General features: G+C 41.0%; 2 protein-coding genes and 2 pseudogenes across 2 annotated transcripts; 1 reads left to right on the plus strand and 3 right to left on the minus strand.

Annotated features, from left to right (window-relative positions):
- Positions 1–2,645: 2,645 nt before the first annotated feature.
- LOC137282647 (uncharacterized) lies at positions 2,646–50,077 on the plus strand. The gene is made up of 10 exons (XM_067814435.1): positions 2,646–2,712; positions 21,771–21,991; positions 24,849–25,015; positions 26,883–27,133; positions 28,789–29,026; positions 29,998–30,175; positions 31,122–31,403; positions 47,508–47,693; positions 48,551–48,698; positions 49,815–50,077. Exons 1-10 carry the CDS (start codon positions 2,646–2,648, stop codon positions 50,075–50,077), a joined length of 2,001 nt encoding a protein of 666 aa, XP_067670536.1.
- A 10,631-nt stretch (positions 50,078–60,708) lies between these two features.
- On the minus strand, positions 60,709–63,275 carry LOC137281090 (uncharacterized; annotated as a pseudogene).
- Positions 63,276–71,664: 8,389 nt separating this feature from the next.
- On the minus strand, positions 71,665–84,280 carry LOC137282648 (monocarboxylate transporter 5-like). Its single transcript, XM_067814436.1, has 5 exons — positions 83,872–84,280; positions 77,783–77,926; positions 76,239–76,385; positions 74,608–75,705; positions 71,665–72,224 (listed from the first exon to the last, which is right to left on the minus strand). The coding sequence occupies exons 1-5, from the start codon at positions 84,128–84,130 to the stop codon at positions 72,100–72,102; spliced, it is 1,773 nt and encodes a 590-aa protein (XP_067670537.1). The 5' UTR covers positions 84,131–84,280; the 3' UTR covers positions 71,665–72,099.
- A 25,532-nt stretch (positions 84,281–109,812) lies between these two features.
- LOC137281091 (uncharacterized) lies at positions 109,813–111,703 on the minus strand (annotated as a pseudogene).
- Positions 111,704–141,718: the final 30,015 nt, after the last annotated feature.

Consider the following 141,718-nt stretch of genomic DNA (forward strand, 5'->3'; position numbering starts at 1 on the left):
TGCCTTAACCGTAGTGGACGTAGCCAGTCGTTACAAGGAAGCCGAACCCTTGACCACGAAAGATTCGGCCAAAGTAGCCAAAGGATTAGAACGCATATACAAACGCAGCCCGCTGACTTGGCCAACAGAGCTGCAAGTTGATCCCGGACGGGAGTTCATGGGTGCCGTTTCACAACTGCTAGCCAAACATGATACAAAGGTCAGACGTGGCACGGCCGGAGCCCATCGCAGCCAAGCTATAGTTGAGAGATTTAATAGGACTTTGGCTGAGCGCTTGTTCGGTCATCAATATGCTAGGGAGATGGCCACCCCTGGAAAACGATCGACCGAATGGGCCACGAGGTTACCCGAGGTGGTGTCGGCAATCAACCATGAAGTCACCCGTCTCACCGGTAAGAAACCGGCAGACGCTATCAAACTAAAATCAATAGTTGCAGAGTCGGCCGCTCCATTGCGTGGGAAGGAGAAACAGATACCGGATAGGGCCCTAGTGAGGTATCTGTACCAGCCGGGGGAACACGAGGGTGATAGTCGTAAGCGAGCCACCGATCCTATATGGTCAGTCAAAACTTACAACATAGATAAAGTGGATATGAAAGCCGACGAACCTAACTTATACTACTTGAGGGGTGGGCCGGGTAGGGGGTTTGTAAGAGAAGAATTATTGATCGTACCGTACGGCACAGTGTTACCGCCTGCCAAGTCACGGTAAACGTGATGGCGTAGCTTTGTAGTAGGGGCAATAATAGCAAGAGCTAAGGGTCCCACCAAAGCCTCATTTAGTAAATGAGGCTTTTTAGAGGGGTTTTTGAAAAGTGTTTTCGGACTATCATTCTCTATACTACTTAAATATTAAGTATCGTTTCAGTCATGCACTTGGTATTCTATATAAACATAGCTGTGAAGTATCATATCAGATGAGCGCGTGGTATCCTTGATCTACCTTCAGTTGTTATGGCAATCTATAGCCCAGTTTATGTTGTATTGCCTTTATAGTTAAACTGTTTTAGACCCAATTACTAGTTTTACATTCTTCTCTGTGATATTCTAGTTAATTGTACTGTCCTTCGTGGACAGTGTTTTTACAATGTGCTATTAATTAATATGGTTTTTTTTTTAAATATTTAATCGTTCTCGTCACTATATGGCTGAAATATTGCCGATGTCAAAAACATCAATTTTAACTCACTCACTTTGTAAAAACATATCTGTGAAGTACCGTTTTAGTCGTGCACATGGGATTCTTTACATAATATAGCTGTGAAGTATCATTTCACTCGTGCACGTTGCACCCGTTATATAACAGCACACTCATATACGTGACCTACGAACATAAAAGACGCATGGGTAGAATAATTTAATTTAATTTACATATGATATAAATCCTTCGTAATTAACTGACGTTTTGCTGACACTGAAGTCTTGACAAAGCATTATATTTTTGTGATCTAAGATCTCTGATTTATCCACGTGAAAGCTTACTGAGCTGAGATGCGTTTGTGTTTAGTTGTACCCGCGGGAAAGGCATCAAACAATATTACCATTTCAGTGTCTAACCAATTAGGGATTTTTTAATAATGTAAATTATCATTTTATAACTGGTTTTAAAAACAAAGTTACATATATTTGAGAAAGTCTGATTAACGCTGTGTAGATAGAAAAGTGTTTTATGATTAGCAGTCTGAATTAATGGCTGAGATTGTCACTGGCTGCATCCGCGAAGGGGGTTTAAGTATTGTAAACGTATTGTCACCCTGAACCAGGGTACGTAAGTCCCAAGACTTTCAAAGTAATTTTAAACTTACTGTTATTATTACTGTTGAATATATGTCATTTTAACGTATGGTATGACGTGTCTACAAATCGCCAACATCTGACGGGATGGTGTAAATCCAGCTAGGGTCCGTGACAGGTAGCTAAGGTACTGTAAGTCCCTATGGTCCCTAGCCTTCAGTTGTTGGCGATCTATAGCCCGTGTTTTAGATTGCATTGTCACACAATCCATATACACACATCATCCATATATCCGGTATAAACGACAGGTCAAATGAGATCCCATTTGTATTGTTGTTACAGGCTTGTTGTAGTGTTGTTACATGTGTGTTTTAGTGTTGTTACAGGTTGCTGTAGTGTTGTTACAGGTGTTCAAGAATTGTTACAGCTGTGTTGTGGTGTCGGCACAGGTGTGTTATAGTGTTGTTAAAAGTTTGATTGTAGTATTATTAAAGGTGTTTTGTAGTGTTGCGTCAGGTGTGTATACTATTGTTACAGATGTGCTTTGGTGTTGTTACAGGTGTGTTGTAGAGCTGCAGCACATCCAACTTCTGTACTGCAGTCAGTTGTAGAATTTGTAAGAACATAATAGTGTTTTTAATTATTTGTTGTTGTAAGTGCGAAGTGGTGTTATAGTCAGGCTTATTGTGCCGGCGTTACATATCCAAACCGCGTAACTGAAAGGCACGTAAGACCGCCTGAGCACACACACAGGGACTATTGTTGACAATATACAGACCCACCGCGTTCTCGATCTAAGAGATACATATTCGGCGGACAGGTGTTGACGCTATAATACAGCTGTATCTTGCAGGTACGGGACGGGTGCCTCTGAAACTCCGTGGATCTGTCACATCAGTCCTGGTGCCAACATGATTGGGATACTGTTTGTGGTACTTGCTGGTATTTGCGTCACTGTTGGAGAACACGAACTATCTGGTGAGTGTGTACCAATTTATTTTCCAGAGTGCTTGCAACTGTCTTGCTTCAGAACACGAACTCTTTGGTGAGACGTTAGCAACGTCTTTTCTGTAATGCTGATATCTGTCACGCTTCGGAACACAAACTATCCGGTGAGTGTTTAGCAACAGGTTTTCTGGAGAATGCTGACATTTCTTTTTGTTTCACTTCATAACACGAACTCTTTGGCGAATGCTTAGCAACAGTATTGTTTTTGGTTTTTTTGTTTTTGGGGAGGGAGGGTGGCTGGATGCTGACGTTTGATATGCTTTATAACACAAACTGGTCGGGGGTGTCTGGCAACTTTTCTACATTTCTCATACGTCAGATCAGGAACTACTGGGTGAGTGTTTAGCAACAACTTTTTCTGGAATGATAGCGGTTGATTCAATTGGAGAAACATACGCACAAGTCGGTGAGTGTTTTCTTTCTCTCAGATGGTGTCATTTGTCACGTGTTTGAGCGCACACTATTCGGTGAGTGTATTTCCTACAGTCATTGAGTAGGAGTAAAACTTAGAGAAAGGTAACTATTCGGCGTGTTGTGGCAATATGCTCTGATGTACTTGTGAATGCATTTCCCATAGTCAGGACACTTTGTGTATGTTTTGAAACATGGCAACACCCTCGCTGATTACTTTAACATATTTGTTTCGTCAATATAAAGGAAAACATGGCATTGAGTACAACTTTCATTTTTTAGTGGCTCAACCGGGGCCCACAATGAATCCACACACAGTTAGTAATAAAGTCTGTCATGTATTTAGTGCCATACTGCATGTGAGTGAGTGAGTGAGTTTAGTTTTACGCCGCACTCAGCAATATTACAGCTATATGGCGGCGGTCTGTAAATAATCGAGTCTGGACCAGACAATCCAGTGATCAACAACATGAGCATCGATCTGCGCAATTGGGAACCGATGACACGCGTCAACCAAGTCAGCGAGCCTGACCACCCGATCCCGTTAGTCGCCTCTTACGACAAGCTGAGTCGCCTTTTATGGCAAGCATGGGTTGCTGAAGGCCTATTCTACCCCGGGACCTTCACGGGTCGCCATACTGCATGTGTCAATAAAGACTTTCAAAGACGCTGTTCATGAATACAAGCTTCCTGTCAGATACACTCTTTTTATCGTTATGCACAGCTGAGTTGAGCTGCTGACGAGTTGGTAGCACAAAAAACCCACTCTGAAAAAACCCACAGGACAAAATATCTACACACTGCGGACAAAACCCCAACAGTGTGAGAAATGACATAGAACATATTTTGAAATAGAAATTTATGTTCTCATAAATAAATTTATTTTGGCCGATTAATTGCTTGAAAGTGGGTTTCCAAACTTCAGAAGGAATGCAGGTACGCTGGTGATTGTTCACGGTCACAACATGGATATTCCAGACATCGAGGTTGAAGACTATGGGTACACCTCGAAGTTGGATGTGGTCGTATTTCATCAGGGTTGATGGGTCTCAGGATTCTCAATTTCATGACTTCTACATATGACTCTGGATGACTTGAGATGTAACAAGAGCCGGATTATTCATTGTCAACGATATATTCATGGACCCGAGGAACGTTGGAGCACTGAACAGAACTGTCATCATCACAGGCACAATTATACAATTTATCAGACCAGCCTATGTTACGAAAACATGTTAATCAACTTATCCCACTGGCCCTGCCATGAAAACATGGCATTAATTAACTCACTGGTCTGTTGGGGAAAGGGTCGCAGTAACATGGTAATTTTGTCCTTTGTTAGTGAGTTTGGTGTGGGATTTTGTCCAAAGAATTTTGTCAAGTGATATTTTGCCTGGCTGGGATTTTCCCAAGGCGCACCAGGGGCTCAATTCCCGAAGCAGCCTTAGCCTTAACTCGCATTCCTTAGCACTGCACTAAGGCTGCCTTAGTGACTTACGTTCACCTTAAAAGTGCTTAGTTAAAGGAGGCTCAGGTCATCAGCATAGAATCAACTTGATCTGAACCATGTCTCTACAGAATGTAGCTCAAGCTGCTCAGGTTGGTGCAAACGTTCATCATACAAGTGTCATTCAGCTGCAGCTCGGAAGATTACAAATCTCCTAACAAATAGCCATGCTGCCAGCGTTCGTTTATGTTGCACGGAACGTCGAAACTTCGACGTGAAATTTCGACGATCAAGTATCATAATTTCAGATGAGTACCGATTCTTTTACTGGATGGGCCCTCATGATGAATGGGTATGTTTCCACGAAGAGTGGTACGGACTGTCAGTGCTCATCTCCAACAGCACCAGTTCATAAATATGATTCCTGCAATACAGCTTGACCTTTCCCACACCGACATGATAGGCCGACATTATCAGGGATATGATGTGTTGTGCGTCAACATTATGGGCCGATTAAATCTGGTTGAACGAGACAAGGCGCTGCAAGAGAAGTGACACAGATTCCACCAAAACACCACTGATTCACACACGTCGAATAAATCATTCTGTGAAAAGAAACCGCGACAGTATTAAGACCTACTAAGTCCACAACCACGTCTTTCCACGGAATATTTTCCCATTTTTGTCCTTAAACCCCTGAAGTTAGTTTCGATATATATCCTGCTTAAATATTGCGTTGTCATCTGTAGTAAAGTGTTTTAGATTTGATTACTGGTTTTACGTTTGTATGTGATGATGTAATTATTTTAATGTCCTTCGTTGACAGGTTTTTGTAATTTTATTCCAACTATTACCAGTTTACAACTTTTTATGGCACGATATTGCTGAAATAGTTAGCGAGTGTAACTATAAATCTTAACTCTCTAACTTTGAAGATCGTTGGAATCTCGCTTTACTGTTGGTTGTCGTATGTTCCCTATTCAATGCATCCTACAGCTACTACGAGAGAGAGGATGTAGGCGAAATAGGATGTAGGCAAAATGGGAACATTCCCTAAAAGCTTATTTGACAAAGTTACCAACTACAAGTTGTTTCTGTGTATCCCCTACTTATTTAGAAGAGCATGTCTACCGTGAAGCATCTGTTTTTTTCAGGCAGCCATTAGAAACATGCCTCAAGCAAGGACATGTTTGTTAAACTGTTTGAGAGGCATTCTAGAAGTTGCTGAGATAAAGATGACAAGAATTTTATGGATGATCAACTTCTTTATTGCAGGGTAGCGACGTTTCGGTATAGAAACGTCGCTACCCTGCAATAAAGAAGTTGATCATCCATAAAATTCTTGTCATCGACATGTTTGTTCTACATTAAGTGTGTATTTTTCGAGTTGCATGAATAGAGAGGATCAGTTGCATGACGTGTTAAACATATTAATGTGAGTCGAAGGAGCGATGTTTCAAAGAGCGTCACATTACTGGTGTCAGTTGTGGCCAGATGGTATGAAAAAAAGATCAGTTCGGCTGACCTTCAACCTTTAGCCATTCTGTATGGAATCCGAGAAAGGACATTGTCATGTTGTCGCATTGTCGCGTTGTCGCCCTCTCGAAAACAAGCAAAATGAGGCAAACATTAACCAAAGCGCGACAATGCGAGAACGCGACATTTCGCCTGTTTGTCGCGATGTCGCGTGTCGCGTTTCGAATAACATTTTCTCTGTTCCTCCAAAGTGCGACACTTTTCAAGGTCAAAATATGTCGCGTTGTCGCATTGTCGCCCTATCTACGATGTGTAAAAAAACCTAAACATTTACTAAACCGCGACTTGCGACAATGCGACATATTGAAATGTCGCATTGTCGCGTTGTCGCGTTGTCGCCCCTTTCGATGACCGACGAGCATGCGTAAAAAGTAAATTATAGTAGGCATGCGCAGGAAAAGTTAAACTCTATTTCACACTTCAATGGTCCTTTTGCTACTTCCAGTGTTTTTTAAAATAAAGTAGTGCTTGAAATGGCAGTTGGACTGCTTTTCTTGAACTTAATGCAAATCTTCATTGTTGGTTTGAAAAAATTTAGTGAATGAAGTGTGTTTTAGCAGCAAGACAAATATTTGCGCAACTTTTCATTGTAAGCACGTTTGCCTTGTCATTCAAGGCGGGGCAATTTGCTGTGCAGATTAATGTTTCTTTTGTCACACCAGATAGTTATCATCATAAGTTCGAATACCAGCACCATACACATTAATCCCTTTGAACATTGCGCCGATATCTAGATGACAGGTTGTGAAAAACTGAAATATTGTTAAAATTCAAGCCACATCGGCAAACACACCATGTCGTGTCATCGAATGGGTCACTATGTTCCATAATGTGGCTCCTGACACAGTTTCATGGTACAGTCCTGTCCGACGCTAATGAATTTGTTCGAGATCTGCCTCTGTTCAGCCAGCAGTGGATGGATACCAAGTAGAATTAGATATCACGTAACCAACCGACACCTCAAAGACAGTTTAGGTCGGCTTTGAACGTGATAATGGGAAAACGCCATACAAATGGACTGTTATCATTGTGATATACTATCCCAAGAAATAAACGCACAGACGAGATATCTGTTGAGAAAAGTTTTAAACGAGTACAACCCGTCCATAAATAGACTTTAGTGCATGAATTTTACATCAGTAATGAGTGCATGTGCTTTAGAAGAAGGTAATGTCTATAAAACAAATAAATAATAAGCGAAGACGTTGATGACGACGTAGCACGACCCTGACGTCGGGTTTTCTGGTTCTCAAACGAATCTCTTTCAGCCTGTTCCGTACAGTTTGACCTGACATCCTCTGAAGCCCAGGTGCCCTGGCTGTTGTGCCCTCACCCGTGGGAGTACCATCACGCAACTGTAGTACCCGCATGTACCTATTTCAGCTGAAGTGGTAACTCTAGGTCTGCCTGAGAGGGGGCGGTGATTTCTTATATCTGTTTGGCTATTACATCTTGCTCAGACTAACATTCAGACGCCTGGCAACAGAAGAGTTGTAAAAATAAAAATCGCCAATGCGTTTCTTTTGGAGGGATAGTTTATTAGAAACGATGAAACGGCATTGGTAGTGTTGCGTACCCTTGAAGTGCCAGAAACCAACTATCCCTCCCTCCCTCCTCCTTCTCTGCGACGCTCCACTCCATTCCACACCACACCTCTCCTCTCCCATCCTCCTCCTTCACTCCTCCGGCGCTCCGTTCTACTCCACTCCACCCTAGCCCACTCCTCCCCGCTTCGCTTCGCTCAACACCGCTCCTCACTCCTCCGCCGCTGCCGCAAATTTGCAAGGTATTTCAATACAATAATGTGTTGTCATGTCTGTTTTTAGTTCTATTTGAATCCTGTCTTATTAACCCTGCACATGAGATAATTCACAATGCATCTCATACTTTTCTCATATGGATACTTGATCAAGCGATACTAATGTACTTGTATCGTTTCAAACATGCACCTACTGAATCATAATATTCTTCAGCAAAATGGACAGTTTGAATACGCCATTCCATTAACCACGCACCCTTAACCCACACACTACACGGCAACATGGATGTTCATTTATCATTGTTCTGAGTTCGAATCACGGGTATCTCAGCTCTTAAAAAGCATATAAAAATAACCATGCTTGGGATAGTTTTTGGGTTCCGCCGTAACTAATAAAACGCGACACGCGACAAAGCGACAACGCGACATTTTGATGAAATGTTGCATTGTTGCGCGTCTCGCTTTGTTAAGATTGTGACCAATGTATGTATTGTAGCTTAATGACTAAAACGCGACGCGCGACAATGCGACAACGCGACATTTTGACGAAATGTCGCGTTGTCGCATTGTCGCATGTCACTTAATTTCTTATAATACCTACTGTAGTCAATATTTTAAAAATAAACGCGACGCGCGACAATGCGACATTTCATCAAAATGCATGCATGCTATGGTCAATATTTTAACAACGCGCGACGCGCGGCAATGCGTGAATACGACATTTCATCAAAATTTTATTAGTTACGGCGGAATGTAAAAAAACCCAAACTATCACAAGCATGATTATTTTTAGATATTTTAAAGGGTTCAGAAGGTCAAGGATCGAAATCAGAACAATAATAAATGAACGTACATCTAGCCGTGAAGTCCAGAGTGGTTGAGTGTCGTTGCGTAACGGAATGGTTCTATTCATACTGACCCTTTTGCTGATTTTTTTTTGATATAGCAGCCGTAGGTTTGAAACGATACAAGTACATGTGTATCGCTAGATATAGTATCCGTATGAAAACATTTTGAAGCATATTGTGAATCAAGTTATGTGCATGATTAATAATATAGGATTCAAACAGAAATGAAAACGGACATCACAATACATCACTGTAATGAAATACCGTGCTATTTATACCAGTAAACCTTGGGTGAGTGGAGTGGAGCGGCGAGAAGAGTGAGAGGAGTGCTACTGCTAACAGTCCATTCGTAAGGCGTTTTCCCATTATCACGTTCAAAGTCGACCTAAACTGTCATTGGGGTGACGGATGGCTAAGTGATTTCTCATTCTACTTGGTATCCATCCACTGCTGGCTGAACAGAGGCAGATCTCAGACAAATTCATTAGCGTCGGACAGGACTGTACCACGAAATTGTCAGGAGCCACATTACGGAACATAGTGACCCATTCGAGGACATCACCTGATGAATTTGCCGATGTGGCTTGAATTTTAACAATATTTTAGTTTTTCACAACCTGTCATCGAAATCTCCAAAGTGATTAATGTGTATGGTGCTGGTATTCGATCGTATGATAATAACTATCTGGTGTGACTAAGAGACTAACTCTGCTCAGCAAATTGCCCCGCCTTGAATGACAGGGGTACAGTGCCCCATGATTACAATGAATAGTTGCGCTACTAATTCGTTTTACTGCTAGAACACACTTGACTGGCTTAATACATTCATATTTTTGCAATATGTAAAACAATAAAGAAAGATTTGCATTAAATTCAAGAAGAGAAGGCCCATTGCCATTTCACGCACTACTTCATTTTAAAAACCATTGGAGGTAACGATAGACTAGTGAAGTCGGGAATAGAGAATCACTTTTTCTGCGCATGCGTAGATTAATTGATGAAATGTCGCGTTGTCGCATTGTTGCATGTCGCGTGTCGCGTTTTAGTGAATTCTCACATATCTTAGATAGGGCGACAATGCGACAGCGCGACATTTTTTGACCCTGAAAAGTGTCGCTATGTCGCGTGTCGCACTTTGGAGGAACAGAGAAAATGTTATTCGAAACGCGACACGCGACATCGCGACAATGCGACAAACAGGCGAAATGTCGCGTTCTCGCATTGTCGCGCTTTGGTTAATGTTTGCCTCATTTTGCTTGTTTTCGAGAGGGCGACAACGCGACAATGCGACAACATGACAATGTCCCTTCTCGGATTCCATAATTCTGGCAGCGCACCTGCAATAAACTATCGTCTGATGAATATTCATTCAGCAGCAGTGGCCTTACTCGTCAAAGGTACTGTATATCTTAAACCCATTTCAGGCCTTTTTTCAGTATATGACTTGCTTATAGGTCAGTAGAGGAAGTTTTATATGTAGAACATTGATTCGATTCCAGTGCACACTGATTAAACCTCGTGTCTCGCCTTCCTCTCTAAGTAACAATGGCTGGTATCTTTCCAATGTTTCCACAAACTCAAAATGAGACGTGAGTGATACCTTTAACAGAAATATCCCTGTGCAACTTAAACACTTATTCACCAGAGATAGCCCATTGTGTAAACTGACAATAGAACTCTTTTTTCATTCGAGGCTCGTCAGGTGGCCTAGCGGTTAAAGCGTTCGCCCACCAAGTCGAAAATCTGGGTTCGATTCCCCACATGGGTACAGTGTGTAAAGATCGTTTCTGGTGTCCCCAGCTGATATTGCTGATATATTGCTAAAACCGGTGTAAACTAAACGTCAGCAACCTGCTTACACATTTTTCTTCCGTATATTAACATAGAGTCTAGTGGTCCACAATGGCGGCTTGGCACATCAAACTGTTATCTATGATTTTCATTTGTAACTCAGTGTCAGTTTCAAAATTTACTCTCAGAGGTACGAACACACATCTCACATACACACATCTAAACAGAGTGTGTAATCACGCACAAAGGGAAGATAACACGACCGAGCTCGACCTCAACTGACTCAACTCATCGTACACCCACTGAGGTCGTGCACGCCAATACATGATGACGACCTGAAAGAACTATGTCAGTCAGAAGTATGTAAGACATCTTGCAGGCATGCAGATTCCTTTAATCCCGTGAAGGTCTACCCGGGGTAGAATAGGCCTTCAGCAACCCATGCTTGCCATAAAAGGCTACTATGCTTGTCGTAAGAGGAGACTAACGGGGTCGGGTGGTCAGACTTGCTGACTTGGTTGACACATGTCATCGGTTCCCAGTTGCGCAGATCGATGCTCATGTTGTTGATCACTGGATTGTCTGGTCCAGATTCGATTATTTACAGACCGCCGCCAAATAGCTGGAATATTGCTGAGTGCGGCGTAAAACTAAACTCACTCACTCACTAGTATTGGTATGAATTGTCTGAAGTATAGTCGACATCCATAGTGTTGTCCCTTGGTCGTTAGTATCCGCGGTTCAGGGCTCTAAGCATGACTGCAGCTGGTCTATCAGCAGCGTCTTAGTACTAGTTAACATTACCACGTATCCCACTCGTGCTCTGAGGACACCAACGTTGTGAGGGTAGTACCATTTGTAACTGGGAATCCAAAGTTATGTATTGAATTGAATGCGTCCATTATTAGTCACTATCAGATAGTGTTTAATACCAGGCTTCTACGAAAGATTGAGCGCATTCTGTCCCAGCAATCTGAATCAGCAGCCTCACCAACGCTACTGAACCAATCATCCCGTTAGTCGACAAGCATGGGTTGCTGAAGAATAGTGAGTGAGTTAAATTGTATCGTCACATCGGCAATATTGCAACCATATCGTGACGGGAACAAGTAAGAATGACATTGTAGAATGAAAGAATATAAGAAACTAAAACCCTGTTGACTGAGAACAGTAAAACCACTAGTATATATCACAGATATCCATCTAAGACTAGTAACTAGTTATAAAACAGTTTAATTATAGAGGACAATACAACATAAAAATGGACTATAGATTGCCAACAACTGAAGGTAGATTACCACACTAGGGGCCATGGGGACTTACATTACTTTAGCTACCTGCATGGTTTCTAGCTGGATTTACACCATCCCCTCAGTTCTTAGCAATTTAGGCACGTCTAGCCATGCATTTAAAAGGACACATATATTACGATTAAAATAGCAGAGTGTTTGAATTTACTTGGAATGTTTGTGGACTTACGTACCCTCTCAGGAGGACAATAATTTTACACTACTTTAACCCCCCTCGGAGATAGAGCCACTAACAATCTTTGTTATCAATTTAAACCTCCGATCATAAAATATTTATCTATTTACAAATCCGTTAGCAAATCCAATTCTTTTAAAAATGCAAAAATTAAACGAGAACTTATGTTACTAAAAAGATCTTTCATAGTTGGTGATTTGAAATATATATCCCTTGTGATGGAATATTCGACACAGTCAAGCAAGACATGCTTGACTGTGATTATTTCATCACAAGGGATACAAAATGGAGGATCCTCACCTTTCAATAAATATTCATGTGTATATCTCGTATGGCCATTACATCGCCGCATGACCTCTTCAAATCTTGACTGGCAACCCATATAGGTATAACCAATAGAAGGTTTTATTGCATGTAAGTTATTAACGCCCACCTGGGTGTCCCACTTCTTCTGCATCAGATCATGGATATAAGATCTAATGGAAGCTTTATAATCAGTGTATGGAATAAGAAGTGGTGTCACAGATTTGTTGAGAGCTGCCTTGGCAGCAAGATCAGCCACTGTGTTCCCGGAAATGCCTACGTGGCTGGGTAACCAACAAAAGACGATGTCGTATTGGCCAGTAGCAAGATCATTATGCAATTCAATAATTTCAGTTACAAGTGGATGTTTGCAACAAATATTTTGAAGAGCCTGAAGGCAAGAAAGAGAATCTGAATAGATTATATACTGTTTATGTTTATAGTGTCTTTTAATATACTTAAGAGCCATTAAGATGGCGTTAGCTTCAGCAGTAAAAATAGAACTATTGTCTGGCAATCTAGAAGATATTGTTCTGGATCCAGTGACAGTGGCACAAGCAACTGCGCCACCGTCCTTGGACCCATCCTTAAATAAGGATTGATATGCCTTATATTTAGTATGTAATTGATTAAATTCTTGTTTATATTGTAGTTCATTAGTGTCTGATTTTTTAAATGTGGTCAATGTTAGGTCCACTTGGGGCCTAACCAACTGCCAAGGAGGAGAAGAAAGAAGGTGGGAAGGAGCTATAGTATCCAGATCAATGCCGGCAGCAACAATAAGTGGTTTTATTCTTAAACCAAGAGGTGGAACAAGAGATTTCTTATTGTATAAATCCTCATACAGAGGATTGAAAACACAATTATATGCAGGGTTTGACTCATTGGAATGTAGTTTTGTTATATACTGTAAGGCTAATTTTATACGGCGCTGCTCAAGAGATGGTTCATGAGCCTCGACATACAGGCTGTCAACAGGTGAAGTACGAAAGGAGCCAAGACAAAGTCTTAGACCTTGATGATGGACGGAATCTAATAATTTTAAGTTGCTCTTGCAGGCTCCACCATATACAATTGAGCCACAATCAAGCTTCGAACGGATAAGTGATCTATATAGATGTAGAAGGGTAGCTTGGTCACCTCCCCACTTTGAATTAGACACGACCTTCAATAAATCGAGTGCCTTCAGGCATTTAGTTTTGAGGGATTTGATATGCGGCAGAAAAGTTAAATGTGAGTCGAAAGTCAGACCTAAGAACTTGGCCTCCTTGACAACTCTGATGGGAGTGCCATTTAAGAAGAGTTCTGGGTCCTTGTGTGGTTTATATTTGCGGCAGAAATGTATACAATTGGTTTTTGATTTAGAAAATTTAAAGCCGTTTTCAAGACACCATTTGTTTATTTTGTTTAAGCACAGTTGCAATTGACGTCCAATAGTATGCCTATTTTTCCCACGACAAGAAATATTAAAATCATCCACAAAAAGTGAACCATCAACTGAATCATTTAAAACTTTACCTAAACTATTGATCTTGATACTAAATAAAGTGACAGACAAAATACTACCTTGTGGGACACCCTGATCCTGATGGTAATGATCAGATAGGGTAGAATCCACTCGGACTTGAAAACTGTGATATAAACTGAGGCATACGGCCCTCGTAAACCAAAGTCATGTAAGTCTTTTAAGATGCCGTGCTTCCAGGTGGTATCATAAGCCTTTTCTAAATCGAAAAAGATCGACACTGCATGTTGCTTGCTGATAAAGGCATTCTTGACAAATGACTCCAGTCGAACTAAATGGTCAACGGTACTGCAATTTTTACGAAAACCACATTGGATATTTGTGATTAAATTATTAGACCATGCGTTCCATGGTTTTGCAAACACAGCTAGTCAAAGAAATGCGCCTATAATTTGATGGATCGGTATGGTCACGTCCAGGTTTGGGAATAGGTATAACTATGGCATCACGCCAGGATGGAGGAAATTTACCTGATGTCCAAATGTCATCGAAAATATTCAATAGTGTCTCTAAACAGGATTCTGGTAAGTGTTTTAGGAGCTGATAATGTATACCATCAGTTCCTGTAGCAGTATTATGGGATTGGTCAAGAGCAGTATGAAGCTCATGAATAGAAAAGATTTCGTTATAATCATCCCCGTTATCTGAATGAAAATTGAGAATTGTCTTTTCCTGCTGTTTCTGGTATGTTTGAAACTGAGGAATATGGTTAGCTGAGGAAGGATGTTTCGCAAGTGTTTCACCCAGTTTATTTGCGATATCAGATTTATCCGTCAGCAGTTAATCTCCGCATTTGAGATGGTGTATGCTTGATTTACTACCCTTACCTTTAATTTTCTGGATCATGTTCCATACCTTTGACATTGGCGTTCGTGAATTTATCTTCGAGACATAATTTCGCCATGATTGGCGCTTGTTTTGCTTAAAAGTACGCCGGGGTTTTGCACTGAGTATTTTAAATTTATTCAAATTATGGACCATTGGATGACGACGGAAATATTGCTCACCCTTCTTCCGTGCCTTCCTAGCTTGTTTGCAGTCTGCAGTAAACCAAGGTTTACGTATGTGGGGAATGATAGAGGATTTCGATATACATTCATCAGCTATTTTGTGAAGCCTATCGGAAAAGAGTTGTATAGAGTCGGGAACATCAAAGAAATCATCTGGTGTTAGCATTTCTGAACAAAGAGTTTCATAGCAAGCCCAGTCTGCTTTAGCATAATTCCATCTCGAAGACGGAGGAACATCAGATGGTGTAATTGACTTTAATACAGTAGGAAAATGATGGCTACCACAGAGGTCATCATGAACTGACCATTCGAATTCATTGAGTAAATTGGAATCAACAGCTGATAGGTCCAAGCAGGAATACGAGCCAGTTCCAGGGTGTAGATAGGTTTTAGTACCATCGTTAAAAAGGCATGAATTGTTATTTGAGAAAAAATCTTCAAGTAATTTTCCTTTTGCATTAGTGTCATTACCGCCCCAAAGTGGGTTATGACCGTTCAAATCACCCATTCTTACACAGGGTTTGGGAAGTTGGTCATAAAGTGCCTGAAGATCATACTGGTGAAGAGAATAGGACGGTGGGATATACAAAGAACACAAGGTGAAAACAATATTCAGTGTCAACTGCAACAGCTTGGAGAGGGGTGTTCAGAGAAACTGTACTGTGAATTACCCCCTGTCGTACCAGAACAGAAGCAACTCCGGTTGCTTTGTCACCTGCAGGTGAAAAGTAATGGTACGAGTCGTACTGTCTTCAATTTAATGTATCAGTTGATTTGAGGAAGGTTTCTTGTAAACAAAAAGCTGATGGTTTGTAATCCTGGATTAATAGCTGGAGGTCATTATAATTGTTCCGAAGTCCTCTAACATTCCATTGTAATAAACAGGTGGAGGAAGTCATGGTGGTTTAACAGGAGATCGTGAATGAGGGGAAGGTCCTCTGCACTGTAATGGAGAGGTTTCCATATCAAGAGGTTCAAAGCTGTTACGAACCTCGACAGAATTGTTCAAAGATACGTCAATGTGCTTAAGAGCTTTTGCTTCTTTTCTTTTATGTTGTTTTCTTTCTGCTTTGGAAAAGAAAGTTTTGTTTGGTTCAGTTGTTTTCCCAGTATGGGGTTCTGGCACAGATTCTGGTCTACGATCAACTGTTTGAGACAGGGGGGTAGATGGTACATCAGTCTGCGTGTCAGTTGTTGAAGTTACTGCACTGAGCGAGTAGAGGAGTGTTTGCTGATCGGTGACCCAGCTAATGGCTGTCTGGCACATACTATCCACTTTTTGGATAGAAGAAGAAACTGCGGCAGAATATGGCTTTGTTAAATTGTTGTTTTGTGTCTGGTCGGCAACTAATTTTTTGGCCTCAGAGAAAGAAATGTTGTTTGAATATTTGATTTTAATAATTCTAGATTCTTTCTCAAACACTGGACATTGCTTAGAGTAAGATATATGCTCACCACTACAGTTTGCACATTTTATGGCATTTGTACAATCAGTGTTCTCGTGATTTCCACTGCAGCGGGAACAAATTGGGGAGTTGTTACAAGAACTTGCCCCATGACCAAAATGCTGACATTTAAAACAACGGAGTGGATTTGGGATACATGCATCCACACCGATGTTAAGATATCCAACTTTGATGGATTTTGGTAGTTTGGCTCGCGCAAAGGTAAACAGATAGGTGGTAGTAGGGATAACCCTGTCATTAACTTTTCTAGTGAAACGTTTCACGGATGTCACCCCTTGAGTCTTGAGTTCTGCCACAATCTCCTCTTCTGACATGTCAGACAAACATTTTGAACGATCTCGAACAATGCCTCGACACGAATTTAATGTCTTGTGGACAGATACATACAACAATCTCAGTATCAGCAAAATGGTTTGCTTTGAGCAAATTTAGAGACTGCTGCCTTTTAGCACATTCAATCAACAAAGAGCCAGAACGGAGACGAGTAATATTTTGCACAGTGCCACATATTCCTTCCACAGCCTTAGAGACAACAAAAGGGTTTATCTTAAGCTGGAGACCCTTAGCACCTTTCACAACCAGAAATCGTGGCCATGACTCTACATTTAAAACAGAACTTTCATCATCAGAAGATGAAATAGTGTCTATAATAATATGACGTCTTTTAGTTGAGTACCGAGAACCAGTGATTTGTGGGGAATCCATGTTGAAGGTAAACATTCGACATCCCTGCTCCCCACCCGCCATCGAGTGTCAACGAGGACAGTGCTGTAGTGGAAACCAACGACAAACACAAGGATGTTATACTCAAGCAATATCAACACAGGTAGCAAATATTGCCAAACAGAATAAAAGTCAGGTTGGTTCAGACCCTACATTTATTTGATGACAATTTGAACCTGGAGGTCAATAGTGCCAGATTGGCCCATGAGCCACCGCCTTCTGGCATAGGACTCTAGGCAGTTCAATCAATAAATAGTGTATATATTTGACATAGAAACGGCCAATACCCAATAATAGTTAAATGTGCAAAATACAGTCACCATGCACAGGGCTTGGCGTGACCAGCCGATTGATAGAATCGGGCCGATTCTACCACCCGTCTAGGTGAAGTCAGGGCCGAAGTGGTGTGTTGAGCAATAGGAGCGCGGTTCCAGGCTCCTGCTGCCCTCAACCACCAGACTACCGTCCTCCACCGACACGGGACGCAACCCACGGCTAACGGGTTGGTGGACCAAATATACCCCCGGGTCCACAACGGGGGTGTCGGCAAGCTCTTGGCGTTACCCAGCACCCACCACGAGGAGGTGGCTCGCCACGGGTGCCTGCTGAATAATAGGAGTAACTCGGATCATCACGGGCTTCCCACTGTCGTCATGCTAACAAGGTTACATTGTGAATTAGGGTATTCTGTCTTATAGATCTGTAGTACCTGCTCTTTATTAACTATGCTAATATGTCAAAGTGCAACAACCCATTATATAAATAAATGCGATACCGACCATGAGTCTATTGTGCTATGTGTCACAAACACATGTCAAGGCAAGGCAACTACTCACAATGCATCAATGCCATTATGCCGCTTAAAACTTTCTTGGACAGTTGGCGCGGTAGCAAGCCAATGAAAGGAATACACAAAAGTAGCAAGGTTATTTTCGTTGGGCCATTTCTTTAGATTATGTTATGTCCGTTTTGTTTTAAAACGTTGAAAGTACTTTTGACGTCAGTTCGCTTTCAAACACTGTTTAAGAATGACCTGCCCCTTCTTCACATTAAACCCACTGACAGAAGGGGCCTGATGGTGTACACATTTCTTTATGTGAAACAGATTACCTTATAAAATATCAAGTTGTTAGCCACCATAAACGAAAACTAATTAACTGGTTTGATCAGGTGAGTTTATCTAAGGACGCTACAAAGATAGATTGTGGATATATCACACTCTCTTCCGCGGTTCTTTATTAAAACTGGCATGTCTCGGTCGCCAACTGGCCATTGGCTACATTGTATGTTCTATCATGGGTTGGGTTCTTTAGAACACGTGCTGCATTTCATGTGAAAGTGTGGCTCCTCATTGAAGCTTTACATAACAAACTGGAAGAGGGATTGGGTATTTCGCTTCAAGGAGGTTTAAACAGTTGGGTGTCCGCTCATTGCGACAGGAAAACTGTCTTCAATATTTACCACTGAAGTTAAGCTAGTAATGACGTGTATTGTGTTGAATATTACATAATCATTTCTGTAAGGTGGATAAGTGATTCTTGTCCTCCTGGAAGACCTCTAATGCCATGCTCGATTGTGTTAGAAAATACTGTTATTAATATATCAGTTTATAGTCATACATTCAATCTGATTTTAGGCGCGTAGCAAACCAGTTTTGGTGTAAGCCCGATAGGATGCAAAGTTTTATATTAAGATAGTGCTGAAGCCTTGTCCAACCTTTTAAGCCAAAATCATGTGCAAGCCCGGGCTTTTTCGTTGACGGTAGCTACGTGCCCTACTTCAACCACAGCATCTTCCTTCTTAACGGCCACCCAGCGGCGTCCCACGTGTCACATCCAACCACTGATATATGCAGGGGCAGGTAACCTAAAGACGGTTACTCCAAGGGTCGAATTCGAATCGAGATGAAAATGAACCCTGACTATATGGTGAGTTAAACTGATGTATTGTTAATTTAAGTATACGCTTTGAAAATATCCGTTAGTGGAGGGAGGTGACAAAATCTTACCTGCTGATTTATAGGATGACGATGATGATTAATACTGGTGTTGACGGTTAAACTAGAACACATGTTTTATCCATATAAAGAGCAGTGGGTAGCCGAGTGGTTATACTCATGACCCGAGCTCGATTCTGCCCCCTTATATGACACTACTGGAGTGTTGCACAACCGGAATAAAACCATATTCACTCACTCACTCACTCACTCACTCACTCACTCACTCACTCACTCACTCACTCACTCACTCACTCACTCGCTCACTCACTCAATATATTAATAATATATAAAAAAAACATTACAGAAACATTGGTAAAACGTAAGAACATGTACGCATTTTCAGAAACTATACCAAGAAACTCGTTAACCCAATTAGGTAGGGTAATTTGTCTTTGTATGCAGCTTTTCCAATAATGTTGTCACAACAAAACTTAAAGTGTGTTGAGTACAATCTCCACAACAACAAACATTATAACAAACATTTTGCTATATGACTACACACACATCATATGTTGCTTGCGACAAGGATGTTCCTTCCAACCACATTTGTTTGCCCTACATATTAGGACCGGGCTATGTTGTACTTGTAACATACCCTTGTTGCCTTTGTAATATAAACTCAAGGACATCTCGATGTGCCTAACGTTTGAAGAATAACAATGAACCAATGTCTATACTACTCACGTGTCCACGTTTAACACCCCTACTTATGCCCTCACATTGGATGCCAATACTCAGAAACTAAAATAACGCAACACTTCATAGTATACCTGAGACCCTCCTCATTTTGTAAGTAGGAATAAATATTAGGGACGGCATAGATATGAATTGTCAACAAGATCATGGTCAAATATGAATATACTCATAGAAACAAATAAGACAACACATGAATGTACAAGTGTACTTTTATTCTTTTCCAGTTTTTTCACAAGGTGTGTATTGCACTGTGAGTGAAATTTTCAAAATAAATAATGGAGCACTTGCATTTTCATGCGTTCCCTTATTTGTCACTATGAGTATATGTAACAGCCGAACATGGTTAAATCGTATTTAGTTTGTTGATGGACTGTATAAATGGATGGTTTCTCAGCCTATTCTGACTGAAAGGTATTGGGTTGTATAAATGAACGGTATTTTGAAACTTTTCATATTGATAGTGAACGGACAGTATTTAGATAGTGTGTCGGCGGAGTGGGTCTGCGGGTGGTGTTCAGACAAAGTGTTGTGTAAGTGGATGGTATTTGGAAAGTTTGTAAACAGATTGTATGAATGAGATGTATTTACAGTTGGAATGAAAACTGATAGCAGTCGCTTTGGTTACAGATAGATCATATTTAGAGAGTGTAGATATGAAGTGAATATTTGGATAACATTTAAACAGGGTATGTATGGGTGTTTATTTCAGCTATATGACGGCAGTCTGTAAATAATCGAGTCTGGATACAGTGGTCAACAGGATGATCATCGATATGCACCTGTAGGATACCACGGCATGTGCCAACAAAGAGAACTGGTCTTCATCAACCCATGATTGTCGTAAGAGGCGAACAATGGGCTTACGCCATCGTATCCCAATATCGTAGATGCTCTTGCTGTTGATCACTGGATTGTCTGAACCATATTCGGTTACCCAGGGAACGCCCCTATATAGCTAGAATTTTGCTGAATGCGGTTTCGACCGTACAGTATTCCCCTAGCGTTCTGCCATTGCGATATGGCGCTTTACAAGCTGGGAAAATCCTATCCACCTACGCAGCACAAGTACAAACTGTCTGACAGTGTCCTTCAATAAAAACCAAAGAAGATCCAGATTAGTCGGCCATGCTTGTAAGAGGCGACTAACGGGATCGGGTGGTACCGCTCGCTGACTTGGTTGACACATGTCATCGTTTCCCATGCTGTTGATTACTGGATTGTCTTGTCCCGACTCGAATATTTAGAGACCACCGCCATACTGCAATGTAAAACTAAACTCTCACCCACTAAGGACATAACTTATTCTAATGTTTTCACTTACTCATACCTGATTCCAAGTTATCAAACTAAATACTAAATGGTAACACAAGAGTCAGCTCTCTATATATGAACAGTGTCGGCTTAAATATTTAGACACAATGCTTTTGAAAGACTAAAATAAGGGGCGTCCTTAAAAAGAATATCTACCATCTAAATTTAAGTCAAGCAATCCAAATACATCACTGTGGATTATGACGGGGAGTCATCCAATACTATACTTGAAAATATTTTACATGAGCGCACTGCTTCATCCACGGGATACTAAATGGTAGATCGTTTTTGTTTTGTTTTTTAATATGTTTTTTGCTGCATGTTTTAAAGAAATATTATACTCCAATGTGTTGTGATGACTACTTACTACCACAGTTCAGGCACCCCTGGTTTTTTGAAAGAGTATATGTGAAAGTTTGGATATGGCTTTTGCCAGTGATTCCTTTAAAATACTATAAGAGCTTTTCAAACATTGAACATCTAGTTAGGCCAATTACTTTTGGGTCGCCCCTAAAAAAACACACCCAAAAACCACGCAAAATAGCGCATAGTCTAGGACATGATTTTCGTCAATGATTCGTCAAAAAATGATTTCATGCGCACTAAATTAAGAGCAGAACCAGCTTAGGAAAAAGATGAAGCACAATGTGTGCCCATATGGTTGTCTCCTTCTTGTCTCAAAACATTAAATACTTGATAATAATTGTGTATATTTCAGATTATGTCAACCACCCTTGTACTCGTGAGTGTGAGGAGGGAGCGACACCTATGACCTGCGTCTACAACTTCACAGTGGAATACTACTTCGTCTTGACCAAGGCCTGTTACGACTGTCCGTACAACATCACAGACTGCTACCGGCCACACTGTGTCGCTGCTGACGGCGTCGGGAGGGGGATCATCACGACAAACAGGATGCTGCCAGGACCTGCTATACAGGTAAGATGTAAGGGGCGAATAAATCATATTTCATGTTGTATGTTGTTTAACGTCTCATTCAGCAATATTCTAGCTATATGGGGGCGTTTCGTAAATAATCAAGTGTGGGTCAGACAATCCAATGATCATCAGCAAGAGCATCTACGCTACTTGGAAACAATGGCGTGATCCCGCTGACCGCCACTTACGACAACCATGGGTTGGTAAGGCCAATCGCCTTGGTTGACTCATGTCATTGTATCCTAAAGGTTAATCACCGGATTGTCTGGTCCAGACTCGATTATTTACAGATTTCCGCCATATAGCTGGAATATTGCTGAGTGTGGCGTAAAACAATACGACAATCAAGTAAGTACCTCTGCTTTTGGTTTTTTGTTTCTGTTCCTACTGATGGATGCATATCCAAATGCAGCCAAACAATATCCCTGGTAACCAAGTGGTTTGGGGGTACTGTGTAAATATACTCTTTGAAAATCCAAGGGCACCTGAACTTTCAGTTTGGATAGTGTAAGGCATAACAAACTTTTCAAAGATAGACATCTTATGAATAACACCTCCATTTCACTTGATCATCATTCTTAAATCAAACGTATGGAATGCACGTACACAACGCACCAGCCCCCGACACATGGTGTGAGTAGGCAACAGTCTGTTCTTCCCTTCGTATTTGGCTACGTCAAACTTTTGCACGTGTAGATTCCTACCTGAACGTCTGCGGCTTTTCTGTATTCGTAGCACTGAGGGGCTGCTGTTTCCATGTCGTTGGGAGACCCGTAGTTGGGCAACGGTGTGTGCCGAATAGTGTTCCGATATCCTTGTTGCGGTTCGGCTTGCCGTGCTAGCGGGCCATTTGGAGGCTCCTTGGCCCTTCTGCTCCTCTGCGGTCCCTTAACCTCATTTTGTATACTACTGGGTGTCATTGTTGATCTTGACAGTTTTCAAAAAAGTCAATGAATCACTGGAGGCCATTAATTTTCACAATCATCTTGCACCTGTCGATCACGTAGTTAATGATCACGTAGTTAATGTTGTTTTTTTGTTTGTTTGTTTTTTTTTTGGGGTGGGGGTGGGGGTGGGGTAGGCAACGTGATGAACATTGCATGTTGCAATATAATCGTTGTTGGCTATATGGCAGCGGTCAGACAATCCTTTAATCAACATCTTGAGCATCGATCTACCCAACTCGCAACCGATGACATGTGTCAACCAAGTCAGCCTGACCACCCGATCACGTCAGTCGCCTCGCATGACAAGCATGTGTTACTGACGACCTTTTCTAACTCCGATCTCCAAGTGTACTTGTCAAACTACTCCACCTGCATTATATGACTGACATGTGCAGTATCGATGCATGTACGTTTGCTTCAGTGTGATCATAGTCACCATCAGCGGGACACTTAGATTTACATTTAAGCGTCAGCGTAAAAACATGTTTTCTGTATGCATACATTTAAATGAGTGTTGTGTGTGTCACGCACAATGCATTCCATATTCGGTTTGTTAGCTTTTTGGAGTTTTCAACATGTACAAGCAACATAAACTCTCGTTGAAAACAGCATTAAAAACGAGAAAACTCAGCTGCATTTTTTACATTGGTAATAAATAGCCTACAGAGCTCCGACATGGATATTTCAACTGCAACTTCAGATCACAGAGATATACCTTCGTGCACCTGTTCATATAGCCGGTCGGTGGTGTAGTAGACAGCGTGATCCCGCATTACGTCGCAGTCCGGGGTTTGATCCCAGCTATTCCAGAAGTACATGCATAAATACGTACATGTACATACATGCGTGTCGTATATGAATCGGATGTTAGACATGAGGTGACGGCATTTAAAGGGGTGACGTCTTTTCAGCGGGACAGCTTCATTGTCATATTGTCATATATAACAGTCACCTGTGATGCTTGTATGTTGCCATACATCATTCGGCGTGACGTTCAGGTACTTTGGTTCATATTTGAGGTTATCACTGACATTCATTTCTGGCGAGTCTATCATTTACTTTGTCTACTTTATGTTTATGTATCTACTTCAGTTTGGGCTTCAACTAACACGCGGTGATGAGGTCACTGAAATACTATTCAAAGCAGACCTTAATTTGGTGATCTACCTTCAACTGTTGGTGATAAATAGCAAAATTTTACGTTGTATTGTCCTACATATTTGGGATAGCCTAGTGGTCAAAGCGTTCGCTCGTCGCGCAGAAAACCCAGGTTCGATTCCCCACATGGGTACGATGAGTAAAGCCCATTTCTGGTGTTCCCCGCCATTTTTGTCTTGGAATATTGCCAGAAGCGGCATAAAACTATACTCGCTGACTAATTCAGTGCAGATTAGATATGCTACACGTAACATCATTAAGTATGATGATTTGTGAAATTATCATTCATGTATGCATTAGAAGGATTGATCTGTATTGGGGATGTGAACATGTTTACAAACATGCAAACTAGTTGCCGCTATACGATTCACACAAATATGTGTTATCATGTTATGAACACCTGTTGTGTTCATCATAACATACAGTGAGTGAGTGATTAAGATTCACGCCGCTTTCAGTGATATCATCAAGGGGCACCGTACATGGGCTTCACACATTGTACCCATGTAGGGGGTCGATTCCGGGCGCTTTAGCCACTAGGCTACCACACCGCCCCAACATACCGTAGATAAAAAATGATGGAATTCCAGATTTTATATCCATATTAAACATTAATGGAGGCATAGGATATTATAATATATCATATGAAATATAACAATCCTCACACAGACAATAACCTTGCGTTAAATGTTTATATTCTGTTATGCAACGTTACACTCTGTTGTGTCTATTCACCGTTTCTCTACTTCAAGGTTTGCCAGAACGACATGATCGTTGTTAACGTGCACAACAAGATGGAGGGTGCCGAGGGTGTCACCATCCACTGGCATGGCGTCTTCCAGAAGGGTTATCAACATCTCGATGGCGTCAGCATGGTCACCCAGTGTCCGATCACAGCCCACTCCACGTTCCAGTACAGGTGCGTGGTATTGTACTCACGGCGTGTTCTAGTCAAGAGGCGTTTGGACTGATTCCTGTCTTGTACAATGAGAAGGTTCCAAGCTCCGCAGCAGACCGTTGTTACCCAACCGAAACATGAGTCTTGTTCCCCAATTCAGATAATGACCTACTTTTCAGCCGATGCGCATTTCCTCGTGTGAAAGTGAAAAGAGACACCACAAATAACTATTGTTACACAAAATTTCAATTCCATGTTCCATAAGAAAATTGTATATGCAAAGGAATTGTGAAATTTAAACTCTTAGAAAATCGTCTTTCTATAATTTATGGCGAGGTGTAGGCAGCAAGGCAGCATGAACTCAGACGTCACAATTCACATTTCATCTGACTCACCAGGCACACCTGTTATGTTCTTTTTTTCTTTTTATCTTTTTTGGCTTGTGGGAGGGGAGGGGTGGGGGGGCGTTTGCTCCTTGAAATTTTGTACCGCAATATGGGATTGGTATGATATCAAGGTCGTACCAGATCGCCAAACGTTTCTCAATAGCCGAACCTCGTTTTGAGATTTCTACGATTTCTATTTTTCCGTTTGTCAGAGCTCGCTGTACGACAGAGCACTGCGTGTTTGCAAGGATTAAAACGAGTATAATGTTGCACGTGGAGTGATGTTTCAAATAATACTGACAAATATGTGTATACCCAGCTGAATGAGTTGAATAGACTACTGCAGACCAGTGTAACTAGGAACTTCATGATGTTGCTGTCACGTGTTAAGATCAACCATGTCCCTGTGTGTAGCGGCACTTCATTCCAAGTTAAAGCATAGTATAAACTAGCGTAATATATCATATGTAGAATATTACCCGTGTATCCGGTCGATACCACAAGAAATTCTTTTCGTTTTGATCTTGCAAGGACGAACCGAAACCGGTTTAATAAAGTAACCTAATGTTCTGTACTACTATGTGCATTTCGATGCACGAGAATGGAGCTAAGATGGCCAATGACAACCAAATCAGGGTTGAACAGGTAATAACAGGATACAGTTAGATACGAGCTATGGACTTGATATGGCTATCCGGTGAAGCACATGAACTCGAACGTCACAGTTTTTCAGAACAGGAACGGGTAGAACGGATACTTGGGACGGGTGGGCAATGCCTTTGACCCGGTACCCGTCTCACTACACCGCGCCCGTTATGATCACGTGACTAATATATCACAAACAATGTAATATATTATTCTTTCATGGTTAAAAGGTTGTATAAATATTGTCCTTGAAGATCTACACATAATTGTGCAGTCACATTTTTAAAAATATAATACATGGTTAAAATATTGAAAAATTGAAAAACTCGATATTGCAGCCTCCGAGCGTAAGAATATATTGCCTATTTCTTACAAATTTGATGTCAGGAATTGACGGGTATCCGGGAGAGGTAGAGTAATATGGGCTGGGGAGCCCGGATCCCCAAAATCTGGCTCCATCTCAGGCCTTGTGTCTGGATGTATTTTCATTCAGCAAGTGGATAATAAAGGTTGGTATGTACTCATGGAAACAAATAAGGGAACACCTGAAAGTACAAGTGCTCCTTTACTCTTTGTATTGCATTGTGGGTGACGTTCTTGTACTCCGGTGTTCCTTTATTCGTTCCCATGAGTATTTCCCATGAGATTTCCCATATTTTCATACATATACATGTTCTACTGCTATTGACGGATGCTCTGTTACTGCTGAATGCATGCTAGCTGACAGAAATGTAAGAAAGGGGAACGTGTTTTCTTATAATCATTGCTGTTTTGATGTTGTTCTTGCTGTTGCATGTATTTGCCATTCATCCACAGGTCAGTCATAACTGTAAACGTTCATCTTCTTGCAACTGAAGGTTCAAGGCAGGTAACCGTGGCACTCATTTCTGGCATTGTCATGCTGGGGTTCATCGATCTGACGGTCTGTTCGGGGCGCTGATCATCCGGGAACCTCCGTCACGTGACCCGTCCTCCCACCTGTACGACCATGACCTTCCTGAGCACGCCATGATTGTACACGACTGGCTTGTGGAACTGACCATCAACAGGTTCGCCGGCCACCATCACGCCGGTTACGACAACAAACCGGCGTCTATGCTCATCAACGGTGACGTGTTATCTTGATTAGTAATTAATCTTTAAGCCTGAATCATAGTGTTACGGTTTTAACCTTAAGGATGATTATTGTAAAGGCACGCTAGCTCAGGAACATAAAGTTAGAAACGGATCCGGGATATCTGAATATTTTTTACAGATTCGGGATTCAAATCCCGAATCCCGCATGATATATGATATCATATAGGATATATATATAGCGCACATATCCACGCACTAGTGCATGCTCAAGGCGCTGGTATTTTCCCCTCGATCACTGGATGTCAATCTGAACAGCACATCGTATTTCAATCTCAACTCCCTGGGGAGTATACAACTCCTGCTGCCACTTGGCGCACTGAGTTTATTGAGGCTCTCTCATCCTAACGAGGTACCGTTTCTGACCTCATATTCCTCGTTAGCGCGCAGTTTGTTTGGTTTGTTTATTGCGTCACATTCACCATAGTCCAGCTGTATGAAGACGGTCTGTTAATAACGGAGTCTGGGTCGGAAAATCCAGTGATTGACATCATGAACATTGGTGTACGCAATTGGAATATGACGACAATTCAACGAATTAAGCGAATCTGAGTGAGTGAATGAGTGAGTGAGGTTTTCCGCTACCTTTAGCAAATTCCAACAATATCACAGCAGGGTCGCCAGACATGGGATTCACATATTGTACCCGTTAAGGGAATCGAACCCATGACACGTTCTCGGCGTGTAACGATGTTACTACAAGGCTACCCCACCACCCTAAGCGAATTTGAACACAGGATCCCGTTAGCTGACATAGTGAACATCGATCTATGCATTTAAAACAGTATGACATGACAAGCAAGTCACCGAAACTGAGTGAGTGACTAAGGTTTACGCTGCTTCTAACAATATTCCAGCCATATCACGGCAGGGGACACCAGAAACGGGCTTCACACATTGTACTCATTTACGGAAGCGAAACAAGGTTATCAGCCTGATGTGCGAAAGCTTTTACTACTAGGCTACACCACCGCCTACTACATGATTTCGCTGGTCACCTCTTACAACAAACTTGGTGTGGGAGGAAGATGAATCACTTAAGGAATATCTAGGACACCTTACCCACCTAAGTTGTAAAGGAGGAAAAGGTGTTGTCAGTATAAGTAAAAATCTTGCCTTGCGAGGGTCCCTGATAGAATTAATCTTCAGTAACTCATGACTTGTCGTAAGAGGCTACTAACAAAATCGGTATCGTATCACAATTTCGTAGACTGATACTCATGATATAAATCACAAGTGGAGACTCGATTATTTACAAAGGCCGCTGTTGCCATATAGCAGAAACGTCTCTTAGTGCGACGTAAATCACCCAAACCATGCTTAAACTCCTGATTAGACATTGCTCAGCCTCAGAATCTGTTGGAAAATCTGGACAACTGCAACTCCGAAGTTGCTTAGGTTACCCTTGTCGCCTAATCCCCCATCTACATTCTGCACATAAACATATTTTGATTGGCGTTATAAAATAATATTTCGAGATACAAGTCTTCAATACTTTTCAGCTATATTTTGTCCGTTTTGTGCTGCGTTTTACGACAAATTCCTTTAAAGTATTTTTAAATGTAAGGGATGCACAGGGATAATGCAGAAGAACTGTTATTTGATCCATATGTATGTGTTTGTTTCCAGGCCGGGGGGCGTTCCGTGAGTTCCAGGCATCGGAGAGCAACGAGACCATCTACACACCATATTCCGTGTTCCACGTCAAGAAGGACAAGAAGTACCGCTTCCGGGTCATCAGCAACGGCATCCTCAACTGCCCCATCCAGGTCTCCGTCGACCACCACGACATCATCATGATCGCTACCGATGGCGTGCCTCACGAACCTGTCGTTGTCAGCTCATTCAATATCTTCGCTGGAGAGAGGTATCGAGGTTGTGATGAAGTGTCAGTGCCGCAGTAAATGATTAGTGACAGCGTGAGTTTTACGCTGCATTTAGCAATATTCCAGCAATATCACGGCGAGTGACATTAGAAATGGGCTTCACACATTGTATCCATGTGGGGAATCGAACCCTGACCTTCGGTGTGACGAGCGAATGCTATGAAGACAAGGCTACCCGACCTCCAATAGTAAATAATTATACCATTAAAAAGTAGGAGACATTCTATTTTGCAAGCATACCACTCGCCAGTGCCAGCGGAAATGAGAAAAAAATGATATAATCCAGATGAAACATTTCCAAAGGAATGGAATAAATGGTCACATTTTCTCTTAATTTCTCTTCGTCAATTGTTTTCTCAATCGTGTAAATCCAACATCCCCTGCTATGGTGGGACTTGATATGGAATATTTATTCCATACTTGCATACTTGACAGGGCAGAGTATCAGCGACTAGCTATTGCGAATGAAGGTGAGCTGAATACCAATGCCCATCCGACACTTTGTATGAACCTTTATGTCCAACAGCAGTATTTGAAAATGAATATTCGCACTGTTCCTCTGAAATTAAGTTAGGCAGCTGTCACTGACAACCTAAGACAAATAATATGACATCATGAGATGGATAACAATGTCATTTGTTTCGAGAGTGCGACGTTTTGATATTGATTCTTGTTGCGTTCTCGAGAAGTTATGATCATGATGCCGTGTCAAATACAGTACCATCGAATACGTTGTTTTTCTTGTTACTTTCAGTTATTTCCACCATCAAAAGTGTGTTTCCGAGTCCAGTCATTTGCCCATGATTTGGTGTTTCCCAACCCAGTCTACCCTGTGGGTGTTTCTATGTCACCGAAAGTTTGTATGTAATGACATAAAACGAGACAATAGAATCCTACATGTTTAAAGCATTGTATCAGAAACACTGGTCTTTCAACCAGTCTGTGTTGTTAGGTTCGACTTCATACTGGACGCTGACAAGGATGTCGGCAACTACTGGATTCGGAGTCGAGGTTTGGCAGACTGTAATAACAAGTTTGCAAAACAAGTCGCCATCTTGCGGTATGAGAACGCCACGGAGACGGAGCCTAGTCAACCCACAGACTATGAGAGTGGTCGGAGAGAAGGCAAGGTAAGAACTGAGGCGATGTGGTCACAGGAAACAGAATAGTAAGATCAGGAGCGATTTGTGGATTGGGTGGTCAGACTTTGCGGCTTGTTAATACGTGACATCGTACTCGATAACTCTGATCGGTGTTCATAATATCAGTCTCTGGTTATGGTGCAAAACGTATCCGATTCTTTGATGCACTGAGAAGCTTCTACATCAGCGGCATACATTTTCTATGATGACTTGTATATTTCTCAGCTATACCTCACGCAACGTTTCTAAGTGTCCGAAATGTTTTCGAAAGTCCGTGAAACAGATGCAAAACCTAGTGAGGGCCACATTCAATATGATAGAGTGCCGAGCACGTCAAAATTTGGTAGCTGAAGAGAAAATGAAAGAGAAAGAGAAACAAAATTAGATGGGGTAGGTCTGTTATAGGGCGATCACCTAGTATGCTGGTTATTGGGGTTGCTTGTCTCGCCTAAGGTCCGGATTCGAATTTCCACAAGAGAAGAATTTCAACTTATGGCATATTGCTCCCCCTGGTCCCAACGCCCCCCCTCCCCCCCCTTAAATAAAACACTAAAAAACAAAACAAAACAAAAACAAACATACACAGACAGACAGATACACACACACCACACCGCACCGCCCCCTGAAAAACGCCTTTATGGAATATATTGTTCAGTTCTATTTTATGACATATACGTGAAGGTCCGGGTTAAAATATTAACCTTCAGTGACACATATTTGTCCTAAGAGGCGACTAACGGGATCGAGTGGTCAGACCCGCTGACGTCCCCGTTACGCAGATCGATGTTCTTACTGTTGATCATTGGATTGTGTGATCCAGATTAGATTATATACAGACCGCCGCCATATAGCTGGAATATTGCTGAGTGCGGCGTAAATGTAAACTCACTGCTATGTTTTCAAGCTGTGATTTTTTTATTAATAAATGCGTCAGCTGTTGAACCCTTGGAACAAGAAGGGCACACCGGACCTGACCCCCGTGGCCTGGTTGAACACCACGCTGGCAGATCCGCCCCACTTCAAGCAGGTGCCGGATAAGACGTTTTACGTTGCTATGGACTTCTACTCGATAGACAACTATATTTTCCACCACGAGGAGTACTATCCTTTGGCTGCCGTTAACCTGGATAAAAGGCTGTATTTGCCACAGTTAAATCACATCAGTAATGTTCAACCTCCATCCCCACCACTGTCGCAATATGCTGATATACCCAAGGTGAGTTCCCGACATGGGCTCAAATTCACAAAGCTATCGCAAGTCGGGTGCGTGACATATAAGATGAGCCTGCACAGAAAACGCGTTTGTGACAAGTAGGCGGGGCAGGAAATGTAGACGATTACACTTGGTTGCTACAAGTATATGAGGTAGATTGGGCATTAAGCACGTGTAATACTCGCTGACCTTGGCGTGAACTCAATGGCGCCTCTGCTTAACACGTGTCCCGTCCGCAGACACGATCCGCACGAGGAAATTTAATTTGTAAAGTTGTAGGCGATAACCCGTTTCACCCATTTTTCAAATGGAATTCGTTGGTTTTACATGAATTTCAGACTCACTGTGCGCATGCGCAGAGCGTGTAAAAATATCTACTGGTCAACTTCCGCTTTGGTCGTACGTTTACCGACAGTGTAAACACACTCTAATGAAAACGAATCAAACCAAATACATAGTTTTATGTCTATTACAACTTATCTTTATACCTGTATGTAGTGAAATAAATAGCTTGATTTATGTCAGTAAGCTTTTGTATAAAAACATCTCACCACCACCGTTCTTCCCTCACAACTATCAAAACACACATTTCTGATGCAGCTGCAACCAAAATAGGACATCAATACCAGAAAAGCATATGCAGTATTTAGTCAGCTATGAACAGTTGTCACTCGTAAATAATTATCATTTAATCATTTTGTTTTGAGTGTATTGACACTATCGGTAAGCATACGACCAAACGGGAACTAGACCAGTAAATGCTTTTACTCGTTGTGCGCGTGTCTGAAATTAATGTGAAACCAACGAATGTTCTGTAGGGTCTTCCCATATATGCAAACTGGGGTCATTTGTGAGGTCGTGGTTCGTCTAATACTGGTTCATCAATAAGATCTCGTAACATATCTTGTAGCATTCGCACCTATACTTTAACATTGACTAACGATCGATAGTCGTACCGCTAGAGCTTTATAAAACGGAGACCTGGATGACACAAGAAAGTATACACTTTTGACCAAACAGAAAGCTCAAAACAGCATTCTTGTTCATTTTTAGACAAAATGTCCTTCAAGACATTTATTTCAAAGTACCCGAACAATGTGTTCAGACCCTGCACACTTATTTATGTCAGCAGAAAAAGCAGCATATCTCATTATCATTTTTTATATTATGGGATCCCGTCAATGTATTTCCAAATAGAGTAGTATATACAATGACAGTTCTGGACCACTTTCAAGAAATGTCTCTACAAAGCCTTATTTACTAAATAAGGCTTTGGTTGGGCCCTTAGCTCTTGCTACTATTACCCCTACTACTTAACGTGTGTTGGAGGTAACACTGTGCCGTACGGTACGATCAATAATTCTTCTCTTACAAACCCCCTACCCGGCCCATCCCTCAAGTAGTATAAGTTAGGTTCGTCGGCTTTCATATCCACTTTATCTATGTTGTAAGTTTTGACTGACCATATAGGATCGGTGGCCCGCTTACAGCTATCACCCTCGTGTTCCCCCGGCTGGTATAGATACCTCACTAGGGCCCTATCTGGTATCTGTTTCTCCTTCCCACGCAATGGAGCGGCCGACTCTGCAACTATTGATTTTAGTTTGATAGCGTCTGCCGGTTTCTTACCGGTGAGACGGGTGACTTCATGGTTGATTGCCGACACCACCTTTGGTAACCTCGTGACCCATTCAGTCGATCGTTTTCCAGGGGTGACCATCTCCCTAGCATACTGATGGCCGAACAAGCGCTCAGCCAAAGTCCTATTAAATCTCTCAACTATGGCTTGGCTGCGATGGGCTCCGGCCGTGCCACGCCTGACCTTTGTATCGTGTTTGGCTAGCAGTTGTGACACGGCACCCATGAACTCCCGTCCGGGGTCAACTTGCAGCTCTGTTGGCCACGTCAGCGGGCTGCGTTTGTATATGCGTTCGAATCCTCTGGCTACCTGGGCCGAATCTTTCGTGGTCAAGGGTTCGGCTTCCTTGTAACGACTGGCTACGTCCACTATGGTTAAGGCATACTTGTACCTCTTGTCGTGGGGTAGGAACAGTAGGTCTGCCTGGTGAACGCTATTAGGTATGTTAATACCGAACATCCTTCTAGGCACGTAGCGTGGTGCCGGCAAATAGATCTGCCACAGGGCTTGTTTTTCAAGCCACGCTTTGGCTTCCTCCGTGGGTACTCGCGCTATTTTAGCTAGTTTATCTACTGCGCTAGCTCCTTTCCAGTACCCACGCGGGCTGTAGTAAATAGCCTCAAATTTTTTCATGTCCATACGCGTATGTGTTTATCCCATCAATAGCTATCCAACGTTTCGTGTCCATAGGCGACAGGGATGTCTTGTTTATAGTCAGTCCGTATATCTTATGTCCATCACTTCTAAGTGTGTTCATTTTATGCCTAAAGGTACGGGTCTTGAACAGGGCTTCCTTGAATCTGGCGTGTTTGATGTGTTGTTTCACCACATACTTCTTAACCCCCTTAGCCTTCCGGATCTCACTATTGTCGGCTTTCAGTATGGAGTACATCTTAGGTCTCAAACCTATGTACTCGGCTATGGGCGTGCCAGCACACTCGTCCTTCATCTTACCTAGGACCTTTTTATTTACCGTACTGTGTATGGCATGGGTCTTAGGGTAGTCGCTGGTGTCGTATAAATCGAGGTGTTTTTTCATGTCCTCGTACACGTCCTCGGTTCGAATCTCCATCAGCAGGGAATCCGTGTCAGTGTACAGCACTTCACACCTGTCACCGTACTGTTTCTTGAGCTCGTTGTAGTAAAAGTCGTACATCAGGTGTTTGGATAAATCGAGGATGCTCATCCCCACGTAAACAGGCCGGTTGAATTTTATGTGGCTTTTCTTCATGTGTAGGGCAACCAGGTTGTCTGTGAATATCTTACTACGGTTGAATGCCGGACTGGCTATCAATCTCCTGAGCTTGTCTTCCTCACTCGACCGAACCAGCTTCACGGTCACGCGTTTCCTCAGGTTCTCCATAGTCTTACCAAACACCGAGTTGTTCATGAGCTTGTAGAGATTTTTCTCAAAATCACTGGTGGCTTTTTTTCGTAGGTCTGTGTTCATTCTGATGTAGGGCTCCATCCATGGGCTCTGGTCGAACATGAGCACCCTGTGTATTTTGGTCAGCCTCATACCCAACGACAGGTACAGCTGTAGGTTGCGATAGTGAACGATGTATTTGGTCTTATTCATTAAGTTAGGCACGCGTTTTTCAACGTCTGTCACACGCCCACCTAATAAGTTATGTTGGTACTCAGACATCCAGTCTGGGTTAACCCTCATACGTTCGGGGGCCAGGGGGTAGCTGTTGTGCGATGTGTGTAATTCCTTGGGATACTCTAAGTCAACCTCGAGGATATACCCTTTGTTCGAATCTGGTGCAACCCCCATAACATCAACGTGGGGTACCCATTCGAATCCCCCTGTAGGTAGATACTGGCTCATGGCCCAGCCGTACAGGTTGTTTGCGTCGAGATAGAGAATGTGATTGGTTGGCTTGTTAGGATCGTAACCTTTCACGTATTGATTATTTGCTTTAGCGTATCGTTTGGATGCCATGGAAATCCCACCTCGCAAGCCTTTCTCAATGAATAGGTGCATGTCGTAATCTGTGAGCAATTCCAAATTAACTCCGGTCTTTTTAAGCAAGGCGTCCCACGACAGACCTGGGCTGGTGTAATACCATGCGGGGTCGAGTTTATACTGCTTTAAACACGTCCGCCTAAACGTCTCAAACATGTCGGCTAACAGCAGTACATCTGTTCTCAAGTACAGGTCATGATAATCACCCAGGTTCTTACAACCCAGTTTATTCCATACGTTAGTCGCGTGCGAGTAATCATCTCGTGAGACGGACGCCTCATTCAGCTTGCTATAAAAGCAGTCAATAGGGGGTAGTCTGGTCTCGGTGAACTTGGCCCAACTATCCATGTACTCATAGGGGTACACACCCTTCCTCATAAGCAGGGGTCTAGTCTCGGCGTCTGTGTATCGATCGGTGATAGGGAAGGTATTGTTGGCCTTGACCAGACTGTCGAGTGACGACAGGAGGAACTGAAACGAGTCAATGAACCTAAGTCCGTTTAAGCTGAAGGAGATGTATCTCTCCATGTTGTTGGGGATGCACGTTATATTACCATCGATTTTCGCGATGGCCTGCATGATCAAGTGTGAGTCGTACCCTCTCAAGTTGTGAAAGACAACGGGGATGTTTATTGTCTTAGGGGTGATTTTAAGCTTGAGGTTGCACGCGTTGTGAGCGGCGCCTCTATACTTACCAGTTATGTGACAGTGATCTCTCACCGAATCACCGTTAAGTGGTGAGTCACACACGTGACAGTTAGTGCTACTAGCGTGAGCTAGCTTGTCGTCTTGGGTCAGACGCATGGGAGCGATTTTATACAATGCATTCCTAATAATTTTTTCTTCCTCCTGCAAACACTTTAGAAACCTTTCAGCCGCGTCAGGGCCCCTATACACTACCGGAGCTTTCGTTTCCCCGTCACAACGGACGACAATGTATCCAAACGAACAGGCTTTATGCTCTTGTGTCTTGTGGGTGAAGCTACCACTGGTGGAATCCCCACCCACAACTAAGGCTTCGAAGTCGGCGTATATGATATAAGGCACAGACATTTGGTTCTTGTGGTTACTGAATTTTAGGATTTTGTTATCTTCCTTAGGCATGTCGACTCGTATGGCCGTCTGCCCCACACCTTGACAATCATCCCGGTGGGATTCTAATAAATCAGCTCGACTGAAACCGTGTAGGCATCGTACACAAAAGTGTTTTTCCCCATCGTGTTTCGACTGGTCGTGCAACAACCGGATGAGATGTTTTATCCACGTGTAGTGATACTTTTCACCTCGTTGGATCATGAATATATTGATAACTTGGCGATCCTTCACCGGGCTGACCCTGTGTACTATTGTTTTGTTACCTTCGTGTCCAAAGACATTTATAGCCAGATTATTCTGTTTTTCTACTTTAGTGATCTGGGATATGGGGGTGGGTTCATCTATACCATCCCAGTTGAGCCCATCGTCTTGGGGATAGCTAGAAAGCCTATCTGAATGAGTGCCAGCTGGAAATAAGGCTGACCTGATAGCTAACCTCAGGCAATCGTTTCCTCTATTCTTAACGTTTACTATGGCATGTTTGTTCCTATAGTAGGGAGGCAAGGCTAGGTATGACCCGCCTCTGAACGGCACGTAGTTAGCTATATCTAGATAGACATTATCGATTTTATCTACAGCCCACCCGGACCCCAAGTGTGTGTAGCGTTCTAGGTATTCTCGTATCTGCTGAAAACTGGTATCGATTGATGTATCAATGGTCTCTGTATGTGTGGCGACCTCTTGTTGACCTCGGAAGTAAGGCTGAACATACTCAGTGGTACTCCCAACCTGCTTATCGAGCGACATTTTCACTGTGATCTGAAACTTGATACTTCCTAAGTTATTTAGTTCCTGGTTGACCTTATCAGCTATCAGAGGCTTGATATCTGTAATGTCTATATTTCTATCAACGTGCATGCGCCAACCTCTCAAATAGTTGCCTACAGCGCGCTCAGTGCGCACGAACTGTAGGTCAATAGCTCTATTATGTCGTAATAATTCTACAAGCTGTGGTTTTCTCATACGGGAATACCCACCTAAACCCAAATCGTGTGCCTCGACTTTCAGTTGTTTTACAGTGGGAGGTTTTGCTACGGGGGCATGTGATAACAATGCGGTTAACCCGGCTCTCCCCAGGTTTGAATAACCAGTGTATCCAAGCTGTTTTGCTTGAGCTTTTAATTGTGTTACCGTAGGAGGGGCTTCTAAACCTAGTAATCTCAACAATGCTGACTTCCGCATTCGAGAATACCCGATCACACCTCTCTGTTTTGCGACCCGCTTGAGCTCGCGTACAGTAGACATAGTGTTTACACCTAAGAGAACCAATGTCTAATTGGTTCACAGTAAAGGGAGATAACCCTTTCACGCACTGGAGTCTATCTTGAGCAGTCGCCTACGTTCTTTTATGTAGCCCTTTTTATTCTCGTAGATGAGTTGATGTCTGACTACGTTCGCTCCGTGAGCTTTACATAGACAGTAGTGTCCTTTAAGCCCGATACCACACACAGAACACGTGTAGTTAGGACTTCCCATATGGAAACAACAGAACCCCTGATTCCTGCATTTCCTACCACAGGCCTCGGTCTTCCCCATAAGTATGTATTCACATCGGTATGGAGCGGGTCTCATGTTTACTTATATAGGTATTTTAATTTAATTGCTTCGCAACCAACGCAGTAGCTGCTATACCCAACACTATGAAGCCCAGTTCACGATTCATTTGTCCCTTGGATGGTGTGTAGTACTGAGCGAGTGTGGGTTTATTGAGCGGTTCCAATTGTTTACCAGTTAGTAGGTAGTATTCTTTCATTGCTTCATCGACATCGTTGAATGTTTGAACGGCATGGTTTTCACGCTGGAGTTGTTCATTAATGAAATCGATCCTCTGGAGGCGTTTTTTAGCGTACTCGGCCTGTGCTCTTTGTAATTTCTCAGTAGCGAGATCGTGCCGCTTCCTTTCTTCCTGTATTTCAGCCGCGTGATCATCTCGTAGTTTCGAGAAGAGGAAATTACTCCCGGAAAATGCCAGGGCATTCACTAACGCCCCACCGACCATCATAGCTATCGTGGCCATCCCTATATTTATTTCATTATATTATCAGGTATTATTCCTTGTTTTACTAGGATGTCTTTTGTGGCCATCGCCATACCAAGGTTCATTATGAGCATACCCATATCCTGCAGGTTGAAATCTAGCTTGATAGTTGGTTGTTTAAGCACCATTTTAGTCAACCGAGCGTACCCTACGGCTAGACTGGCGACCACTGTGGCGTGGTATGCGTCGTTGACGAACGTTTTCCCCTCAGACATTATGTATATGATATAAAATATTAAAATTATAACATGATATGCGGGTCTACCGTGGGGGTGGGGGGCTCACTGTTGGGTGGGGGCTCACTGTGGGAGGGTACCCCCACGTATAACCACGAGATAGCCAAGGCAGCAGTTACACCTACAGCCAACAACAGTCGGGGGTTGGTCACTTTATGTTGGTTACACCACCGCTTTTTACCGGCAGCTACTCTCTTAGGATTCTTCTGTCTGGTTACTGTTTGTGAAGGGGTCACTGTGGGGGGTATCACCTCGGGAGGGGTTTCCCTCACTGGTTCCTGTGTCACTTCCGTCACCTCGGGAGCAGCATCCATCTATACTATTATTATTATTTTTTCTCTCAAATTGACAATGTTTTGCTGTGATAATCGCCGCCGTCACTGGAGCCAACAACATACCATATTTGTGGTACAGCCCGCAGCTGATAGAGCTCACGGCGTGTTCGATGAAAGGGTCTTTCTCGAGGTCCTCCCACAGGTAAAGTCGGCGCTCTGGTGGAATGGGAAGGAAGTGTGATACAATACCGGTGTATATCTGGGTCATAGCAGATCCTATTGTCTTTGTCATTTCTGCTCCGAGCCGGGACTCGTATCTAGCGTACAGCTTATCGATTTCTTCGGCTGACATTTTGTGAATTTTATCCGGAGTGTAGTCTCCAAAGTAATGTTTGGCTTTGCCGCCAACAGCCAACGCCACCAGTTTCTCTCGCTTGGGGGAATCCCCCACACCCCCAGTGGGGGTACCCTCCAACGACAATTGTTCGAGCAATTCCTCACACTCCATCTTATAATATAACAAGTAAGATTTAGTTTTAACTATATAATACCCGATGCAGACAAAACACAGAGAAATGAAAGTTAAGTTGCACACGACAAACACTTCAAATATCATAGCTATGCTTAGCATTTGCTTAGCTTTGCTTAGCTTTGCTTAGCTTTGCTTAGCTTTGCTTAGCTTTGCTTAGCTTTAGCATACTATATATGCTACTGGTTGGTCGGTCTTGAGCACGAGCTTAGCGTGTTTAGTTTCAGCGAGTTGTTTCTTCACCCGTTCCCGTTCTAATTTACTCATCACATCGTTCTCTCTCAAACACTCCTCGAACGAATCCCTGTCCTTGCAGTGAAATAAGGCCACCCATCGCGTCTGCTCCCTGAGGTCTTTCAACACCGAGTTGAACTTCTGCGTTAGCACCCAGACGCTGTGATTTGCATGCCGGCCGGAGAAGGCCAGGTACGATAGCATGTCTCTCTTTTTTGTTATCTCGCGATTAGCGCTGCAGTCGTCCAGTATAAACAGCGTCGGTTCCCCTTTAAATTTCTCGTGAAGAGCTTTCAACCAGTCCTGCAGGCGTGTTCCAGGGTCGATTTTGTGTACGTCCGGGTCCGTCATCACCCAAGGTCGCGCGTATGTTTTATTCATGCTCAGAGTAGGGCACATGATAACGATGTTATCGAACACATCCTTGTAGTAACCCTCCAACATATCCAACACGAAAACGGTCTTCCCACAACCAGTCTGCCCGCACACTATGGCGCAGTGTGGGTCAGTGGGGAGGTGGGGTAGTGGGGACTGTTTATTATTGGGGGGTGTGGGGGGGTACCCCCCATCAGTAGATGGCTTGCACGAATCTCCCATTGTCTATATTAAGTTGCGCGTCCATAATAACGTACAGATATAATTTCAACTTACCAGCGGGTTGAGCTTTCTTAGTAATCTGGATGGTTATCCCTTCGCTGCCGTTATCTATACGGCGCCCGCTACCGTGCAGTTTATCATCATCCGTGGATCGCATGTCCAACCATAGGGCGTACTTGGTGGTCAGGTATACACCGATCTGCACGGAGCCGAGGTCCAGGTCCTTTGTTATGTAGTCCCCCACTGGTAGCTTTTTTATCTCATCCCACTGCTGGTGTGGCCTCATACCATGACTGAACAGCTGGTTGGGCACGCCCTCGATGGTCACTTCCACCTTTTCAATCTCGGGGTTGAAAAACTTCTCGCTGTCCCTCCGGAATGGATCGTAATACTCCACGGGGATGACCAGGATACCTTTCATCGATCGCGCTGGCACGTTCAGGTTGATATTCCACACAGTGTCGCTCTTATCTCGCACGACTGATCTATGCCTCAGTACGCGATCGTACAGGATAGCCATCTTCCCAGAGTACTGGCTTCGAACCTGCCTGGCCAGCTCCGGGCTAGTGACCGTGTCGAACTCCAGAGAGATGTTGTCTATGGCATAACTGGCCTCATCACCGTTCGGCGTACGCACTACTTTGCTATAATCGTTAAACGTGAGCTCGTATTCGAGCCTATCACCCAGCGCGGCCTGGTAAAACGGCACGTGTCCCGTGAGCAACTCGAAGTCGAGCGGCACGCAGAATCGATTCCCGTATGCTCGAGGGATGGCCTTTTCACCGTCCGATAGCTTGTCTTGCTGGTCTTGCGTGAAGACATACCCTATGCGCGCCCGGGTTGATTTGCTGATACCCTGGTACACATCATTGACTCGTTCTCCCTCGCTTTTCCAGAGATCCCTGTAGCAGTGAAACACGTCGCTGTCGTCGATGCTCAGCACCTCGTTACCGCTGATCTTGACGGTCGTTTTTTTGATGATAGCTCGACCCACGTTACGCACTAGCTCGCGTTTGTCGTTGTCGGAGGTCAACGTGATATTGAACGCCAGTCGAACAGTGCCTGGTACAATGAGGTCATTCTCACCAAGGTTTGGAAATCTAACCAGCAGAGTTTGATTCTGGTCTATCTTGCTGGGATTGTTGGTGATGGTCACCGACTGGCGCACGGCTCTGGCGCCTAATGGCTCTCTCAATCTTCTGAAAGGATCTAATTTTCTGCCGTACATTGTTATATAAATGAAATATATTTTTAATACTAATGGATGAAGACATAGATATGACGGAGATGTCGGGCGATAGTGCCCAGGCATTCGATGATGACCAGGAGACCTCATTCAGTATGGGCCTACAGCCGGCTGTCGACGCAGTTGAGACCTCATTATCGAAGCAAAGGGCCGAACTCATTAAGGGTGCCGTCGACGATTATTACAACAAAGTTGAAAAGAAAGACAACATCAAGGCGCCGGGAAGGTACTATTCCGATTTTACCATCATCGATGGCGCGCTGCGTTTGAAGGCTCACCCGGGGAGCGAGCTCATGCAAAAAAACTCGAGAGAACCGCTTGCTTTATCAACACTGAAAAATCGATATGGGATTGACTTTATCCGCGATAAACTAGGCTTCAGAGATTACGGTGGCGCGCGACCTAAGATTCCTCCGGAGTTAGTTCAAAGTCTGGAAGGCATCAGGGACGCCCCATCGGATCAAAACATGACTTATGATATTAAAAAGGTGTTGGCCGACTACGAGAACGAGCCATTCCCGGGGCTCAAAGGTACCTTTCGGGAACTGCGGGGGTTGGACCTGTTAATGCAAACCATTCGTGGTCATCTCTGGAAAAGCACGGCCAAAATGAGTGAGATAGACGACCACATCGCTTATGAAAGGAAAAAACTCGGTGAAACTGAGGACGAGGCTCGGAAAGCCCCCATCGAGAAACGAATACGTGATTTGGAAGAGGAAAAGAAGGTCTGGCTGGAGACAGCATCCTCCTTCAAAGAAAAGCTTCGATCCCAGGTCAGCCGTATACGGGAAACCATCAATCAAGTCCTCCACCGAGACACCACGTTAGCAGACAGGATTCGGATATTGTTCCGGGAGCAAGGGATCACCATCGCCAGCATTCTGACTGCATTGGGTTTCATCATATCAACCCTGGTGGTGTCACTGGTGGGAGGAACCCCCACACCCCCCACACCTGGCGGCGGCGGAACTCCAAGTGGCGGTGGGGGTGTTAAAGACTGGATAAAAAAACTCGGGGAACGCCTAGCTAAACTGGCTGGTAAAGCCGCCGAAGCCCTTCCCGGCATCCTGGGTAGCATCGTCTCGTGGTTGTTGAGCGCTCTGGCTAAAACTGCCACGTGGTTCAGTCAAAACCTGTGGGCAGCCATCGTCGCCGTGGCTGGTCTGGTGTACGTAGCGGCTAAGAAATTTTTAACCAAATAAGTCCCAAAGCTACCCCACCAACCGCCAGGGCCGTTTTATTATCAATATGCTGCTGATAGGAGGCCTGAATATGGGGGTGTGTGGGGGGCACATGAACTTTAGACTCCGGGGGTGGCGCCACTATACCCGTTTCACGTGGTGGGATGTGTGGGATATAGGGGGTGTTAATATCGGGGTTGATACCCAACTTTTGGTCCGCCGTGGCTATGACTATTTTGTTGTTATAACCCACCACTTTTTTTACTCTCAGTTGCATATCACTCGGAGCCATGTACAGCCCCACGCCGAACACGTAATTGACTTTCGATCTGGCGTATTCTAACACGTTTTGGTAACGGTCGATGGCCCGCGGGAGATCAACTGGAGAATTGATAGCATCCTCAACGTTGGAAACGAACTGTGTCTGAGCGTCGTAAGCAGTTCCCTTACCGATGATGTTGGAACGCGTCATCGACTGCGCACCCAACAGCGCCCACACGTACGTTCGAATCGAGTCGTTCAACCTGACTACCCCGGCACGAGTGAATCCTTTCGACGTGTCCAGCATGAACATTTTCCACCCGTCTGAGGTTGACTGCTCCACTTTCTGGACTGTGAAAGTAACCCCACTTTTAAAGTTCATACGATCATCCCTCCATTCATTACTCGACAAAGCAAAGTCCTGGCGTAGTATATCTCGTTTCAGTAAATCATCACTGACTTCTTTCACTGGTCGCCCCCCATCATAAGGAATACCCAACCCGTGGTTCGGGCCCGGCAAACGCCAATCCGTCTTCGGGTTTATTTCGAATTCATTGCAAATACGTTCGTAGGCCCGTCTTTTGTACCCGTTGTTTATTGCTTTCCACCCATTGTCTTGTGGGAGGGGGACGCTGATCTCTTTAAGGATACGTATGACCTGGTAGTACACGTGGAATTTGAACACAGACTGACTCAGCGGTCCACGCCGAGTGTCGGTCAATGTCACACCACACCCTGTTGTAGCGCACCACACGGCAAAGTTTAATTGATTCTGCCAGAACTGCATAGGGTTGTTGAACCAAGCGTGGACTGCCTCAATGTTAGTCACCGAAAGCTTATACTGATCGAACACATCTAAAAACTGGGCATTGAAATACAACCCAGGAGCAACCACGATCTTCATGGGGGAGAAATCTACATCCAGTTTAGGGTAAAACACACCAGGGGAATACATTTTAAAAACTATTATATAATGAGCATATATACTCTAACATGTACATAACACTTCCAGGAATAACGAGTGGTGAGGCCGTTCAGCTGACGCACGCGATCGATAACACGTCAGGTCAACTCGAAGTCGCACTCTGCGATATCACCTACCTACCACAATGGACTAACATCAACGCCAGCAACAATAAGCTGTTCGTCAGTGGAACTCGCAGCCAGATAACTGACGGCTACTACAGCGTGTGCTCTCTAAACGACGAGGTCTTCAAACCCCTGGGAGCCGAACTCAAGATGAACGACTCAAACGGCACAGTGGTGTTAATCAACAACGGAAGAAACCCCTTGAGGCTCGGCCGACCATTAGCGAGGATACTCGGTATGTCTCCTGACGAGATAAAACCAACAACAACCGTCACAGGCACGAAGTTACCCGACCTAGTACCGTACCGAGAGCTGTACATTCATCTCGGTCAGGTGAGCACAACGTACAACATTCAAGGAGGTCACCCTTCCACTATACTGAGAGCAGTGCCGGTGAAAACTGAGAAATACAACGACGGTAGAACTGAGTCGTTTTCACCACGGCAGTATAAGAGATTAACCCAGGGCAACATACCTGAGCTGACAATATCGGTGTTAGATATAAATCATAATCCTGTAAATATAGGATACCTCAGCTTAACGCTTCATGTAAAATGACCAGCGCACAAGGGCCCGGAGTGAAAAAATGCGCCAATATCGGGCTCTCCGACCTCGGAGACACGCGTGGTTTCGACGCTCCCGGAGTAGATGGTAAATCATACGCCTTGCAACTGAAAAACAACATTTACAAACGCGTTGAAGTCACCTCCGGTGGAACCCTAAGTGATATAGTAGATACCACAAGAGCAACAGTCAACACTAAGTACGCCCTTGTCAACACCGGTAATAATAATTGGATAATATACCCATCGTTCGGGGGTAAACTGTTCGACTTAGACGATGTTGAGAGCACTACCGTCGCCCGAAACAAGCCATATATGCTCGTCTTCACCGAAGATGACAAGTGGGTGTTGTTACCCGATAACGACTGGTTTCTCAATATTAGACTCGTCTCCCCTTACGTGTTTACGGATAACAAAGACAACCACCTAAACAAAGTCGTGAACAATGGAACCCTGCTCGTGGCTTACGTCCCAACTCAGAGACGTAGCGTAGTCGTCAGCCCAGTCAACACTATAGCAGCCCACATGCTATCGAGTAAACCGACCATACAAAACGTGAAATTGCAGTTGGTGTCTGAATTCGAAGGCGTGGTTAAGATACTAGAGAGTCTACCGGCAAACTCAACACTGATCATCAAAGTCTACCTAGGGGAACCATCGGGGAATGATGTCGAGATCGTGAAGGGGATCAAACTCGGGTGGGTGAAACAACACCAGTATCAAGTTTGCAACGTTTACGTGCGGGTGGGTGTTGGAGCCGACACCAGTATGGAGGGGGTCAACGTGATCGTGGAAAACAAGATATCACTAATCAATATCTTCCTGCCTGACAACATACACTTCATGGGTATGAAGTTAACCCCTGAATTATTATCAAAAAACCAGTTGGAAATTATATCGTAATAGTATAATAATGACCAGTCATCGTCCCAACACTACGCTTAACGACCTAGGAGATACGGAGGGATTCGATCAGCCTGGTGAGGAAGATGAATTATACATCCTGCACTTCAAAGACAACGTGTACAGACGGGTGCCGTTACCAGATTTAAAAGAGCCCAAATGGCTGATCAACTTAACATTCACCTCACCTTATATCACATTAAATAATGGGGTTGTCTCTAAGATTAAGAACAACGGTATCTGGGCCGGGGATTTCATTCCGGAGAATGCATTAGTACACAAAGCATCTACTGGTTACGAAAAAAAGGGGTTAAGTGCTTATCCAAACAATAAATTAACATTTAGCAGTAATCTTGATAGAATATCCTCCCCTTTCACCCTCATCATAGAAGTCTTCTTTACGTCTTTATTCCATGGAACCTCCCCAATAGTACACCAAATTTTACCCGGGGTGTCAATACGCTGGTCTTACATAGACCAATATTGTCGTATTGTTATACAACAGGATGCCACGGGTCCTATAAACCACTTAATAAGCCTCCGTGGGGTTTCTATTACAACAGGAAATTCTATTAGCCTCTCACCTATTGCCCTGACTAGTAGTCTAGAACTTGTAGACTTCAAATTCATTGATAGATTTTTAACTGAAACCCAATTAAAATATCTTTCAAAATATACATTATAGGATGGGTCTGTACCCAGTCGTAGAGGAAGTAGCGAAGACGCTGGAAACCGTAGATGGGTTCCGCTTGAGGCAGTTATGTGATGTGAAACGTCAACTAGAACAAGACCGTGACACGCGGAAAGCACTATGTAAAAAGTATAATAGAGCTTTCAATATCGTGGACGGGGCTGACACTACCCTTATGGCAACCAGCATGGGACTAGGGGCGGCAGGTGTTGGGTTGTTGGCTACCATCGTTGCTGCACCTATAGTGCTAGGTATTGAAATAACGGCAGGGGTGGCAGGGTTGGCAGGGTTGGCGCTTAAGTTAGTATCACGCAGACTTAATCGTAAGGCATTGAAACACGACGAGATCAGGGTTCTGGCCGAAGCAAAGCTGAACACAGTGAGTGAGCGTATTTCTACGGCACTCTCTGATAGTAAGATCTCAGAAGAGGAGTTTCGTTCAATCCTCTCTGAACTCAAAAAATATAACGGAATGAAACAAGATATTCGATCCAAGTCTCATAAGTCTGCTATCAGTGAGGATGAGAAAAAAAAGTACATAGAACAGGGGATACAAAAAGCCCAGCAAGCCTTTATTATGAACACCAAAGAGATCGTAGGCGGTTCACGTCAAACTGTTTCATCGATATAAACGTGACATAGGCACAGACGTTAAGTAGTAGGGGTAATGTATCTATACCAGCCGGGGGAACACGAGGGTGATAGCCGTAAGCGAGCCACCGATCCTATATGGCCAGTCAAAACTTACAACATAGATAAAGTGGATATGAAAGCCGATGAACCTAACTTGTATTACTTGAGGGATGGGCCGGGTAGGGGATTTGTAAGAGAAGAATTATTGATCGTACCGTACGGCACAGTGTTACCTCCAACAGTAGTAGGGGTAATAGTAGCAAGAGCTAATGACCCAACCAAAGCCTTATTTAGTAAATAAGGCTTTGTAGAAACATTTCTTGAAAGTGGTCCAGAACTGTCATTGTATATACTACTAATAGGCATGCATTTGAATACAGCTAACCGTAGGAGAAATCCCTGACGGATTAACAGGTGTTTTCTCCTGGAAAAAAGTTTATTCGACTTTAGGTTGAAATATGTAAATTGTGCACTTATTCAAGTATTCTTCCCGAATGGTGAATGTACGTCATTTACAAAGTGTATTGTATCTGTTCAAATTCCGAGACAACATATCCCCGCAGAAAACAAACGTCTGACCGTCCCTGTACTACGAATATACAAGATTGGTATTTATAGAAGATCTATAACATCATGTTCTTTTTCATATTTTTTATTTATTTATTTCATATATTTTTGTTGCATTTTACAGTAGCGCAGAGTAATTACAATTCACAATACCTAACGAAAAAGTAAATGGCAACTTGACCTTTACATAAAACGTGTCAATAGTTGAATTAATGGAGGCTGCATGTTTAGTTAGTCTATAATAGTCAGTATAACATGTCATGCTCTTAATACCTACTGACTCCAAGCGGGAAATTGACAAGAGTGTTTCCAGTACACAAGGTACTGCAGACAAGACAGTTCAAAATCCTTGTCTCCCTAGGACATGTTCTGCGGCCCCCATAACACCAGGAACTGCAGCCACGAGTACTGTGAGTGTATCCACCTCATCAAGGTGGACCTGGACGACACGGTGGAGATGGTGCTAATCGACGAGGGTGTCACCTTCAACGCCAACCACCCAATTCATCTACATGGCCACCACTTCCGGGTTGTTGCTATGGACAGGGTGAGTCATACATTTGAACTGATACTGACTATAGCCGTTAGACTGATGTTTCTTAAGTCTATTTGGCCGCCGTGTCTTAAGATAATGGCTACATTAGTTCATGTGTTTCACGTGGACAGAAAATTCTGAACTGGGTATTATTATAAATCCAAAATTATCTGAATAAGTTCTTGATTCACACATGTTGTCATTCTTATAACAATTCACCGTGTATTTTGGACTTCGTCGTGTAATCGTGGAACTTTGCGTTACATATACATACCGAAAGCATAAGAAAGTTCCGAAAAAAGTGAAATCTCGTAACTGTAAGGGTACATGTTTATGTCTTCTGCTTATAAAGTTGGCAAAGAAGCTGCATTTCTATTGCTTTTCATTATAGTTAGTAGTTCGCCCCTCGTGATAGTAACGTATATTAATCTCTATAAATATACTGAAGGCTTACTTGGAGTTAATGACACTTTCAAAATACATGTACTGGGATTAAGGGATTTGGATATATCCCGAGCGACCTCTGCTGGACGTTAAGGTGACATAATGTATCGCGTCGTGATCGTGACATGGTGACCCGAAGCTGTGTCATATGCCTGATGCCTTGATCGTTGCTCGTAACATCGATCACTTGATTGTCTGGTCCAGAAATATTATTAACAGTTATCCTTCATATAACTCGCGATTGCTACGGGTGTCGAACATCAGGCAAACATTCCAAATAGATAGGCTGGGTTTTTTTGTACACCAGAAAGGGTGAATTACGAATTTCGGGTAGTTTTCAGTAAAGAGGACTGACAAAATGGTTACACTTAAAGTTCCCATACTATTATTCTTCACGATGTGATTTTGATGTTTGTTCTCTCCAGGTCAACGAATCTACCTCACTCGAAGAGATCAAACAGATGGATGCTGATGGCCTGATTGAAAGGAATCTAGAAACACCGATAGCTAAAGACACAGTCACAGTTCCTGACGGAGGCTACACAATCATTAGGTTCCATGCAGATAATCCAGGTAGGTGATACACGATCATAAGAACGATAGGAGATAATACGGGTAGCTGGTCCTTGAGCATTTCTAGCCCTGTACGGCTTTAATCAGAAACACACTGTCCTCTTTTGAATATCCTTAAAAGAAACGCCGCTAAACGAACATGAATAGCAATACAAATTTATATGAGTGGGTGAGTTTGGTTTTACGCCGCTTTTGGCAATATTCCAACGATATCACTTCGGGGGACACCAGAAAATGGGCTTCATACATTGTACCCATGTGGGGAATCGAACCCGGGTCTTCGGCGTGACGAGCGAACGCCTTAACCACTACGCTACTCCACCGTCCCAAGAATGATTGGAGATAATCCGGGTACCATCATAAGAACCTTTAGATATAATCCTGGTAGCTGGCCCTTGAGCATAGATTGAGTGGCGATATCCTGGAAGATGGTCCATGTCGATAATCCGGGTAAGTGGTAAAATGATTGGAGATAATACGAATAGATTATTTATGATCATAAGAATGATTCAAAATGATCCTAGTAGGTGATCCAAGACCACAGGAAGGATTGTAGATTTAGGCTGCCAACTTGCAAAACAAAAACAGCAGATAAATCGTTTTTTTTCTCTGAAAAAGCAAGGTTCGTCGTTACGTTTTCAAGTGCATACTCAATATTTTACAAGGTGACAATACTGATGCACCATGTGGTGGCGTGTGGTCCCCTGCAGGTCAGGTTCATGTCACAAATCAGTTGACGTTAAGCAACGATTCGCGCGGAGAGTTCTTGGATCTTTGACCGTCTTCGGCAGTTTGAGAGAGCGTTTCCCTTAGGGTTTCTAAGACATCAGTCCTGCCCCTCAACGAAGCACATGTGACACATGTGGTCAAACTTTAAGCAAGTGAGTTTGTTCAAACTTGCCTCTGTTCACCCAGCAGAAAATGGATACCTGTTGGGAAAAGTCATGTGATCATAACCTTCTAGCACCTCACAGGTATTTTTTGTTATCAGGGGTATGTGCTGTGCAATCGCTTGAAGGAGACGCTTAGTGTCTGGAGTATTTAGCACTTTAAATATACACTCATTAGTATCATGTCGGAGTGAGTCTTTGGTCATTCTGTACTGTTGTTATTCAGGTTTCTGGCTGATGCACTGTCACATCGACTTCCACGTGTCAATCGGGATGGGTCTAATCATACAGGTAGGGGAGCTGCACCAGATACCCCGACCCCCTAAACATTTTCCCCGGTGTGGGAACTGGGAATACACTGGGGAGGAAGAAGAAGAGGAGAAACCCAGCTGTCCAGCCAGTGCTTCAGGACAGACAGAAGAAGGTTCATCGTGGATACTTACAGTGTGGTGTTTATTCGGAGTTGGATATAGCCGTTACAACACGTAAGTGTCACTGGACTCAGGTTACAGGTAGTGACTGTTGATGCTTGTGACTCTTTGTGATTCAGCTTGTCATCCATCAGGCCTCCTCAGTAAACTGAACATGAAGTTAAGTCACCTACAACATATGTCATTACAACATGCCGTCCAAGCTACAAAGCAAAGCAAAGGTATTATTCTGTTATTACCGCTAAATTACCGATATCGCTGCAATTGTTTCGCGAGTGGGCTGCGTTTGTTTACATTTGAGATGCAATTCCTTCAAATTTGCTGTAATTCCTTCAATTACTTAGGGGGGCCTGTAACTGTTATTAGTTTTCCTAAACGTATTATGATTGTAAAAACAGATTACTTCCCTTGATTGTTAGTGTTGCTCCTCAAAGCACATGGCTTGTCACTGCCTCCATGTTGTACCAAGATGTGGTAGTGGGCATGGACACAAATGTGAGTAGCATTGTTTGTTATTATAAGACATTTCAAAGCATAATATGGAGATAATGTTTGAAGGTTTTGTTAATTGTACATTTTACTGATATATTTTGTAATTGTAAAGGTTGAAGTAATTTACTTAGAATTTTCATGAAGTGATGTTAGGAATCATTTACTTAGCAAGTCTTTATTTTTGCTTTGTAGTTTTCTGAACCTCACCAAGCCAAAGGAAAGAAATGATGACTGTGACTATAGAATAAACTTTTGGTGCGAGTTGAGGATTTTTGTGTCTTGCATCCACATACATGACTAATAAAATATTTTCATTTATACAAAAATATGACCCAGCTTGTTTCTCTCCAGTGTCAGTGAGTGTAGGTTTCACGCCAATTTTAGCAACATTCAAGCAATATCACCTCTTCTAACAGTGGAAATCGGCTCAAGCATGTGCGCATGTGGGAATCGAACCATTGATCTTCCACGTTTCGATCAAACACTTGAACTACATCGCCCCACTCCAGTTTGAGTGAAGCATATTTAAGTTCGTAACAACATATCCAGCATGTATCAGTCACCGTCGCGTTCAAACTCGTTTTAAAGGAAGCTATCGAGCGACACTAACAGGCTGGAAGACTTTAGGTAACACAGGTTTTTAATACTTCATGGCGAATTCACTTTCTGCACACTGCGCCAATCTATAACTGCATAAATTAGGAAATAGGTTTAGAAAAATGTAAATTATCAAAAGATAAAAAATTTAAATAAATAAATAAAAAACAAACAAACAAACAAAAACAACCAGAAACAAACAAACTATACTGTGTACATTTTCTATGTAAAATAAACCGCGTTCAACACATGCGCTCGATGACTAATTTTAACCCTCCCTTTTAACCCAAGCCTGTTCTACACGCCCTCCTCTTTTGACAAAGAACTTTATTTTTTAAAAAAAGGGAAAAGGAAACTTAAGTGGAATTCATACATATTCATCTGCTAAAGCCCCTTTCGAGGTCAACGACCGAGAAAGAATGAAACAACAAATCTTAATGCACATACTCACTCGCCCCGGTTTCTCAAATGTGTGCTTCACATCTCAAGGACAGTATCGTCAGACTCGTCACATTCACTGGAAGTAATTTTTGAATGTGGTTGTTTCCCTCAAAGTTGTTTGCCTTATCCCTGGTATATTTGTTAGTTACAATATGACAGGTGCAGTTCTTCTGCTTCTTGACACGCGTTGCGTCTTTAGAACATGGCTCACCGATGATCGATCAATCTCTTTATTTTTGTCCACTTATCTAATTGTTTTTAATACCTCAAACGCGATTAGACCTTGCATTTGTTTCTCAAAAACATATAAGGACTGGCTGTGTATTTGGATTGGTTCAGGACTGGATGCGCAAACCTTTGAATCCCATTCTGGGGTTCATACAATTTGTTGATCGTTTTTTATATTCATACCCACATGAACTAAAACAAATAGAAAAATCATAAATATCAAAACAACAGAGAAAAAAGAACTGACATCATGACAGACATCTCCTGTTTTGTGTTACTTATATATGCTTACGTGCTTTATATCACCTACTTTTAAGAACCTGTGCATGCTTGTAACTGTCTCTCAGTATACAGTGTTTATCACACAATATGCTCATAGATGTTCAAGGGTTTTCAACATGCTCCTTTCGATCAAATGATATACTGATGAACCAGTATTAGATGAACCACGACCTGACAAATGACCCCAGTTTGCATATATGGGAAGGCCCTCCAGAACATTCCATTTGGAAAAAGAGTGGAACACATTGTTGCCTACAACTTGACAAAGTCAATTTCCTCGTGCGACACGTGTAAAGCAGACGCGCCATTGAGTTCACGCCACGGACAGCGTGTATTACACGCGCATAATGCCCAATCTACCTCATATACCTGTAGCAACCAAGTATATTCGTCTACATTCCCTGCCCCGTCTACTTGTCACAAACGCGTTTACTGCACAGCCTCATCTAATATGTGTCAAACAGAAAGCTCGTCCATATTCCATATTTCTGATATATGAAACTGATCTGAACTTTGTTTTTCTTTGTTGTTGTACTTCGCGACTTCTTCTTCAGCTGCTGCTACTACTACCACCTCCTCCACTACTACTACTACCACTGCTGCTGCTACTGCTAATACTGCTGCTGCTGCTACTACTACTACCACTACCTCCACCACTACTACCACTGCTGCTGCTACTGCTAAAACTGCTGCTGCTGCTACTACTACTACCACCTCCTCCACTACTACTACCACTGCTGCTGCTACTGCTAATACTGCTGCTGCTGCTACTACTACTACCACTACCTCCACTACTACTACTACTACTGCTGCTACTGCTACTACTGCTGCTGCTGCTGCTGCTACTACTACTACCACTACTTCCCCCTCTACTACTACTGCTGCTGCTGCTACTGCTACCTCCTCCTCCACTACTACTACTACTGCTGCTGCTACTGCTAACACTACTGCTGCTGCTACTACTACTACCACCTCCTCCACTACTACTACTACTGCTGCTGCTACTGCTAATACTGCTGCTGCTGCTGCTACTACTACTACCACTACTTCCCCCTCTACTACTACTGCTGCTGCTACTACTACTACCACCTCCTCCACTACTACTACTACTGCTGCTGCTACTGCTAATACTACTGCTGCTGCTGCTACTACTATCACCTCCTCCACTACTACTACTACTGCTGCTGCTACTGCTAATACTGCTGCTGCTGCTGCTACTACTACTACCACTACTTCCCCCTCTACTACTACTGCTGCTGCTACTACTACTACCACCTCCTCCACTACTACTACTACTGCTGCTGCTACTGCTAATACTACTGCTGCTGCTGCTACTACTACCACCTCCTCCACTACTACTACTACTGCTGCTGCTACTGCTAATACTGCTGCTGCTGCTGCTACTACTACTACCACTACTTCCCCCTCTACTACTGCTGCTGCTACTGCTAATACTGCTGCTGCTGCTACTGCTACCACCTCCTCCACTACTACTACTACTGCTGCTGCTACTGCTAATACTGCTGCTGCTGCTGCTACTACTACTACCACTACTTCCCCCTCTACTACTACTGCTGCTGCTGCTACTGCTAATACTACTGCTGCTGCTGCTACTGCTACCACCTCCTCCACTACTACTACTACTGCTGCTGCTACTGCTAATACTGCTGCTGCTGCTGCTACTACTACTACCACTACTTCCCCCTCTACTACTACCACTGCTGCTGCTACTACTACCTCCTCCTCCACTACTACTACTACTGCTGCTGCTACTGCTACTACTACTACCACTACTTCCCCCTCTACTACTACTGCTGCTGCTACTGCTAATACTACTGCTGCTGCTGCTACTACTACCACCTCCTCCACTACTACTACTACTGCTGCTGCTACTGCTAATACTGCTGCTGCTGCTGCTACTACTACTACCACTACTTCCCCCTCTACTACTGCTGCTGCTGCTACTGCTAATACTACTGCTGCTGCTGCTACTACTACCACCTCCTCCACTACTACTACTACTGCTGCTGCTACTGCTAATACTGCTGCTGCTGCTGCTACTACTACTACCACTACTTCCCCCTCTACTACTGCTGCTGCTGCTACTGCTAATACTACTGCTGCTGCTGCTACTACTACCACCTCCTCCACTACTACTACTACTGCTGCTGCTACTGCTAATACTGCTGCTGCTGCTACTACTACTACCACTACTTCCCCCTCTACTACTACTGCTGCTGCTGCTACTGCTAATACTACTGCTGCTGCTACTACTACTACCACCTCCTCCACTACTACTACTACTGCTGCTGCTACTGCTAATACTGCTGCTGCTGCTGCTACTACTACTACCACTACTTCCCCCTCTACTACTACCACTGCTGCTGCTGCTACTGCTACCTCCTCCTCCACTACTACTACTACTGCTGCTGCTACTGCTAATACTACTGCTGCTGCTACTACTACTACCACCTCCTCCACTACTACTACTACTGCTGCTGCTACTGCTAATACTGCTGCTGCTGCTGCTACTACTACTACCACTACTTCCCCCTCTACTACTGCTGCTGCTGCTACTACTACTACCACCTCCTCCACTACTACTACTACTGCTGCTACTACTGCTAATACTACTGCTGCTGCTGCTACTACTACCACCTCCTCCACTACTACTACTACTGCTGCTGCTACTGCTAATACTGCTGCTGCTGCTGCTACTACTACTACCACTACTTCCCCCTCTACTACTACTGCTGCTGCTGCTACTGCTAATACTACTGCTGCTGCTGCTACTGCTAATACTACTGCTGCTGCTACTACTACCACCTCCTCCACTACTACTACTACTGCTGCTGCTACTGCTAATACTGCTGCTGCTGCTACTACTACTACCACTACTTCCCCCTCTACTACTACTACTGCTGCTGCTACTGCTAATACTACTGCTGCTGCTGCTACTGCTAATACTACTGCTGCTGCTACTACTACTACCACTACTTCCCCCTCTACTACTACTACTACTGCTGCTACTACTGCTGCTGCTACTGCTAATACTGCTGCTGCTGCTGCTACTACTACTACCACTACTTCCCCCTCTACTACTACTGCTGCTGCTGCTACTGCTACCTCCTCCTCCACTACTACTACTACTGCTGCTGCTACTGCTAATACTGCTGCTGCTGCTACTACTACTACCACTACTCCCCCCTCTACTACTACTGCTGCTGCTGCTACTGCTACCTCCTCCTCCACTACTACTACTACTGCTGCTGCTACTGCTAATACTGCTGCTGCTGCTACTACTACTACCACTACCTCCACTACTACTACTACTGCTGTTGCTACTGCTAATACTGCTGCTGCTGCTGCTACTACTACTACCACTACTTCCCCCTCTACTACTGCTGCTGCTACTGCTAATACTACTGCTGCTGCTGCTACTACTACCACCTCCTCCACTACTACTACTACTGCTGCTGCTACTGCTAATACTGCTGCTGCTGCTACTACTACTACTTCCCCCTCTACTACTACTGCTGCTGCTGCTACTACTACTACTTCCCCCTCTACTACTACTGCTGCTGCTGCTACTGCTAATACCACTACTTCCCCCTCTACTACTAATGCTGCTGCTGCTACTACTACTACCACTACTTCCCCCTCTACTACTGCTGCTGCTACTGCTAATACTACTGCTGCTGCTGCTACTACTACCACCTCCTCCACTACTACTACTACTGGTGCTGCTACTGCTAATACTGCTGCTGCTGCTGCTACTACTACTACTTCCCCCTCTACTACTACTGCTGCTGCTGCTACTGCTACCTCTACCTCCCCCTCTACTACTACTGCTGCTACTACTGCTGCTACTACTGCTGCTGCTACTACCTCCTCCTCCTCTACTACTACAACTCCTCCTTCTCCTCCTCTTGTGCCTCTACTACTACTACCACCTCCTCCTTCACTACTTCTCCTCCTACCACTACTTCCACTTCTGTTGCTACTCCTCCTCCTCCTCTTACTCCTACTCCTACTTCTACTCCTCCTCCTCCTACTACTACTACCACTACCACTACCACTACCACTACCACTACCACTACCACCAGCAGTATTCAAAGTTACACATCTGAAGCATTAGCGAGCACTGAACCAGGTCATGTTTGTATTTAGGATATTTACGCTATGTAACACGCCGTGATCTTTTTCTGCAAAGGTTCACCCAGATATTCAGCGTATTTACTGAATAGATCACAAGATTATATATACACACAGGTATCACTATCAAGAGTCGCACGCCAAGGAGGAACGGTCGGTGTTTGTCACAAATCATCGTCAGTGTTTATTTTGTGAGACGTCAGTTTATGTAAAACGATTTCCCAACAATAGGTACCAGGTCACGGTGGATCTGTGGAGTTTCCTGGTCAAGTGGTTATGTAGAACCTTGTGTAACAGCGATTCTAAGTAATAATAGTGCTTATATTATCAAAGCACTAACAGAGAGACGACGACGACGACGATGATGATGATGATGATGATGATGTCAGAGTAGGTGATGAAAACTGAAAATTGAAATAAGGCACTACGGTCTTACACGAAGCATGACAAGACACTACGCCGTTCGTGATAAACATTCGAGCTGTGAAAGACGAAACTATATATCACTCGTGAGATATAGTAACATTAGACATTGATCTTAAGCATATTTTTAAGTCACGCAATGTACGTCAAAAAGTCTAATAGTATTAATCCCATTGGCCTTTTTAGTGATATCAGGGTTATAATTTTGAGTGCGTTATGGAGTGAGTATGATTTTTTGTATCAATACTCGAAACTAGGAAAAGCCACGGAGTTTCCAGTAGTAGTTCACAGGCGGATGCGCAGTTTTTGGCAAGCACCAGTTTTATTCGTAATGAACACTAACATGCTCATATTTCTTTGCCTTAAGAGGTGCTGAGGTGTTACATTTTGTGCATATATATATTTTGTATTTTTAAAAAATTAGTAAGAATGACTTACATTGGTCACTTTTGCCATATTCTATTATTCACAGTTTTGAGCAATTTAAATAATCTAAATATATTTTATATTTCGGTTTCAAACGTAACTATTTGGATCAAATGAATTATAAATGTAAACTAATGTACATATATATCTTTATCATTCAGTAATTTGCACCATTACACTGAAATGGAGTTTATTCTTATTTATTTTTCGAAGCGGTAAGAATGCACAGGACTGGACACATCAGCAATTTTCGTGCCGGCTCGGTCAACGTATTCTATTAATTAGAATTATGTCAAGGATTTAGGGTTAGGGTTAGGGTTAGGGTTGGTGGTTTGGGTTTAGGATAACGGACCTAATCCAATATAGTGGCTGGTAGAGATGAAACATCAGTGACCGGAGCTTATACGCACTCGCTGAACTTGACGACCTTGTTGCTATGCCGGCGTCGTAGGGCGTTTTTTCAAGAACGTGTACCAGTTGTTTTCCTCTTCCATTTTTAATACTTTGTTAAAAAAAACAAACGGGAGACCAAAAACGTCAAAAGTTAAATAAACGATGAAATGTTTTAATGTAGAAATTTTGGGCTAATGAAAATCGGCCTCGAACTTGCACTCCGGCCACTTTCACCTCTAGATCTACATATTTTCAGTAATGATTCGAAGTCTAACTCATCCTCGTGCCGTCACTAGACATGCCATGTCTAACTCACTCATTCCTTATAGTGCGATCCACATTATCCTAAAACACTTTTCTGTCACGAATGCACACAATGATTCACAAGCACGTCATTCATGCATGTACCGTGAAATCGACGTCTGACGCCTGATGTCAACAACCGTTTTCAGTTCGAACCATATCGGTTCATTCCACACAACATGGTATCTTGTAGATTACGGAATAGGACGATTGTGCCAGATGATATTGGGGCCGTTCAGCAACCGTCAGTAGATTGACAAGTAGACACCAAGTCTACCCGTAACCTTCGTAATTGTCCGCAACCAATTCGACTCTTTCCGTTCATTTCCGTGACGCCACAGGAATGACTGGCTAAATTTGCACATTGTGCAACAATGTGGATGTAGCAGTTGGTTAGCCTTCGGGCTAACAATCCGAGGGTCGTGGGTTCACATCCGACGGGTTCTCACAAACTGGTTAACTGCCTGTCTCATTGACGTGTAGCCTACGGCTGAGAACGTCCTCACGAGAAATTGTTGTGCTAAATTATAAAGGTGCTCCGCATAGGTTACTGAAGATCAATTCTAACCCAGATCGTCACGGGTAGCTACTGTGTCCATCGTGCACATTCGAGTTTCATTTAGGAGATAAACATCATGTGTTGGTCAATTTCCGGGTGTTATTGAGTATTTGAAGCACGGAAATGCACTTGGAACCGACGTCGTCAGCCGGAAATTGGCCATCACATGATGTGTATCGATGTTGAAAACAAAAGTGTAAACCAAACGGTTTTCAAATACATTTGATCAACATTCCAGCGCAGCGATGACTTAGCATAACATTACTGCCATAGGCTAATTTGCATATCACGTGACCGGACTTTTCTCTTGTTTGTAAACAAATGCGCACATTCATTAATATGCTGAGACTGGCATAAGGTAAGCGATTAGGTTTTCATAATGTTTTACACTGTTACGAAATTATTTTTCTACTACTGCGTCAGTACGGTTTGACAATACATATTTATATTTCAAACCGGCTGCATCGTTTGCTATCCATTAGGCTTCGATGACAGCACGTGGAGTCGTACAGCCCATGTAAACAGAGACCATATAATACAATGAAATGAACAATGAAATAAAGTAAGGTACATATCATTGATATGTAATAAGCTTGTATGTATACATTTTGCACACACATGAAAATCCAGGTGCAACATGTAATAAAATAATACAATGATCTGTTCAAAAATGAACAATAAAATAAATTACATATTATTACTATGTAACAATTCAACCTTCAGTCTGGTGTTGTGTTCTTCCTATATAAGAGTCAACAAATTCAAGTTACAGTGCCACAATTACAACAGATACTTTTACTGAGCGGTACGCCAGTGGTATGGGAGATGGAGTGTTGAAATTATACATTTGTCTATCCTTTTATTACTAAAGTAAAACACATTACACACGCTTCTGTTTGCGCCTAGGGAGTGCTGTATCATCAACTGTCATGGTAGGGTGTGGCCCCTTGTTGGATATGTTGCCACGTATTGGTTGGAGCACAGATGAACCAATGACCTTTATCTGTGAAAAGTTCTGTTTGACAGCATAAACTGATGGATTGTCATTTGAGCCTCCTTTATGTCTAAATTGTCCAAACTGTTCTTCTAGAGGGTCCTGATTAAATCGGTGAGTTAGAACAAATTCTGCACCTACAGCAAGCATGAATCGCACACACTCTACTATGGAATATACAGATATTCTAAGTCCTTTCAATGTTTGATGACTGAGCATCCTTTGGGTGGAAGTAAATTGCCCAGGCCGTTGCATAACACTAACTTCCCAGGCCTTGAAAAAGTTCAAGAAGTCATTAACAAGATAATCCAGTCTGGGGTCGTGAATACTTCGGTACTCTTGTTTGTCACTGTTCCGGGTTCTGTTTCCTTCCTGCAAACTCCTTGTGTTGAGACAATAAAAAAAATCGGTTCATATGCCTAATTAGGTTCACAGTTTCTTTGACTGGGTCCCCATATAGTTCCTCCATAGCATTTGCAACAGAGCTGCTAAATATCTGTGCTGCCAGGTTGACTTTCATGGCTGTGTATGGTGACAAATCTACATGGTCTCTAGTAAGCTTGTATGTCTTGCAAAACAAACCGTTTTCTACATGTTCTTCATACAACCTTAAAATATGAATCCAACTGATGTCACGGCCATTCTTCCACAGATCTCTGGTCATTTTGTGGGATCCTGAATTCGAAAAACAGTTTCTGGTGGTCTTGATAAGATGAGGAACATCTGAAATGAAGTAAAGTTTCCTGCGTGGATGACAGTAGGGATTCCACGTCCAATAGAAATTATTCACCTATGGTACTTCGTGAATGCTGAAGAACCTTCGGTTGGGTGAAGCTCCGTCACAGGTCATAAAAAGCGGCTTCAATCCAATTGTTTGCAAATTAATAACAGCTCCCCAAAGTATAGGAAATAGGTAATCGGCACTTACACCCCTAGTGGCAAATGCTGCATATGGGTATTTCAAATCTGTCACAATACCACGGATCATGAGGACTAACATTGTATTTGCTAGTTGAGGTTTACTGCCTGTAATAACCTCCTCTAAACAGAGCAAATCATTGCCAACTCTGTCAAGATCAACATAACCAACCAGTTCTCCAGTGTTTTTGTCATATACCAGACCTTCAGGCACTTTTACTTCATCCTGAAGAATGCCAACATAGGATTTTGCCTCAATGTCTAACATTCCAAGTGACTTGGCTTCTCCTTTTAAATGTTTTGAATACCTGGAATCAAAGCCAAGTGAACTTGGAAGAGCATGGGAATAATCATACAATGTCCTTTTGCTTGGTAAGGATATGAAGCCTGACTTGCCAGCAATGTCATAAGCCTTTCGACTTCTACTTCGCATATAGAGACACCATTTTATTACCATCGGATGCCATCTCATTGCGCGTTAGTCTTTGAGTTCACTGTATTTTTTCTGCTGCTCCCAGAAAAGTCTCTGAATAGACGTTTCATCAGGGTAATTATGAGATACTTCATCCGAGTGTTCCATCAAGAGTTTCTGAAAGTCTGAGTTAGACGAAGCACTTATGTTAAGACCTTTCTGAGTAATATTCTTGGATATGGTTTTTCTTAAACGACCCATTTCAAGCTGCATGGAATTTCTACAACTTTTCATCATTAGGTACTTTTCTATGACTTCATTCTTCGACATGTTCTTATGAGTCGTGTGACTGAATGTATTTGGTTTCTGGTTTTTGGGAGAAAGACTGTCTCTTCTGGCATTTGCTCGGAGTGTGGCTCTGTATTTACTGCAATGGCTACAACGGTCTCTCTGAGACACCAGGAACTGACACTTCATGGATCTGATGGTGGAAGTATAAGCAATTCCATTTATGTTAGCTCCAAAATCTCCTTCTCGGTAGGCAGATATTGTTGGAATAGCTCCTTTACTTATCCCCGTACCAACCGGAATCATGTCTGCAAATCTGTCTTCGTAACTGCCAACACAAACATGGTATGTAGACAGTTTTGATAGAAGTTTTTTCACATCATTATGAGTGGAGAAAAATGTAGGCAAACCAATCCAGAATTCATGATTTGGGCCAATGTCACGTCGATGTGCATATATGGTTGCTGTAAAGGATGGCTTGATGACTACTGAAAGCTGGACTGAGCCTAAGTCACTGTCATAAAACTGCACAATTGTAATGTTTTCACGTTGGTTTCTTGCAATTGTAAAATTGCCAAGCTCATCTACATGCTGAAGCAGCTCCTTTTTCAATTTCAAATATTGCTGGTACCTGTGGTGCCGTAGGACGCCATCAACAAATTCATCCACATTGTTTTCTGGATGATACTGGTGAACTTTGTCCAAAATAACAAAAAAATCATCTGCTGAACAACCATGAGAGTCTGTTGCTTCTTGACATGGGTCATCTGTAGGTCCATCACTGAGGTCAACGAAGAAGGACTTCCACGCTCTGTCCCACAGTATATTTCTTGATCTGAAAATGGAGATACACAATATTAATAATAAAAAAATAAATTGTATTGTTCTAAACACTTGTTAAAATTATGCAATAGTTGGTTGCAAATGCTCTTTCAAACATGGTCTACTTACTTACTCAAGACTGGATTAAAGTACTTAATAGTTTACATTGCACCTTTTTTCACATAACAAAAGAAACAATATTAAATTTGATTACACAATTACCTTGATAGTTAAACTTATTTTTGCAGGAAAAAGAAACAGAAATACCAATGAAATATATAAATACCAATAACTACAAAATATTAACACTCACTTTTTTAAAAGAAACCACTAGCCTGAATGTCCAATTTTCATTATTACTTACCTGCAATCATCAAGAACAGTTGACTGAACTGAAGAATAGGAATGGTCAGAGAGAGCGGAAGAAGTAGACTTTGTTGTTTCGGACCTCTCTTTGAATAGCCCTTCCGACGACTGCCAATAACAACTTTCTTTTTCCTGGGCATCTACAAAACAAATGATAACTTATGATATAAACAGTGTCATAAATAAAATGTTGAAGAATGACTTCATTGTTCACTCGTTGTTGCAAAAAGACAGACTGCTGGTTTTGTATATTAATAAAATAATATATAGTAATACAAATCATAATTGAATTTCAGTAGTAAGAATAGAGATAACATATAACAATATTGTTAAGAATTTTTAAATGATAAATAAAGACCCTTTCCACAAAGATAATCATTACAGTGAACAATAATGGAAACGTGCATTTTTTTCAAACGATTAGGTGCACGAGACTTTTGTACAGTGATTTAAATATATATTCGGCTCATATTAACGAACAAAATAAATGTTATGTCGTCTGCTACATGGTTATTGGAAAGTTCAGTCCACCCTGAAAATATGGTTTACGTCAAAAGTCATAAAAAATAAAATACCGATCGTAGCCATACAAATTAGGTACCAAGCAAAAGATGAAATCACCGTGAATGTTCACAAATTTATTCAAAATATGCTAGTAATAAGCTATTCTTGTGAAATCGTGCGAAAATCTAAGTGTTTTGGAGAAAATATTTCGAAAAACATCATATTTCGTCGTAATTCAGGAGTCAAGATAAGGAATGACGCAATCGCCACAGACTTTTTAATGTCACTAAACCAATCTTCATCGTATTTTCTTTCATTACACTCCGGTAACTAAGTATTTGGGTAGAGAATTAGTATCCCTTATTGAAAATCAAAATCGGAACTTTCGCTGATTTTGCACCTCCGCCATTGTTCTCACAGAACAACGAGCCCACATGGCAGTATTCATCAAATACAAAGGCACATAATAAACCTTAGATGCACGATTGCAAATATAAGTATAGGCATGGGAATACATGAAAATATTCAAATCTTACCTTTGCAATGGAAATACGCGAAATCGGTGATTGAAGACAGTGAAGTGAACGCAACGTTTTTGCCAGCTTCCGGATAGGCTGCGCAGAACAAGCCGTATCACTGATGTTGTTGCGCATCGGCTAGAGGGCCGTCCCTCTATTATATGGTGTCTGATGTAAACAAAGGGTCGCTGCTCAAATCGAAATAGTGTTACAAGTTTTCTCAATGAAACTGAACCATTTTAGCAAAGGTGTTTAATTAGATGTGTAGACTCATAAAAAAACAGTTATGAAATTTGTACATTATATTGACGGAACTGTGTAAGATGTGACGAATTTGTCACGTCTTTCTGACCTGTGGCAGAGATCGATACTATACAGGCTCGCCGCATGGAACTCTGGGTAGGAGAGTGCATTTGATCACGTTTTTCAACTAATCAGATTACAGAACCCAGTGACTTTTGGTTTAAAATGGTCATTTAACCAAATTTCAGGCCCTATCCGATCCCTTCTGGGTCCGCTTATTTTCTTGCATACGTGGAGCCTGTCACCTCAGATGTGTTGGCACTCGGGTTTCATCATTCAATGCTACGAAGGAATTTCGTACTGTGGAGCCGTACAGAACGCTGGTTGGTTGAGAGCAAGGTCATGTGATCACAATTTCAAGGATCATTCCTGTTGAACCCTTCAAATCGTTCATATGTGTGTAACCTCGTTCACACGCGTGTGAATATGTAGTACTGTCGGAAATGGGGAAAAACATGTTTTTTTTTTCAAGTTCATCACTACAGTTTACGTAGTTGATATGCGAAAGTGTTAAATATCTGTTAAAATAACTTCGACCTAACTTCAGTCCCAGCGGTAGGGAGATAGGAAACATGAAAATAGAACTTCGCTAATCATGAGGGGAGATTAGTGCAGTAACGAACAATGCGAATTTCTCCAGTCCGAAGCGACTTATGTGGAACAGACCATGGCCTTATGCTAATTAGTGTGCAGTGATATTGTATTACAAATGGCCCATTGCTTTTAAATGCCCGTTATGAAATTAGACATGCCTTCATTATAAACGATAGCTGACACAAAAAATAATAACTTTGAAACCATTACGGATGTAGCTACCATGGAGTCTCACTATCGCTATGAAAAGAAACAGGAAGAAGGGGTCGTCTGAAAAGCAAACCCATGACGGGTGACGCAGACGATAGTTGGGGTCGGGCATGGGGACAGAGATATCAACTCCAATTATATACAATTCCACAGGGGACATATCTTATTAGGGACGTTCTCGGCATGCCCTAACATTTTTAAAAATATCCAGTCTTGATGATATTCGGGCGGTCATGTCACCTATATATTTTGAGACATTTAATACAATACGTTTCTGTGGGTATTAGGTATCATATTCTATTTCCAACTGTAACATAAAATTCATGAAAGAAAGACACGTAAGATGTTAATAGGTGAGGCATATGCAACACACATGAAAAAGCAGAAAATATCTTTGACATAACCCCTTGTGCCAGTAGGCATCACATGTATTTCATGCCAGGTGAGTCGACCTGACACAGTGACCTAATTGCCATCTAAAAAGTTTGTTAAAATGTTGTTATTTCTATTTGTTTCTGTTCGGTAATTTTATCATTGGTTAACTTATTAAAACCATTTCAAACCTATGACGAATTTCTTGTTATAGATTAAGGAATACTTTGAGAACTATTTCTTGAAGGGCTTGGATACATGTGTAAAACATCGCCAAGTATGGAAACATCGCTGCAATACAGTCTTGAACAGAACTACAGTACAGCATACTATAGATGTATTAAAACACATCACTGTAAGCAATGGTCATGAAGAAGTGGATGAAAACGAATGTGTAAAGGTCTAAGTGGGATTAGATTTACGCCGCATTCGACAATATTCCAGGTATATGGAGGTGGTCTGTAAACAATCGAGTCTAGACCAGACAATGCGGTGTTCAACAACATGAGCATCGATCTGCGCAACTGGGAACCGATGACACGTGTCAATCAAGTCAGCGAGCCTGACCACCAGATCCCGTTAGTCGCCTCTTACAGCAAGCTTAGTCGCCCTTTGTTCAAACTCTTCTGTGAACAACGTTTTGACATCGTTCATTTTTCTCGGCAAAAACACAACCTGATATTCAATTCTCATGAAGAACCAAATGATTGAAAATGTTTACTTGTCAAAGGCAATAGTCCTATTTCCACTATGAATTCTAACCTCTGTCATCCTATTTGTCTATACATTTCATCATTTTGATTATTCGTAGGAGCTTGTGCAGCCTTGTCATGAGTAATCAGGATCCGCTGCAGTACGGCAGGATCTGCTGAAAGACCAGACCGGGTTCCAGATTAGGACATCAGTGTCATGTAGTTATTTTCCATTATATTCCGCCATGTACCTGAAATGTGCGGCGTAAAACTAAACTCACTCAGTCACAAACTTCGTTATATTTGAACTGGAGCAAATCCCTTTGCTGTTTCTAATCTTGCAGACTTTACCGTACTTCTACCACAACCATTTTCTGTGCCTGAAGCAAGGTGGCTGGTAAAGACATGGTACCAAATATACTATCTCTCTAAAATGATTGTCCGTTTTCCCAAAGACACCATCGTTATCGTTTGCATTAGTTTAGGAGGTGTTGCTTTGCTGTCATGGGCATTGAGCCTTCATGCAGATAACCATACAACCACAGATGGCTTGAATCACATGGACTTGACCTGTACATGCCCCACAGAAGGGCCCGCTGTTGTTGTAATGTGTGTGCAGGCGCGCATGTGTGTATGTGAGTGCTGGGTGGGGTAAAAGTGTTGTGTTGATGTGAAAAGGAGCCGTGCGCATGAATCAGTGTTCGTGTTTCTTTGCTTCATTCCTCGCTTGTCGCCCAGAGTTCGATACCCTGATGGATATACATTGTGTGAATCATATATCTTGTATGTAAGAAATACAGTTCGCTCTATCACCATGTATAGTGTAATACAGCCCATTTTCGCCCTGGACCATTATAGTTAAAGCGAACTGTATCAGGAAATTGATAAACAGTTCGGTGACGTAACCGTGTCGCCGTAAAATTGTGAGTCGAACTATGAGACATTTTATCCGTCGGAAATCATAAAGGTAGTGTTTCCACAGTGATGTTAGCTCAGTGACGCAACAGCAAACCAAGAAATGGGATGCAACTGAGTAGTTTACTGTGGGAGCTGTGATACTGTGATGCATCACGGCGTCAGTTACCTTGTGACGTAATGCAAAAGTGTTCGATTACCAGAGGGCAGATTAGAATGGCACAGTGACGCTAACACATTGTGACGTTATTTTAAAAAAGAGCACATTATCGTCTGATAAACTACTGTCGGCGCGTTTGATTTTTCACCGATGCATCTCAGAAATATATATATATTGCTCTCTGATGACAAAGTGTTGCATTGACTCAAGTCGACTAGAGCATATGTCACTGCAGTGCCCGAAACTTGTTAGATTCTAGTCAAAGAAAGGTATTTGAACCGTGGCAATTAGTGCTGCATGCTCAGTCTTACCATGCAGCGGTTTTGTGAAGTCACATGTTGCGTCTGTTGCGTCTGTGGACAGTGTACAGTAATATAGAGTGCGTGATATGCGTGTCATGATATAGGTACGCCTGTGGTATTCCCCTCTGTAATGTTGTGGAGTATTGCTACTCTAGCTGCAAAAGGAAACTATGTTCGCACAAACGAAATCTAATCAAATACTGGAGCTGCATGTGGACGCAATTACAGATGTAATCACAGTAATTATGGTGTGCTACGTTTCATGCCAAAAACGGTTTCGATACAGTACAGACAGTGCACACGTTTGAGCATGTTGATCTCTATAAACTGCATGGAACTAATGAATGTCCAAAACTACTGTCCATTGGGGAAGCTAAATTGTTTGATGATTCTTCAAAACGACTACCTGGCCACACATAACAAGCAACGTCATGACGCCATTGGGATGGTCCGTTGGAGAGAGTCGCAACGTGCAGGTGACTGTGCATTTCCGTCGCAGCACTGTTGAGACCTTACCAGAACAATGATGTAGTCGCCCACATGCACAGCCACGCAACACGAGTTCTCGAAACAAACTGAAGTTTTTACTCAAATTTCAAACTGAGTTTGACAGTTGAAACCGCTGAAATTTGAACTGTATTTTTAAAAAAAAAAAAAATTGCTCAAACAACTTCAGCTAAGCCTATATATTCACAAAACTCAAACTGACAGCTATGGTTGAGACTACAATAGTAAGGATAACAGAACACAGATTATGTAAGGATTTAGATATATAACAAGGTTATTTTGATGACTATAAAACGTGTATCGTTATAGAACTGTAACAATTGAACTTTCGCGATAACGGTAGGCACATAGTATGAATCTATTGTAAACATAATGTAAAACCTATTCTAAGATGCTTCGGTGAAAGATCAAAGGCGCCGGCAATACTTTTATTTAAGGAATACAGTTCGTTCTACCAACATGTACAGTGTATTGTAAACCAAAAGTCTATGTGTTCTGTGATCTGATTGGTTGAAAAACATGATCAAATAGTGTTAGATTCCCGGAAACTGCAAGACTATTCACTGCGTGTTGATCTCGCAAACAATTGTTTTGTTGAGTCATCAACAGTGGTGACGTCATTCAAATCATATTGTGACCTAAAGTCAGAATGACGTCACAAATGAGCACCTCCAGACGCTACCATGGGAACCAGCTGAAACGGCCTGCTGATGACACTTCACTGCTGTACCCGTACTCGGTGTAAACGAGTGCAGACAGTAAAACTGTTTGATTTTCTTTTGTGTTACAATGTCGATAAACACCATGTGATGGCCAATTTCCCGGTGTTATTGAGTATTGAAGCACAGGAATGTTTCATTTGAAACCTCCGGCTGACGCCCTCGGTTCCAAGTGCATTCCCGTGCTTCAAATACTCAATTACACCCGGAAATTGGCCAACACATGATGTTTATCTCCTAAATAAAGCACACTTTCGCCTTGAACTATTATGCTTAAAGGACAAAGACGCTTACATTTATTACACTATACATGGTGGTACAACGAAGTGTATTTCTTTTCTAAGCTGCCACATTTAATCATTTCTAAGCCTTATTTCGATTAATCTATGACAGACAAATGACTGTGTCTGTGACCTAAATTGAGAATCCTCGCACAGGGCTAACTGACGCGGTGTTCTTTTGACGTGTCAGCCCCCTACGTTGAGACAAACGTTACTAGAAAAACATCGTGACGTCGGTTATATTGTGACGTAATGCAAAAAAGTTCCATTACGAGGGGGCAGAGTAGAATGGCGCAGTGACGTCAACACATTGTGACGTAACGCAAAAGTGCACATTATCGTCTGAGTATTGTCGGCGCCTTTGATCTTTCACCGAAGCATCTTAGAAGAGATGATAATGTGCACTTTTTGCAAGCGTCTTCGTGCTTTAAGTATAATAGTTCAAGGTGAAAGTGTGCTTTATTACACTATACATGGTAGTAGAAAGAATTGTAATCTTAATTTCAGTACATTCTGGGAAATGTATTTTCCCATATTTGAGTAAAACTCTAACTGATGTCAAAACCCAGATTTAAGTTTGTTTCGAGAAATCGTGGACAGGACTGATGACAGACTGGTCACAGACCGCAGTGACAACTACTCCGATCCATTCCAGGACTTCGTCGTCAGTAACAGTCCGCTTATATGGCGCTCATATCCAGGCACATTGCCTGCTCACAGTGCAATGTACATTACTATCCCTGGTCATAGGACACTGTCGTACTTTCTGATACCTTATCAGCTCCCTGGGGATCATACAGGCATGCTGCCTGTTAGGTGCAATGAACTAAGCACTCATATTGCCAGAACTTCCTCACATCGTATCCATACAAACCATCCTGGAACCGTTTACATCATTTCGGGTAAGCATGTGTCCTCGCGAATTATTGCTTTTGGGTAATTTAGGGGTGCTCTCACCCAGGAAATACAAGAACTCATGCCATATATTTAGTAGCGTTCTTGTTACAATCTTCATTAATGCACACGAACAACGTGCATTATTGAGGGGCCATGATTAGCCAAGGATTTTTTTAAAATGATTTGTTGTACTGCTGTTTATCGATGTGAGAAAATTCATTTTTAAGCGACCTCCACAAGGCAAACTAAAGTTTGGTAACACATCAGACTTTAATTTAGTTTGAGAGTGTGAAAATTCGACTTTAACGTCTGAATCTTGTCAAACTCGTGTTGTTCAGAAACGACAAATCGCAGTAAACGAAATCGTCACGTGACTGCGTCGATAGAGACATGGCGCTCAAATGATACGAAAATCTGGCAACGTGCTTGACGTGGTAAAGCGCGGGTTTGACAACTTTTAAAATTTCAACAAACGAAGGCCGCTTCACACTGCATTCATTAATGTTTATGCAAGTTACATGGCAACAGCCACATTGAACAGAACCTTATATTTCTACATCCGACAGAAGTATATGGTTTTTTCTATATTGAACTACAAATTGATAAAAGATAAAGGACAAATTGCACATAAGTAGGTACATTTGAATGGGATTTATTGACTGTTCATTTTGTTGAAGCTAGTCCACGCTTAAGCATGTAGAAATGAGCAGATATAGCCAATCTTTGACTGAAACAACTCTCCTTCTGTTAGTAGTTCGGGAAAGGTTTATAATCGGAGTTTCAAATCACAAAACACATCTACTGGTAAACACATATAAGATGATCCACGACCTGACAAATGACCCAATTTGCATACTTGCAATTGGGAACGCCCCACAGAACGATCCATTTGAAACAAGAGGCAGACGGGTTGTCTGATAAATATCGAGAAGTTTATTTTCCCCGTGCGTTTCACGCATGCATTGTTATAGCACACTCGATTTGGGAACAGGTACAATCCCAACGAATTGAATCAACACAATATACTGAGCGAATATGTTTAGGACCACCGATCCATTGCACGAAGCAAATGACATTTTCCTGGGGTTTTTTAAAACAAAATTGTTGAACATCTAAAATGCTTGTCAATGCCCCAATCATCTTTTTGCCTTCGTCTTAACTAAAGGTTAGCGTGGAATATCAGTATCTTATGCCTGAAACTGCAGTCTTATCATTCGAAGGAATATGCGGTGTTGATTTCATGTCACGGTTATGCACGTGTTTAATCGTCAAGCTACCTGTAACAGCCAAGTATACTCGCCCAATTCGTTGTACCGCCTCTCTTGTCACAAATGCGTTTAGTACGCAGGGTCATCTAATATGTGTCTAGCAGTACCTTCGAATACTTTCCAGTTACTTCCATTTTGTTTTTGTTTTTTTGTAGAAAAACACATATTTTGCACTTGAATACTTGTTTTATGAAATTAATCAATACACATAAAAACTTGAGTTACATTTATGTAATCGGACAAACCCAGGACTTCACTAGAACCAAACGTAGACACAAAAACGTGGTAGAAATTTTTGATAATAAATTAATCTTACAAAAAAAATTTTCCAATATGTCGACTGAAACACTGATGTATTGGTGGTCTTGCATTTGTCGTAATTCATTGGGAATGAGTCGGAAGTAATAATTACACTACGTTCGTTCACAAAGTGCTTCACTTTAAAGCATGATATCCCTTAGCTATCCGTATGTATTTTCCGTTTCATTGTGTCACAATGTTTCAAGTGTATACAACTGTATAAGTGGCTAGTGAGCGAGGGTGAGTAGTGTGATAAAGACTTGTACTATATTTGGACATAGTTCTGGAAGGCACTACAAGGTATGATAACCCTCCGGACCTCTAGGCAATATCCTGACCCTTGTTATAAAAGAGTGGATAACATTTGCCTACATCGCTTACAAGAAGACCTGGGGTAGCTGTTAAAGCTGTCTCTCGTGTGACGCCCATTTCTGCTGTCCTCTGCCGTGATGCTGCTGGAATATTGCTATAGGCGGCGTTAAACCAAAGTCACCCACTCACGCACTACAAGGAGACCGTCGGTTGTGCGGAGACTCAGCCTAGGAAAGTTGACCATTTGAGGCAAATATTACCATCTCTGTGTTTGCAGCCTTAATTTGTCGGCATTTGTACCTGCCAACTGTGCGAGGTTACTAAAGGACCCGCGACTATCCGGGTTAGAACTGATCTCAATCAATCCATGCTTGTCTCTCCATGAGGTTCCAGGTCGTAAATGGCCTTCAGTAACCCATGCTTGTCGTAAGAGGCGACCGGCGGTGTCGGATGGTCAGGCTTGTTTGTCATCGTATCCCAAATTCGTATGTCGATGCTCGTGCTTTTGATCACTGGATTGTCTGCTCCAAACTGGATTATTTACAGACCGCCACAATAAAGTTGTAATATTACTGAATGCAGCGTTGAACACCATGCAACAAAGCATCCAGCAAACCTATTTATCAAAGGCAAGAACGTGTGTTTCATGTATGCGCAGTAAATGCAATCTGTGTTCCGATTTGCTTGTTTTATTTAGTACATAATGCCAAGAAATAACATTTAGATATTCATCAGCTCCAGGCGGAGTCCCTGAAAAAGCATAACGCGTCTCTCTGACATACGAACATACACTGAGGGAAAAAGATAACGGATCACATCAAAGTACAACTGTTCCCTTATATTTTTCCAGGTTTCTTCGCAATCTATGTGACAATAATCTTTGAAGAACCTTGCAAAAACATTAAGTAACACTTAAACTTTCATGTGATCCCTTATTTTGTTCAGTCAGTATATTATCATGGAGAGCATTCACATGGCGCATACACTCACATGCATTTTACAAATCTGAATGATGGACACATGAATCAGATACGATAACCACATCAACAGGTAACCATCATTCGTCAGGGGAATGACATCATAGATTAGAAACAAATAGCACACTGGATGATCGAGGATGATTCTTGCTATTTTGATGACTGTGTGTTCCTTGTAAGAGGCTTGATCAGCAACAAGATAGCACCAATGTACAGGCCAGCCCCCTGTAGATGACATGACGTCACGTAACTTCCGGTCAGGTCGCGGAGACAACCTGAAACACACACAGTTCTAAACACAAATACGTTATCAAATCCACAGGATACGTAATATCAAATCCAGCACCCAACGCTTTTCATTTTTCACAAGTCGTTGAACATATGACAGCAACATATCAAGGTATCCCAACCGCTTGGCTTCATGTTCATGGACTGTTTGGTGCTATTTCGATTTATTTCAGGGACTGTATGGTCCAATTGCGATTAGTCTCATGGACTGTTTGGTTCAGATTCGATCTATCTCATGGACTGTTTGGTGCAGATTCGATCTATTTCATGGACTGTTTGGTGCAGATTCGATCTATCTCATGGACTGTTTGGTGCAGATTCGATCTATTTCATGGACTGTCTAGTTCAGATTCGATCTATTTCATGGACTGTTTGGTTCAGATTCGATCTATCTCATGGACTGTTTGGTTCAGATTCGATCTATCTCATGGACTGTTTGGTTCAGATTCGATCTATCTCATGGACTGTTTGGTTCAGATTCGATCTATTTCATGGACTGTCTAGTTCAGATTCGATCTATGTCATGGACTGTCTAGTTCAGATTCGATCTATTTCATGGACTGTTTGGTTCAGATTCGATCTATTTCATGGACTGTGTAGTTCCGATTCGATCTATGTCATGGACAGTTTGGTTCAGATTCGATCTATTTCATGGACTGTTTGGTTCAGATTCGATCTATTTCATGGAGTGTCTAGTTCAGATTCGATCTATTTCATGGAGTGTCTAGTTCAGATTCGATCTATTTCATGGACTGTTTGGTTCAGATTCGATCTATTTCATGGACTGTCTGGTGCAGATTCGATCTATTTCATGGACTGTCTAGTTCAGATTCGATCTATTTCATGGAGTGTCTAGTTCAGATTCGATCTATTTCATGGAGTGTCTAGTTCAGATTCGATCTATTTCATGGACTGTTTGGTTCAGATTCGATCTATTTCATGGACTGTCTGGTGCAGATTCGATCTATTTCATGGACTGTCTAGTCCAGATTCGATCTATTTCATGGACTGTCTAGTCCAGATTCGATCTATTTCATGGACTGTCAAGTCCATGGCCAGATGCGATTAGTCTCATGGACTGTCTGGTCTACAGTCGATTAATTACTGACGATATCCCTTGCCATGTGCTCACAGCGGTCTGAAACAATAGCTAAAATAATTTATTTGTTTCTAATATACTGTCCTTTGCTCGGTCATTTTAATCTTCAAACTACTGTTGTGATCACGGCGTAACTGAAATATATGTAACATGAAATTATAACTCACTGACTATAGCTCTTTTTGCTTGTTAATGGTTTGAAATGGGACAAGACTCATCAACGTTCATACTGATCTATCACGTTAGCTGTCAAAGGCAACAAGGCGCTGTTTTTCATCAAAAAGTTACTTTTTATGCTCCCGGGATTGCCAGCTAATATTGCATTTAAACTATTCGACATTAAAATTAAGCCTGTGTTGCTATATGGTGCTGAAGTCTGGGGATTTCAGAGATATCCAGTGTTAGAATCATTACATTCTAATTTCTGTAAGTTTGTGCTGGGCGTTAGCAAATATAATTCTAGTAATGCTGTTTTGGCAGAGTGTGGTAGACATCGATTGTATATAGATTATCATGTCAAATGTGTTAAGTATTGGTGCAAACTTTTGAGGATGGATAATAGCAGATATCCCAGGCAGTGTTATCTTTTAATGAAACAACTCGATGAATCTGGCAGGACAACATGGGCGAGTGGTCTAAGGCAGCTACTTTCCAGCTTTGGATTTGGTGATGTGTGGTGGTTTCAGGATATTGGCGATATGGATAGGTTTTTAATGCTGTTTAAGCAACGCATATGTGAGTGTAATGTGCAAGTAATGTTTGCTGACAGAAGAACATCCTATAGGTGAAAACATTATCTCCAGTTAAAATCATGCTTTGATACAGAATATTATGTCATGAATATTAGAAACTGGGAGTTGAGGAGATGCTTTTGTTTGCTTCGATTAGATGAGTTGCCTATTCAAACAACCATTGGACGAAGGTATGGTATCGATGAACGATTGTGTTTCTGTAAGTATTGTAATGATAAGATAGTTGAAGATGTTATGCACTTCTTATTTGTGTGCCCAATGTATAATTTGGTAAGGGCTATCATCTATATTTTCCGATAACCCCACTGCTTACTCATATAAACAACTAGTATGTAGTAAAGATCATCAAACCATACTCAATGTAGCAAAATATGTTAAACATTGTTTGTCTCTCCGCAGTGCATAATCATTGTCACTAATGTTATATCACAATGTCAATGTTCACAGATGTACATGGGCCGATGGCCTAAAAACGAATAAAAAAAAAACCAAAAACAGTTACTGAGCTATGAGACTTACCTATGATGGGATAACTGACTGTGATAACAAATCCATGCGCGAACTGGACGTAGCCCAGAACCTTCGCAAATCTTTCCGTCCCAAAAAAGTCAACGGCTATGATAGGATGCAGAGAATAGTAGGAGCCGCTGAACATCCCAAACAAAACCACGTACACTACCATCAAAGGAAATGATGTATAGTAACGAACAAACTGGTATAATGTCCCTAGTATAAAAAATGCCGTTGCCAGTAGTCTGTATCTCTTAAACCAGCCCTGATCAGCTATGAAACCTGTATATAACCTACAGAACAAATCAAGTCCCGCGTGGATGGTGACAAGGAGAGCGCCTTGCTCATCGCTTATGCCATTTTCCTCGGCGACCGATGGAACAAAGGATGGATAGGACATAACACCAATACTGAAGAGATGGAAACATATAAAGACGAAGAACAAAGGATTGGTGAAGAGGGACGTGTCCATCATATCGCAACATCTGACAAATATGTTTCTTTTTCCTTTGTATGTGAGTGTGTCCTCCTGAATTGACTTGGAACCAAACACATAAAGCTGCTCCGACTCCTTGTTCTGATGAAAATCCTTGTTCTGGCATGCATTCAACTTCGACGGCAACGAAGCTGATAAAATATTGCCTGTGAAATCATTTTTCAATGTATGGACTCTTTGGTTAGATTGACATATGTCTGGAAACATACTCAGTGCGTTCAGATCACACATACTTTGCGAAATGTGACTGATCTGTAGATTGTCTTTCCGTGATGCAAGATATTTATTCCAGTCTGTTTTGCCTTCTTTGTCAGGGCTGATATTCGTATCCAGATCTTGGTCAGCTTCCTTGGAAGTGTCATAGTACCTGATCATCTTTGGTTTGACGAATAACATGGCAGCAGGCACAAAATGGAGGTGGAGCCCCCCAAGTAGCAGCATGGCTCCCCTCACTCCATAGTTGTCTAGGATATACCTCGTGCAGGGGGGATACACCATCCCCCCAATACAGCCCCCGCTGTATGCCAACGACATTGCCAGTGCTCTGCGCTTTTCAAAATGGTCTCCAAGAAACACAATAGCTGGAGCAAACACCATCGCATTGCCAATTCCTGAAAGTATTTCAGAAGTTTGAAAGAAACACGAATACTTTTTAATCTATGGTTCAATATATGTCTCGTGAATGAGTACACAATACAGTTTTAGAAAAAATGTGGAATTTACCATATGTATGAGATTATACTTTCTCTATAAAATAAAAATTCTGGTACCCTTTGTGGTTGAGTTCCATCAGGTAATTGAACCACTCTGAGATTGATTTTCTTAACCACTATCACAGAAGGTCTAGCTCATTCACTAGTATCCAGAAAAATGGAAGTCCAACAACTGGTAGTCTAGATCATACTTGCTGTGACTTTAACCATCCATGCACCAGTGATCCATGTGTGTAGTTACCGAAGCAATGTGGACCTTTACTCCACATGGAATCTGTCTGAGGTCGATTATTCTTTTGCCACTGACGTTGTACATATGAATATATACAGTGTTTTCTTCTCACTCATTCACTCAGCTGATATGACAATGTAAGGATATTACTGTCGTCCCATAGGGCTAGTCTAATAGCAGTGGTATATTTATTCCTTACCAACGCAAACTCCAGTCGTAAACATAAGGAATCCGATTGACTGAGCGAAGACTCCCAGACCAACTCCCAGAGCGAAAAGGGCGCCTCCAGCCAAGGTCACAATCTTCGCTGTCAGCTTCTCCAGGAGGATGTTACACGCAAACAGAGCTGTACAATCAAGATGGGGTTGTCTACAATCTATGGGATTGTTTCAAATTTAATTACAAAAGCTTCGTACTGTATGTAAAACCTTTTCAGAACTATTATGATCCCGAACACGAAATATGACAACTGGGTCTCTATTTTGTAATTATGCGAGGCATCGGACCTTGATCTCCAATATGAGATATATTCCCCTGACTTGTATGCATGTAATATCCACGAGATGCAACCTGGTTATGGGTTTGTCAAAATTATTTCCGTGTCAAACATTCGTACATAAATTCTTTATTCAAATATACTTCATTGATACACCGCAAATATATACCACAAAACACATTTTTCATGGAACGACTATAATTAGCATATGTTTACGAACACACCCTCAAAAGTGATGTCTTTGAGACAAAGCGAACCCTCCTCATCATCACTACAACATAAAGACAAATACGTTTACGTTCATGCTTAAGTGAGTGAGTGAGTTAAGATTTAACGTCACCTCGGCAATATTGCAGCCATATCGTGACGTGAATAGTTAACAATGAACAGGACTATATGTATATTATAAAAAACCTGTCAACAGAAAAGGCCAAAAAGGACAGAAAAACAACTAGATTATCACAATTTGAAATAAAACTAGCGTGGAACGTAAATACTAATATCACTATTTAGACGATGCAATATAAAAACAGGCTATATAGATCGCCAGCAACCGAAAGTAGATCACCACACTAGGGACCATGGGGACTTACAGTACCTTTGCTACCTACATGGACCCTAGTTGGATTTACACCATCCGTTCAGCTGTTGGCGATTGTAAGAAATGCTAGCCACAATTAAAAGACAGGAATACTACTTCTAAAAATCCTGGTAAGTTCAAATCTACTTCAAATGTTTTGGGACTTACGTATCCTCTCAGGAGGACAATAATTTTACAGTACTTTAACCCCCCTCGAGGATACAGCCACTAACAATTTTAGTTACTAATTCAAACTTCCAATAATAAAATATATATCTATTTACAAATCACATAACAAATCTAATTCTTTTAAAAATGCAATAATTAAATGAGAATTTGCGTTACTAAAAGATCATTCATAGTTCGTGATTTAAAATACATGTAGTTATCCCTTGTGATGGAATATTCAACACAGTCAAGCAAAATATGCTTGACTGTAATTCTGTCATCACAAGGGATATAGAACGGAGGATCCTCACCTTTAAGCAAATACTCATGTGTATATCTTGTGTGGCCAATGCGACATCGCCGCATGATGACCTCTTCAAATCTGGACTGACAACCCAAGTAGGTGTAGCCAATATAGGGTTTTATAGCATGTAATTTATTGATGCCAACTTGAGTGTCCCACTTCTCGTTCATGCTTAAACAACATACAGTGACTTACACATGATGCTGAAGACGACGGCATATACGGCCATAATCGACGCCGTGATTGACGCCGAGGACGCAAACACTCCCTGGAACTCCAAGTAGAGGATGCCAAAGACACGTAAATACCCAGTACTCATTAGCAGCATGAAGAAGACGGCTGGGGAGACAAAAGGCCGTGTGTATATACCTGGCAAAAATAGTAAGGAATATATGTAACTTTTGAAATTATGAATAATCAAGACATCTATCTACTGTTTGACACACTGATAAAATATCAATCATAAAAAATACCTATATCCCTAACTTATTTTGTACAGCATACTTGGAAGTCGAATTGCAAGGCAACAAGTATGAGCTTTAAGCGTAGATATACAAATCAAAGACTGACATTATCACGTCTAGAAAACCATATGCATGGTGCAATTAAGAGGCGACTAACGGGACCCGGTGGTCAGACTCACAGGATAACAACTTCTATATTTCGAGTGTGCGACATAACGAAGAAGTTGTTATGTATACAGTTTCTCTGTATTGTACATCCTACTTTATGACCCGTGAAGGTCCCGGGGTAGAGTAAGCCTTCAGCAACCCATGCTTGCCATAAAAGGCGATTATGCTTGTCGTAAGAGGCAACAAACGGGATCGGGTGGTCAATCTCACTGACATGGCTGACACATGCAATCGTATCCCAGATGCGGAGACCGTAGCTCAATCTGTTGATCACTGGATTGTCTGATCTGGACTCATTTACAGACCGCTGTCACATAGCTGGGCTATTGTTGAGTGCAGTGTTAAAACAACAACCAAGCCGAACTATATACAGTGTAAGCAATATATGTTAAAACAAATATACAGTACCCATCCAAGTCATTATACCACGCACGAGCATGCTTTAATAATACTTTAATAAATTCTTCGAGCTATTTCAAGTTCGACACAGCAGCAAATAATGAAATTTAGACCAAGGTTTTACTTCGAGGCTTGTATAAAATTTCTACAGTCCTTAATACGGCGATCGACCGTCAGCTGTTGGCAATCTATTGCCTGTGTATATATTGTATTGTCATATATAGTGACAATGATTTCGAGTTCATTGCTAGTTTTAAATTGAAATCTGTGGTACACTTGTTACTTTACTATTCTTCGCTGGCAGGGTTTTATTATTTACCCCTATTTATAAGAAAATCTAACTTGTTTTAAGTCACGTTAAGGCTGACATACTGCCGATGTGACTTAAAATCTTAACTCACTCACTTGAACTTCGACACAACGGGGATTGACGGTATTCCAATCTTTCGACCTGAGCTGCTTAGATGTGCGTAATTCTAAGACCCTGACAGAAATCCAGAAACTCCCGGCCATAGTTGGGATCAAGAGGAGTGGAAGGTCGTGACCGAGGTTATCACTCTTGTATAACACTCATATGAAAGGTTATACGGTACTGATGCATATAATGGTCAACTGCAACTGAGAAAGCGTCGATAGAGATCAGTAAGCAGAACCGTAAACTGGCTTCATTGCAATACCATTTTTAATAAATTCGTGGAAGATTTGATACCAAATAATTAACCAGTTTACAAAAATGGTATTGCATGAAATGTGTAGTGAGTACAAATAAATAAATAAATAAATAAATAAATAAATAAATAAATAAATGATTCACAAACAACATTGCAAGAGAACGACCATTCTACAGACAGGGTCTACGCAACGGTGCAGATAGCAATGGATCACTGAAAAATCAGGGAAGAACGATTTTAGACCATTTTGATGAGTTTACAGTATTAATATTTCAGTTACAAGGGACAAGTATTTCAAAGTAAACATTGTTAAGGATCTTCTCAGTACTGTAAATTCTCATTTGAATATTTGTTTTTTTAAAGAAATTGATTCAACTGACAAAGCTTGATTGGCTTGTTTCTTTGATTTTGCATTTTAATGATTGGTAGTTTAGATTAGCAACTTTGATTGTTAGTGGCTGTATCCTCGAGGGTAGAACACCTGAATAACCAACACCACCGCATTAGATTCACTGTGGGGACAGACATCAACAACAAACTGCCCTTCCTAGATGTCGTTTTGTCCCGCACCACTGCCAAAACACTCCAGACCACCGTTTACCGCAAGCCGACACACACCAACCAGTATGTGCACTACCAGTCCAACCATCCGTCACAGGTGAAGACTGCCATTATAGCTACACTCACCCGGAAAGCAAAAACACCAGTTCTACAAATCTTCAAGAAGAACTTTCCATCTTATACAGGCGTTCATAGACGATTCCCTACTCCAATTGGTCAACAGGCCCTCAAACCATCAACCAGGCATCCTATGCCAGAACCAGCACAATCAAAATATCTGCCCCATACACTGGCAAGATCCCACATCAGATCGGTAGACTCCTCAAACAACAAGCGGATATAGACACAACGTTCTCGACTCCGCTTACCGTAAACAGCCTAGTGCAGGCCAACGGGAGCAATTACACAACAACGACAAACTGACATGTACAGAACAACCCCAATCATTAAATCAGCTGGACAGAATACACAACACTGGCAGCCAACCGACCTGACTTCACCAAACGAAAATTGACCGAAGCCATCCACATCTAAAGACACCGCCCCCTGATCTATAGACATCATTGCTCTGCATATGATGAACTTATCAACCAACCCTAACTGGTTTTATTTTCCTGTATAAACATATCTGTAACCACATACTGGCTTCAACATATAATTCCTTGTTACTGCCTTAATACTGACTTCCACATAAAATCCTTTGTTACTGCCTTGATACTGGTTTCTACATTCAATCCCTTGTTACTGCCTTGATACTGGTTTCTACATGTAATCCGCTGTTACTAACTTGATAATGGCTTCTACATTCAATCCCTTCTTACTGCCTTGATACTGGTTTCTACCTGGAATCCGTTGTTATTGCCTTCATTCTGGTTTCTACATGGAATCCCTTTTTCCTAACTTTTCATTATTTTTTCACTTTTCATATCGTAGCTGACCCGTGAAGGTCCCGGGGTAGTAGAATAGGCCTTCAACAACCCATGCTTGTCATAAAAGGCGACTCAGCTTGTCGTAAGAGGCGACTAACGGGATCGGCTGGTCAGACTCGCTGACTTGGTTGATACATGTCATCGGTTCCCAATGGCGCAGATCGATGCTCATGTTGTTGATCACTGGATTGTCTGGACCGCCGCCATATAGCTGTAATATTGCTGAGTGTGGCGTAAAACTAAACTCACTCACTCACTCACTCATATCGTAGCTAGACCTGATTCGTAGCCAAAGAAAAAAATGTCAAAACGCAGTAATGATGCGTATTTAATGAAAATGACAATGACCGTGCATCTCGAGGTGTCATCCCTATAAGAAGAGCCACCGAGACAGAGAATCATTCACTGTTCAATAGTAGCGACATGCCACGATTATCAAGGGAATAGAGGGACCAAGCTTTAGGAAGACCGAATGCTGGCCATGACTGCAAGACATGTTGCAAATAAGTTTTCTGCACATGTTCGAACAATATACTGCCTGCATCCACGAGTCCAAGTCACTGGAAGCACAGCCGACGCTCCTCGCAATGGAAGACTACCCGTGACAACGCTGTGGCAAAATCGGCAGAAAGCTCGTCATAACCTGCACAAAATCGTTTCGCTAGGCCAACGTAAACCGCACGGAGAACCATTGGCAATCCCCAGCGACCAATCAGCGCCGACACAGTGCAGAGGCGTTAGAGGTAGAGAAACGTCAGATGTGGCAGGCCTTACTTGGGTCCGATCGTCACTGTACGCTATCATCGTGCCCGTCTCCAGTGGGCCACATATCATCGGAATTGGAGTCACTGGGAGTGGCGAACTGTAGTTTTCTTCGACGAAAGCCGACATTACGTCTGGACGGCTAACGGCAGAGTGAGAGTGTGGCGGCGACGCGGGGAGCGTTTTGTAGATGATTGTGTCCTGGACAGAGACGAGTGGGGAGGTCCGAGCATAATGGTTTGGGGTGCTAATGCTCTCCCTCACAAACTAGGCCCTATGGTGATCCAGAATATTGGTCCTGATAGAAGAAATGGTGCAACGTCTGGCCACTACATTGATGAAGCACTGAGATCCTTCGTCGTGGAACATTTTGGTCGTCATGGAAACTGCGTCTCCCATCAGGACAACGTGCGCGCCCATACTGCCAGAGCAGCTAGTGACTTTCTCCCTCGACAAGGCATACAGGCTCTTCAATGTCCTGCATTCAGTCCAGACTACGCTTTAACCCGCTAGAGTGAGTGAGTTAAAATTTAAAGTCACTTTGGCAATATTTCAGCCACATCGTGACTAAAACAATTTATAGATTAACAATAATAAAAGACAGATTATACAATCCTGTCAACGAAGGACGGTAAAATAACTAGAATATCACAGATATGCATGTAACACTGGTAATTAATTCTAAAATATGTTAGTTATAAGGGACAACGCAATATGAAATATGCTATAGATCGCCAACAACTGAAGGTAGATCACCATACTAGGACCATGGGGACTTACAGTACCTTCGCTACCTGGATGGACGCCAGCTGGATTTACACCATCCCTTCAGCCGCTGGCAAGTGTACAAAATGTTAGCCAAAATTATAATAACAAAAAATACTACCTTTAAAAATCCTGGTAAGCATACATTGATTTTGACCGTTTGGGACTTACGTACCCTCACAGGATTGAAATATTTACCCCTTGTGATGGAGATAAACCCGATAGAACACTTGTTGGGCAAGATTCAGAGGAGGCATGTACAGACGATGCAACGCTGTTTTCTCAAGACTCAGGGACGCGATACACGTTATTGACTTTCGGATCGCACAGTCGCACTACCTGTCGTCATTTTGACTTTTGTGAAATTCGTCTTTAAGTATCGATAATCAAACATGTCAAATTTGAAATCGCCTCGACAATTGTGTTATTTACATGGGTTTGATTTGAACTACCATTTACCTATTTCAAAAAGGTACCGACGACATTTCTTTTTCGGTTCAGTGTATTACTCTCCAAATTCTACAGTGCCACTCAAAGAAGAAAGACTCAAAGGAAACCGAAAATCACCAGCTGTTTTAAATGTATTAATTTTGTCATTTTTAAACCGGCTCAATCAAACTACAATCGCCAGCTGCTGGAGAGTTGATGTAAATCCAGCTATGATCCATGCAGGTAGTGAAAGTAAGGTAAATCCTCAAGATTCCTAGTAAAGTGATCTACCATCGGATGCTGGTGATCAATAGCCCATTTATATATTGTGTTGCATTTTTTTATGAAAACGTTCTCGTTTAAAATTAAGAGCTGCGATGCTCTACAGGTTATACTGTCTTTAGATGACTGTTCTTAATTTATTGCTTTTAATACTGATATAAATTAAATTGTTCCGGTCATGATATGGTTGCAATATTGCCGATGTGATGTTAAATTTTAACTCACTCACTTTGAACAGATCTCAGAGTTAAGGTTAGGATCTACACACAGGAATGTTTTCATGTGTTTCTGTGATATAAATACAGGTTGTAATTACATATTTACGAACGTTTTTAGCAATTAACCTTCAGACAATGTGCACAATTACAGTCAAGTCTCGCTGTTCCGACACCGTCCATTGCACAGCAAACTAACGGGGATGTACGTTCATTCAATTTGCTACCAACAAAAGAGTAGGATACAGCCGTTTGTCGGAATACATTATATTGCAGCATGTGTGCCAAGCATGCATTAATATAAATAACATTGATATACAAAATAATATACATTATTAGCGTAGTTCATTTCATTATGATGACCATGATTATCATCACATCTGGTGGGAGTGATGGCGTACGTCATATCCTGCTCAGATGTTAATCAAGGCAGTCGCGAGAGTTGGCGATTTATAGGCCACCGTGATACCACTCGCATTCTCTACGCTACAGTGAGGGGTTCCTCAACAGCAAAACAAACATACATAGCGCTCTAACCGTTGTGTTACTTACCTGCAGACGATACAAGGGCAACCCGTGTCCTTCTTTCCTCAACAGCCTAACAAACAAAAATAACGCTCAAATTGTTGTGTTATTTACCTGCACAAACGACCCAAGCATAACCCGTGTCCTTCGAGGCGCGATATCTGTAACATCCTTTGTCTTTCGGAAAGCCATCATCAGATGATACACCCAACATGGCCACCTCTTGGCCAGTCTGCTCAGCCGGGTCGCTCGACCGCAGGATATTGTTATCACAATGCAAATCTGAATCACTCAGTTTCCCGTCGCCATAGCTACGATCAACCGCATCATGTCTTGCCATGGTATCACTACTACACTCCTCGGGTGAAGGCATGGCCTCAAGATAGCCCTGGCATAGATGAGCAGCAATCAATGGAGGCTTCACATCCTGACCTTTTCTCTGGTTGAAGCTTCCAGCCACAGATCACATCGCTGAACAGTAAATTGTCCCTGTTAGTCGAGGGAATATTATCTCCGTGCACAGGTAGAGAAGAGATCAAGTATGCAGGCCAGACGTGACTATAAATATACAGTGTGTACGCAGTGTTTGGTTGAGAGACAATGAACTCTTTCCATGCGAAGGGTGAGATATCCTTGAATACGAGACTATTTTTAGCAACATGACATTTATGAGGGGCGTGATATCACGTCTCCATGGTTTCAGCGGTTGACAAGGATCATTCAGGAGAAACAGAGCAGAATAATCCGTATGAACTGATTTGTTTAAAACATCTGTGTTCACTTTATTAAAATATTCCATGATTACACAATGCCATTCAGAAAGTAGTTAAATGCACCATATGTCATGTCATTCTAGTACTTTTCGGTTGGGTCCCATCCGGGATTCAAACCCGCACCTTCAGAGTCAGCCACCTAATCCAGAAATATTCCAAACTAAACGAGAAGTATTAGGTCGTTTTAGCTCAGAAATATTGCTACCTGAATGGACCCTACCTGGATTTACACCATTGCTTCAGCCACTGGCGAGTGTTGGGAAATGTAGCCGAAATTTAAAACAACAAATATACTACGTTTACATACTTACGCACCCTCATAGGGGGGACAATAATCATACGATACTTTAACCCCCTTCGACGATACAGCCACTAACAATCGCTAATTGTTAGTTGCTAATTTATACTACCATTTATAACATAAGTTATCTGTATACAAAACATATTGTTCAAACTTTATCTAACAATTCTATTTCTTTCATAAAACCAATTATTAAATGATAATTTACATTATTAAAAAGATCCTTCATTGTTTTAACACTGAAATAGTTATCCCTTGTGATGGTAAACACCACAGTCAGGCCGGACATCCTTCACCTTTCAACAAAAGCTCATGAGCATATCTTGTATGACCAATACTACATCGTCGCATAATAACCTCTTCAAATCTGGATTGACAACTCAAGTGGACATAACCAATATATGGTTTTATTGCCTGTAATTTATTAATACCTACTTCTTTTGTATCAGATCACGGATATAAGATCTAATTGCAGCTTTATAACCTGAGTATGGAATAAGAAGTGGTGTCAAAGACTTGTTGAGTTCTGCCTTGGATCTCAACCAATGTACCCCGCTTACAAGTGGGTAACATTGTCTATGTACCCCGCCGCTGGGAAAATGCCGAACTCATTTGGTACTTCGTTGTAGTAATTGTTTATCTCGAATAACACTGAATCACGTATGACATACTTTAACGTCACACCGGCAGGTTTCCCGCCATATCATGACGAGAATATGTTTGATACTGAAATGAGTGAGTGGGTAAGTTAATATTTGACGTCACATCGGCAATATTGCAGCCATGTCGTCGTGACGAGAACATACGTGACAAAAACAATATATATGCATATTGTCGACGAAGGACAGTAAAACCACTAGACTATCACAGTTAGTATTAAAACTAGCGTGGAAACTTAAAAAATAATAGTATCACTATTTGGACAGTACAATATAAATACAAGCCATAGATCGCCAACAACAGAGGGTAGATCACCATACTAGGGGCCATGGCGACTTACAGTACCTCTGCTACCTGCATAGGCCCTAGCTGGATTTACACCATCCCCTCAGCTGCTGGCGACTGCATGCAAGATTAGCCACAAATTACAATGACACATATACTACAGCTAAAAAAGTGGAAGATTAAGTTTGATTCTAAATGTTTTGGGACTTACGTACCCTCTCAATACTTTTACGGTACTTCAACCCCTTTCGAGGATACAGCCACTAACAAAGTTAACTGCTAATCCAACTCCCAATCATAAAATATTTATCTATTTACAAGTCCTGAAACAGATCTAATTCTTTTAAAACCCAATGATTAAATGACAACTAACATTACTAAAAAGATCCTTCATACTTCGTGATTTAAAATGGTTATCCCTTGTGGTGGAATATTCAACACAGTCAAGCACAACATGCTTGACCGTAATTCTTTCACTACAAGGGATACAAAACAAGTACTCATGTGTATATCGCGTATGGCCAATACGACATCGTCGCATAATGACCTCCTCAAATCCGGACTGACAACCCAAGTAGGTGTAACCAATATACGGTTAATATGCTGAAATGAAATGTACATACACGATAAAAACCTGTCGTCAAAGGACAGGAATACAACTAGAACAGCACAGTTGCAATTTAAAACTAGTGTGGAAAGTTCAAACTAATATCACTTTTTGGACAATACAATATAAAATACGGGCTATTTATCACCAAAACCTGAAGGTAGATCACCATACTAGGGGCCATGGGGACGTTTGTACATTTGCTTCCTGCATGGACCGCTGGATTTACATCATCCCTTCAGCTGTTAGCAATTTTGGAAATCTAGCCATGCCTTAAAAAGACACATATCTTACGATTAAAAGGTGGACAGTTTTAATTTTCTTTGAATGTGTGTGGACTTACGCCACCACGGAAAAACAAGTTAAATCTGCTTTCATCTGTGAAGAGCACACGGGATCATTGGCCATGATATCTACTCCATCTCAAACACGCCTGCCTGTGACGTGGTGTTAGTGGTGTTAGTGGTGGACGAAATTCAAGTCGCCTACAGCAGTGTCCGGCTGTTCTTAAACGTCGACGACCGGTGCTCCTGGATATCCTTACATTATTTAAAGTGTTCTGTCTGAAGATCTGCTGCCTTAAGGAATTAGTCACATAACACAGAGTTATTCGTGTTCCTGTCATCTCAGACTGCTGAGACAGGTTTGAAATCTGAGTTGGACTAACATAAAAGCGGACAGCAACCCACCGATTCTTTTGACCAGATTGAAAAAGACCTATGGTCTGACCATAGTCTGTCCCACAGTCCCTGAACCACATTTTCCCCTTCAACCTAGCCCTCCGTGCAGTGGTAAAGCCCGAATTGAAGCAAGTCCAGTTTCTTCAGGTTCAGAATCTCTGGTCTCCTTTTCAGTTGATAATAGGTTTGTTTGTTGCCATCAAAATTATATGTGTTCAGAGACTAAGCATTAGTCTCGGCCTGACCCCTTTCAGCAAGTGTCAAAAAATGGATTTCCATATCGACAATCTGAAAAAAATTATGTGATTTGGAAACAGAATGTATCGGACGTTTGTGCGGCTCAACAGATGTTCTAGAACGTAATGTATTTTTCCATGCTGTTAAGAAGGTCTGTAAAAATGCAGCATATGTTTTAAATGAAAAACGAAGATTTAAGAATTGTTGTTTCTAATAGCTGAGCCCTTCATTAATGACGCCGAGTAGACTTGGGGGTGAATTTAGCCTTCCTTCAACACCGGTACTGTGGCGGTTGGGTAGTCTAGTAGTTAAAGCGTTCGCTCGTCACGTCGAACACCCGGGTTCGATTTCCCATATGGGTAAAAAGTGTAAAGTCTGTTACTGTTGTCCCCCGACAATATCGCTAAAGGCGGTGTATAACTAAACGCTGGTATTGATGATACTAATGACGTGTAATTCCATAAACGTATTTGGAACTAGAAATATCCCAGAATACGTCTTATGAAACTTATACAGAGAATACCAAAGTAGTAAAAAAATACGTCTCACATGATACACGCATTTACGGAAGCGTATTAGGGCCACAGTGAAATTTTTGTTTGGTCTCGTTATCTCCTACGTAGGAGTTATTATCTCCTACGTAGGAGATAAAGTCATACGTAGGAGATACTAAGTCATACGTAGAACATAAGTCTTACGTATGAGACAGTATTTATTATCCCCTACGTAGGAGATGATAAATAGCTTGTGCAGCGTAGTCCATTTGCCCGTTCTTTGATGATGTACTTTGTATTCTGTACTATGAGTGCTGACGATGTTGTCGAATACCTGCGGTCTCGCGACGTACCTCAGCGAGTCCTCGAGAAACTACAGACAGAAAAGGTAAGTTAGCATTCATGTCTTTATGGCTGTGTCATTGTGTCAGTCAATATGTTGGTTATATGGTAGAATAAGAGTTCAAAACAAACACCTGCGTCTTTCAACAAAGAAATGAGAAGACGTACGTAAGACAAAATGAACCGATGCATTTTTGTTTCGATTACTATGACTGAACGACCTTAATAACACTATGTCTCACTGACGTTCGTGGAAACGTATATATGGAAAGTATGAGCTGTTTTTCACATGTCAAGAGATAAAATGAGGTGAGGTTTTACGGAAACCTCTCATCGTTAACCTCCCATCCAAATATGTCATTTACACAATATTGTGATATGGATGTCTTGATATGACGTCATATATGAGTGATATCACAGGATTGTTTTCGGCCTCACTCTACTGTACACGTTGTCATAGCGATAAAATTATACAAATGAATTCACTGAAGTGGCATGGTATGTGATTGTAGGAAAATATCACTTTCCTTTGAATGAGAAAACGTAGTATTACACCTCCTTGGCGTGTCAGGTCAGGTGACATGGGATACAACGTTGTATTTCCAAAAAATTCGCTTATATGGCATGCATGCATGTATGTGTGGCTACTTGTACCTAGTCCAGGCGTAGGCTGGCTTTATAGAGCTCGTTCACTGTCTTTGTTGTACCCATCACGAGATCGAACCCGCCACCTTTCACTCTCCAGGTGGAGGCTCAAACCACAACACCATGGAAGCGGTCCCTTAGCATGTGATAGATTTGGTTACAATGTGATTACTGTGACATCACACAATGATCAAGATGAGATAGACAATGGTACATAAATGGTATTGTTGGTTATAATTTAGCAGTAAGTGGAGTCTCGCGAACGGGTCCGTTTTATAATTGTTTGTTGACGTCACGTTTAGTTTTGATTATGTTATTACCATGCTGTTATTGTGATGATTTTGAGTCACGAGTATTATCCTGATAGGCGTAAGTGTCCTCATTCAAAATATCAATCTTAGAGAATATGAGTGAGTGAGTTTACTTTTACGCCGCACTCAGGAATATTCCAGCTTTATGGCGGCGGTCTGTAAATAATCGAGTCTGGACCAGACAATCCAGTGATCAACAACATGAGCATCGATCTGCGCAGTTGGGAACCAATGACATGTGTCAACCAAGTCAGCGTGCCTGACCACCCGATCCCGTTAGTCGCCTCTTACGACAAGCATAGTCGCCTTTTATGGCAAGCATGGGTTGCTGAAGGCCTATTCTACCCCGGGACCTTCACGGGTGTAGAGAATATGAGTATTGATCTGAACAATCTGAATGAAAACAAAACTTGCAAGAATGATTTACTCGTCATGTGAGGTTACATTTACGTGTGTAAAGTAAACAGTTTTATATGCGAATAAATATCAAAAACCTCTAACGTTTAACGCATTTTTTCGTCGTTTACAGTTTGAGCTAATTAGTACATCAAGAAGAGATTACATTCTTCCGTGGCATTTAGAAATAAGTTAAAATATAAGACGAGTATATGGATTAGTCCTTCTTTTATTGTATAACATGGCGTTTCTGAGCTACTTCATGCCCCTTCTCCAGGTGATTAAAGACAGGAGTACAAAACATATTATATGTACAGAATTTGTAGGAAGTCAGAGAAGCACATGTATAGACAATGAATCACAGCTGACAGATCAAATGCAGAGGAAGGGGATTAAAGACAGGTGTACAAAACATATTATATGTACAGAATTTACAGGAAGTCAGACAAGCACATGTATAGACAATGAATCACAGATGACCGATTAAATGCAGTTATGAAAACAGTCATAATAGGGATAAAGTAAACCCAGTTTACACACAAATTGAGCATAAAGAGAAGTGAATACAGCTATTTAAGTGATAAGTAGATTTACAGAGATTTACATGTATTGACAATCAATCAATGAGGACAGAAGGGGCATGAAGTAGCCCAGAAACGTCGTGTTAAATAATAAAAGAAGACATCGTCATCCATATACTTGTATCATAAGAAAAGATTACTTCACCCAAGTGAGGACATATCCTTTGCATCACTGTATTTTCAAAATTGATAAAATATTTATTCGGAGCAGAACTCTAAATCCGTTTAATATTTCTCCAACTTACTTTGCACATAGACAGATCCAGTGGCGAAGTGGCGCCTTTTGATAGTTTAGAATTCCTGTACATAATTTTGAATTGAGCTTCTATGGCAACACATTTGACTTTAAATGGCGGCAGCGTGTTTCTTTTCGAAGCTGATGTTGAAATCCATTCCGTATTTCCGTATTAAACTCGACATATAGATGGTGATAGTGAAGAACGGGTGTCTTTTGATACTTTGAGATTTCTGAAATTCTATTAAAAAGCTTTCCGTGGCAACTGTTCTGACGTACGCTTAAAATGGGAGTGGGTTCCTCTTCCAGAGTGCTCATTATTTCTTCACGAAATGTCGTACTTAGACAGGTTTCGTGGTGAACATGTGTTTTACGATTACTTAGGAATTCGGAAAAAATAATATGCAAACAAAATACTATAACATGTCAACTGTTCAAATAAAATATGTCATTGCGGGGGATAGGAAAAGCTAGATTTAAGAATGCCATTTTATTGTATTGTGAATAACACGATGTTTCGGACTTCATCAGGTGGAGCAGGTAGATTGTTCTATTTTCGAGCTGGCATGGTGAAGGATCTTGTTGAGGACAGTTACGCGATGGTACTTAGAATCCTCAGGGGTCGAAATTGTTGTCTCGACTAACCATCTAGGAAAAGTTAGATAGCTGTTGGTCTTGACACTTGTGATGATGGTCTGTTGTACTTGAAGGATATTACTGCAGCATCTCACAACACGACATGACACACCTGATGAAGGAGCATGCATACGCTCCAAGACGTCGTGCTATTCGTAATAAAGAAGTTGACTTCCACAAATCTTCCTTGTCTTTTGCATTCCACTTCTAAACGCCCTTCAAAGACTTGATTGTGGGGAATTTGTCCCATTGGTATATTTTAGAACAGTGATGGAACGCTTCTGGAAATGCCGATAAGTTCTCCTTTCTGGCTTGCTCGACCCGTGAAGGTCCCGGGGTAGAATAGGCCTTCTGCAACCCTTGTCATAAAAGGTGACTATGCTTGTCGTAGGAGGCGACTAACGGGATCGGGACACACGTGTGGATCTGTGCTTCAAGTTGCTAACCATTATGACAACTGTGCTGGAGAGAAACATTTGGATTATGGATCTTGTTTGAATTTGTAATGATATTTTCTTTGCCATTTGTGATAACGTGCAATCATTAACAGAGGTCATTGGACAGTCAACGTGTCATAATTATCAATTCCTGATTTGTTCTTACATCAGATGTGAGTTAATTTTCATTTAACGCGCTCTGACTGTGTTGTGAATCAAAAACTAAACAAGTTTGCTTACAAAGAAAAGTTTCGTGTTTTAAGAGATTGTCAATGGAGTGTAAATAAGATAGCACATATCAATCATTACTACTATCCATATTCATATCAGCATACTATTCATATTTGTATTATTCCAATTTGACCAGAACAGACGAACACTGATATTTAGTTTTTTTATTACATTACTGATGTGAGAGGAAATTGGTGGGATGTTCGTTTTGAGTTGTGAGCTTATGCCAGCAAGTAATAGTGGTGTTTCTACACTGATGCTGTTTTAACAAGAATAATTCCTCGTCGCAATAAAAGAATTTGTGTTTACTGAAAAGAAATTGTTTAGCAATTTTAAGAGTCTTATTATTTACTGTTTAGCTCCTGCACTTGCAGTCCGCCAGTCTACACACATGGCAATGGCGTTGTTTTGAATTATGTGTCTTATAAACTGACTATGGATCGTTCCAATCAGCGAAAAGTCAATTGTTTCAAAGTTGAAACACCGTTGTTCAGTTATTTTTCACTGTTTTACTGCTGCCCACGTTCAGTTACACGTTCTGTTTACAGCACGCTATTTATACTACGTAGTACTCATTTCATTGTTTCTTCACTTTGGAAAATAAATTACAGGTAACTTTAAATGAGGTCATACCTTCTGCTTTGATTTTGTTAATAGTAAGTACATTAAATCAACATGTATGACTTTACTAACATGTCAGTGCTAACGCGTACATTAACTCGATCGAAAACTTACTGTATGGTATATTCCATGTGGAGGTATTATGATGTGTTATTGTGGAATATTTATGTAGTGCACCTATCCAGGGAACTAGTGCTCTAGGCGCTGGTAATTTTGCCCTCGATCATTGGATGTTGATCTAATGGCATGTCATATTATCAATCTCAACTCCCTGGGGATCATATAACTCTAGCAGCCACTAGGTTGCGAAGAGTTACTGCGGCTTTCTCATGATTGCGAGGTATCCATTCACTGCTTGGTGGAATGGGACACCTAGTCATGGTAGTCTGGCCAAGTTTACTGCACGTTCTTCTACCCTCAACAAGGTGTTTGCACGTATTCAAGTGGTCACCATCTAGTCATATACCAACGGATTCGTGGATTCTTTAGTGCACAGGATCGTGTACTGTTCACAGGGGATTGTGGCAACACTGAAAGTGTCTGCGCACAAACTTGACTTCAAGGTTTTAGAAATAGTGTCAGGTGGGTTCGACCCCGACATCTCAAGCTCGCTGGATCACATGCCCGGCGCCTGAGCCAGCCCGCCAACCATGCTCCCTTAGTTGATAAGTCTAGTGTGGATATACATGCTGATGATATCACACCAAACTTCATACTTCCGACTTGGTGGAAATTAAGTAACTCAATAAATAGCTAAGCGCAATGTTTTTAAGTACTTCTTGCAGTCCAAGTTCTTATTTGATTTATTACTGTGTCTTATACAAAAGCAAATGTTTGATTTTTACAAATGTTCTTTATATCTTGTTTTCAGTAACAAAAGTTACAGTATTTGTGGCATTATGGCATCCAGTTCGTTTCGGTAAATTCAGTCAATTTCGTTTCGTATTTCCCGCCAAAGAAACTGATACAACAGGATTCCGTCTTCCATGCAAGTTGGGTTTTGTCGCCCATGTTCTTCCATTAACAGCTGGCAGATTTCAAATACGGTCCCGTCGCAGCAGTACGGCCCTTTCTGTCGACTCTGTTCCCCACACAAGTCAACTTCTTGGTCTGAAACTTCACGCCGATAGTCATGTGCGTCATACAGATTAGCACATGTATACATGACAAGTGGTTTCCCACATGGAGCGTGGAGGTTTTTCGATGGTCTTATTCTATGTGTGTACCAGGGTTGCACTACCTCATCTAATTCCGACTGGAAAAAGAAATACATGTTATACGTGGTTGATAACTTAGAACCATGTTGAGGATTATCTTATTTGTATTGATGTAAACTCATCTTTGACATGATCACATCTTTGGAGAGGATATTATGGCTGTTACATGGGGCTTAGGACGTAAGTTATGATCAGAGGCTTTTGTTCAACATTGGGACCAACATGGAGCTCTCACTGCCCAATATACACGTATGCACCTCACGCTCATGTATATAAAAACTAACCCATACAGCACTCAGATGGACACACAAACACATTTATTTGCCACAAAATATACTTAAAAGATAACACTCTACTCAACTGCAAATTGGTAGCCAATAATGTGTCTGACATGTGCGTGTCTAGTCACATCACGAGGTGGGAACTGAGACAGAAACTGGGTGAACATTTTGCGACAATCATCATGTGTTAAGATGAATTCAGCGCTATAGAAATAATAATAATAATAATATTATTATTATTATTATTATTATTATCATGTCTGATAACAGAGCACACCACCCTCGTTCCTCTCTTAATCGTTTATATATGCCAATCAATTCAGGAGGTCGGGGTTTGATTAATGTGGAAGCTCTTCATGACAGAATGTTATTGTGTACTTTTGCACATATTTATTTGTCAGATGATCCTCTGGTGATGCACGTCAAGATTCATGATGAAAGCAAGGAATTCCACAGCTACTTTAAGCGTGCCAAGGTTGTTGGACACAATTTGAAATTTGAAGTTGATTTTGTTGATGGCGATGTACTGCTGGACGGTACAGTGATGGGAGTAAACCAGGTGAAGTCTTTCACCAAGTCTGCCTAAAGTCGGTCCTTTGTGGAGAAGCTTTCGGAGAAGCCATTGCATCGTGTGTATATGCAGTGTGTGGAACAGAACAGCAATCCAGCCAACTCCTTCGCCTGGATGAAGTCGGCTGGTCTCAAATGTGAAACTGAGGGCTTCCTTTTCGCTGCTCAGGACCAGTCACTTCCCACTCGCAATCGCCAGAATGTGATTCTTAAAGAAAACATCAATATGAAATGTCGTCTTTGCAATCAATTTACAGAGACTGTCCAACACCTTGTCAGTGGATGCCCTTCCTTGGCACAAACAGCATATCTTAAAAGACATGATGGCATGGCTCGCTGCTTTTATTATCGTCTCTCCGCCATGCCTGTGGCTTTGACTCCGAGGTCCATCCATGGTATGACCCTGAACATGTCCAGGGCGTCCAGGAAAATGATGCTTTTAAACTTCTCTGGAATAGGCCAATATACAGCCTGAGACGAATTCCAGCCAACAAACCTGATCTTGTCCTTTTTGATAAAGCCATTGAAATTATTTATATCATTGAATTTTCTGTCCCTTTTGACAGCAATGTGATTGGCAACAGTCAGGAAAAGCATGATAAATATGCGGACCTCACCTTTGAAATGTCTCGCTTGCATCCCAAGTACACTGTCGTCAGACTCTCCATTGTTCTCGGTGCCCTTGGTTTGGTACCTCCTGATCTCTTGACGCAGATGAGGAGAGTGCCCGGGTTCTCCACCGGGAGCACAGCCCTTCTGACAATCTGGGTAATGCAGAAGGCTGCAGTGTTGGGGAGCCTCCATATTCTCCGGAAAGTTCTTGGTGGGTTCGACTAGGCAGTGTTTCCTGGGAGAAGTCCCATTCGCTGTCTGGGCTGCGTGTAGAGGGGGCGAGGCCCCTGAGCTGATGATGAGCTTGACCAGCCTGACTGTGCCAGGATCACCCGAACCCTCTCTGCTGCATTTTCATTCTAATCTGTAAAATATAATAATAATAATAATAATAAGGGCCTGATGATGTACGCCTCTTGGGCCTGATGATGTACGCCTCTCCGTGGTGGGCCTAGATAGGGGAATTTTATTCCCTGAACTGAACGTACATCACCCAGTTAGGGCTGAACCCCCGAAACTGGTTTTTACTGGGTTACAGACAAACAAGGAGAAAAACATCTTACAACTCTGCAGCCCAGTCACCCTTCCTCCGGTAGTGACACCAACCACACTGGAGATAGGACTTGCCCCAGGGGAAGGCACAGAACCCGACCAAGAATATCTTGGTCACAACATCTAAAATCCACACTACTTGAGTGTGCGATGGCGACTGGATGGCCTGACAATCCACGCATAAATGGCAAATCGCTTAAGCTGCATTGGGACAATGCCATGCCCATGTATGCTTACCTGACGGAGCAAAATCTCCGAGATCAACTCCGGAGGCTAAAACATCTTATGCCCCGTGAGCCAGTTCAACCCACAACTAGTGCCCGTCAGGAACCTTTGCAAGAGCAAAATACTCAAGTGGCAGCAGACCCAAAACTTCTTATGGACGTCCGCGTCAACCTCTTTCCTCTTCCTGGTGGAAACTCTTCCGAGAAAGAGCCAATTGGCCCCGAAATTTTGGACCCTCAATCTTCCTCTTCTTCAGTTGCAGACCTTACCGAAAACCCTGTTTATATTTTGTTTACTTCTATTTATGAGGAAATTTGTGATTTACCTTTAGAGAAACGGAGGCCAATTAAACAACTAAACATGTCTTTTCCCAAAAATGAAATTGATTTACTTAATGAAATTATCTCTTTAAAACTTCCTGCGCACTGTTCATTACATGAAGTAAATTGTTGTGTCTATGCTGCCGCTCGAACCTTGGAGGAACTTCACACAGTTTCCAAAGAAAAGTCTTCTAATACTACTAAAAATAAACCAAGAAAAAACCGGTTTCAAGTAACATTAACAGAAACTAGAAAATATATTTCCTGGATAGAACTGTGCCTGAAATTAAGATCATCAGGGAATCCCATGTCTAAACGACAAAAGGCAATCTGGAGAAAATTAAAATTACAGTACAAAGCAACAAACGAAAATGTACTTCTCCAAATTGTCGATTCCCTTAAGGCAAAAATAAAAGTTTGGACTGAAAGAAAGAAAAAATGGGAAAAGAGAAACAAATTTATCAAACAAAATAAACTTTTCAAAAATAATGAAAAGCAATTCTATAGGCAACTTAAACAAGTGGTGATGGTGAGCATGATAAACGGCCTCCCATGGCTGCCAGTGAAAGGTTCTGGAAACAGTTGTGGTCTGTACCCGGCAACTGTAACCTGGAGGCACCATGGGTCAGTGATTATGACCATGCAATGCATGAGAAAGTAACTAGGTCGTTTGTGTGTTACATCTCACCAGATTGCCTTAAAAGTGTCATTAAAAAGTCCAAATGTAATACAGCTCCTGGGCCTGATGGCATTCGAAACCGGTACTGGAAACTGTTTCCCTGTGTCCAAGCACCACTCCTTCACTGTTTCAATTCTCTTGTGGATACAGGTGATGTTCCTCCATGGTTCTGCAAAGGTCGCACAATACTCCTTCCCAAAAAAGGAGACTTGACTGATCCCAAAAACGTCCGCCCTATCACATGTCTAAATACTCAATATAAATTATTCACAGGGTGTTTGACAAACCTCGTGTCATGTTACTGCTCTTCCAATGAGATAATTTACAGGGAGCAGAAGGGGGCGAGAAAGGGATGTTGGGGGTGCAAGGATCAACTTCTTGTACAGAAAATGATTTTGGAAGAGGCTAAAACCTATCACCGCAACCTCTCCATGTGCTGGATAGACTACAAAAAGGCATACGACTCTGTCCCTCACGAATGGATTCTGAAGTCTCTTCAGTGTATTGACCTCCCTGAGCGATTACTTGATTTACTCAAGTCTTTAATGAGTTGCTGGTCGACTCAACTTTAGATGTACTCACAAGGGCAGGTGCAGACTTCGGAATCTATTCCAATTAGAAGGGGAATTTTCCAGGGGGACTCCTTCAGTCCTTTGCTTTTTTGTCTGTCTCTGAATCCTTTGAGTTTTCTGCTCAATAGGGAGGAGGGCTATCATCCCGGACCTCCTCAGCACAGATCCCCAACACCTCTTACTCATCTCCTCTACATGGATGACATCGAGCTCCTTGCCAAGGGAGAGACCAATTTGAAAGAACAGGTTCTCCTTGTCGAGTCCGTCTCTAATGATATAGGCATGACGTTTGGACTCGACAAATGTAATACTCTTCATTTGAAACGTGGCAAGGTAACTAATGATGGATCGGTCAAGTTACAAGGGGGAGGAGTTATTGAGCATCTTGTGGAAGATCAGGCCTACACCTATCTTGGAATGCAAGTTCGAGACAAGCTCCAGAATGCCCTGATTCAAGATAAACTTCGGGCCGAGTATAAATCTCGTTTAAAGAAAATCTGGAATTCAGAGCTAAATGCTCGAAACAAAGTCAAAGCCACCAATACTTTTGCTGTGCCAGTCCTCTCCTATTCCTTTGGAGTAGTTGATTGGACAAAACAAGACATCCAGAGTCTTGACCGCCTGACCAGAAGGATCATGTCTGATAACAGAGCACACCACCCTCGTTCCTCTCTTAATCGTTTATATATGCCAATCAATTCAGGAGGACGGGGTTTGATTAATGTGGAAGCTCTTCATGACAGAATTTTATTGTGTACTTTTGCACATATTTATTTGTCAGATGATCCTCTGGTGATGCACGTCAAGATTCATGATGAAAGCAAGGAATTCCACAGCTACTTTAAGCGTGCCAAGGTTGTTGGACACAATTTGAAATTTGACGTTGATTTTGTTGATGGCGATGTACTGCTGGACGGTACAGTGATGGGAGTAAACCAGGTGAAGTCTTTCACCAAGTCTGCCCAGAGTCGGTCCTTTGTGGAGAAGCTTTCGGAGAAGCCATTGCATCGTGTTTACATGCAGTGTGTGGAACAGAACAGCAATCCAACCGACTCCTTCGCCTGGATGAAGTCGGCTGGTCTCAAATGTGAAACTGAGGGCTTCCTTTTCGCTGCTCAGGACCAGTCACTTCCCACTCGCAATCGCCAGAATGTGATTCTTAAAGAAAACATCAATATGAAATGTCGTCTTTGCAATCAATTTACAGAGACTGTCCAACACCTTGTCAGTGGATGCCCTTCCTTGGCACAAACAGCATATCTTAAAAGACATGATGGCATGGCTCGCTGCTTTTATTATCGTCTCTCCGCCATGCCTGTGGCTTTGACTCCGAGGTCCATCCATGGTATGACCCTGAACATGTCCAGGGCGTCCAGGAAAATGATGCTTTTAAACTTCTCTGGAATAGGCCAATATACAGCCTGAGACGAATTCCAGCCAACAAACCTGATCTTGTCCTTTTTGATAAAGCCATTGAAATTATTTATATCATTGAATTTTCTGTCCCTTTTGACAGCAATGTGATTGGCAACAGTCAGGAAAAGCATGATAAATATGCGGACCTCGCCTTTGAAATGTCTCGCTTGCATCCCAAGTACACTGTCGTCAGGCTCCCCATTGTTCTCAGTGCCCTTGGTTTGGTACCTCCTGATCTCTTGGCGCAGATGAGGAGAGTGCCCGGGTTCTCCACCGGGAGCACAGCCCTTCTGACAATCTGGGTAATGCAGAAGGCTGCAGTGTTGGGGAGCCTCCATATTCTCCGGAAAGTTCTTAGTGGGTTCGACTAGGCAGTGTTTCCTGGGAGAAGTCCCATTCGCTGTCTGGGCTGCGTGTAGACGGGGCGAGGGCCCTGAGCTGATGATGAGCTTGACCAGCCTGACTGTGCCAGGATCACCCGAACCCTCTCTGCTGCATTTCAATTTTTTAATCTGTAAAACATAATAATAATAATAATAAATTTATATAGCGCCTGCTTCCAAAAAAGAGTATTTGCTCAACGGCGCTGAAAGGTGAGAGTAAGAAAACCCTATGAGAGGGATAATGTGAATAGATGGGTTTTCAGGGCTTTTTTGAAAGAGTCTGTACAGTTGATTTCTCTGATGGTGATAGGAAGGCTGTTCCAGAGTAGTGGGGCTGCAACTGAGAAGGCTCTGTCACCCATTGTGGTTTTGGTGGATGGCTGGGAAAGAAGAAGGGAGTTGCTGGAGCGGAGTGCTCTGCTGGGAGCATGGAGAGTTACAAGGTTCTTCAGATACTTGGGAAAGTCATCATCGTAGATACAGCTGTGAGCGAAGAGGAGAAGCTTGAAGTTGATGCACTGCATCATATGAAACCTGGAAAACAGTTTAGCTTTAGAATGAATAAGAATATGGCGTACAACGTAGGTGATATTAAGTCCTTCGTAGGAGATAGTAACACCAAAATTTTTTTTCACCGAGGCCCTAATACGCTTTCGTACGAATTGATTGTATGTACTCCACATTGTGGAAACATACCCCGTCTACATGTATGTCTTTGTGGTGTACCACCGATTAGATGTTCAGCTACGAATCTCTGTGAGTAGTGTAGCTGTGAGAACGTTATGGAAAGTCGGAGTATGATGCGTATGTCCGCGAAAAGACCTCACTGATCAACTTTGATTCTTTGGCGATATGTGCGTCCATGGTTCGCTTTTTGCTTGGGGGACCAGCTATGGCTTTAGGTACTATAGGTGAGTGAGTGAGTTAATATGTAACGTCACATCGGCAATACTTCAGCCATATCTTTACGAGAACATTCAAAAATGAAAAGGACTGTGTGTACATTATAAAACCTGTCAATGAAGGACAGTATAACACCTAGAATATCACAATTAGCATTAAAACTAGTGTGGAAAGTTAAAACTGATATCATTATATGGACAATACAGTATAAAAACAGGCTATAGATCGCAGGCACTGTAGGTTGGGATTTTGCTATTTTTGCAGATAGGTAATGTCTTTTTTGTACCCTCAAGTTCGCTTGATATACAATGTCACACGTGTACACCTAGTAAATATAGATTATTGTTTTTATTAAGTGTTGTGGTAATTGTCTATGTTTTCAAATCTTAGTTTTTCTGCACACAGTGATTCACAACTTAAGGAAAGGTATCGATATTTGGAGAATACCCACACCTAACCCTCTCATTCATGTTGCTCACACTGAAATTGATCGAGAATATACTTTGTAACATCGAAACACCTACCTATTTCATATTTTCGATAAACTATAAGAAAAGGTGTACAGACATTTCCGATCACTGCATACTCCAATTTCCGATCACTTAATTCTGTGTTCACTGTACTCCTGCGACCACGTCACTAATATCAATTTTACATTTTGTGCGATAACTTCTTCAATTTTGACCTGAATGACTTCCTTCTTTTCACAGAGGGTATTACTGGTGATACATATTAACGCAGTATGTCATTCATAGGAAACATGTAAATATATGTGAAATAAATCTAGAATTTTTCTGCGTAGAAAAGGTATGTTGTGCCGATAATCGATGATTGCTTTATTCTCGATTAACCTAAAACTCTCTTTATATCCTAGAACCTGTGCATTCGTGAAATGTTAGTCTTTAAACGGTATTGTTCGTCTTTCACAAATGGTGAATAGATGTTTAACACCGAACTTACATTCACCGCCAAAATTGTCACGCCATCACTGCAAACGCAGGACAGGCACCTGCGCTAACGCTCCGACACTGTCAGGGAACCAGGCTGACCCTATCACTGCATCTCTACAGGACAGTGGGTGAGAAAAATTATTTGCAACATGTCTTTGTCGAGTAGTGAATGAATGATTCGGTGCATGTTCGGTGGCTCTTCTCATAGTATGGACGACTGTCATTTACAAGAAATACGCACACAAATACGCTTTGACATGCGTTTTGTATGAAATGCAGAATCTGCCATGAACCAGCTCTGGCTAACATATAAAATTGGAAAGATAATAAAATTAAGATGAAACATGTCTGGCAAAAATTTTGGTAGGATGACGTTTCTTTTGCGTTTCTGTATATTTAAACTTATATTTCAAACCAAAGACATGTATCAGCTATACAATGGATTTACTTGCAAAACAAATGGCAAGAAGACTAGAATGTGTAAAATATGTGGACCCTATTTCATATTTCAACTCCACATTCAGCAATACAGTGAAACCTGCTAATCAGCAGCTGTCTTGTCCGGCACATTGCTATAGGCGGCATAAAACTTTGGTTCCGTCATTTTACAACGGTATTATTATCATTAAAACATTGTCTAATGCGGCACCTGTCTATTCTAATTCAGCTAACTAATTGTTTGATACTCTTCCTCGGCGCTCTCAAAATGAATTTGCAGCTAAACATCAAATTGACGGGCAAACTGTTTCGAACATTTTAAAAAAGCCTGATGTTTATCGATCCAAATTTGAAGAAAATCATAATTCCCGGACGTAACGACTGCATGTTAGCGGTATATCCGAATAACTCTCTCAGCCGTTTTGGAAAATAATGGGAACCCTGTCTAAACCGGCATTCTATTTCGGCCCGTGGGATGCCGATTTAAACATGTTTGACAATATCATCTTAATCGCGGATTTATGAATGTTTCTGTTTAAGGTGAAAAATAGTCCTTCTGAAAATAAAGATTTTCTTTAGCTGCCATAGTAGGCTACTGTTTCTCTCTGAGAAAAAAAATCCGTGTCTTCGGCAACCCATGCTTGTCGTAACAGCTGGCTTGCGGGATCGGGTGGTCAGGCTCATTGACGGGGTTGACATGTCATCTGTTCCCAACAGCGCAGATATATGCTCATGCTGTTGATCTCCAGATTGTTTGGTCCAGAATTGAGTATTACCACCACCACCATATAGCTGGAATATTGCCGTGTGTGGCGTAAAACTAAACTCACTCACTCCTTCACTCACTCTGAAAAACCAATGAGTATCCTTTCGTTATTAAAAGGGGAAGTGTACACGAAAAAAAATAATTCTTAGGTGAACAAACATTGAATTTTTATGTACCTAATAATAATGTTTGCAAGTACTCATTTTCTTACAATGGACATACAATCCGCAGTATAAGCTAAACAGGCCACAGTTACCGCCCTTTGATTATGACATACTATATTGGTGTCAGTTGATGTAGTCTGGTCTCCTGTGTTGTCCTAAAGTTAAAAGATGTTAATACTGATATGAATCACGTGAAACACGGCTCCCGTGGCGAGCCACCTCCTCGTGGTGGGAGCTGGGTAACGGCAAGAGCTCGCCGACACCCCCGTAGTGGACTCGGGGGGATATTTGGTCCACCAACCCGTTTGCCGTGGGTTGCGGCCCTGTGTCGGCGGAGGAGGGGATCCTGGTGGTTGAGGGCAATAGGGGCCTGCAATCGTGTTCCTGTTGCTCAATACACCACTTTGGCCCTGACTTCGCCTAGACGGATGGTCGAATAGGCCCGGTTCGACCAATCGGCTGGTCACGCCAAGCCCTGTGCTACATTTGTTTACTGTTGTAAGAAACTTACGAAATTATAATATGCCTAAAGACTTGGCGAATGTTTTGACCTTAGGAATGTTGTTTGTTTTTGCCTAGAGTCATATGTCAGAAGGCGGTGGCTCATGGGCCAATCTGGTGGAACTATTAATCTTTTAATTTTTCTGCTGGAGTATATCATCCGGGTATCCTTGGTGCTGCAAGCTGGAGATCCGCTTGTTTTTAGCATTGTCCTTGTGATACTCCGTGGTGGGTGGGGAGCTCGGATGATGAAATCTCAACCCTAAATATGGCTTATGAAATCCCCACAAAAAAACCCAAACGTCCTCTTGAAAATGATGTTGATGATGATGACCTTCGACCGTCCAGATCAACTGAGTTTTGGCCACGCTTTCTTGTCATTGAATCTGTTGATAAAACACCTCTAAAATTGAACCCGTTCGCAGTTGCCAAAGGTATTCAAGGTATTGCCGGGGAAGTTAAGAATATTAAACGGTTACGTTCAGGTGCACTGCAGATCGAGTGTAGGAAACGGCAGCAGTCAGTCAATTTGATGAGCATAGAATCGTTTGTTGGAATTCCGGTTATTGTATCTGCTCACAAGACGTTAAACACGAGCAAAGGGATCATCAGAGACCGTGAGCTGTTGTTTTCTGACATGACAGAACTTGACATCATGACTGAAATGAAAGATCAAGGTGTGCTCGGCGTCAAACGCTTTTCAATCCGTAAAAACAATGAAAGTGTTCCAACCAATACTTATCTGTTCTCCTTTTCATCTCCGACAGCTCCAAAATCATTGAAAGCTGGTTACTGCAACATCAAGGTTGACCTGTACATTCCGAACCCGCTCAGATGTTTTAAATGCCAGAAGTACGGCCATGGTGTAAATACTTGTACATTGTCCGTTGTGTGTGCTCACTGTGGTGAGAAGACACACACAACAGAAGATTTTACTAGTGATTTTAAAAAATGCAGCAACTGCTCAGACGACCATTTCTCATTTTCTAAACAATGTCCTGTTTGGAAAGAACAAGTGAAAATAAACAAAATCAAATTCACTAAAAATATCTCTTTTTCTGAAGCAAGAAATCTGGTAAAAAGTTTTGATCTTCTAGAAAGTTATACTGTAGTAGCAAAATCAACATCGGAATCACGCTCTAAAATAACAAAATCATCCATAGGCTGCCAAACTACCTTGACTTGGATAAACTCCACAGCTTTTATCTCCTACTATATCATCTCAGACTGAGGAATCACTTCCCAGTACCTCAAAGTCGTCTTCTGATCACAAATCATCATCATCTCAGTCACATTCAAGGTCTCAACCAACAGCTGATAGTCAGCAAACGGTAAAAAGTAAACCGAAGCCAAAGTCTGATGCTCCAAAACAACAAAGTGGCAGAGCTCCTAAAGGGTCACAGAACAAAATTCAATTGTTCAATAAATATGGGTCTCTTGAAGACATGGACGTTTCTGAAAACGTCCATTCTAGGGCACTTAGCTTGTCGCCCTCCAAAAGAGTGCTGGGTAGATTCCCAATAAATCCCCCCAAAAGATAGTTTATTCCAATAATATTGTACAGTGGAACTGCAGAGGATTGAGGACTAATTTACATGAATTACAGCTATTAGTCCAAGATTTTACACCTTCAGCGATATGTCTCCAAGAGACATATTTAAAACAAACAGATACATTTGACCTTCGTCATTTTAATGCATATCATTCTTTTTCACCTCCGGGTGATAGAGCCACTGGCGGGTCATCCGTTCTAGTCAGACAAAACGTTATTCAAAGCCCTGTTTCACTTAATACTAATATGTAGGCTGTTGCTGTGAGAATCACTTTACATGTAGCGTTTACACTATGCTCACTCTATATTTCGACATTTGCCAAAACTGATCTTCAAGCCCTGTATGACCAACTCACGAAACCCTGTATTATAATGGGAGATTTAGATGGGCACAACCCACTCTGGGGTAGTGTAACTACAAACACTAAAGGTAAATTGTTGGAGGACTTTTGTTCTGACAATGCTTTATGTATTTATAATGATGGTTCCAACACATGTTTACACCCTGGTACAGGAACCTATTCTGCTCTTGACTTGTCATTGACAAATTCAGAACTACTAAATGAATTTGAATGGTCAGTCCACGATGACCTCTGTGGAAGTGACCATTTTCCTACTGTATTAAAAGCTGTAACTCCATCCGATGTTCCTCCATCATCAAGACGAAATTTTAAAAAAGGCTAACTGGGCTTTATATGAAACACTGTGTGCGGAGAAACTTAAACCTGAACGTTTTATTGACGTTCCTGATGCTATTAAATGCTCTTCTGAGGAAATGAATTCCATAGCTGATGAGTGTATACCAAAGTCCTCTGCAGTTCCACACATAAGAAAACCATGGTTCAACGATGAGTGGAAACAAGCTAGGAAGGGAAGGTAAAAAGCAGAACATTATTTCCGTCGCCATCCTATGGTGCATAATTTAAATAAATATAAGATTTTAAATGCTAAAGCACGGCGTACTTTTAAACAGAGCAAACGCCAGTCTTGGCAAAATTATGTATCCAAAATAAATTCTCGGACACCCATGTCCAAGGTATGGAACATGGTCCAGAAAATCAAAGGTAAAGGTACTAAATCTACTGTCCATCATCTTAAACATGGAGATCAATTGCTTACTGATAAATCAGATATTGCTAATAAACTGGGTGAAACCCTTGCTAAACACTCTTCCCTTTCAAATTATATACCAAAATTTCAGCAATATCAAAAACAACAAGAAAAGAAAACTATTAATTTCAATTCTGATAATGGGGAAGATTATAATGAAACGTTTTCTATTCATGAACTCCACACTGCACTTGATCAAGCTCATGACACTGCTACAGGAGCTGATAACATACATTATCAACTCCTGAAACATTTACCAGAATCCTGTCAGGAAACTCTCCTAAATATTTTTGATGATATTTGGACATCGGGTACCTTTCCCCCTTCATGGCGTGACGCCATAGTAGTACCAATACCTAAACCTGGACGTGATCATACGGATCCATCCAATTATCGTCCGATTTCATTAACTAGCTGTGTTTGCAAGACCATGGAACGCATGATAAATGATCGACTTGTTTGGTACTTGGAAACAAATAACCTTATCACAGATATACAATGTGGTTTCCGTAAAAACAGAAGTACTGTCGATCACTTAGTGCGTTTACAATCATTTGTGAAAAACGTGCTGATCAATAAACAACACGCTGTCTCTATCTTTTATGACCTTGAGAAGGCATATGACACTACCTGGAAATATGGCAGAGAGATTTACATGATTTCGGTTTGCGAGGTCGTTTGCCTGAATTCATAGGCAATTTTTTAAATAACAGACAATTTCAAGTCCGCGTGGGTTCTACCCTGTCTGATCATTACAATCAGGATCAGGGTGTTCCACAAGGCAGTATTTTGTCAGTCACACTTTTTAGTATAAAGATAAACAGTTTATCAAAAGTTTTAAACGATTCAATTGATGGATCGTTTTTTGTGGATGATTTTGATATTTCTTGTCGTGGTAAAATATGCATACCATTCAACGGCAACTACAGTTTTGTTTAAACAAGATTAATAAATGGTGTCTTGAAAACGGCTTTAAATTTTCTAAATCGAAAACTAACTGTATACATTTTTGTCGTAAATATAAACCACATAAAGACCCCGGACTATCTCTAGATGGCACGCCAGTTAAAGTTGTGAAGGAAGGTAAGTTCTTGGGTTTCATTTTTGACTCACACTTAACGTTTTTACCGCATATTAAGTCACTTAAAACTAAATGCCTGAAAGCACTTGATTTGTTGAAAATGGTTTCAAATTCTAAATGGGGAGGGGATCAAGCTACCCTTCCCCATCTATATCGATCTCTCGTGCGTTCTAAACTTGATTATGGCTCCATCGTCTATGATGGAGCCTGCAAAAGCAACCTAAAACTATTAGATTCAGTCCATCATCAAGGTCCAAGACTATGTCTTGGCTCCTTTAGAACTTCACCTGTTGACAGCCTGTATGTCGAGGCCGATGAACCATCTCTTGAGCAGCGACGTATAAAATTAGCTTTACAGTATGTAACAAAACTATATTCAAATGAGTCCAACCCTGCATATAACTGTGTTTTCAATCCCCTGCATGAGGATTTATACAATAAGAAATCTTCTGTTGTTCCGCCTCTTGGTTTAAGAATAAAACCACTTATTTCTGCTGCAAGCATTGAGCTGGAAAACATAGCTCCTTCCCGTCTTCTTTCTTCTCCTCCTTGGCAGTTGGTTAGGCCACAGGTTGATCTAACATTAACGACTTTTAAAAAATCAGAAACCAATGAACTACAATATAAACAAGAGTATAATCAATTAAAACATAAATACAACAATTATAAATCCTTATTTACAGATGGGTCCAAGGACGGTGGCGCTGTAGCTTGTGCCACTGTCGTTGGATCCAGAACAATATCGTCTAGATTACCGGATAACAGTTCTATTTTTACAGCAGAAGCTAACGCCATACTAACAGCTCTTAAATATATTCAAAGACACCCTAAACGTAAACATAAATATATTCCGACTCTCTTTCTTGCCTTCGGGCTATTAAAAATATTTCTTGTAAACATCCACTTTTAACTTAAATTATTAAACTGTATAAGACTCTTGCTACTGGCCAATACGACATCGTCTTTTGTTGGTTACCCAGCCACGTAGGTATTTCTGGGAATGTGATGGCCGATCTTGCTGCTAAGGCAGCACTCAACAAATCTATGACACCACTTCTTCTTCCATACTCTGATTACAAAGCAAGCATTAGAACCTACATCCGTGATCTGATGCAGAAGAAAAGGGACACCCAAGTAGGTATAAATAAATTGCATGAAATAAAACCGTATATTCGTTACACCTACTTGGGCTGTCAGTCCAGATTTGATGAGGTTATTTTAAGACGATGTCGTATTGGCCATACTAGATATACTCATGCATACCTATTGAAAGGTGAGGATCCTCCATTTTGTATCCCTTGTGATGAGAGAGTCACGGTCAAGCATATCCTGCTTGACTGTGTTGAATTCTCCATCACATGGGATAAATATTTCAATGTCAAAACTATAAAGGATCTTTTTAACACTGTTAATTCTCATTTAATCATTGTTTTTTTTAAAGGAAATTGATTTCTTGATTGAATTATGAGTAGTATGTGCTGTAAATAGATGTATTTTAATTATTGGTAGTTTAGATTTGTAACTAGAATTGTTAGTGACTGTATCCTCAAAGGGGGTTGAAGTATTGTAAAATTATTGTCCTCCTGAGAGGGTACGTAAGTCCAAAAACATTCGATGTAAATTTAAATCTACCAGGTTTTTAATCGTTGTATTCTTGTTGTTTTAATTTTGGCTAGCATTTTGTACACTCGCCAGCAGCTGAAGGGATGATGTAAATCCATCTAGGGTCCATGTAGGTAGCAAAGGTACGGTAAGTCTCCATGGTCCCTAGTGTGGTGTTCTACCTTCTGTTGTTGGCGATCTATAGCCAGTTCTTATACTGCATTGTCTAAATAGTGATATTGGTTTTACCTTTTCATGATGGTTTTAATTAAACTTGTGATATTCTAGTTGTTTTATTGTCCTTCGTTGACAGATTTTAGTATGTGCATATATTTCATTTAAGTGTTCATTTAAGTGAACGATATGGCTGAGATATTGCCGATGTGACGTTAAATATTAACTCACTCACTCACTATAAAAACACAAATTTCCAGCCTTTGACACTTGGCTTTCTTAGCGGGAAGAAGCCATTATCCGGACGACTGTTGTGGGTCAGTTGTAGGTCAGTTGTGAGCTACGTCATCAATATTCGCGATAGCTGATGACAGGACAATCAGTACGGCGCACAGTTTATGCCAACAGCTGATAACGATGTTATGTCTGAAGTTCATGTCTCGCAGCACTGATAACAAGTTTTAGCAAGGTAATGTTCAGTTCCGTCTACTTTAGGCTATTTTCATTGACAAATGCTGTATTACATACGTTCCAGTAATCTCAGAAACAAATGCAATAAAAGTAGTAGACGTTCCATTAATCCTGAATGAAAAGTTCACAACATGAGAAACTGACGTGAATGTTGCCAGTATTTACTAGTGAACATTGACAGTTTCGTTCCTCAGTCTGCAAGGATGGCAAATCATGGCATGGACAGTAAAATATATCCTTTCTTGAAAGTCTTGTAACTGCACAACAGTACTTGAGGTGAGTCCAGTGGTCACATCCTCTATACACACATTCTCCCCATGACGTGAAATAGACGGAATCAGAATGTACTTTTTGCAAAGACACAAATCTGTGACAAACACAGCATTTCTCATCATCTGTGGTACGTTTCACCAGATGAGCAGCTTTTGTGTTTTTGATGTTGGATGGTCCAGGATGTTGGAGGCCAGATGATGAAGCTGTCGCTTTTTTCTTGGGTTAAGATGAAGCTGCACCAGTGACCAGGATCTTATGTTGTACAATTTTCTCCGTTGTGGAGTCTTCAGTGATGGGCTTTCCCGAAACAACTCTGCTGACTGTGCTCCTCCTCTTGGTAACCTGACCCGTGAAGGTCCCGGGGTAGAATAGGCCTTCAGCAACCCATGCTTGCCATAAAAGGCGACTCAGCTTGTCGTAAGAGGCGACTAACGGGATCGGGTGGTCAGGCTCGCTGACTTGGTTGACGCGTGTCATCGGTTCCCAATTGCGCAGATCGATGCTCATGTTGTTGATCACTGGATTGTCTGGTCCAGACTCGATTATTTACAGACCGCCGCCATATAGCTGTAATATTGCTGAGTGCGGCGTAAAACTAAACTCACTCACTCACTTGGTAACCTTGTTAACTTGGCCAACAGCTTCCTCCCTGGACTTTAAGAATGTTGATGTTGATGGAGATGGAGTAATTTCTTGAAGATCTGGAACATCAGAGTTTAACTGAGTTCGAAGTGCCGCTGTCTTCAAAACCTTTGCTGGAATGAACGCTGACTAGTCAACAGCGAGTGGGTCAAATAGATGGATTCCAGATTCCCTGAAAGAACTTATCAAGTTGTCAGGAGACAGTGACTTGCCATATGCTTTACATGCGAGAGCGCAAACAGAATATCGATCAATACCATGAAATTGCATAAATTTGTAACACCTGTTGTTGTAGATCCTTTCAAATGGGCCAAAGCATCCTAAATCAAGTGGCTGCAGAACATGACTTGTGTGTGCAGGGAGGATGAACAGAATAATATTGTGTTGTTTGGCCCAGTCAATAAGAGGATGAGAAATATGGGACTTGTGACCCTCATACAGGATCAGTATCTTCTTGTTTGAATCTCAGCCTAGTACAAACTTGGCAAAATGATGCTCAAGGTAGTACCGGAAAACCACAGCATTGGACCAGCCAGATTCTGTTACAGTTCCATCGGCTCCTGAAGTGCAATCTTAGAGTAGGTCTGGCCTCATCTTCTTGCCGGAAATACAAAGTATGGTGAAATATGGTTGCCAAGAGCGTTGCCACATCCAATAACAGTAACAGTAGAACCCTTGCCAGATACTACAGCTGGTGTTGTTGCAGCAGCTTCTAAAGAGGTTACAATGGATGGAGGCGAATGGTTTTGATTCTTGACCTTTTCATCAACATTGTAGATTCTCTCTGGTGAACTAAGGAGGTCATATTTACTGAGAATTTTCTGGAGCTCTTCGAAGTATGCTGTGACACATTCTTGTGATGTGGCCTTTGCCCGCTGTAGCTCCAAACTCCTTGGCTTGCACACCTTCAGTTCAGGCCATCTCTTCCTGAAATTGTAGAACCACATCAAAGTGAGAGGATGGTCTTCATCACGCTTACCAAGTGCTACAGCATAAGTACTTGCCATGTCCACCACTTCTGCTCTGCTATAGCTATAACCTGAAGCAGCCATAACCTTCAGATGTTCAACAAGATGCAATTCCTCATCTTGGTTGAGCAGCGGCGGTATACCTGACTTGACAACTTCAGGGTTCACATAACCTCTAATAGCGACTGCAGCCGCCGCTAGGGGCGCGAGTGTCGCTATTTTTAGAAATGCGTACGAGTTTGGGCCACGGACAGGCCGACGTTTAAGGTCTAAATACGCATATTCTAAAGAAATGTATGTGATGTTTCTTGATGGTATTGCGTTGTACACATGTTCCGGTGCGCGTATTTTGCAAAACTAACATCTGTCAGCGAAAGATGAAGAAACAATGGTAAGTTAAACTTTGCTCAGTTTTAAACGTATGTCAAACATTGAAAGAAAATTATTTTCTTGAAGAATGAGTAAATGCGGTCAATATGATCATTGATTTACATGCACACAAAGTTTGGTAATTTTAGGAAGTATGTAACTTAGTGAAATGAGACCTTAAACTTTCCCGGTGTCTTTGCCGCGAATCTGCGTAGTTCGTCATTTAGAGTTATCTGCCTTTGATATGAAGCGGGGATAGTAAACAAAGTTTGTAGGGACCGTAGACCAAATTTTGAGATACAAAGAATATTTTTTTGCCTACTTTTGTAAGCTCTAGCAACCACTGAGAAGTAAAGAGATGATATGTCATTTACAAAAATTAACGTATTTAAGCCCAAAGAGGTCCTTAACCGAAGCCACTCTTGTGATCGATTTTCGCATTTTCACAAACCATTTTTGGCCACTCAACTTCTTCAAGGGAATATAAGTTTTCATGTTGTTCCAGTCAATTGAGCAGATGCTAATTCACATTTTCCCAAAGTTTCCTTTAAAGATATTCATAACTTTTAAAGCTATGAGCACGTATCTGAGTGAAAACATTGTCTTAAATCAAAGAGACATTGAAAAGTCACATAATCATATATATTATCATATTGCATTTTCTTCTGCCCACTTGTGTACATAGTTTCACTGAATGATGTGAATATCAATTCAGAATAAGTTTTCTTTATCCTTTTCATGTCTTTTTACAAATATAGAAGAAAAAAATACAATTTTTACCATAATGCTTTTACCAAGGTTTTAGAGTAAAATCTTTCCGAAAATCCTCTTTTCTGGTGTTTAACAGTCAAGATGAAATTATATTAGCATAGACACTCATTTGATTTTTTAAACTTATTCACCAGATAAGAAAAATCTTAGCATTTTTTGTAGATATTATAAACATAATGGTTCCTTGTTGTATGTATGTCACGGATCTGTCGTCAGTGCAGTAAATAGTTCATATGACTGTTGAAAGATGTCCAAAATCCAATTATGTTACATGATTTGATACGTTTGTTCAAAGTATACTCGAAATGAAACCTCAAACAGAGAGGATCAAACACATTAAGTATTTTCAGTCACTTTAATCTCTAAGGTTTGAGTTTCAGCACCTGCCTTGGATGTTTCCCATCGGTTTCAGAAGTATCTTCACAAAATATTTGAGTGTACAATTAAACCACTAGTCAAGACAGTGGCAATCACACCAGCACCATTAAGACCAAATTTATAAATATCTACACATGACTTCAGCTTGGAATCATTGTGAATTTTGTCTTCATGCATTATTTTTTGCCATGTTCTTCAAACCCTTGTGATTCCAGTATTTCCAGTAAATTGATGGGCTTTTGATTCTTCCTTCAAATATATGTTCAGTCGCACGATGAGGACAGAATACTCATACAAATTATACAGCTGCACTTTGTAGGAGCATTACATGTTATTATAAACAGTCATAACAAGTGTGATGCAAAATTATTTTATTTCATAGTAGGTGCCACGATTTTACAGTCCACTATGACTCTACGGGGAAATGAGACATATTACATACTTTAAACATGTTGCAAATCTATCATGTGTTGCACATTAAATGTTATCAGAGAGAGAAAGACGAGGACAGAGAATGTTTTATATTTATCTTCCACAAGATTTTCTGCCAGACAAGGAACACTCCAAGCAGGAGTCTCTAAAACACGGCTCCAATCCAAAATGTAACATGTCTGATTTTTGTATTTACAGGCATCTCGTGCTTTTCAAGCTACCACCCAAGTGACTAGGAATGACTGGTTGTGACCTATAAACACTTTGGTGTCGTGGCTTGCTTGTCAAGCCATCATCTGAAGCACAAATTTACGATCACAGTTTTTTTTATACATTTTCGTCAAAAAGAAAACTAAAATAATTCAGTGTTCAAATACTAAACATGTATTCAATGCATAACATTTTTTTTATGTATCATTCAAAACATTCATTCTGGTTTCCAAACTTTTATATTTACAAAGTAGACATATTTGGACTTCAGTCATAACTATTTGAACACACGGAAATGAACATGGAATGAAGCTTGTCTTTGCTGAGACACAGGGATTTCTTTCATGCATTTACTTTGAAAAATCCATTAATGTACTGGGGTTACCATGGTTACTCAATTGTAATTTGGAAATAAAACAAGAGTGACAAATTCCTGTGAATTTCTCCTTCGGGTCAGTGTTATTTGCTCAAGTACGATTACACTACAATTGTTTCATGCACAGGAAAATCCAGGAAACGTGATAAACAAACGTTTTATGTAAAATAACTTTATTTTTATTGTTTCTTATCCTATATACACTTGATATACACAATTGCCACAAAATACTTTATTTATTTACAAGAACAATTGCCTTAGCTAGTTTTCAGTTCATTTTCCTCACACTTTTATTTTCCTGTCATGAGGTGTTCTGAGGAGAAAAATCCAGAAAACAAGACATAACATAGACGATGAGTGAATTTCACTTCTGGCGTTTATTTTAACAGGGTAAAAGCCCTCTAACCCATCATTTGCTAAAGCCAAAATAGAAATATATGAGATAAATTCAGTTATAGACATTTTCCTTTTCAACCTTCTCTGTGTACCGTCTGTGACAGCATGCTTGAATAATAGTATCATTTTACCATACCATACTGTTGTCATGAACTAAACATTAGAGATTATCGTCATAATACACAAAATACACATAACGAATTACCTGGATAGACTTTTAGTGCGCGACAAAGCAGGGCTTCTCATTCGAGTGCGCGGGATTGGAAAACTTGGTTTTCGGCCTCTAAGCGAGATTCAGATAACGTCAGAGAGAATCAAGAACTCAAGGTCACCCGGTTTACTACCGCATTTGTTGAAGTATCGAGCATACAAAGATAGGATTCAATTGCAAGTGTTGAGAACATCCCAATCATACGATTGTCCGATTTGAACAACAATTGAGCAGGAATAAGACTCCCACGGAAAATGGATTCCCACAAAAAAAAACGAAAGCAAAGAAAGTTTAAATCTTAAAAGATGATTTATGTATAATTGTAGGACAGGCCAGATTTTGGCAGGACTGGTGAAAAATTGACCAGCCAGTCCTGTGGACAGGCTAGATATTCTACATCTTTCCTACACTGCTGAGTGCACCCTGGTTGTCTGGGGGTAACATTGGCTACACGTGAACATGCACAAAGTGAGTAAACTCTGCTGATTGCATTCAGTTATTTGAACATGCTTAGATATTTGGCTATCAATTCCTCCCTTTTTTGAAACTACTTGTCACATAAGTCACAGGCAACACAGTCAACAAAACTTATCCCACATGGGATTTCAGTTGTCAGGCCCCATGACCTGATGAACATCCTTTCAGTCTATCTGTGGTTTGTGAACTGTCCCTTGCATCTTTTCCATGTCTAATTTTAATGACCTCGTGTGTGCCTCTTCTTATTTTTCTAGGGGTCCAATTGTTTTGGCATGATTCTGGTGAAAAGCTCAATGAGCTTTCCGTGACACCTGTAGCAACAATCTACAACACTGCTGACATAGTTGTGCACAAGAACTCTTGTAAACAAGTCCCTGTTGTGTAGGCCTTCATTGTAAACGTATTCCTCCATTTCTGAAATACTTCTGCGTTTCCTTTGAGGGAGCTCCACCACAAAACAGCGCAAATATCTATCAAACTCATGCAGGTTGCTTTCTGTTTGAAAATGTATGCATATCTGACTGTTTTCTTTCGATTTCTCTTAAACTGACCGGGTCATTTGTCGTTCAGCTTAACCTGATGAGGGGGCTAGGATAAGCCCCAAAACGTCGTAAAAATAAATCTCAAGAAGTTGTTGTCAATAACATTTGTTCTGTTCTCAGGCCCAATCTGTCTATGATTAGAGAAGTGGTCAGCAACCGTCTCCGGGGTGTTTTTACACAAAATCATTTAAGACTGACCGCATTCTGAAACTCTATGATGCCATATTTGAGGCCAACAGATGATCTGGGCAACGCATCATGCACATAATCGCTGCTCTCAACCATATCGATTTCTTCCTCTCTCTCACCGTCTGAGAGTTTGCAAATGCGGTCTTCTTGGACCCGAATCAAGCACAAATCATCAGCAATATCAAACACATCAGCGGGTCCATGTGTCACTAGGGACATGAAATCCTCTCCTGGCGTGATGCAGTATTAATCTTATTGATGCAGAATTGGTTCGATAAAGCAGAACATGTGAAAAACACAATGCAACCCCCTAAACCAATCAAAAACCGAATGTGTATGTCAACTCACTGTTTGAAAACTGTGAAGAAACTGATGAACTGATAAATAAAAAACTGTCTTGTTCTTGATACAATTAAGTGTGATTATTAAATGTAATTTATAGCATTTAACAGGCTTTGATGAGTCAAGCCTACATGAACAATATTAATACAGGTTGGAAATACAAGAACTAGGACAAATACCCTGTTCCCCAAATACTTTTTTGAAGACCACTGAAATAAATTTTCTCAGTTGTCAAACTTCACAGACACATAGCCAGAGGATTACGAATCAGTATTTATCATTTAAGCCCATATCCTTCACTTGAGAAATATATTTCTGATACAGATGTCATCATGAAAAACATACCTCACCAATACAGAATCATTGATGTGAATATTGAGATTGTGCATCTAGGACTTGACACTGGGTTTCGTGCCGATGAAAATGACTGGCATCCGATAGTGCCTGGCACTTGGATCTCAAAAAGGAACTGCCATGCCTAATACATAGGCACACCATGTAAATGCAACCCGTTAAATGTAAATATAGTAGGTAGAATTGTGGAAAAGATTCCCCTTTGTTTAGGTGTCGCCATGAGAGAGTGAGTGAGTGAGTTAATATTTAACGTCACATCGGCCATATTGCAGCCATATCGTGATGAGAACATTCTTGAAAAAAAGTATTTATGTGTATGGTAAAAAGCTGTCGACAAAGGACAGTAAAAGAACTAGGGTATCACTGTAAGAAATAAAACTAGCGTGAAAAGTTAAAACTGATATCACTATTCAGACAATACAATATGAAAACAGGCTACAGATCACCAACAGCTAAAGGTAGATCACCATACTAGAGGCCATGGGGGCTTACAGTACTTCTGCTACCTGCATGGTCCCTAGCTGGATTTACACCATCCCTTCAGCTGCTGGTGATTGTATGCAAGATTAGCCACAAATGACAGAAATACTTCGGCTGCAAAAAATGGAAGATTAAATTTTACTTCAAATGTTTTGGGACTTACGTACCCTCTCAGGAGGACAATAATTGTACGGTACTTCAACCCCCCTCGAGAATACAACCACTAACAATCTCAGTTACTAATTCAACTTCCAATCATAAAATACTTAGTTATTAACAAGTCAAACAACAAATCTAATTATTTTAAAAATGCAATGATTAAATGAGAACTTACGTTACCAAAAAGGTCCTTCATAGTTCTTGATTTGAAATAATTGTCCCTTGTGATGGAATATTCAACACAGTCAAGCAAGACATGCTTAACTGTGATTATTTTATCACAAGGGATGCAGAACGGAGGATCCTCGCCTTTCAAAAGATATTCACGCGTCGTATAATGACCTCTTCATATCTGGACCCTCAACCCAAGTAGGTGTAACCAACATATGGTTTTATTGCATGTAATATATTGATACCTACATGGGTGTCCCACTTCTTCTGCATCAGATCACGGATATAAGATCTAATGGTAGCTTTATAATCAGTATAGGGAATAAGAAGTGGTGTCACAGATGTGTTGAGTGCTGCCTTAACAGCCAAAGTGTTACCAGAGATTACAACATGGCTGGGTAACCAACAGAAGACGATGTCGTATTGGCCAGTAGCAAGATCATTATAAAGTTCAAAAATTTCTATTAAAAGTAGATGTTTACATGATAAAGTTTTAATCGCCTGAAGACACGAAAGAGGGTGTCTCTGAATATATTTAAGAGCTGTTAATATGGCGTTTGCTTCAGCTGTAAAAATAGAGCTGTTATCTGGCAGTCTAGAAGATATTTTTCTCGATCCAATGACAGTGGCACAAGCTACTGGGCCACCGTCCTTGGACCCATCTGTGAATAAGGATTTGTAATTGTTATATTTGTTTCTTAATTGATGATATTCTTGTTTATATTGTAATTCATAAGTTTCTGATTGTTTAAATGAAGTTAACGTTAGGTCAACTTGGGGCCTAACCAACTGCCAATAAGGAGAAGAAGAAGACGGGAGGGAGCTATGTTTTCCAGCTCAATGCCGACAGAAGAAATAAAAGGTTTAATTCTGTGCCCCAGAGGCGGAACAAGAGAAGACTTTTTGTAATACAAAATTTAATCGACAGAAAGCGGATTGAACACACAGTTATAGGCAGGGTGAGATTCAGTAGAACATAATTTAGTAATGTTTTTAAAGACAATTTTATACGACGTTGTGTAACAGATGGTTCATCGGCCTCGACGTATAGACTGTCAATAGGTGAGGTTCTGAAAGACCCAAGACAAAGTCTTAAACCTTGGTGGTGGACAGAATCAAGAAGTTTAATGTTACTTTTGCAGGCTCCACCATATACGATGGAGCCATAATCGTGTTTTGAACGGACCAGTGACCGATATAAGTGTAAGAGGGTAGCTTGATCCCCTCCCTACTTTGAGTTGGAAACAACTTTCAACAAATCGAGTGCCTTCATTCATTTGGCTCTAAGTAGTCCAGCATATAACTAGACGACTTCGCACTATACCAAGGTGTGCTCGACGTCTAGCCGGCGAGTGAATTTTCTTTGACGCACAGTGCGCTGTACAGATATGTACAGCGGTTTAAGGCAAAAATCCAGCCTATCGACTAGAACAGGTGCACGGATTGCTAAAACAAACACTCATTTTCAAAACGGCATACTTACATCCACTAACATCTATTCACTTTATTTTATATCAGCCCTGATACCGAACAACCGCCCCCCCCCCCCCCCCCCCCCCCCGGTTTTCACCACTTGACGGACATTTTGATTGGTTAAGCAAAAAGTGGAATCGCACTAAAACGGTTAGCGTTAAATTGACTGTGCGGGGAAACGGACTTAAGGCATTTCTTAATCGTTTGTAGACATTTCAGGATTCCACATATCATCGCACCATTCACCGAACTCTTAAAATTACATTGATTACTCTAAAACGAAATGAATCACTGTAAGTAATTATAATTCTACACCATTATCATAATGGCAGTGTGCATGTAGTATACATAGTGGGTCTTACGAGATGACAGTTTTCACTTTCATGCACTTTGTAAAGTTGACATATTTCCAAAGTAGGATTTCTTCACTGATTCATTCAAATGTTTCATTTCCTCTACGTTCTACATGTCTACACCATACAATATCCTATCCTTCAGTAATAGAGTGGCGCCATTACGCAAGTTACATGACGCCAAAAGAAGACATATTCAACAAATCGGTGAATGTATTTCCAAGATAAGAAAAACTGTATGACACACGCTCTTGGGATTGTATTTCATCAAGAATAATTTGATAGTGTTTCATATGACGGCACATTCACTTCAAATCCCTCTCCCAGAAGGTTAACAGGGGAGGCCCAACAATTGACTTAACAAAACTAACACAACGAAAACCGTTTTTAATTACGCTTCAGTAAATACAAGTCGGAGGTGGTTAAGCGGGGACATGGTACATGCAAGATGTCTCCTAAAGACCACAGCTACAGTTTCACGAAACGACGTAAACATCATACGTTCACATCCACACATATATAGTTCTATAAACATAACATCAAGTACCGAGAATTATTTGAGTACTAATTACGCATAACATTCTTAGATTCACATCCATACATACAACTATATAAACATAATAACTAATTATACGCATCACTGTTTAATTGAGGAAGGGTCGTATATTTACACTTAACTTGGGGCTAGGTTATCGCTAGAGGGGAACGACATTATTGACGTTAGGGCAGGACGTCCACTAAGTATTTAATAAAGTCAACTGAAATAATACGGCTCTTCCCCATACAAGAGACAGAAGTCTTCCTAAAATGTCGCATATTAGAAAGCTTGGCAGTTGGTGAATAACTCTCCGAAAATATGTGTCAAACATGTGTAAAACATGTGTAAATGGCACACATTCTAATACGTTACCAATAACACGCGTGTGTACCTTACGTATTCGAAGTGAGTGAGTGATGGAGGTCCGTTTCACTCCCCGGTGTTCAGCGATATTCCAGGATTATCTAGACGGGCGACACCAGAAATGGACTTCACAAATTGGAATTCGAACCCTGATTTTCACCACCGACTTAATCCCTAGGCTTCCAATAATAGGAACTTCAGTCTTTATCAAGGTAGAAGCATGAGACATGTGACACCATGGTAATGTCATGTCTGAAAAAAAACCTTTCCCATTTGGATAATAAGAACACTATGCACACCTATCCAACACCAAAAACACCTAGAAATGACATTGTAGGTCTCAAGACATCTCGGAACCTGAAATGTACCATCCACAAAATGATATAAACCACTAACGGTTCGTTTCCCCTCCCGCCTACTGCAGAGCGTCATGGTCCGTTTTCATGGATTCCGTTTTTTAAGCAATCTCTCATTTACATATCCACAATGGCCGGCAGTCAAGGGGGGTATATATGTTTCAAGACTTGTCAGATATAAAATGAGTGTATTTTGTTGGAGGTAAGTGTCCCGCTATTACGATGAATGTTTGTTTTAGCAAAACCTGCAAAAATATCAGTCGATAGGTTGAGTTTTCAGTCTTGATTTTGCCTTAAACCGTTCCGTTCAAATTTCTTGCGGAAAGGTGCGTCAAAGAAAATGCAATCGCCGTATAAACTTGATGTAGGCCTTGACTGGAATACAAGTTTATTCATATGAACTAGGCTCTAAGGCATTTAATATGTGGCAGGAATGTTAAATGGGAATAAAAAAATAGACCCAAGAACTTGGCCTCCTTAACAACTTTGATTGGTGTGCCATTTAAAAATAGTTCTGGGTCCTTATGGGGTTTATATTTTCTACAAAAATGTATACAATTCGTTTTGAATTTAGAAAATTTAAAGCCGTTTTCAAGACACCATTTATTTATTTTGTTTAAACATAACTGCAGTTGCCTTTCAATTGTATGCATATTTTTGCCGCAACAGGAAATATTGAAATCATCGAATCATTTAAAACTTGAGCTAAACTGTTAATCTTAATGCTAAGTAAAGTGACAGACAAAATACTGCATTTTTAACAAATGACTCCAAGCGGACTAAATGGTGAACCGTGCTTCGATTTTTCCGAAATCCACACTGAATATTTGTAAATAAATTATTGGATTCCAAGCACCATATTAATCTATTGTTGATCATCCGTTCCATAGTTTTACAACCGCAACTAGTCAAGGAAATAGGACGATAATTTGAGGGATCAGTATGATCACGTCCAGGTTTTGGTATGGGCACAACTATGACATCACGCCATGATGATGGGAATGAACCAGATGTCCAAATATCATCAAATATATTTAACGAGGTGTGAAACCATGGTTCTGGTAAATGTTTCAAGAGTTGGTAATGGATGTTATCAGCTCCTGTAGCAGCATTATGAACTAGGTCGAGAGCATCATTACGGAAGCCTTTTAGGGCCATCAGATTTATTTCTTTATCTTGAAATTTCAATATACTATCTTAAAATTTCAACTTAGTATCTTGAAATTTCAACAGACTATCCTGAAATTTCAACATACTATCTTGAAATTTCAACTTAGTATCTTGAAATTTCAACACAGCATCTTGAAATTTCAATATAGTATCTTGAAATTTCAATATACCATCTTGAAAATTCAACATCCTATCTTGAAATTTCAACTTAGTATCTATAAAGGGAAAGACACTACTGCAGTTAAAACAAACATGGAAGGGCAGAATATGTCGTTGATCAAAACGTATTTCGCACTTGGTCTAAGTAACAAGGACATTCTCGGATTCCTGGCTCAGGATCATGGTGTCAGTAACAGGACACTAAAGAGAAGATTGTCAATGTGCAGATTATACCGCAGAAAGGAATATTCTGATTTACTGGATGTTAGTCTCTTTATTCTACAAGAATGTGATACATCTGGACAGAACCATGGGTATCGGTGGATACATAGAAAATGTCTAGAACAAGGCTATACTGTCGGTAAAGACACTGTACGTGTTCTTCTTACGTTTACCGACCTCGAGGGTGTCAGGCACAGAAGTAAGCGTCGACTCGTCCGTCGTAGGTATGTCTCCACTGGAACAAATGCTGTTTGGCACATGGATGGATACGATAAGTTAAAACCTTATGGAATATGTATACATGGATGTATTGACGGATTTTCAAGGAAGGTCATATGGTTACATGCATGGAAGTCTAACAATAACCCAAAAGTTATTGCAAAATACTTTGTCGAAGCCGTTAAAAGAAGCAATGGTTGCCCAGAGCGGGTACGGTCTGATGCTGGTACTGAGAATGTAGCAGTGGAGCAGATGCAGTGTTTCCTAAGAAGAGAGCATGTTGATCGTTGGTCAGGAATGAAGAGCTTCATGTACGGATCCAGTACAACTAACCAGAGGATAGAGTCTTGGTGGGGGATCCTGAGAAAGAAGTGTGCACAATATTGGATGGATCTTTTCAGTGAACTTAAAAATGATGGTCATTTTACTGGTGACGTTATTGACAAAAACTTAATGCAAGTCTGCTTCATTGATACAATAGAGGTAAGTTTTTACTTTACCTAACCTTCATTTATGTCGGCACTAATTTTTCAATGTACAATAGTGATCAGTTATTTATCGGCACCTCATGCTTTTGAATACCAGCATACACATCTGTTCTACAATGTGTTTCCAAATAACTAATCCCAGTAGCTGCATCATTAGCTTGCAGTTCCAATATAAACTATAATTATTTTTATCCATATGATAGATGTAACCATGGTAGCATTTTTTTTCAATATGATCACATGTACTCAGATGATCTCTTTCGGAAAACAACCCATATTTCCCCTGGAAACCCATCTTATTTCCAGAAAGAGTTGCAGTCGGTAACCCACACTTGGAACTACCACAGGATCCGAACAAGTAAGACAGGAGAAGCTCCAGGAGGGAAGCCAGCAGTGCTGTACTCACTTCCTGCTGTGTTTGGGTATGAGCAGTGTATCAAGCCTGTTAAACAAGAGGAACTCCAACTGTGTGAACTAGAATGTGCACCACTCAACAAAGTGTGTTGTGACCCAACTGTGTATGAACTATGCTGTGCCATCATGGAAGATCTTCACTGGCAATTTCCCAAGTACAAAGCTGATCTGTTGGACTTATACATTGCTCTGAGGCGTGAATTGAGGAATGGATTACAATGATAGTATATTCCTGAAATTTCTGACTTTATCGACTAAAACGAATACAAAAGCAGAATACATATACTTAAGTTAAATAAAATTTTTAAAGTGTTCTTGCGTCAATGTTGGACGCTTATCATAATGTTTATAACCAAAGTAATGCCAAAGAGAAAGGACAAGTGTGATCATATCTTCTAGAAATCATCTACATCTTCCACCAGGAGGACAACGTTTAGCATTAAAATTGTTAACAAGGTCAAATCCTTTAGGGTCATATCTACTTGATATAGAGAGGCTGCATGTCAAATTCTGCAGTCAAAAAGTTGTGTTTCTTAATTCTGATCGAGAAACAAGTATCCACATAGTTTCCCTAGCAACAAACATTATAATGTTTGAAAAGCCCTATCCATGAGAAAGACACATCCTATAATGGTGTGCAGAGGTTACATTCAAAATTTGGTAAAGATTAGTGATGAAGAGTTCTAAAAAAAAATCCCTTTTCAAAATGGCTAAAATGAGATTGTTGCCATGGAAATAAGAAATGCGAAATTTGTATATCTGTAGTTTTACATTCAGGACGGAAACACAGACTGACGGACACACGGACATTGAACCATATCCATGTCTCCTGCCATTTTCATTGTGGCGAGAGATAAAGCTGATGAGATTATCTTATGCACCTAAATCAATGCAGTGTGATAAATTGATGAAATCAGTATACACTTGCATAGATAATACATATCCAAAAAGAGTAAATGAGGACACTAACACAGTGTTTCTCACAAAGAGCTACATTTTTAATAAAATAAATAATAAACTCCTGTGTATCACATCAATACTAATTGCATACTACTTTGTATCATTATTCAGCAAACAATAAGTAACGCAAGCATCACTTCCTGGAAACTGTTATCAAGTCCACATGCTAACATTTGTTATGGAATTAATGTCTAATGACAAATAAGAAAGTCACAGAAGTTGCATCATCTCATGCATTATAGACAAAAGTGACAAAAATAACAATACCAACTATAAACTTAAACTAATGGTTACTGTAACCCATGTGTGTTGATGTGTTCGACAATGAACACCAAGTGTTTCACTCCACAGGAACTTGAGGAATATTTGAAAACCCCTATTAAAAGTAAAAAAATCTACCCCAGCCTGAACATTGATATTCAGGGTGGTGTAGAATTAAAAAACAAATTTAACAGGGGTTTTCAAATCTTCCTTAAGCTTCTGTGTTTCACTCCTAATTGAACATAATAGAAACCCCAAGACAGTCGTGCTCAAAGGACACCATCATGTTTGAAAGTCAACCAAGAACTCATGCACTTTGAAGTATGGTCTTAAACAAAGTCCATAACCCAAATATCACTTCTGAGGACTGAATTAAATTCCGATCTGAACTCCAGATAACTGTCATACTGCTCGGGAAGTTCAAGAGCCAAACCGCAAGTATGAGCAACCGGCCTTCTGACGACGCCTTCCAGTTTGGTGAAGCGTACAGCAATACTCCTGTGAGTCCCAGTAATGTCTGTGAGGAGAAGGTTGGAACCCGTGCAGAATCTGATTAAGCGTGCCAGATACTCAGAGTCAAGTTCTTTTACAGACTTGATTAGGAACTTAGATGTTACCTTTTGTGGTGGTGTCATAGGCTCTGGAAACGCCAGTGTTTTGATGACTTTGTTTGAGTTTGGAACCAGATTTTTATACAGATCCTGAAGTGCAGATTTACCAAGGTCAAAGTTCAAACTTGTCAGCTTGTCCCACCAACAACCTTTAATGTACATTGACTCCTGAATCAATTCCTTGTGGGCTATCTCTCCAACAAGTCGCTTGATGTTATCGGCAGTTGGCACAACTCTACAATCATGTGATGAGAGGATATTGAGGAGTTCCTCTTGGTCAAATTCACCTTCCATTGCCGCCTTTAAGGTTTCAGCAACGCTCACTGGGAGGAAAGACTGGAACTCTTCAATTAAATTATATTTGTTCTGGGAATAAAAATCCATCCCGAAGATGCAACATGACATAAAGGCTTTGGAGATGCTGACAGGGAAGTAGTTCCGTGTTTTCCAGCCCAGATACAGAACTGAGGCAATGGCCTTCCAGTCGCCATCACTATTGTCATGTCTGATAAACGGGACTTTGACATTGTTCCCCATTGTGCACTCTTCATAAAAGGAGTTCCAAAACTCTACCAGTGCATCACGTACCACACCGCCATTATCTTCTGCAATTTCTGATTCACCATTATGAAGTACCATCTCAAAGTTAAAACTATCCTTTTGCAGATCATAAGGCTTCTTGAATTCATTCCTCAATTCGCTGAAAACGTGGCCTCTGTGTATTCGTATCTTGTACTCAATGGAAGGGCGAGAGTCAAGTTCATCGATGAATGCATTGAGAGCATCAAATGTATCCACATGAAATCCAAAAGCCTGTTGGTTCACAGTGCTCTCATTGCTGGGTTTAGGTGAGGAAAGATGTAAGTCAGGTAGAGAATCATCATCATCTTCCTCAACATGGTCAGAAGTGTAATTTTTCCAAGGGTTGTGATGGGTGGTTTCTGTGACTGGCGTTGACGATGTGGGTGACAACGTGGCTGACTCTGACTCTAACGGAGATGAAGATGATGCTCTCGACGTCACCTTGGAAGGTACTGAAGTTGAACTTGCTGCTTCTATGCCTGACAGTGTCTTACTTGACTGAGCTGCTCCATTTTCATCGTTTACAACGTTGGTGTCATTTCGCAAACGGACTGCTAGATAGAACCTCATGTTTGTGAGCCTCGTCATTTCATTCATTTGTTCCACAGGTAATGTTGAATTGCACGTCACAAATTGGTAGTCCATCAAGTCGAATGTGTATGATGCTTCTGCTCCAAATTTGGCCGAGTTGCCCTCAGGGAAGAAGATGCTTTTTGCCTCTCTCATTATGTCTTCTATGGTATATTTATAGTTTCTTATAAATAAGAGGTTTTTTTTAACATCATACTGCATGAGACCAATTCCAACCAGTCTACATTTCATTAGTGCATTGTGTGCCTGTGGAGTGGTTTTGGCATGTTCTTCATTGGAAGGTGGTCTGTCATCATTTGACCTTTTAAGTTTATTCTTTAATCTCTCAAACAGACTTTTCTTGCGTTTGGGCTCTTTGGACTCGGATGCTGACGCTACCTATCTACTGAGGAAAGCTCGAAACGCCAGTCGGTCACCATAATGGGGCAAATAGATTTCCAGCTGCTCATCTGACATCAACTTGATGCAGGTAACGTCAGTCTGAAACACAATAAAAATGAGCTCATGTGTGTGTATCTGTCTGCATGTACGAGTGTGAATGAGGGTGTATTATATGTGTGAATGTGTGGTGTTTCTTAACTGTACGTATCTCTATATGTGTGTTAATATTGTGTTCATTAACTACTTAACATACCTATGTCATAAACTGCCTATGAAGACTTTTGCGTAAATAAACACGGAAAGGAAAGTAAAACCTGAAGTCAACAATATTCCTTACAATATACATGTCAACACGCATCATACATGCACATGGTTGAATGATCAGTCCAACAGATATGATAACGTTTACCATTGTGTCTTAATATGTCACACTAACCTTGTCATCGCGGAACTTGACTATTATGCTTTCAGGAACTCCTCTTTCACGAAGAAAGTCTTCCATAATGTTGTCTGTCCCTGAACCTCTGCCTCCTCCACCGCTTTTCTACCAAATTAGCTCTGATACAACTAAGTGGAGTCAATATCCTATGTTGAAATTTCAAGATAGATAGTATGTTGAAATTTCAAGATATTATGTTAAAATTTCAAAATATTATGTTAAAATTTCAAGATACTAGGATGAAATTTCAAGGTATTATGTTGAAATTTCAAGATAGTATATTGAAATTTCAAGATAAAAAATAAATCTGATGGCCCTAAAAGGCTTCCGTACATCATGGAGTTCATGAATAGAAAACATTTCATTATAATCCTCTCGATTATCTGAACTGAAATTAATAATCTTCTGATCTTGTTGTTTTTGATATTTTTTAAATTGACTCGCAGAGTTAGAGGAAGAAGACTGTTGAGCAAGAGTTTCGCCCAATTTATTCGCAATATCGGACGTGTCTGTGAAGATGGTGAATGCTCAGTTTAGTACCTTTACCTTTAATTCTTTGTATCATGTTCCATACTTCGGACATAGGCGTTCGTGAATTGATTTTCGACACATAATTGCGCCAGGATTGGCGTTTATTGAGCTAAATTGTACGTCGGGGTTTAGCATGTAAAATTTTATACTTATTCAAATCATGCACCGTTGGATGGCGACGGAAATAGTGTTCAGCTTTTTTCCGTGCCTTCCTAGCTTGCTTACAGTCATTGTTAAACCACGGTTTACGTATGTGAGGATGTGTAGAGGACTTTGGAATACATTTGGTCAGCAATTTGTTTTAGTTCATCCGTAAACAATCACACAGGGCCAGAAACATTGCTGAAGAGTTCAGGTTGTAATATGTTTGTAGACATTATTTGAAACAAAGACCAGTCAGCCTTTGAGAAATTCCATCTGGAACACGGAGGAACATCAGACGGAGTGACAGCTTTTAGAATGGTTGGTAAATGGTCACTTCCACACAGGTCATCATGGACTGACCAATCAAACTCATTCAGGAGATACAGAGTCTGTTATGGATAGATCTAGAGAAGATGTAAATGGATGTAAATATGTGTTAGCGTTATCATTAAAAAGACACAGGTTGTTGTTACAAAGAAAATCTTCTAGTACTTTCCCTTTACAGCTGGTATGTGTACTACACCATAAGGGATTGTGACCATTCAAGTCACCCATAATGATACATAGCTTGGGAAGTTGGTCGTATAGTTTTTGAAGATCAGCATGAAAGAGAGAAAAGAATGGGGTACATAGAGTGAGCACAAAGTAAAAACAATATGCATGGTCACACGAACCGCAACAGCTTGAAGTGCAGTATTCAGAGGAACAGGACTATGTATTATGTCATGTCTCACTAATATCGAAGACCCACCAGTGGATAGTAATTGTATAAATTATACTCTCGTACATCAAATTGATAATTTTCTTTAAAATAGGTAAACTGTAGGCAAAATGCTGACGGTTTGAAATCTTGTATAAGTAAAAGCAAGCCATTGAGATTATTCCTTAGTCCCCTACAATTCCACTGAATAATGGCATTCGAGCTCATGGAGCTTTAATTGGAGTTCTTGCTTGGGAGCGGGGTCTGTTCCCATGGCTTGGGACTGTGGGACTGACCTCAATCTCTAAAGGTTCAAACGGATTGTGAACCTCTACTATTAATAGATGACCCAGAGGGCACATCAACGTGTTGGAGAGTCCTGGTGTTTCTCTTATTCATTTTCTTTTCACTCTTTGACAATTGTTTATGGCTACTGGCATCTTTACCGTTTTGAAAACCTGGTTCAGATGTAACGTCATTTATGGATTCCGACAATAACTCTGTCTGAGAGCATAATACGGATGTGTCTGTCTGTTTCATGGATATCTGAGAAACGTCATCTAAAAGGAGTCGATCTGCAACCCAAGAAATTGATGTCTGACACATGACGGAGGTGGGGAAGAAATGACAGTTGAATATTTAATGGTAGGAGTTCCAGAAGGATTTGGAACCATTTTTTTCAAGAAAGTAAGAAAAGAAATATTTTGGGTATATTTGATTTTAACAATTTGGGATTCTCGCTGGAAAAATGGACAAGTCATAGATGAGGCAAACTGTTCTCCATTGCAGTTAGCGCACTTGATAGCATTTGGACACCCTGTGCTTTCATGGTTACCACTGCAACGAGAGCACACCGGGTGACACCTTGTAAAGGAAACCAAATATATGTGAATTGGTCAAGACAATGATTATGAAATCTGTAGCATGAAGTGTCTTAAGTCACCCTCATGTAACTATGTTGTCACTGTCATCGGTACAACAAACAGATGTGTGTGTAGGCATATATCATTCAGTCAGCAAAAGCAAGACAAAGAAATGAACAAGGATGAAGAGTCTTTTCCGGAAGTAGAAAACTCTTAAGGAATTTACTTTCCAATGCATCACAGACTACGCTTGATCTTTCCTGCATTGAGATTGCTAATGCATCTAGCAAAGATTCTCGCAATAACTGTTGGCCCAAATCAGTCCTGCAAACCTGCTTGACCTTATTATGGCCACGGAGCCTATGCACCTACAGGAATTTAAGGACTAGTGGTCTGCTCTTGCTGCAATCCGAACCGCTCCTTATTCTGTACAAAAACTCAGTCTAACAAACGTCAGGACTTTGCGATGAAGTGTTTCTGAGGATGCACAATGATGCAGAGAGTTTACTTGACTCAGGGAGAACTGGGGCATTCTGACTGATGAGATGTCAATACTGTCAGACATTCATATGGAAAGAAGAGCCTTCTGAATAGAGTTTGCTGGCTTATTTGAAACTGTACAGTAAGAACGCATGAAAACAATCCAGAGTGGAACAAAGAAACAGCAGTTCGACGCATGTATTCCAGATGCCTTTCTTGGGAATGAGTGGTTTCGATTCCCATTCTCCTCTGAAGACGCCCAGTGCTTCGGAAATTCCCTGTGTTTGGCTAAGAGGCTCTAGACTACACTGCCACGTGGAATTTTATTAGAGTTCTCTATGCAAGCATGGATGGAGGTGTGCAAACCATCACTCACTGAAGCGTCAAAATCCAATCCTCTTAGGAAGTTACACTGCACTAGGATCGTTACTCACTCTCAAGAAAATCAGGAACAGCATCCTGAAAGGTGTGAAAACGAGCAAGGTGGAATTGCCATCGGGTTCCCCAGTCTCTTGGCGGATTTGAGTGGAAGCATGGAAATGGACAAGTGCAACATACTACAGTTCCACAGGAAGGTCACCGCAAATCACACCTACCCTGATCAGTTACAGAAGATGCTCAGTCATGTTGCAGAAGTTGTTCTTGACAAGGATATGTTAGAATTCTTCCTCCACTTACACACCTCCTTAGGCTCAAGAAGGGAAATGCCGGATGGAGCCACTGAATTATTTACTCAAACCTACCAGTTTCAGAGACAACCGGACAAAACTTCATACCGGAGACACAAGAGGCTTTATGAAAACAGACAAATCTTTCAGTGGGTCATCTAACAGACACACCAGCAGAAACATGGAAGGCACTCATGTCAACCCAATGCAGAGAAAACCTGACAGTCTGTATTTTTGACTCGAAAGTAAGGTGAAAGAAAACCTTCTTGAGCATCATGGGAGCGGGTTGAAGCCATCGTGCATCAACAGTGATCCCATTGAGAATCATCTCTGTCAACAGAGAGGCATGCATTATGGAAATGCCACCAACCCAAATTGTGCCACTTATCAGAAAACTAAGAAAAAGCATCGTTCTGGCACAAGAACTTCTGTCAAAGAAAAGTAAGTGCCATCATAAACGAACATCAACAGAATCTTTCTGTCTGTTTTAGTTAAATGCCCATTGCGACAAAACAAACAACAGAAACTGTAGAAAAGAAATCCAGCATCAGAACTTTACTAATTATGATTAAGTGAACTCGGGACACCAACTATGAAAGAAGGCAAACTGACTTGATATGTGCACAGTGGATTCCTTATTACCAAGCAGCACAGGTGGAACAAGCCTGACATGAGCCAGGGATATTATCATATTCTTTCCTCCAAATGTATACTTTTCTATCTTAGATGAGCTCCTTCGAAAATCGACAGAAATGTAATCCTGTGAGATCCCAGTAAGACTACCAATGACTCTGTTGACAAGATTGTCTGACTGGTTCCTCAGCAGCATAACCTGGCATCCTGCTTTCAGCCACTGACACTCTTCAGTCACAATCCTACCCAAGTGTTTTCTCACCCCCGTCTTCGCTGTAAAACATTTTCAGTTCTCCTGAAGTAAGAAAATTACAAAGGATTGAAATTATTGGTAACATAACAACAGATTGTATGTGTATTTTGGATTCATGGGTATATGGCATAATCCACGGAACTCCTACTCCAGGATGCCCGTATCACAAAGTAGACAAGATCTAACATATTGTCAAATACCATCTACACAGGGCAATGAGGGCGTATCACAAAGTAGACAAGATCTAACATATTGTCAAATACCATCTACACAGGGCAATGAGGGCGTATCACAAAGTAGACAAGATCTAACATATTGTCAAATACCATCTACACAGGGCAATGAGGGCGTATCACAAAGTAGACAAGATCTAACATATTGTCAAATACCATCTACACAGGGCAATGAGTCTTAACGTGATATATTTGCATGCTTGGAAAAAAACTGAACCGTAGCACAAGAGACTACATCTCAAAGTAACCAAATCTGTGACACAACGTATTATTCCTTACACGGATTACAAAGCTAGCATTGGAACTTACATACGTGATCGGATGCAGAAGAGGGGACACTCAAGTAGGTATAAATAAATTACACGAAATAAAACCCTACATTGGTTACACCTACTTGTTGTCAGTCCAGATTTGAAGAGGTCATCATGCGACGATGTCGCATTGGCCGTACTAGATATACTCACAAATACTTGTTAAAGGTTAAGATCCTCCGTTTTGTATCCCGTGTGATGAGAGAGTCACGGACAAGCATATACTGCTTGACTGTGTTGAATTCTCCATCACAAGAGATAAATAGTTTACTGATGAAACAGTTAAGGATATTTTAACACAGTGTTAGTTCTCATTTAATTTTTTTTTGAAAAGGAAATCGATTTAATAGTTGAATTCTGAGTAATAATATTCTGTAGAGAGATGTATTATAATGATTGGTAGTTTAGGTTCGGAACTTGAGCTGTTAGTGGTTGTACCCTCAAAGGGGGTCGAAGTATTGTAAAATTATTGTCCTCCTGAGGGAGTACGTAAGTCCCAAAATATTCAAAGTCGATGTAAATTTACCAGGAGTTTTAAACGTAGTATTGTAGTTATGTTGGCTAACATTTCGTACAATCGCCAGCAGCTAAGTGGATGGTGTAAATCCAGCTAGGGTCCATGTAGGTAGCAAAGGTAATGTAAGTCCCTACGATCCCTAGTGTGGTGATCTACCTTCTGTTGTTGGTGATCTACAGTTTGTTTTGATATTGTGTTGTCCTCAATAGCTGAATATTTAAGAATTAATTACTAGTGTTACAGGTATATCTGTGATATCTGGTCATTTTTACTATTCTTTGTTGACATGATTGTGTAATCTGTCTTTCATTATTGTTAATCGAATACCATTTTTTGCTCGTATGTCCACTATATGATTAACTACATACAAAGTACATTAAAGAATGTTATTATGACCATCCATCCATCCATAGATACATTTTACTCCTCATTAAACATGCAATAACCATGATATGATTCAGACTGTTGCTGTGTTTGTATATCATGCTATGAAACTCAGAAAAGAAAAATTGCCATTGAGCATTGCCTAAACGTCAGTCATATGGAAACATAATACTTTATACATGTGTAAAATTCTTCTTTATACTAATGTTCTATATTGTACTATGGGCCTGTTGAGTGTTGAATACAATACTGACTGAGACTGACAACCGACTATCTTGTTCTACAACTGGAAGATTGCATTGCTGATGACTCACGGATGACTCTCAACTACCCCAAGCAACTTCGAAAAGTTCAACCTTCTGTGTCAGAATCGGCGGCTGTGAAAGGCATCGTTTCATAGAGGTTCCCTGCCAAAAGTGAATTTGTGAAAATTACGAATATATGGTTAGAGTCGCGGATATTATAGTACAAGTAATCGTATTTGCATTGCAAGGTTAATAAACCCAGTTTTGTGAGTACTATGGCCATCCTCGATTTCTCCAGGCTATACGTTCCGAGAACACCCGGCATGATAATTTTATTACCTCCCTTTGCTGTTCTTTTTTTTTTTTTTGCATCGAATCAGGTGCATACGCTGAGAAGTTAAGTGGACCAGTCAAAAAGCTTCTAACAGAACACACTTCCGCTCTGTCGATAAACAGTAATGACAGCGAAACAACATGATCTAATTGTCGGAATTCTTTGGTATATAAAGCTCAAGATGGTAATAAGACATCATTCAGCATGGTTACAAAATGAATAAATCTTAAATATTTAATTATATGTACACATCTATAAAATCACCGTGTGCAAAACAGTCTGGGTTACGAATTCACCGCGTCTGCGAACTAGTTCAGCCTACGATAATTGGTACTTTGATTATATCACCGTCGATTTTAATCATGAAAGAACAGTTCAAGGAACATGTCGAACTTGGGTTGTCAGCAACTTACATTAGAAAAAGTAAGATCGACGATGAATCTCTATACAGTGGAAAAGTTCACTTTGTCTTCAGTTCACCTGAATCTCTGTTCTCATTTGCACGCTAGCGCGGGTGGTCTCAAAACCAACTGATTGATCTCCTCGCCGTCGATGAAGCTCATACCTTAATTGTATGGCAAGTACCGGTAATCACTATTCGTACTATTATTGTAACGAAATCAAGGGCAAAATGTAAATCTTTCTAATGTCGCTGTATTATTCATAATGCTTAATGACAGCAAAATCTTCAGGTAATGTAATGTATGTATCACATGTTCACACGAGATTAAGCGTATACATGGGGAAGGCTACCGGTAATGGAACCACATGGTCGGTTTTGAGACAAGAACGGATTCATAATATACAAGATTTCCCCCACTAAATGAAAAAAAGCAACCCTATATCTTTTAAACGGACGTTGTAGTGCTCAATTAAACGATGGTAGGGTTAGAATTTGATAAAAAATGACAGACAGACAGACAGACAGATTTTATTCAGTAATATTGGCCAACTGGCCCATGTTACAATTGTTGTTACAACACGTTTGTTGTCACGTGGTAAGAAAGTAGAAAGGGTACATTTAGGCACTGTTTTGAGCATTTTTTGAAAGTACACATTTCAAAAATTCTGCTATTGCTTTGACGGTATGTCTATTTTGTGAATTAAGTAAATTTACCATTTGAGATTTACATACATATTTGCCATCGAGAAATCTTAAATACTTTATTCTCAGATCATTAAATTCTGGACATTGCAGTAGCATATGAAATTCATCCTGGACATGTCCTGTGTTACAGTGGTTACACAAAGTGTGCTGTCTTTCTGCGTCTTTGTTTCGTCTGGTTGCATTCACATTCAAATTATGCAGGGAGATTCGAAATTTACAAAATACCTTCAGTAACGTCTTATTATGGATCAGGTATGTAATATACGATTCAGTGTAAAATCCTAATTTTACAAGATCTATAATTACTCAAAAAATGTGATGCTTGTACATTGCCTTGCCAATTGTGAACGTAAATATCTGTTAATCTTTGCTTGAACATATACAGGAACAATTTCTCGTCTCCAACATTTTGATATACCCATACGTGAGAGTACCCACAAGCAAACAGTAAAAGACGAATATCTGAAACCCAATTCCTTTTACCTCTGTCGTCTAGATCTTTCAACATGTTATAACACTGATGTGGATACCTATTTGCACTCATTCTAACCAATTTAATCCAGTATTTAACAGCTCTGTATCTACTTAAAACAAACATATTGGTACGACCAATTTCGCCTAGTATAGCCTTATTCGCTGCGAATTTACCGACACACAGAAAACGTTTGAAATAGGATGTCTGCACCTTTTCAATAGAGTCGTGATATTGAAGACCCCATATTTCCGATGCATACAATAAAATAGGTGCAACTTTACCATCGAAAATGTTACATGCTGATGAAAAAGACAAAAACTTGTTCTTATAAAACAATCTGTATATGGGGAAAACAGCTTTAGAAGCCTGCAATGCAAGAGTACGACAAGCTGTGGACCAAATCAGCCTGGATGAGAACATAATACCTAAATATTTATAATATGATACAATTTTTAATTTTACACTACCAAATGTCCATTGTTCATTTTTTTGCAACTATTCCCCCGTTTCTGAATACGACTATATTTGTCTTATCAAGATTTAACTAGAGTCCCCATTTTAAACAGAATGAATGCAGGACATTTAATTGCCTTTGCAAATTTACAACTGTGTAAGAGAATAAAACCACATCATCAGCAAACAGAAGCAGCATAATATCCATTATATCCTGGGATACAAATATACCGTGGGAACATTTTTCATACAATTCGTGTACTAATTCGTTTATAAAGAAAATGAAAAGAATAGGGCTGAGGATACAGCCTTGACGCACACCACTGGAGGTAGAAAATGACTGTGTTTGACAAGTTCCAATCTTGACAGAAGCTTTAACAGATTTGTACATACTTTCCAAAATCCGGAACATTTTACCATGGCAACCTTTACTCAATAGCAAGTACAATAGCTTCTCCCTGTCCACATAGTCAAAGGCTTTCTTGAAATCAACAAAAGCACAGTAAAAACGACCTTTCGGTTTAGACAAATATTTGGTGCATAAAGCTTGCAAAGTAAAAATATTATCAACGGTAGCATAATTCGGTCGGAATCCAGCTTGTGCTTCTGAAATTAAATTATTTATATCTATCCATGTCCTTAAACGCCGCTCCAGAATCGTTGTAAAAAGTTTCCCAATACTGTCCAATAGTGAAATGCCTCTGTAATTTGATGGGTTACTTCTTGATCCAGTCTTATATAAGGGAAGAATAATAGCCTGATTCCATGCTAAAATGCTCAATTGAGAAAACACGGGTTAAGTTTGTTTTTACGCCGCCTTTAGCAATATTCTAACGATATCACGGAGGGGGACACCAGGAAATTAGGCCTCACACATTGTACCCATGTTGAAAACACGGGTTAAAGATGATGCGTGTGTTCTTTCAATCATTAAACAATAAAGAGTATGAAGTTACCGTGTGCACATTTGAATGTGTCTTGTTAAATGATAAGGAGTGAAAACTAAATTACATTAGTTCGTTATTCAAAACTAAGTGGAAATGTCTCTAACTGTATGCATTCTGGGGTTACACAGACTTTGGGAGAGACAATGGTTGTAATTTGCTCGAACGGTTTTGGTTTGGAATCCTACTGGAATCCAGACATCTTCTCATGTAGAGACGCTACATGAAGACTGAAGCTCCAGCTGCAGGTTCCACTGTTTACCACTTCGGAGTGAATTAATACTAGTTGCCATGGGATGCCGTTAAAACTCTCTCACATAGTTAAATGAGAACTGTTATGGTACTTGAATTTAAGATAAGATTGTTTTTATAACCTTATTGACATACGGAGAAGCTGGAGTGTCCTTTCAAGCCTCCTTAAACTGCTCAGCATAATGACAAAATCAGTCAGTTTCCACATGGCTTGCAGCGGCTGATTCCATGTTGTCTTCTCGTCTTTTAGGACAGAATAACTTACCCCTGACTGTTTGATTTCTGTGACCTGCCTGGTGACAGTAAGAACAAGTTGGGGTTTACGCCTCTTGTTTCTGGTGTTTGAAACGCAAATGGTTCAGTTTGCCGTGTGCCTGTTTGTAGTTTACATCTGGAATGACTGGTTCCGGAAGAGGACAAAGTGTGTCTTTTGAGTCACCAGGGACATGCCCTGATAGAATTGTATAGGTACAGCATCCTTGCATAACTCGATTCTACTGGTTGGATTGTGTCTGGGAGCAATTAGTTCAGTGTAGAAACTTCACCCATTGTGAAATGGACATTGGTCAAACTTGTTTTGCAGCTGACAAACCCTAGTGACTCTTTCGTGCAGAAGAAATGATGAAACTTCATAATATCAGGAAAGGAAATTTGTGGAATCCATGTACCTTGCACTTTCACTGCCAGTCATATATCGGCACGAAAGCACGTCCAGCTTCATCCTCGACTGCAACAGCGAAGATTCCCCGGGCAACAATCTATCCTCTCTTCATCGGCCACCGATGAAGCCTGTTCACGTCACCATCGCTTCTTAACAATCCAAACAACAGATCTGGCCTAAACTTAGTGTGACCAACAGGCATAAAGCTGATCTGAAATGACTGGTTCTCGACTGTAGCTGTACGCCAAGGCAGTAGTGCATCATGAAATTGTTTTTGTTCTGACCACAGCAGTTGTCAGCATGATTTCCCCTACACTAAAGTTTGTGTTGAAGTGATGAAGAAGCGAGATCACCACATTTGATCCTTTCCAACATTGAACTGCTTCAGGTATAATGTAAAAGACCAATTTCCTGAGTGGTCCTACGGCAATTCCAAAGAGTCAAACTTCATAGACACAAAGAAAGCATTAAGGTCCAACCTTTTGAGAATCATGTGGCAAAAGCACTTGCTGAGCAAAATCAAAACTCTGGTGCATTTTTCCTTTGTGTATCATTACTTGATGGGGTGAAAGGGTTAGTTCGGATCTGAAATGAAATATACGTTTCGATGTAGATTCTTACATCGTTTTCAAGCTAAATACGAATACAACCAAATAGTGAGAAGCTTATATGCATGGTGTGTTGTGACAAACAGCGGATTAACATTAACAACAACATGCGATAGAGTAAACAAGTGGTATATAATTGGAGGAGGCCAGTAGGGAGCTAAAACAACAATGAGCACTAGTGATGAAGCCAATGAAGGGGATAAGTAGTAACAACAAACAGACACAATGCTTAGATAGTATGTGGTTTGATTAGTTCTTCATAGGCCGATGGTATGTAGTACCCTTGTATGTATTGATCAAACGTTTGTGGTGGCGGATTTTGATGGCTTCCAACAGTTTTCTCTTTGTGAAGTCCTGGTTTTTGGTTGACAGGACTTCGAATTCGTAGAACTTGATTCGATGATTCTTTGACTCACCAACTTTTAGAATGCATATTAAACAAGCAGTACCGAGATCTGTCCTTGGTCTTTGAATAACGATGTGGGAACAAAACAACATCCATATTGCATACCACGCGTGAACTGACACGGGTTGCTCGTTGTGTCATGACACGCGTCTTCGTATTTTCTGTATTCAAACTTTTTGGTCATCTGAGAAGGCAAAAGTTTTGAGTCAGTGTTTTTTCTTTCCGAAATGCGACCTGGCATTCTGCTCACCATAGTTTTCAATGAACTGCACAGCCTTTTTTAGCTGTTCGAGTATGGGACATGGTAATGGATTTGTCTTATCTGCCCTGCCATGTTTCTTGGCATTTATTCCAGAAGCTAAAAATGCTCTTCAATGTTTTTCAGAAGCTTCATACCTGACCTAAAAACAAACATGAAAAATTCTCGGCAAACTGTGACACCTCAGAACATGAATGTTGTTCTGGTCCCCTTTCCTGGTTTAGGGACATGGTCTTTCTTCACGGTATGAGGCTGCAGGGTTTGTACAAGGGTACTCCATGCTCCGAGCCATCAGATATGGTGATTGACGTGATTGTCTCAATAAAAATCAAATTCTAAACAATCCAGTCTTGACTCCCGAATCATATCAAATGGAAACTTTTTCGTGCAATTCCATGCACAACCCCCACTTTGAATAAAGGATTAGAGTTAGTAGAGTCACTTCAACAACGTGTTTTAGTTTTGCGTGCTAGATTTACGTTCATATCTGTGACGTCTAGTATTTTTACTGTCCATTGTCGACAGGTATTAATCTTCCATATATTTTCATTATTTTAAATGAATTACTCCTGTCACGATATGGCTGCAGTATTGCCGATGTGACGGTAAATATTAACTCACTCACTTCAACAACATCTCGCTCAGTATCTCATTCAGACACATTGGTGTTATCTTGTTGGTATGCTGTTGATGCACAGAGGCTACTATCTCAGCATTTTCCTGCAAAGTCTACCAATACATAGTTATTGCTTGCATTATCGTCACCAGGACAACAATATTCAGAAATACCATGCTTCTGGTATATCGGCAATACCTTTGCCAAAATATAGTAACTGTTCCTCAACCATAATTGGTAAAATCCATCAGAATTGATGTCATGGACATGTACTCTCTGACAGATTGTCAACACAGAATAAATGGGACTGTTTGTGACATGAAGCACAGGGAAGCTAGTGTGTTCCATCTGCGTCAGTCAAAACGGTGTTATCACTACAAATTAATTCTGTGATTAATTTGAGGGGTAAATAGCTGGTAACTGACATTCGTAGCAGATCCAGTTTTCTGCCTCGACAGAACTGTCACTTGCTGGGCTGTTTAGGGGGGCAGACATTATGAAAACGCATGATATACCTTTGAGTTCGAATAGTTACAAGTGTTCAAAAATTATCTAACAGTTCATTTAGGAATATTGTATACCTCAAAACTAAAAGAAACAAAACTTGATTTCAAAACACTTTGATTACCCGTTTGTGGGCCTTCTATGAATACATTTAACATACCAGTCATTGAAGATTTAATTCTCAGCCTGACCAGAACTACTGCTTGTAAATTCCTCGACAAAACTAGTCTTTATTTGAATAGGTTGACAAATTTCAATCGATGACGGGATGGGGATATTAATTGCTCCATTCACTACACTGTGATAATCGCTAAGAAATAACGCAAACATCTTTTTAAATAAAGGGACCAGGTTATGAGCACGTTTTCAGCTAAACAATAATTCTATGAAAAATGCACAATTAAGACAAGTTTGAAGAATAATTGAGTAGTTATAGCTTCTGTGTATAATAACTCGTGTAGAATACAACTTTGCAATCACGTAGCTATAAAGCATATTGTATTATCAATGTTCAAGCGCAGACTCGTGTAAACTTACGTGAAACTTAAAGGACCGCTAAACTGAATTTTTTGGTACTCATTTTATCACTGCATATGAAAGACTTTTGGTTAGTCATAAACGAAACACCATTTTTGTTTTATAAAAGCTTGTTAATTAATACCAACCGCTTCAAAGTTGCTAAAAAGCCGTCTGCTTCTCTCTCGCCCGCAAGTTACATGTCGAATTGTTGTGTTGCCGTCAATTGTTCCTTGGGGTCGGGTGATGGTGTCACTATGTACAGATTTCCACCAGACTCCGTAGTTTGTGCTTAAATTGGATGTTAGTGTGTGCGAAGTGAGCTTTGTGGAAGCCCGTGGTAGATACTAAATCGGATGGTTCGCTCCCTACCACGCTTCCAGGATAGAAAATGGAGTTTAAGTTTCATCGAGTAAACAAAAGTAAGACTGCCTACTACACATTGCTGACCAAAAGGATTTTGCATGAATATAACGCTGTCTTCCTCGGAAACGAGGTTGTGGTCGAAGTGACAATATTATCGTAAGTAATATTATATTGACCCCTTGTATTGACCGATTCCAAGAGTGAAATTGTTATGTTACAAGCAATGTCATGTAAAATCCTAATGTCCATCAATAAAATACATATTTTACTACCAGTAGAAAGTAATTTTGATTTTGTAAGTCGGTGAAAACAAACTTAAATAGCATTCATCCTCAGACAGGGCGCCGCCATTTTTGAAAATCGTGACGGGCTAAAGTCCGTTAGAATGATTGAGATTATGATTTGTTCTCATCAAGTTAGAAAATCAAAACTACTTTTTACTGGTAGTTAAATATGCATTTGAATCATGGCCAAAAGAATTTTGCGTGACACAACTTTTAACATAAGGACTTCTTCCAAGGAAGCAAGGTAGGGGTCGAAGTGACATGTATATTGCAAGCAATGTTATATTGACCTCCGCCTCACTTCCAAGAGTGAAATTGTTATGTTATAAGCAATGTCATGCAAAATCCTAATGTCCATCAATAAAATACATATTTTACTACCAGTAGAAAGTAATTTTGATTTTGTAAGTCGGTGAAAACAAACTTAAATAGCATTCATCCCAAGACAGGGCGCCGCCATTTTTGAAAATCGTGACACTAATGACACTATGTATAGTTTGTTCTCATCACGTTAGAAAATGAAAACTACATAAATATGTATTTGAATCATTACCAAAAGGAGTGTGCATGGCACAACCTGTAACATGACCTAAGCGAGGTCGGGGTCGAAGTGAAAATACTGCGCGATAAATTTCTTCACTTGCTAAATTAACTTGGTTTGCAACGTTCACTCACCACTATGTAGACACTTGTCAATATACGTCTTTATACTTGGTCTCATAATCTTAATTACTTTATAATAATACTTGTGTGCATTTTGAACCTTTTAAAAAGAAGCGATCTGCGAATGTATAACAGGAATGTAATATGTAGAGATTTCATAGTTTTCCTATATTAATCATAATTCGCACGCACGCCCTAGTGTATGTCGTCTGCATCATTACACTTAACGACGAAAACAATGATTTTGTTGAAAGATACGACAACTTATAGGAGCAATGTCATGCTATTACCTTCATCGAGGAATGTATCCATCAATATCCACAAAAACAAGTGACATATAATTCATCTGCAGATTTCCCAAGTGATGTGTCTTTTAACAGTCTAATATACGAAAACGTGATGTATCGTTTCAGGTTTTCCAGATGGCTGTATAGTTTCATTGGTTACCCAAGACAGCACACCTGGCAACTAATTTCATAATGTGCGTCATTCTTTTTAAAAAGTTATTTAGTTAGCTAATAATGAGCAATCAATGTATTGGCGGTTAATCCTTTGAAAGAAGGGTGTTGTTTTACACAGACACAGACACGACAAAGTGTATTCAACATAGATTAGTAAATGTACATACGTAAACTCTACCTTTTGACAAATCCCCCATTTAAATCCCCATAAAACTAATTAATCAATCAGCGTGTTATCGGTTAATCCTTTGATCGATCCAGACAAAAGAAATGCCAGATGGGGGCCTTTGTCGGGTAATCTAAGTGACGTTACCACTAATTATACCTGTTATAAATTCATTAACTGACCATCAAGTGAATAATGACAATTAATGAGCAGGTTTATACCGCCTAACACGGATTACAACCCAGCGACATCAAGTGATTTTGACAGAATCGTGTATGAAAACAAGGGTTGTAACTCGAAAACTAGGCAAAGCAGGAGACAAAACTAAATGATAGTAGATTGTGAGAACATATAGCTTTCATTTGTCTCAACAGCTTTCGCGATTTCAGGTTTGTACAAACCTGTAAACGAAATAGTTTAACCCCTGAAATGTAGATGAATACTACACAGACCCTCATTTCTATACCCACTATTACGTCACGGAGACGCGCCACTCTGATTGGTTGAAATTTCGTTTGCGGCTCAGAATTGTGCACTGTTGACAAAAAGGTCGATTTGAGGTAATTAAAGATCGAAATGAGCAGTTTTAATG

This window comes from Haliotis asinina, chromosome 4 (genome assembly GCF_037392515.1).
Source record: "Haliotis asinina isolate JCU_RB_2024 chromosome 4, JCU_Hal_asi_v2, whole genome shotgun sequence".
Lineage (NCBI taxonomy): Eukaryota > Metazoa > Mollusca > Gastropoda > Lepetellida > Haliotidae > Haliotis > Haliotis asinina.

Excerpts from the sequence above, each read along its gene's own strand:
- LOC137282647 (XM_067814435.1), top strand. The coding sequence starts at position 2,646 with ATGATTGGGATACTGTTTGTGGTACTTGCTGGTATTTGCGTCACTGTT. Across the intron at positions 2,713-21,770 it reads TGGAGAACACGAACTATCTG|ATTATGTCAACCACCCTTGT; the intron begins GTGAGTGTGTAC and ends TGTATATTTCAG. Across the intron at positions 31,404-47,507 it reads AATATGCTGATATACCCAAG|GACATGTTCTGCGGCCCCCA; the intron begins GTGAGTTCCCGA and ends TTGTCTCCCTAG.
- LOC137282648 (XM_067814436.1), bottom strand. The coding sequence starts at position 84,130 with ATGCCTTCACCCGAGGAGTGTAGTAGTGATACCATGGCAAGACATGAT. Across the intron at positions 77,927-83,871 it reads TGCTTGGGTCGTTTGTGCAG|CCGTCTTCTTCATGCTGCTA; the intron begins GTAAATAACACA and ends TTGTCTCCCCAG. Across the intron at positions 75,706-76,238 it reads TACGACTGGAGTTTGCGTTG|GAATTGGCAATGCGATGGTG; the intron begins GTAAGGAATAAA and ends AAATACTTTCAG.